The 144,179-nt window shown below is 43.0% G+C and overlaps 4 protein-coding genes across 7 annotated transcripts in view; 2 read left to right on the top strand and 2 right to left on the bottom strand.

Annotated features, from left to right (window-relative positions):
- TRIM37 (tripartite motif containing 37) overlaps nt 1-45,182 on the bottom strand; it is a 147,689-nt gene extending 102,507 nt beyond the window's left edge. For all 3 annotated transcript variants that reach the window (XM_083173962.1, XM_083173963.1, XM_083173964.1), the window contains exons 1-8: nt 44,802-45,182; nt 37,689-37,790; nt 28,683-28,723; nt 25,291-25,407; nt 23,666-23,753; nt 22,385-22,507; nt 5,388-5,511; nt 4,031-4,098 (exon numbers count right to left, since the gene is read on the bottom strand). In XM_083173962.1, the coding sequence (XP_083030088.1) occupies nt 4,031-4,098; nt 5,388-5,511; nt 22,385-22,507; nt 23,666-23,753; nt 25,291-25,407; nt 28,683-28,723; nt 37,689-37,790; nt 44,802-44,960 (822 nt within the window). In that variant the 5' untranslated portion in view covers nt 44,961-45,182. The remainder of the gene's footprint in view (nt 1-4,030; nt 4,099-5,387; nt 5,512-22,384; nt 22,508-23,665; nt 23,754-25,290; nt 25,408-28,682; nt 28,724-37,688; nt 37,791-44,801) is intronic.
- A 26,594-nt stretch (nt 45,183-71,776) lies between these two features.
- SKA2 (spindle and kinetochore associated complex subunit 2) lies at nt 71,777-82,274 on the bottom strand. The gene is made up of 5 exons (XM_083173961.1): nt 82,124-82,274; nt 77,244-77,333; nt 75,462-75,638; nt 74,504-74,589; nt 71,777-72,369 (listed from the first exon to the last, which is right to left on the bottom strand). Exons 1-4 carry the CDS (start codon nt 82,154-82,156, stop codon nt 74,509-74,511), a joined length of 381 nt encoding a protein of 126 aa, XP_083030087.1. The 5' UTR covers nt 82,157-82,274; the 3' UTR covers nt 71,777-72,369; nt 74,504-74,508.
- On the top strand, nt 81,854-103,868 carry PRR11 (proline rich 11). Of its 2 annotated transcripts, none has more exons than XM_083173960.1 (10): nt 81,854-82,010; nt 85,219-85,316; nt 88,906-89,056; nt 89,182-89,304; nt 90,640-90,885; nt 94,975-95,073; nt 96,141-96,253; nt 96,351-96,413; nt 101,014-101,110; nt 102,213-103,868. In XM_083173960.1, exons 2-10 carry the CDS (start codon nt 85,222-85,224, stop codon nt 102,282-102,284), a joined length of 1,059 nt encoding a protein of 352 aa, XP_083030086.1. In that variant the 5' UTR covers nt 81,854-82,010; nt 85,219-85,221; the 3' UTR covers nt 102,285-103,868. The 2 variants fall into 2 exon arrangements, with proteins under 2 accessions (XP_083030086.1, XP_083030085.1); XM_083173959.1 differs by lacking the exon at nt 81,854-82,010 and adding an exon at nt 82,032-82,776.
- A 15,949-nt stretch (nt 103,869-119,817) lies between these two features.
- SMG8 (SMG8 nonsense mediated mRNA decay factor) lies at nt 119,818-134,275 on the top strand. The gene is made up of 4 exons (XM_083173958.1): nt 119,818-121,486; nt 123,154-123,299; nt 123,866-124,747; nt 132,829-134,275. The coding sequence occupies exons 1-4, from the start codon at nt 119,962-119,964 to the stop codon at nt 133,024-133,026; spliced, it is 2,751 nt and encodes a 916-aa protein (XP_083030084.1). The 5' UTR covers nt 119,818-119,961; the 3' UTR covers nt 133,027-134,275.
- The last annotated feature ends 9,904 nt before the right edge of the window (nt 134,276-144,179 follow it).

Genomic DNA, 144,179 nt, shown 5'->3' with positions numbered 1-144,179 from the left:
TCTGTACTTTTAGAACAAAATTACCACAGATATTACGATTATTTTATTGTTTTTGTGTGTATATTATATATATTTTTATAATTATACATTTTTTGTAATTTTTGTTGCTTTTATACAGAATGTATTTGTGTAGTAATTGATGCCTTTTTAACCATAAAATTTATACTGTTTAAGGCAGTGAGTCCGTTTCATTCATTTCTGCACACTGATTGGTTGTTCGGAGTATAACTTTGCAAACTATATTTAGCAGCGCAAATACACCAACCTCTCTCTTTTTTGACACACCCGTATTGTACCATTTTTAAAAATATTTTTTTTTTTATTAAATTTTTTGGCTTTTAAAGGACTTTTTTCTTTTTTATTGTCTGTTCTTGTGGATAATTTTGGATACCTCTGGATGTCTTGGGATCCTTCCATTGTTGGGATGGAAAATTTTTAATTCTGTTTTGGACTTTTCTACTGTTAAATAAATATACCTTTTAAGACATTTGATTGGATATTTTGACCAAAAAGATTTCCATATGAAAAGGATGGCTATCTAGAGCTAAAGAAACGACTATAAGTGATGGAAGACTTACATAACTGTAAGTCGGGTACGCATATCCCCTATATAAAGAAGCTACTCTTGGTACACTTTATAATTCCTGTATACACGTGTGGCACAAAGCGGAGGATTTTCTGATCTCCATAAAGATACCTTTACAGGTTTTCATTTGCACAATATAGTGTGAGTTATGGTACGACACCAGTCCTTTATTCACTAAATATACGGCACGGGTGACACTGGGCGTAAGAGGTCTGATCTTCATAAAGATACCTTTATTGGTATTCATTTACACAATACAGTGTGAGTTATGGTACGACACCAGTCCTTCATCTATTAATATAAGGCACGTCTACCTCAAAACACCCATTCCTTCTCTTTACACAAGGGTGTAATTTACATCATAAACATAAACAAATCTACACATTTGAATTTTCCTTTTTTCTCTCCAAACACTCACATTAATGGAGAGAAAGATGTCACCACAATAAATCACGAGGGGAAAGAACCTGCTACGAGCACATACCAAGACCTGCTTACAGTGAGTGGGGTACGCCCATATATCATTTGAAAATTGTATGTGATACACTGAACAAATAAACCTTTATATGTGTACCTTGTCTCATTTTTGGTGAGTAAGGTACGACCAACACTTTTCCAAACTTTTTCACTCACCGGGTATCTGAATAATTATACAAAGTGAAACAAATCTACACATTGATCAATTTTTTCTTTTATATCCACGCTTATGGAGATGATCACCGTAAAATATTGTCTGGAGGAGAAGAAAGAAACCGCTACGTGCATATACACCGCTATACTTACCGTGAGTGGGGTACACCCATCCATCTACTCCTCTTCACCCCCTTTCCTACCAAGCATGAAATATCTGTAGCAATTTCTAACTTCTAATTTCTCTGATTCTATCAGTATATCATTGAGAACAATCATTGAAGATTTTGGGAACACATGAAGATTCAAATATTCTGAACCCCCCCCTTTTTGACTGATTGCGCCTCAGATTTGGAAATCCCCAATTTGTGTATTGTATGGTATTTGTATGGTTATTTTGGTGATAGCCAGGGGATAGTACAGCTCACAGGCAGCAGTGCGCCAACACAGGTCATATCCTAAAAAACCTTGTACAGTTGTATAATTTTTCACAGCATTTGTTCAGGTTATGTTTTACAACATTCTTGTTACATGGAAGTCTTTCAGACAGGAGCAGAAAGTAATGCCCCCTTTCTTGAGAGCAGTCATGGAAACTATTAAACAATTCCAAAAAATTCCTTAGGAGATCTAAGCAGCTGGAATGGTAACAATAAAATCTGAGGAATCGATGACGCTGAGATTACATGCGCAAATGCCTTGCATGAACAGATTTCAATAGAGAGAACGTATAGTATTAGCATTTAATGGAGCTCATAAACTTATGCGATGGGATTCGATGCGACATCGAAGTACGATGTCCATCGAATCCGATCACATTTTTGGGTGCAAAAGTCAGCACCCGACGTCGCATGCCATCTTCCGATGGCACATCAGGTGTTAGAAGAGGGCAGACGGGGCGGCGGAGTAGTATATGCTAGCAGTAGCGCTTGCGGGCGATGGGAGTCAGCGATGGTGGCAGATGTGTTTAAAACACTGGGCTGCCCTGTGACTGGCTGAGCTCTCTCAACCACAGGGCAGCCCAGTGTTTTAAACAATTCTCCCGCCACCACTGACTCCCGCAAGCGCTACACTACTCCACCGCCCCCTGATACGAGACGCAGGTGCGCTGCCAGTGGTCCCTAGGGCCCCCTCTCCCCAAACCGTTGAATGCGTCCCCTCCGCGCCCCACCCAAAACATTCCCAGTGGGCTCTGAGTAGGACTTCATCTTGCAGCCGTTAGTGAAGAGTTTGTTTTCATGATTGCCGAGTACACAAAGTATTCAGAAGGATTTGACTCAGGCTTCCTTTCTGTAAGTGTAATGGGATGAAAAGTTTGCCTAGGACTACTGGAACCAGGCTGCTGGCAGTAATGCTTTGCATTCCAATAGCCCAGTGTTGCCCTGATTTGCTGTTGGAAGAAATCGATGTGATCTGATTTTTTTATAAAATCAGGTACATACAGTAGTAATCTTTCGAATGACTACATTTTCTTTCGAATGACTACATTTTATCACCAAAAGATAAATGCTTTTAAAGAAAATTTACAGACCATTTTTCGATTGCAGATCTGCTACCCAAGCACACTATCTCAGGGCACTTGTAAATATCACATTTGGAGCCACACTGGCAGTACATGGAAATGGTATACTGTGACACCTTAAAGGAATTTCGGTACTTGTGTATTTTGGCGGCGCCCATCGCATACCATAACGCATACGATGGTATGCGATGCGACGCGATATCGTACGATAGTGCACGATGGCATACAATTTTGAAATTGTATGCCATTGTACATGGCATACGATGCCATACGATGCGATGCGATTAAACATTGTATAAGCACCCTAAGGGGTGCTTATACAATGTAAAGCACCCAAACGGGGGCTTACAATGTTAAATGCACCCCCACGCCACCCCCCCCCCCCCCCCACTATAAACGTGAACCCGAAGCGTGGCGAGCGCAGCGAGCCCGCGCGGGGTGGCGGTACGCATCCTACGACCTTTTCATACCCCCACTATCCACGTCGGCGTGGAGTTGAGAATAGAATAGTGTGGCGAGCGCAGCGAGCCCGATGCGTGGCGAACGCAGCGAGCCCCGCGAGGGGACGCGGATACCTGTGAAGCCCGCGAAGGGACGCGTTTACCTGTGAAGATATCCGCTGTGCTCGCCACGCTTCGGGCTCGGTGGCTCGCCACACTATTTTATTCTCAACTCCACGCTGACGTGGATAGTGGGGGTATGAAAAGGTCGTAGGACGCGTACCGCTGCGCTCGCCACGCTTCGGGTTCACGTTTATAGTGGGGGGGGTGGCGTGGGGGTGCATTTAACATTGTAAGCACCCATTAGGGTGCTCAAAAGCACCCTTTAGGGTGCTTATACGATTTTTGATCGTATAGGGGGTCAAAATCGCGTCGCATACCATCGAGTGCATGGCATGCGATGCGATCCGTTCATCGTACGACGGACATCGGGGGCGCCACCAAAATACACAAGTACCAGAATTTCTATTAATTTAGCTGCTTTAACGGACTATTCAATAAATTATGACTTATTCGCTACAGAGTGGAGGAAACTAAATTATGTCATGATGCTTAAACATTTGTTCTCTGGCCTATAAACAGACTGGTAACCTTGACTGCACATGATGAATAAACTGAAAAAATACCACACACAAATGTAAAGAATAAATTACAGCAATTGCCAGAACTAAAACATCAATTTTACAAAAACCATGTTGGCTGAGCTGTCCACAACCACATTGGTGTACCAAAAAGGACAATTCATGGTAACATTTTTATTATTGTTATTAAAACAAATGATGTTTTATCATTCACCTGATGTTCTACTTCTTGTAAGAGGGATTCCAGTAGCTCAGTTTCTTGCGTGAGAGACGTCTTCTGACCTAAAGACCAAAATCAGCATCAAGTCACATAGGTGTACACCAGCATTACCATTTTATTTTATATTGGTCTGTGAAACAGGCTGTGAAGCCATACATTTTGGGGACCAGAGAGCAGCCATTACAGAATGGTGCTGGCTGTCTCTCTGATATCCAGCTATCAGTGTAATCCAGAGGCAATGATAATCACAGCACTGACTGCCTCTTGGTCATAAAAGGGAAGCTGCAGTCTTACTGTATTGGCTGTCTGGAATCACAATGAGTCAGACATTGATATTGTATTACCCAACTCTGCTGGTTACTTGTCAAATGTGTGATTCACCGTCTTTTTGGCCAGCTAACAGTTATCACAGGGGATATGGTGAAATTCAAATGAACTACAGTCAGAAGTTTTATACCTTAACTGCAATTCTGTCATGGTGCTGTAGAAAGTCTACACAGCTTTATTACTGCTAATTAGCGATTCATAGGGAAGTGTGTGTGTGTGTGTGTGTGTGTGTGTGTGTGTGTGTGTGTGTGTGTGTGTGTGTGTGTGTGAGATTTTCAATTGCCCTGGTTAGTGGCTAAAATGATGGCCAATTTATAAATAGTATATAATATGATTTTTGTTAGAGCCATAAACGGATCGAACTGAAGAGCTGCACATATCCAGTATCACGAGCTTTAATTACTAAGTCTACTGTATGTTAAATCAGAGTGCTCAGTAAGTGCAATGACAGAGAGAGAGTACAGATCACTTGCAAGCAAGAAGAGACCGACAGATATCTAAAGAAGAGGTAAGAGGTGGTGTGTTTAGAAAATCTCAGTTCTGGGAACCATGGCTATAGACCATACAAAGTGTTACTTATTAATAATGTATTACATACAACACCACTATTGAGTACTTAGAACCCCTCCCCCAGGGTCTAGTGAAAGGCATACTTCTTTCACAAGTGACCTGGGGCCAGATGCACTAAGCTTCAAAAGTGAAAAAATGGAGAGTGATAAACAACCAACCAATCAGCTCCTGCCTCACATTTTTCAAACACTGTCTGTGACATGGCAGGATGGAGCTGATTGGTTGGCTGTTTATCACTCTCCATTTTATCACTTTTGAAGCATATTGCATCTGGCCCCAGGTTTCCAAAATAACTTAAGCAATAAAAAACTAGTTTAAATTTTAGGACACCATTTTACCCAAAAAGCACAAGTCAATAAGAACAAAAGAATGTGCTCTCTACCAATATGTTGCATAATCCTATCTGTCTGTTTAAACATTTTATTTAATTCCTGCTTCCACCACTTTGTCATACCCATGAGTGTGATGAGTTTGTTTTTCAGTTGGGTGTCAAGCCTGGCAATCATCATCTCCACAGCGTTGCGAATCTCCCTAACACGTTCATCCTTGGCACCTCGTACAGCCTCCACATTCCGCTCCTACAACACAAAGTGTTCTTGTTTGCAAACTTAGTTTATTGTTAATAAATCAATTACTACAAAAACATTTGATTTTGTGTTCTTAAAAAGGTGGTGTTTAAGGTGAAAAAAAAAGGTTTTAACAGTTAGCATTATTTTTTTCTTAGTGTATCCACACGCTCCGAACCAGTGGGGTGCTGGCATCGGCTGGCAGGGATGGAGGGACGGCACGGCGGGAGGAACAGGGGCCATGCTGCATTGAGAAGCATGGTCATCGCTCCGACATAGTAGAAACTGTTTTTCTCTATCAACACTGTGCTTATATTTCAGAGGACTGGTATGAATGAAAAACACATCAATACATTAATTTAGTATATTTTTAAATGTTTAAGTTTTATCCGTTAGGACCGTGGTATCATCCCATTGGACATGCAGAACATCCACTGGGATGATGTAATGAACAACAAAATGGGTATACATATTATACAGTACATTACGGACTACCAACGAACTGGGTGTTCTTCCTACTCATGCGCGACATAAAAACTATATTTCGGGACAAACTCATCAATAAAACTTTTTCCAAGTTAACAATCTGCATTTATGCATTACCTAGCATAATTTACCAATTACTTTAATATGCATAGCTGACGCCATAATCAACACATGCGCAATTAGAAATGTATTTTAAACAACTGTAGACTTTACATAACGCTATACCTCATGGTTTTAAACCAGTCCAAGTTACAGCCTACTGCCAAAACAGCACATAATGGGGCAGATGTATTAAGGTGCCCACACACTAGAAAGAACTGCGATCTTAAGATGTGCGCATAAATTAGCCTTGAAATCTTTTGTCTACCCTGGACAAAAGATTTCAGGCAAGCGCACCTCTTCAAAGACTTCTCTTAAGATCCCATGATCTTCTGAACTTTCATGCAGCACGTACGATCAGAAGATATAGCAAAAGATCGGCGGGAGCCTGCATCTGATCAAGATTGGCCGATTTGCGGTCAATTTTGCAGTAAAAAAAAAAAAAAAAACGGCCGATCGGCAAAAAAAAGGTCTAAATTTCTGTCTTTTATTTTAAATATTTTTGTCGTAATAGTGGTATTTTTGTATTAATGTATGTGCAGCCGCATTGCTGCCTATTCCGCATGCCGCGCTATGGCTTAGCGTCTGGTTTCCGGGATACTGTGGGATGAGTGCAGGGGGTTGTGAACCGCTGACCTCATCTCTAGGTGTCCCGGCACCAGCCGTGATGTCCTATGGACACCGTACTGGTTGCATGAGTAACCGCTTGGTGATTGGAAGCGGGTGTTAGCCGCTGACAGCACCATGAGGTAAGCTCGGCTGCAGGTGTGGAGCCTAGCAGTACGGCAGGCTGATTGGTGGTGATGGCGTCTGGTATCCAATTTAAGGCGAGAGGTTTCAATTGTAATGTATATGTGTTCCTCCTGAAAACAGGGTTGTAGCCCTGAAACGTTGAGGTTAATAAACTCTTATTTGCATCAAGCTGCAGTGACATGCTGGTTCTTGGGTCAGTTTGCACTACCTGGGAACACTGGAGGTATCTTATTCTGACAGAGGCATGCAGCTAATTGACTACTACTGGAAAGTGCCAAACTGATTCTACCGTGTACATGATAGATAGATAGATAGATAGATAGATAGATAGATAGATAGAAACTTGCTCCTAAGTGAATTGCCCCCAACGGTTTTCCTAGACACACTGTACAATATAGGCGTGACTTAGCTTTAATAATCGAGTTCTATCTCACAGTGTATGGTGAGGATTCACCCCAAACCGCAAGGCTCACAGCTAATGCAGGGAGCCCGCTGCATTTATTCGCGAGTCTCGCTTTTCAGCGGCAGCATATGCAGATTCCCCCTCACTCCAAAAACGGAGAGAGGGGGAATTGGCATATGCAGGGGAGTCAGTTGAATACGAACCCTGCGAGCTGTGACAGCGAGCAGGCATCGCTGCTCGTGGTCACAGTTCACAATCAGCATTGAATACATCCCATGGAGTGAAAAAAATTTCCTTACCGCTTCCCTGTTCTGTAATGCCTTTACTGGTAACTTCTTACCCTCATTTTTATTCTATGCTTTGAGGTCATTTCCTTTTTTTTTTTCGTTACAGTTTGACGCAGCAAAACGTAATCATATAAACTAAGATCAGTTTCTCAATAGCTTATGCCTGTCCTAAGTTTATGTGTGCTATACAGCTGTGTGATTAAGATGAAAAATAGCTCAAGGTCTTCAATGCTATTCATAAAATGTATGGTGGTTTGCAAAACATATTATAAAAAGTCAAATAGGTCAAGAGAAAATGTTCCAATGTTTGGCCAGGACCTACAATAGCCAACAAGAAAACAGCATGATTCAGTTGACAAAAACAATTTGAAGCTTAACCCCTTCCTGACAGAGCCAGTTTTTGCGTTCCTGACAGAGCCCTTTTTTTCAAATCTGACATGTATCACTTAAGTGGGTATAACTTTTTTTTGCTTTTACTTATCCCAGTGATTTTGAGATTGTTTTCTCGTGACACATTGTACTTCAAGTTAGTGGTAAATTTTGGTCGATACAGTCTGTGTTTTTTTGTGAAAAATACCAAAATGTCGTAAAAAAATGGAAAATTTTGCGATTTGCAAAATGTTAAATTTTCTGCTTGTGAGACAAATAATCTTACCACTCAAAATAGTTAATAACTAACATAGACCATATGTATACTTTATGTTGCCATCATTATTTCAACCTCATTTTCATTTTTTTGGACACTAGGAGGCTTAAAATATGAATAGCAAATTCTCAAATTTTCAAGAAAATTTCAAACACTGATTTTTTTAGGGACCAGTTCAGTTCTGATGTGACTTTGAGGGACTTGTATGTGAGACACCCCCATAAATGATGCCATTTCAAAAACTGCACCCCTCACAGTATTCAAAACAGCATTTTGGAAGTTTGTTAACCCTTTAGGTGTTTCACAGGAATTAAAACAAAGTGTAGGTGAAATTTCAAAATTTCATTTTTTTTGCAGATTTGCAATTTTAATACATTTTTCTAAGGAACACAGTAGATTTTACTAGAGAAATGTGACTAAAAATTGATTCCCCCAATTCTTTTGTTTTCATAAATATCCTATATGTGGCCCTAGTGTGCACGTTGACCAAACCACAGGCTTCATAATAGAAGGAGCACCTACTTGATTTTGGAGCCTCCTTTTTATGAGATTATTTTTTAGGCACCATGTAGGTTTCTAGGCACCATAAGATGCTAAAAGTTAGGAACCCCCCCACAAGTGACCCCATTTTGCAAACTACACCCTTCAGGGAATTCATCTAGGGGTATAGTGTACATTTCAAACCCCCAGGGGTTTCACCAATTGTGGTACAACTGGGCAGTGAAAATAAAAAAAATTAATTTTTCATTTTCACAGCTCAGTTGTATCAAAATTGGTGAAACCCCTGGGGGTTTGAAATGTACACTATACCCCTTGATGAATTCCCTGAAGGGTGTAGTTTGCAAAATGGGGTGACTTGTGGGGGGGTTCCACTGTATTGGTGCAACATAGCACCCACCATTCATTCCACCAAAATCTGTGCTGCAAAATCCAAAAATCACTCCTTCCCTTCTGAGTCCTGCCATGCACCCAACTGGTATTTTTTGGTCACATGTGAGGCATTGCCGTACTCGGGAGAAATTGGGGCACAGATTTTGGGGTGCTTTGTCTCCTTCATTCCTTGTGAAAATGAAAAATTTTGAGCCAGATCTGCATTTTTGTGTAAAAAAATGTAATTTTTTACAGAAAAATGCAGTTCTGGCTCAAAATTTTGAATGGTGGGTGCTATGTCGCATTAGCAAGACCCCCGAAGCACCAATACAGTGGAACCCCCCCACAAGTGACCCCATTTTGGTCACCAGCTTTGGGAGGGGGGCTGGCGCTGCGGCAGCCGGGTGGGTGGGAGTGAGGGGGGCTGCCGGGTGGGAGGGGGGGGGGCTGGCGATCGGTGGTGATCGGTGCTGTACTTAACAGCACCGATCACCACCGATCACTGTGTTACCGAGCGGCTTAGCCGCCGGTAACACAGAAAACGCTGCAATTGGCTGTTCACATTTGAACAGCCAATCGCAGCGATCGCCGCGAGGGGGGATGTCTGCTGTCAGGGACAGCAGACATCTCCAAACTGTCACCGCGTCTATAGACGCGGTGACAGTTTAAAACCATGACGTATATATACTTCTTCGGTCGGGAAGTACCTCCCGACCATGACGTATATATACGTCATATGTCGGGAATATCTTTCTATATATGTGTGTGTGTGTGTGTGTGTGTGTGTGTGTGTGTGTGTGTGTGTGTGTGTGTGTATGTATATATATATATACACACACACACACACACACACATATATATATACACACATATATCTGTCTATATATATATATGTGTGTATATATATATATATATATATATACATATATACACATACATATATGTGTGTATATATATATATATATATATATATATATATATATATATATATATATATATATATACATACACACACATATATATATACACACACATATATATATATATATATATATATATATATATTTCAGTACCTTTTTTTAATTTTTTTAACTCATTGCTGGGGTGGGAGGGGGGAAGCGCTGCGTGCGCTGAGGCTCCGTGCTGCTGCTGCTGCCGGGGGACCTGGCGTGCTGCTGCTGCTGCCGGGGGACCTGAGGGAGCTGCCGGGTAAGTGCCGGGTGGGTGGGAGGGGGGTGCTGCTCATCGGTGGTGATCGGTGCTGCACCGATCACCACCGTTTTCTGTGTTACCGAGCGGCTTAGCCGCCGGTAACACAGGAAACGCTGTGAATGGCTGTTCAGATTTGAACAGCCAATCACAGCGATCGCCGACCGGGGGGGGCACCCCTGCCCCCCCTGGGCGGCGAGGGGGGATGTCTGCTGTCAGGGACAGCAGACATCTCCTAACTGTCACCGCGTCTATAGACGCAGTGACAGTTACAAGCCATGACGTACATGTACGTCAAATGTCGGGAAGTACTTCCCGACCATGACGTACATGTACGTCAAATGTCGGGAAGGGGTTAAAATCAATGTAAAATGGTTTAATTTTCAGAATCTTCAAAAAGAAAAATAGAAAAGAAAAATCATCCAATTATTATATTACCCTTTCTGCACTTAGGGCCTTATTCTAGTTCTCTCTGACAAAATCCTTCTTGGATGGACAAAACCATGTGCACTGCAGGGGGGCAGATGTAAAAATGTGCAGAGAGAATTAGATTTGGGTGAGTTATTTTGTTTCTGTGCAGGGTAAATACTGGCTGCTTTATTTTTACACTGCAATATAGATCTCACTTTGATGTAAACCCCCACCCAAATCTAATTCTCTGTGCACAAGTAACATCTGCCCCACCTGCAGTGCACATGTTTTTTTTTCCAAGTAGGATTTTGTCAGAAAGAGTGAACTAGAATAAGGCCCTTAGACTGGTGCTTGGTTAAGATAAATATGGTGACTTATATAATGAATGATCAAAGGGCTATCCCACCAAATATGCATTAATTATCCCTGATCCCTATCACATTTCCAGCAGAGAGTGGACACACTGGTGGTAACATTTGTGTAGGATAGTTGGGCAACAGTACCATATGGATCATTTATTTTGGTTCTCAAATACTTCCATACTAACAAGCACTGGCTGACTGGAAAGTTTTATCCCTATTTACTTTAAACCATTTAGGAGAAAAATATCTGTCCCAAGACTCCTGGTATGATGGGTCAGAAGGTCAAAGTGACTAAAAGAATGAGTGGACGTTTGTGGTTGGCTGTATACAATTTCAAATACACTGTTAAGCAGCCTATCCCATGCAGTGGACCCTCCCAATGATTAAACAAAATAACAGAACTGTAAATAAAACGAAAAGTATATACTGTACTAGTTAATCCCGATTCCTCAGTCAACCTTTCAAAAGACTTCTGTTTACCAGAAGACAACAGTAATACCTGCCACCCTCCAAGAGGCCACAGCTCCATCAGATATACCCAGTAAAAATTAAGGATTGTGTACAACGGAAGTCATGGGAGACACTCTGTATTAAGGCCCATATTTATGAGTAATTTTTCCCAAATTAATAAAGTATTACCCACTATCAGGTGTAATGAATGTCCCACATCAGGCAACCAGGGTATATATTGAAGTTGTAATCCGGGAGAGATTGCTTCTAATTTAACTCATTGCTTATCAAATTACGCATCTATTTGAGAACCCTACTAAGCAAAGATGCCTGTTTTATGTAGAGGCGTTCTACCCCCCTGTGATTTACCCCTAGAAAGTATCTGATGTTTAAACCTGGGTACCCACTCCATTCAAAATCTCGTAAAACATTATGTAGTTCATTGAGAAATTTTGGGGGAAGGTCAATCATGATGGTTTGAGAGTAATCTAGGCAGGATATTCAGTTTTATGATGCAAATACAATCCAGCCATGAGAACGGTAATCAATGTGACTGACCTGTGCGAATCTAGTGGAATATAGGATGTAAAATTTAGAGGATAAAAAAATTGAGTCAGGAAGCAGAGAGATTGTTGTATCAGAGGCCCCAACATTCATAGCAACAGATTTATGATAATCTTAGAATAAAAAGGGTCTTAAAACAATGAAATTCTCATATAAAACAAGGAAATATCTGATTAATAATGGTGGCTAAGGAGTCATTCGCGAAGGTCTATTTAAATACTCAAGGTCCAACTCTTAAGCTGGATACACACCTAAAGATTTAGTTGTCCAAGCTATCTGGAAAAACAAAAATCATATTCCATTCTCATTTGCTCTCATACATTACCAAACAATAAAAAAAAAAAAAAAAAAAAAAACACAATGGTCATTCATACATATTTGTTAAATCCCTCTGAGTTAACTAATATGTCCAAACAATTGTTTAGTCCATTTTCCAGTGTTTGGGAGCAAATGTCTGACCGTCATCTGCTCTCATTCATTCATTACCAAATTTTTGTTCCTACCATACAGATTGGACAGTAATCTTTAGGTGTGTACCCAGCTTTAATCCCGAAACAAGTGGGTTTGCACTGATCGCTCTTGCCAGAGCTTCCATACAATGCACAAAAATCAGTGGCAGAGAGGGAACCCCTGTTGTTCCATTACTAATATGGATCACTTTAGAGTAGGGGTGGGGAACATGCGGACCACTAACTGATTCTATCTGGCCCTCTGCCCCCCACCATGTAGCAATGACAAGCAACACGCTACAGCATGCGGCGCCACTGAGGAAACTTTGTTATTGTCACGGCGGGGCGGCTGGCTGGGAGTTCAGATGTCACTGGGCAGCAGCAGGCGGACCATGAGATCCCAGCGACACACCAGTTAAACTCCACTCTCGCACTTTGGCTCTGCCTCGACACAGCCCAACATCTGACCTACTGTAAGAAAGGAAATCTCGGCCCAGCTGCCCAGTGCTGCAAACTAGGTGGTTTAGTCAGCAGCACAATTTAAAAAAGGCAGCGCCTATGCTAGGAACAAAGATGTGTGTTGCTGGGGTGCAGTTTAAAAGATTTGCTGGGGGATGAAGAAAAGGCGGCAAACTCCACCAAGGGGGGGGGGGGGCAAGGAGTGGTTGAGGTGGTAGTAGCTGCTGTGTTCAGAGGAGAGGTGGGGTAGAAGCTGCTATCTGGGTTCAAGGAAGAGGCAGGGATAGGGTAGAATAAGCTACTTTCTGTGCCCAGGGAGGGATAAAAACTGTAGGAGGAGGAAGGAAAAGCTGCAAGGGGCAATGGGGTGTGGGCGTGGTAGAAACTGCTGTGTTTAGGGGAGTAGAAGCTGCTATCTGTGGCCAGGGGAAAGATGAGGGAGGGGAACTGGTATCTGTGCCCAGGGAGAGAGAGGAGCTGCAAATATGATAGATAACAGAAGGATACTGGATGCGGTTCGTTTTCAGAGCTATGTTTTCTTTTTTTCATTACTGGATTATAGCATGTGAATTTTAGATCATACTGTGTGGCATACTGTGAATTTGGGCTCAATCTGGGTGACAATGTGAATCTTGGCTCAATCCGGGTGGCATAACTTGAATTTTGGATCAATCCATGTGAATATTTGAATATAGTTCCCACTGAAATCAATCTCTGTGGCTTGATGTGCACAATAACATTTTCTTTAACCGTGTAATAATGTAATCTGCTGTTGGGCCCTTGGGGCATAGAGCTTTATTAGCTTGGTCAAATTCAAATCAAGTAAGTTGGTGTACTTCTAATTCATACATTTCTGCAGCCCCTGTTAAAATCATCTAATCTCTTTTCTAGGTTAAGTATAATAAAGGGCTTAGCAATGTATCACACCATCCACATTTGACATCTTCGTAAGCATCGAAAATGTTATGATCTTTAAGTGACATCATCCGGTTGCCTAGTTGGATTAGGTCAGATTGGATGGACATTAATCTCAACAGTGCACTCTGCTCTAGAGATTGTAGACCTTGTTGCAGATCGTGCCTAGTAGGGAGAGTGCGTATGTATGTATGTAACACCACAATCTCTAAAATCCCTGCTGGGAGTATGTGAACCAATCGGAACTTTAACCCCTTCCCGACATTTGACGTATATATACGTCATGGCCGGGATGTACTTCCCGACACATGACGTATATATACGTCATGACTTTAAACTGTCACCGCGTCTAGGGACGCGGTGACAGAGGGACGATGTCTGCTGTCCCTGACAGCAGACATGTCCCAGCATGCCCGGGGGGGGGGCGGCGATGCCTCCCCCCCGTCGGCGATCGCTGCGATTGGCTGTTCAATGTGAACAACCAATCGCAGCGTTTTCCTGTGTTACCGGCGAATCAGACGCTCGGTAACACAGGGATCAATCACCGCCGGGTGTGAGGGGGCGTGAGGGGGTCACCGGTGATGACCACACCTCACCCCACCTCACCTGCCCCCAAGGCTGTGATTGGTCCGTCGGACCAATCACAGCCATGGCGCGTGATTTAAACTAACGGTGACTGCGCTGCAGACGCCATTCCGGTCTGGAATTGCGTGCAGAGCGGTCACCGTGCCAATCTGTCGTGATATACTGACCTGATCCTTGCCTGATACTTACCTGATCACCGCTGGTAGCGTGCTGCCAGCAGCTGGATGCTTCCTGGATCTTGTGACTTCCTGTGTGCTGCTGCTGCAGTGTCATAGAGTCACAGATAGTGAGAGATAGTGAGAGATAGTGACAGAGAGTGATAGAGAGTGCTATATTTTGTGTCTGCTGCCCCCCCCCCTTTTGTGCTGATCAGTATATCTGTGCTGATCAGCAACTTTTTGGGGGTGCAGGTTTTTTTTTTATATATATATACCTGTCAGTTGCACCAAAGGTTGTGCTGCCTGTGCAACTGACTGCTGCCCCCCTTTTGTGCTGATCAGTATAAACTAAGTGATCAGCACCTTTTTTGGGGTCCAGGGTTTTTTTTTTATATATATATACCCTGTCAGGTTGCACCCACAGTTGTGTGCCTGCTGCCCCTCACTGCTAATCAGTGTTGCATCACTGCATCACTGATCTGCAGGTTTTTTTTTGGGAGAGTGCAGTGGGGTTTTGTTTTTACACCCACGTTGCTTTTGTGGGTGTCCTGTGGCCGCTGAGCGCTGATCAGTGACATACATCACTGAACAGCATTTTTGGCACAGGGTTGATAGAATTTTTTTTCTGCAGTTTTTTTTAATTGTTTTTTTTATGGAGAGTGCTGTGGTTTATTTTTTTTAAATTGTTTTTACACCCACGTTGCTTTTGTGGGTGTCCTGTGGCCGCTGAGCGCTGATCAGTGACGTACATTACTGAACAGCATTTTTGGCACAGGGTTGATATAAAAAAAATTTTTATTGGGATCAAATTCCTGTATAAAGTTTTTTTTTTTCTGCACTACATACACACTACACACTACATACCCCCCGTGTTGAAATAAAGTTTGTACCCCCCCTACACTATACACGTGTTGAAACATTACACTTACAGAAACACAAAAATAAAAATGGCATCCCAAATGTCATCCCAGTCATCCAGAAGAATGTATTCAGCGGAGGAGGCATATGCCATGCTTGCGTCTGACTCTGACATAGCCAGTGATGCAAGCGGGGAATTTGAAGGATTCGTCTTAACCTCATCTTCCTCCTCTAGTGATGAGGGACCCCCTCAAAGACGCCCCCGTAGAGCAGCTGAGACCCCCCCGCAAATGATTGATCCCGTATGGACCCCACCACCAGACAATTTAGAGCCCCAGGTTCCTGAGTTTTTGGCCATCCCAGGAATCCAATTTGATTCAACAGGTCTCAGAGAAATTGACTTTTTCAAATTATTTTTCTCTGATGATTTTATAAATTTAATGGTGGACCAAAGTAATTTATATGCCCAGCAGTTTATTGCTCAAAACCCCACGTCATCATTTGCTAGGTGGACCCCTGTAGATGCAGTAGAGATGATGACGTTTTGGGGTCTGGTGTTACATATGGGCATAGTAAAAAAGCCAGAAATTAGGCAATATTGGAGTACAGATGTTCTGTACAGCACCCCACTTTACCGTATGGCCATGACTCGGACTCGTTTTGAGACAATCCTTAAATTTTTACATTACACCGATAATGCACAGAGCCCACCCAGAGATGATCCCACCTTTGACCGGCTATTCAAAGTCAGGCCGGTCATTGATCATTTCAGTGCCAAATTTGCAGAGATGTACATCCCTGAAAAATTTATTTGTATCGACGAGTCCCTTATACATTTTAAAGGAAGGGTTAAATTCCGCCAGTACCTTCCCAGTAAGAGGGCAAGGTATGGCATAAAAATGTATAAACTGTGTGAAAGCACCTCAGGGTACACCCACAGGTTTAGGGTATATGAAGGGAAGGATTCAAGAATTGAACCGCCAGAATACCCCCCCTCCCTCGTAGGTGTTAGTGGAAAAATTGTCTGGGATTTAGTGCACCCCTTCCTGGATAAAGGTTATCACCTCTATGTGGATAACTTTTACACGAGCATCCCCCTGTTTAAGGCCCTTGGTTCAAGAGGTACAGCAGCTTGCGGTACTGTGCGCAAGAACCAAAGAGGCCTCCCAAAAACGCACATTGCCCAAGTACTGAGAAGGGGTGAAAGCAGGGGAATATGCACCGAAAATATGTTGTTGGTCAAATATAAGGACAAGAGGGATGTCCTTATACTGACAACAATTCACGGAGACAGTACCACCTCCGTCCCTGTACGAGGTACCAGTACCCACACCTCAAAACCTAATTGTATCCTAGATTACAATAAGTACATGGGCGGAGTGGATCTTTTAGATCAGGTACTGAAGCCGTACAGTGCCCTGCGGAAAACAAAAATCTGGTACAAGAAGCTGGCCGTGTATATCATCCAGATGGCACTGTATAACGCTTACGTGCTATTCCGTTCTACCAGCCAGAGGGGGACATTTATGCACTTTCAAGAGGAAGTCATAAAGGGCCTAATATTTGGGAACCAGCAGGCAGAGGGCCCCAGTACTTCTAGTACTGGCCCCCGTATTGTACCAGGGCAGCATTTTCCTAACGAAATCCCCTCCACTGCAAAAAAGGGCAGGACACAAAAAAGGTGCAAAGTTTGCTATAAAAAGGGAATAAGAAAGGATACTATTTTCCACTGTGAAACTTGCCCCGACAAACCCGGCCTATGTATAAAGGAGTGTTTTAAAATATACCACACATCTATGGATTATTAGGTTCATCATTTCACCGTGCTTCGGGGGTCTTGCTAATGCCACATAGCACCCACCATTCATTCCACCAGAATCTGAGCTACAAAATCCAAAAATCACTCCTTCCCTTCTGAGTCCTGCCATGCACCCAAATGGTATTTTTTGGTCACATGTGAGGCATTGCCGTACTCGGGAGAAATTGGGGCACAGATTTTGGGGTGCTTTGTCTCCTTCATTCCTTGTGAAAATGAAAAATTTTGAGCCAGAACTGCATTTTTGTGTAAAAAATTAAATTTTTCATTTTCACTGCCCAGTTGTACCACAATTGGTGAAACCCCTGGGGGTTTGAAATGTAGACTATACCCCTAGATGAATTCCCTGAGGGGTGTAGTTTGCAAAATGGGGTCACTTGTGGGGGGGTTCCACTGTATTGGTGCTTTGGGGGTCTTGCTAATGCGACATAGCACCCACCAACATTCCACCAGAATCTGTGCTGCAAAATCCAAATATCACTCCTTCCCTTCTGAGTCCTGCCATGCACCCAAATGGTATTTTTTGGTCACATGTGAGGCATTGCCGTACTCGGGAGAAATTGGGGCACAGATTTTGGGGTGCTTTGTCTCCTTCATTCCTTGTGAAAATGAAAAATTTTGAGCCAGAACTGCATTTTTGTGTAAAAAATGTAATTTTTCATTTTCACAGCCCAGTTGTACAACAATTGGTGAAACCCCTGGGGGTTTGAAATGTACACTATAGCCCTAGATGAATTCCCTGAGGGGTGTAGTTTGCAAAATGGGGTCACTTGTGGGGGGGTTCCTAACTTTTAGCATCTTATGGTGCCTAGAAACCTACATGGTGCCTAAAAAATATTCTCATAAAAAGGAGGCTCCAAAATCAAGTAGGTGCTCCTTCTATTATGAAGCCTGTGGTTTGGTCAACGTGCACACTAGGGCCACATATAGGATATTTATGAAAACAAAAGAATTGGGGGAATCAATTTTCAGTCACATTTCTCTAGTAAAATCTACTGTGTTCCTTAGAAAAATGTATTAAAATTGAAAATCTGCTAAAAAAATGAAATTTTGAAATTTCACCTACACTTTGTTTTAATTCCTGTGAAACACCTAAAGGGTTAACAAACTTCCAAAATGCTGTTTTGAATACTGTGAGGGGTGCAGTTTTTGAAATGGCATCATTTATGGGGGTGTCTCACATACAAGTCCCTCAAAGTCACATCAGAACTGAACTGGTCCCTAAAAAAATCAGTGTTTGAAATTTTCTTGAAAATTTGAGAATTTGCTATTCATATTTTAAGCCTCCTAGTGTCCAAAAAAATTAAAAGGAGGTTGTAATAATGATGGAAACATAAAGTAGACATATGGTCTATGTTAGTTATTAACTATTTTGAGTGGTATGATTATTTGTCTCACAAGCAGAAAATTTAACATTTTGAAAATTGCTAAATTTTCCATTTTTTTACGACATTTTGGTATTTTTCACAAAAAAACACAGACTGTATCGACCCAAATTTACCACTAACTTGAAGTACAATGTGTCACGAGAAAACAATCTCAAAATCACTGGGATAAGTAAAAGCAAAAAAAAGTTATCCCCACTTAAGTGATACATGTCAGATTTGAAAAAAAGGGCTCTGTCAGGAAGGCAAAAACAGGCTGCGGCGGGAAGGGGTTAAGATGCCATTGGAGAGCTAAATTAATTCAGAGAAGGTGCTTAAGATCACAATAAAACCCCAGAGAGAATGAAAGGCAGTTAGTGAAGTGGTTTTAGCAGGGGTAGCCAGAGGATTTTTTTTTTATATTTGTGCGGCAACTCATCATAGGGTGAGCAGAATGAGTGTTTCTACGTCAAATAAAAAGGAAGTTTGTACTGCGTAAACAGGTCACGGACCCCCCATTAGAGATACCTATATCAATGACCTAACAGCCAACATGTCTTCTCTTGCTGCAATAGCAGTGGAAAAATTACATATACCCTCACATGAAGGTTTAATGCAACTGTAGATAAGAGGAGTGAGAACGTGAGAGCTAATAAAGCCGGTACTTCAGAGTATTGGCAATATAGAAATAGTAATAGAAAATAACCGCAGGGGGAGCTCCATTGCTAGTGAAACCCCAATCAAGGAGTTTTTTGTAATATACCAGCATTTATAGGGGTATATTAAATGCGTCTCTCAAGGGAGTTTGTATGGTGAGGATGGCTTGTTTTTGGCAGCGACCGAAGAAAAAAAAAGCCATCCTGCCTGTCAAACCCCCTCCCTGTACTCAATGTTCTGGGGAAATCCGATTTCCTCGGAACGGCGGGGTTCCCTCCCAAATGCATATACCTGCGAGCCTCAAATTATGCCGGCCGCACTAGCCGGCATAATTGGAGGACACTCTCTGGTGGTCTGGTAGTTTACCAGGTAGGCTGCCAGTCGCTGGACAGTGCATTGGCCTTCCTCTGTACTGGAATCTGCAGTGTGTCCTCCAGGTACTCTAAAATGCAGATTCCGGGCAGCACAGGAGCAGGACACTTCATAGTCCCCAAAATGCAGACCAAAAGCCTCCACGGACTTGCATTTCCCATATGGGGAAGTGAAGTCTCTCTTCACAGCTCAAATCTGTCCACCAATTCTTCTATGGCCACATGTAGGACCTCCAAGCTTGGTGCTAAAATCAAGGAACCACCTGAAGTGGTGTCCCAGGCCACAACCCACAGAAAGGTTCAGAGTCCTCCCTGACTCCACAACCGGCGACACCATCCTCCAAAGGATCTTTGATGTCAGGAAAGCTAGTCTCCAAATGGTAGGCAACAGGGTTAAATAGGGTAGGGCAGCCCACTAATGCATATTTTGAACAAACTGTTTGTGCAGTCATTCTGGCTAAGCAATCATTAAGTATGGCTAAAACATGTAAACTGATTTCAATTAACCCCCAATAACCAGTTACTAGGATAGAATTAAAAGTCTAAAACCAGTAAACTGTGAGAGAACCATGCATTTAGAACTTAGCATAAAAGCTTTGTCTTATTATATGGGGGATCATGGATGGTTTAATGGTTAGCATTACTGCCTCACAGCACTGAGGTCATGGATTTGATTCCCACCATGGCCCTAACTGTGTGGAGTTTCTATATTCTCCCCGTGCTTGCGTGGGTTTCCTCCGGTTTCCTCCCACAATCCAAAAATATACTGGCAAGCTAATTGGCTTCCAACAAAAATTAAACCTAGAATGTCTGTGTGTGCATGTACATGTAGTAGGGAATATAGATTGTAAGCTCCACTGGGGCAGGGACTGATGTGAATGTTCAAATATTCTCTGTAAAACGCTGCAGAATGTGTGCGCTATATAAGAAACATAATAAATATTGTTTCATGCTGAATGAACCATTGGAAGTTATTGATTAAGTGGATGCTCTTGATGCTACACTAAAAGTGAGTGTTGTTTTAAAAAAGAATTTAAGCAGAGCTGTGAGGTTCGAGGCTTTCGTTTTAGTTTTTTTTCAAGGGAAAAAAAAAACAATAACACCCTCTAATGCGGAACCATCCCCACCCCCTTATCTTTTTTATAGATTTCTTGTTTAGTCTAATTCAATTGTCCCTTGTCAATTTTGCCAACAAAAAAGCTTTTTTTTTTTTAAGGCAAAAAAACACAAAGGATCTCGGATAAGCTTTCAGATCTATGGGTTTGAGAAAAAAAACAGGGTTGTAATTAGGCAACTACATTCATTTAATGAAGTACAAAGAAAAACAAGATATGCAGCGTTGAATAATAATAATAATAAACCTTTACACTGTTGGACTGACTTCACAATTTGTATTGAATAAAGGCACTGAGACAGAGGCATAATTCCAAAAGTTTGGATTGACTAATTAGCCACCAGGTGCACTGCATGAACCTTATTGATAGAGGTATAAATATCAGGTCAGTGACCAGTCTTTCACTATCCATGTTACCTTTGAAAAAGCTGTTTCAGCGAAACAAGTTAGTTGGATACCTACCTCATAGCAGAAGCGGACTACAAGCTCCAGCAACAATCTGAGACCTTCAATCTGCCCGAAACAGCCCGGATGGACCAGATTAATCATCTTTAACACACCGACACAAAGTGGCTAGCTCCACATTGCTAGTGGACTTCTTCTACCAAGGGACTTTGGACAAATAAAGGGAAATTCCTTATTCCATCAGGATCCATTACTCCCTCAAACCCAGCAAGGTGGATGGTAACTATAATCTCTCTGTCCTACAGAGGTGGTCCCTATCACTCCAGGCAATCTAGGAATGGACAGTTAAATAGAGCTAGATCCGCTATCTACTTACCTGCATAATGCACTTTTTAAAACATTTTATTGTACTATTATGTGTGGCCGTTTGGCCTATTAAATTGTGATTTTTTTTTATTCAATACAAATTGTGAAGTCAATCCAACAGTGTAAATGTTTATTATTATTATTCAGCGCTGCATATCTTGTTTTTCTTTGTACCCAATTTCTATTCAGGTCCGACACACCTGATTTTTTGCAGCTGCTACTGAGTTAAGCAAGTCAGCCCTTGCGCCCCTTAAGATGCCCACACACTAGAACGATTTTTGGGCCGATTGGCCAATTTCCGATAAATCGGCCGATATATCGGCCGATGTTTTCCGATAATCGGTCGAAAATCGGCCGATTTTGGTCCAATACGCGCTCCCGAGGATCTTTAGCTCAATCTTCTGATCTTACGTGCTGCACAAAAGATCAGAAGATTTAACAAAAGATCCATAGGAACGCACACGGGATCTTAAGAAAAATCTTTGGTAAAGATGTGCGCTTGCCTGAAATCTTTTGTCCAGGACGGAAAAAAGATATTAAGGCTAATTTATGCGCACATCTTACGATCGCAGATCTTTCTAGTGTGTGGGCACCTTAAGGGTCCCCTTCTCTGTCTTGGACAGGAGAAAAGGGTTACCCGATTTTTAATTCATTCATTTAATTAAGCTACACTTTAAGATCATGAATGATGCAATTTTAGGTTTGCCAATTCCATTTTTTTTTTGTAATTCTTCACAGAAGAAAGAATAATTCCATTACATAGTGCTTTCATTGTTTGCAATATATGTTAAACCAACAACATAGTCTCGTTGTATAACGGGCTCTTACCACTTCCTGAACAAGACTAATTAACTCCATTAGCCGTCTGCGAAGTTTGGCCACCTCTTCATTTACTTTTGTGACATGCTGCTCATAGATTTCAGCAAGTGGTTTGAAAGTGTGTCCTCCATGCTAAAATAACAACCATGAGAATTAGAACTTAGATTTTCAGCATTAATATAAAGGCTGCTTTTATGCCTTTTTTTTCTTTTTTTTTTTACAACTAATTTGCCACTTATTTTATTTATTTATTCATCACTTAGGATACATGACACAGACTACTCGCAGCAGAACACTGCCTCTTATGCCCATGTGGAGAGCCATGGCATATATTGCTAGGAGGTTACCGTGATAAGTTTTTTGTAATGGACTTTATGTCCATTACAAAATCTTATCACGGTAACCTCCTAGCAATATATGCCATGGCTCTCCACATGGGCATAAGAGGCAGTGTTCTGCTGCGAGTAGTCTGTGTCATGTATCCTAAGTGATGAATAAATAAATAAAATAAGTGGCAAATTAGTTGTAAAAAAAAAGAAAAAGCAGCACAAGAACTGTGGCCTCTAGCAGGGTTGAAATCCCATGACACACAACCCAGGTTGACCCTTTCACACCAAGGGGCAAATGTATAAAGATTGGTAAAGAGAGAGAGTAGAAGGTGATAACGCACCAGTCAATCAGCTATGTTCGAAAAATGACAGTTGGTAGTTGATTGGCTTGTGCGTTATCACCTTCCACTTTCTCTTCACCAGGCTTAATACATCTGCTCCTAAGTGAAGATTTGGGTTGCCCCAGCAACATCCCAAGCCAGAGGTTGGGGGGTTATTCGGATTCACTCGGAAAGCAACATCCCAAGCCAGAGGTTAGGGGGTTATTCAGATTCACTCGGAAAGGCACAGTCACTCTCTAATGGACAAAACCATATGCACTGCAGGTAGGGTAGATGTAGATGTGCAGAGAGAGTTAGATTTGGGTGGGGGGTGTACTTCAAACTGATATCTATATTTCAGTGTCAAAATAAAGCAGCCAGTATATACCCTGCACAGAAGCAATAAACCACCCAAATCTAACTCTCTCTGCACAGGTTACATCAGCCCCACCTGCAGTGCATATGGTTTTGTCCATTAGAGAGTGATTGCACCTTCCAAGTGAATCAGAGTAACCCCCTTGGTCTGAGAGAGGTACAGCTCTCTTTAGCTTAGCATGGTATGCTAAAAAGGATTAAAAAATAACACAATCCCATTGGTGACTTAACAGGTATAGGTCTCAGATCTAAATAAATGTACTCACCATTCCCCCCCAAAGAGCGCATTGATGACAGATGCATATTTTACAAGTCCAACAAAATACACTGAGTTTTTCATGATGATTTTCACATCTGTGACAAAAAAGGAGGGGAGTAATAAAAATAGATTTAATGATCCAGTAATACACAAAATTAGAAGGCAGATGAGACTAAAAGCTAAAATGCAGTCATGTAAAGACAAGTTCATCCTAAAAAAATATAAACTCACTTAAATACATGGCTGATTTTACTTTGAATTGATTTATTCAATGAGAACACATACTCTAACAGAAAGAAGCCATGTATGGAAACAGTAAGCACACTACAATTTAGTGATATGTCGAACCATACAATATTTAGCATCAATAACTTGCATAGCCCAGGTTACTATACCCAATAGTGTTCACGTGGATGGTAAAGACCAGAAAGACCGGTACACTTACACGGTGTCCATGTTGACTTAGGTCAACATAGACACCCCAAAATTTTTAGACCAACTTATATCGACCTTTTCCATGTCGACCTATATCATGTGACAACCTAGAGACTGTCGACCTATAGTGCTCGGCCTAAGTTCTGTCTACCCTTTGACAGATACCCGTCGAAATTAAACACTTTCAACCTTTTACAGGTCACCCAGGGAACGCAAATACGTGCTACAGCCTTTATTTTACATTGTCTGACCAGCCTCATAGTGAGTAATTCATGCTGCAGTGCCGATCCCTGCATGGCCCCTCACCCACCGCACCCAGCCATTGCTTGGAGTTCCTGGCACAAACATTTGACGGGGTGGGAAAGCTGGGAAGGGGGGGGGGGGTCCAGACACACTGGGAATGAACACTTCTGGGGAGTAGAAGGAGAGATGCGGCTGCTGCTCCAGCTGAGAACTCACAGCAGAGGCTGATATGTCAAATAAGGGAAAATTACCTCAACAACAAAGCCAGAAATAGGGAATGGCTGGGCATGCCACTGGAAAGGAAATGGCTTTAAGGCTTAACTGTGCACCTTGGCACTCAGATACTGTGTGTACCTACCCTAACCTCCTCAATGCCCTCCCACTGTTGCTCTAGCTGCTGTCTAGTCTACACTTTCCCTTCCCAGCACTGCCATGGGACAACACAAAGGACCCTATAAGACATCAAAGGCATCCAATTTGGGCCAATTTCTCGGCCCGACCCGTCGGGAATGGGTGAAATCAGCCTACATCACAGTAGTGTATCCCCCATATTATGTGAAAGGACCCAGAAATAGTGGAGTAGGATCCCAAATTTTAGGGGTCCCTGGACACAAGTGTGATCACGGTCTACCTAATTAATGGCAATTATCTATCATCTGGATACATAATTACTCATATATGGGACTAATAATGATATTTTAATTAATCATTTACCGCTATAAAATATTTTCAAAACTGAAGAAAAATTTAAAATTGATGTTATGCTGTTACATTATTTTTTTTGTATCTCTGCACAGATACAAAAAAATCTATTTAGAATTTTATGGCACACAAAATTGGGTAAAAAATTTAGGTGACAAGTTTCCATTATTATTTAGACGTGTACATTAGTACATTATATTTGCCAATACCATATCCCCCTGCACAATATGGAAACTGCTCTTTGTCACGTACTTATCTTTCTCGTTTTCTTCATGCTTGTTAAGACTGCACAATTGTAGTGTGTCAAGCCGCTGTGTGACCTCTTCTGCCCACCGACAGTTCACCAATTCCCTCAGTTGCAAGGGAGCTCTGATAGGAAGAAATATGTATATTGAAAGTTTAAATTTAATGTGTTCAGAACAGCAAAAAGTACATCGTAAAGCTGCCCATACACGGCGCAACAGGGTAGTGCGATGAGATGTGCACATCCCATCGCACAGCACAAAGTCTATGCTTTTAGTACTAGACTGCATCAGGTCTAGTACAAATAGTACGGTGCTGTAGCACATTGTATGTTTTTTTTACTAGATGCTTTGCAATCTTGTACTAAAAGCACAGAGTTCATTGCACCATGTATGGGCACCTTTATAATGCTTTCCGATCGCAAATGCAGGGTTGCACCGGGACTTTGAAACTGTTTAGTCCTGGTGCGACCCTGCATTTGAGGTCTGTTTACTTTGCCTCTGCGAACTGGCAATATTGCCTGATGTCATGTGGGGGTGCGGCGGAGCATTGGCGTGTCATCGGGGAGCAGCGCTTAGAGCTGGCGCTGCTCCAAGCGCTGCCTCCTCCATAGTGTGAATAGGATACGGGTTGCTCGACTCGTTTAACTCATTCACAATGCACAGCAATGAATTGGTAAGAACTCTGCTTTTTACCCGGTTCAGATTGCTGTGTTGCTACGTAAATGGTAACCCCTTTCACATCGCACTAACTACAGAGTCGAACCAGCAAGAAACCGGCTTGTACCCGGTTATTAGGTGCAATGTGAAAGGGGTATTACACTTCATATGTGGATCGGTACTTGTGTATTATCACGGCGCCCATCGCATCGCATACCACTAATTAAGGTATGCGATGGGACCCGATTTGAGCCTTTCCCCGGGATGAGTATACAATTTTAATATGGCATCGCATGCCATTATAATGGCATGCAATGCGATCATGCCCGATTTAGGCTTATTCCCATGTTAAATGCCCCCCCAGACCCGATTTTTAATTGTATACCCACCCTGATGGGTAATGACTATGTTAAATGCCCCCCCATTGTTAACGCCACCCCACTATCAATGCCAACCCGAAGCGTGGCGGTACGGTACGCGTCCTCTGACCTTTTTATACCCCCATTATCCACTTCGGCGTGTAGTTGATTTTATATAGTGTGGCGAGCGCAGCGAGCGGACGCAGAATATATGTGAAGTCATCCACGGCCGCTCGCCGCACTACATAAAATCTTCTCCACACCGAAGTGGATGTATGAAAAGGTCGGAGGACGCGTACCGCCGCTGCTTGCCACGCTTAGAGTTGGCGTTGATAGTGGGTTGGCGTTAACAATGGGGGGGGGGCATTTAACAGTCATTACCCATCAGGGTGGGTGTACAATCAAAAATTGGGTCTGGGGGGGGCATTTAACATAGGAATCAGGCATCTGGGTGCCTGTACAATTAAAAATCGGGTCCAATCGCATCATATCACATCGCATGCAATCACATCGCATGCAATCACATCGCATGCAATCACATCGCATGCAATCACATCGCATGCAATGCGATTTTTTTTTTTGGTCGTACAATGCCCTACGATGGAAAATGTGGGCGCTGTGATAATACACAAGTACCTGGTACCTGTGGATCAGATACAAAAGAAACCTGTGCAGCATAAATCTTAAATACTGCTATAATTTAACAAACTCAGAAAAAGTAAGATGCACCATGATGTCTGCAGCTGCCTGAATGAGTCCTGCGTGTTGCACCGCTGCATGCAAATCTTCAGTTTTAAGTCAAGAGGTAAAGATAAAGGGGATTGTTTAATGTGAAAATCCAATTGACTAATACTGCTATGCATCTATAGTACACAAGGTGCCCACAGACGCTACAATTGTACTGTGCTATGCGTTTTTGACTGTACAATGGTTCTATACAATTTTTCTTCCAGCTTGCGATGCGATGTGCACTTGGATGCATGCAATGAACCCATGTTTGTAATGTTAATTTTCAGATGTAGTCTAAAAAGTACGTGCAGCACGTACTTTAGACATACAATATCGGGCTCCCGGGAACGCGCATCGCACAAGCCCATAAACACCACCCGATAATTGTACATAAGATGCGTTTTGTACTTAAAAAGTACAAAACGCATTCGATAATTGATGCGTCTGTGGGCACCTTAAATTATATTTAAGGAAGAAGAACAAATGGAATTTCAAGTTTTCTGTTTATATAAGTGATTCATATCAATTAACTGTGGAGCAAAGTGATAAAGCTCATTGTTTTTTGCAGCTTATCTCATTAGTTGGTTAATAGAATGGGGCTTCTAGAAATGGAGTGCCTTTGGGAAACCCCACACCCCCACCTAATCCTGGATGGGGTTTGGGGTTAGATGCATCCAATGTGAACAGTAGGTTTCTACGCTACATTACAGTAGCCTACAATAAATTCCTCAGTCCATTTAGATTTAGACTGCGTCAAACTAAAAGCTCTTACACATAAACATAGGTAGTTTGGAGGGGGGGGGCTAGATCAACATTTTAGCATCCTGGACTGATTGTATTGCATTAATAAACTACATAGGTGTATATCCTATTATCCTCGATCCCTCTGGGGCCATTAAAAATACCCGGGTATCTCGATCAATGACCTATTGTCATTATCGTGGTATCCATTTAATAGCCAATTTTGTTGGCCAAAAATGGACCTTCAATCAGATAAAAACACATGGGATCAAGGATAAGTCCTGCTGGCTCCTTATCGGGGATTCCGTAGGCACGTGGAGAACAATACCAGATAACAGCTGGTATCGGGTAGAAGAGATGCCAGCATAGAGGCTAATAGGATACCTTAAGCCAGGCATGTGCAACATTGGCCCTCCAGATGTTGTGAAACTACACATCCCAGCATGCTTTGCCACAGTTTTGCTATTAGAGAATGCTAAAACTATTGCAAAGCATGCTGGGATGTGTAGTTTCACAACATCTGGAAGGCCAACGTTGGACATGCCTGCCCTAAGCGGAACCTATTAGCAGTGGCAAATCACCGCTGATCAAAGGATATCCCCCATCTCCTCATTTACTGCTCATTTGTTTCTCTGAAATCTACAATTAAAGTGGAATGACCAAACTTAATCTCAACACTGCTTAAGTTAACTTTTTGCTACTATTGGGTGCATTGAATATATGTGCGCCAATATTTCCGACTGTCAGAAGTATCGGTACATATTGAATAACCCCCTTTATGAAGCTGTACTCTTACATTCTTAACGCAGTTTCAGTGAACTGTAGAAGTATTTACTTTTACAATTAGACTTTGGTTTTTAATAGCCCTTTTCTTAGTCTGTATTGTTCCAAACAAACAACAAGACAATTTTACCTGCAATGGGGACATTGGGCCCTTTGTTCAGTCAGCCACCTCTGGGAAAAAAAAAAACACCACAACACATTTAAATTCTGCATAGATGACTTAATGCGTCTAAAACTGTTCAGTATTTAATTATTTACCAGTACACATTTTATCAAATCCTTCCAGTAAGTAAACACCCTCAAAAAAATGTATATATTTTTTTTTTAAACTACTAGATTAAAAGAAATAAAAATAATCTGAAGTATGTTTTATAGGGAAGAAATAAAAATACATAGTAAAGTAGTGGTTCAGTGTGAATAAGCTAGAATTTTTAAATCGGTGCTCGTCCTTAAAACCATTTTATGAATCACATGGTCTTCATTAGATGTAATCTGAGATCAATGATTTATTAAGTGCAAGATGCAGGTTGAATACGGGTTGCTTTTTGAACGCTGGATGGTGGCTCTGCATGCACACCCCTATTACAAGGAAGAGGGGGTGGCACAGTCGGGTGCCGGATGGGTTCCCGACAGTCGGGATCCCGACAGTCATTTACCCGACGTCGGCATCCCGACTGTCAAAATGCCGGCAGCCGGGTGACCGACGGCCACCCGCTATTTTCCCTCGTGGGGGTCCACGACCCCCATAGAGGGAGAATAGAATAGGTGACTCGCGTAGCGAGCCACCGTGACCGCAGCGTGGCGAGCGCAGCGAGCCCGCAAGGGGCTTTTTTGCACTCGCCATGCTGTCTGACTCCGGGCAGTCGGGATAATGACTGTCGGGATCCCAACTGTCGGAGTCCCATACCACACCCGGCACAGTCGCCACCCTATTAGCGCCTGCAGTTGGCTTCCAGCTTGCCATGAAAGGCACTCTGAAGTTCGTAGGTTCCTTAGGATGGACATGGCTTTCCATTTCTAGACCCTTGTGTCATGCGTGCCAGGAATGGCCCAGAGCTTTATACTGTTGTATGCCCTCATACAGTAGCACTTTATAAAGTCTTATTATTAGTTGCCAAATATCTCTCAGTGTATAGAAATGATTCCTAAAATCAGATCCTAAGGTGACTTGCATGATAAAGCCCCTAATTCAGACACTCGCCTGGCCGAGGCAATAGCCAAAACAAAAGCCGACCCTAAAGGCTCAAAGGGAGGTTTTTGCAAAAACGCCAGAACCAACGACAGATCCCATGGCGCCACCGGTTGTCGATACGGAGGTTTAATCCAGATAACTCCCTGAAGGAAGGTTTGAACCTCTGGCAACAGAGCCACTATCTTCTGAAAAAAGATAGATAAGGCAGATAGCTGCACTTTCAAAGACTCCAAACTCTATGATAGTTTGCTGCTGACACAGGTTTTCGAGCGTTGAGCATAGTTCAAATAACTCCCTCTGAAAAACCTTTATTTTTTTAATAAAGAGGTCTCAAAAGCCAGGCCGTCAAATTGAGACGAGCTAGGTCCTGGTGAAGAAACAAACCTTGTCGTAACAGGTCTGGCCAAAGAGGAAGACGCCATGGTGGCGCTATGGACAACCTCAATATGCCCAAATACCAGGACCTCCTGGCCCAATCTGGCGCTACCAGAATGATCTTTGACCCTTGCATTCTCACTCTCGAGTAACTGAGCAATCATGGGAAAAGAGGGAAGACATGAGCCAGGTCGAAAGTCCAAGGGACAGTCATGGCATCCACTGCCCACGCTGTTGGATCCCTAGTTAGTGAACAAAAAACTTAGACACCTGGTAATGGTGTCTGGATGCCATCAAATCCACCTCTGGGAGCCACCAGAGACACACTATGTCCTGAAATACCTCCAGGTTCAATGATAATTCCCCTTCCAGCAGGTCTGATCTGCTGAGGATCCCCGGAATGAATACAGCCGACAAGGCCGGAACATGAGTTTCCCCCCACTGAAAAATCCGAGACACCCTGCATTGCCAGCTTGCTGCGTGTGCCCCCTTGATGTTTAAGATATGTCACAGCCGTGGCATTGTCCGACTGTATCCTTATGGGAGACCCTATCAACAACTCCTCTGCTTGCTGAAGCGTCCTCCACACCACTCGAAGCTCCAATATATTTATCGGTAAAGAAGATTCCGTACTGGACCACAGCTCCTGCAGCCTGAGATGTATAGCCACAGCTCCCCATCCCCTGAGACTTGCATCGGTCGTGACCACCAACCAGTCCCACGTCTGAAGGGAATGATCTAATTGAAGAGTTTCCAGGTCCGTCCACCACATCAAAGACTCTCTTGTCTCCAGAGTCAGGACCAGAGTTTACTGCTTCATGGATTCCATGACTAGCTGGTGAGGATGTTCCATTGAAATAGTCTTGAATGAAACCTTGCATACTGTAGGGTCTCGAATGTGGCCACCATCTTGCCCAGTAGCTTGAAACACCTCCAAACTGAAGGGTTCAGCGATTGAAGGAGCGAAAGAACCAGCAGATGAATGTCTCTGGCTTTTGCTTCTGGAAGAAAAACCCTAAAAACGGCAGTCTGTGTTGGACTCAATTGGGACTTTTGGATATTCAAAATCCAACCATGGTCTTGCAAGAATTAAGTCACCACTATCAGGTTCTCCCGCAATTTCTCCACCTTGAATACCAGGTCTAGGTACGGAATGATTACAATTCCCTTCAACCGAAGAGCTGCTGCCATTACCACCATCACCTGGGCGCACGTCCTTTGCTAGATGGAAACTTGCCTCTACTGAGCTGACCTCTGATGGATGCTCCCCGTCAAAAGGAAGAACGAAAGGACTGATGGAATGCCTCAAACTTTGAGCTTGCTGGTTTGGCTGCTGTAGTAGGCAGGAAAGTACTCTTTCCCCCCGTGGCCTGCTTGATCAGAGACTCAAGCTCCGAACCAAATAGCAGCTCTCGTTGGAAAGACAGAGCTTCCAGTGACTTTTTGGACTCACTGTCAGCCTCCCAGGACTTAAGCCAGAGAACTCTCCTAGCCGTTTACAGGAACGGCTGACACCTCGGACGCCCTCTTTACCGGCTTTATGTACATATTCAGCTGCACACTAACTTTTTCGCAAGGTAAAAAGCCTCCGAGTCTGGTTGCAGCTGAGTACACAACGCATCAGCCCACACTATCATGGCCTTAGAGACCCAGGCCGACACAATAACCGGGCGTGGAGTAAAACCTACCACTTCAAACGTGGCCTTAAGGCAACCTTCAATCTTTTTATCCACACGGTCTTTGAAAGCCGCACCCCCTTTGACAGGTAACAACGTGGTTTTTGACAAGCTTGCCACAGTTGCATCCACCAACAGAACTTTCTCCCATAGTTTAACATGCTTCTCCAGCATGGGATACAAATTTGCAAAGCGTTTAGGCATAATCAATCTTTAATCAGGTGTTTTCGATGCCTCCACTAAAAAATCCTTCATGCCCTCATCCGAGGGAAAAGTCACCACATTTCTGCGCTGCTTCTTAAAAACACCTTCTTGCTGCACTTTATCACTTTCACCAAGATTCAAAGCTTGTTTAAACAGCCACTATCAAATCCTCAATCCCAGGGTTAGAGACTTCAAAATCATCACTCTGTCCCCAAAACATGTCGGGACATTCCTCCTCCTTCTTCCTCCTCCTCAGAGTCAAGATTAAGTGAAGGTGGGGTGGACAAGGGGTGCCTAATAGTAGAAACCTCAGGTGCCTTAAACTGCTCCATATATGCACTCATTTTGTGCACACTCTGTGCAGTGTTTTGCATAGCCTGTAGTAAAGCAGGGTCCCCTTGTGAGGGAGTGGGTAACAGAAGGTTGTGATGAAGGGAAAAGTCTTGGGGACCTACTGAGCTCGTCCCTCTGCCTATTCAGGGCCTGCACTAAGGCAGCCATAGATTTCCCCAGGGCAGCCGCCCACGCAGGTTCAGGCTGCTCAGACCTCTGGACTTGAGCCCCACTGGGAACAGAGTCGCATGCAGGGCACAAAACCCCCTGGTCCATCTGTTCAGCAGTTAATTTGGTACCGCAAAACTTGCAGTCTATTAACATTGCAGTGGCACCTTCCCCCACAACAGCAGACATACACCTTTCAGTCATATATAACACACACAGTGCAAAGATGTCAGGCGCTGCCACAGAATAATGTAACCAGAGTACATATCTGTCTGCCCTGTTGTAATAGACTCTCAGCGGTTCCCGGGAAAGTGCTGCTCAGAAGAAACAGTCACCAGAGTCTGCAGTGAAATTCTCCCTCTCAGCTCCACACAGTGTGGGGAAAAGGGCACCAGACACAGTAAAGGAAGAGACCAAGTCCCTGCTTCAGTGGGGAGGGAATTTATTATCATGACTAAGATCCCTAAAAGCATCTGATGGATCCTGGAAAAAAACGCTTTCTGCCAACTGTAAAGTTTTGTGGGCAAGGAATAATGGTCTGGTGTTGTTTTGAATTTATGATGTCTGGTGTGGAAGAACTTTACTGGCTTGCATGAGCCAAGATCTCAACCAACCAAACTCCTTTAGAATGAACTCAACACTGGAAAGAAGCAAGGACCCATCCCACAATACTGGTACCGAGCCTCACCAATGACTTTGCCCCATGTTTTAAAATCTAGTAGAAAGCCTTGCCAGTGGAGTGGAGGCTGTTGCAAAAAAGGTGAGGGGACAAAAACTACTAACTCCATATAATATATCCGATGTTATGGGTAAAATCTTCATCAAACCCTAGCCATATAATATATTCCTTATATCAGTTATTACAACTGCCCAACCCCGACAATCTTCACTCAAAAATAGGAAAGAGACCTGACTATCTCACTATCAGATAGCGAGAGGGAGTCTATATTTCTTAAAGCACATAGAATTTCCATCTGTATACAGGTAAAAGAAAAAGCAATATACATTATTGATGAGATGGTACAGATACCCCTCTCTACTGCATGCTATTTACCATCTATTTCTCCCACTTGCTGGAGAGGTCATAATGATTTAGGAACCATAATGCACATATGGCGGACCTGCCCCCTCATTAAAGCTTTTTGGCATGATGCAATATTCATCTCCACATATATTCTACATACCCCTGTCCTCTCTGACCTGGCCTTTTGGCTGTTACATAGTAACATAGTAATTAAGGCTGAAAAAAGCCGTCAGTCCATCTAACTTGTAACTACTGACTTGAATAAGTCATATCTATAGGATTCCCTAAGTGGCCAAAAATGCATCCAGTTTTGATTTAAATTCATTACTAGTAGTTGCTATAATCACCCCCACCGGCAACTCGTTCCAGAATTTTACAGCTCTAATGGTGAAGAATCCTCTTCTTAATTCAGTACGGAATTTCTTTTCCTCGAGCCTCAGTACATGCCCGCGTGTGCCAAGTATAGACCTGTTAGTGAACATATCATCTCCCAGTTCTATATGATTCCCAATCCTGTATTTGAACATACTAATCATATCACCTCTCAACCTCCATTTCTCCATATTCAGCCTGGTTAGCCTATCTTTGTATTCTAGTGATTCAAGAACTTTTACCTGTCCTGCATTTGGATTGTCTAGGATGATTAGACCTTTTTTAGACTTAAAATGTCTAGGACTGAACTGATCATCTACCAACCCTCCCACATAAAATCCAACCATCTTTCATCCTAACAGTATATTTATGCTCACCGCTAACCCTTGTGTGTCACTCCTGTCTGTCTTACCCTTCCCTAAAGAATGTAAGCTCTCACGAGCAAGGCACTCTCTCCTCTTCCTTCCTGTTCTCACAGCACTCTTCTTGCATTTCAACTACAGCTCTCTTACTCACCTACAATCTATACATGCATCTATTCTCATTCACTTCCTTATATCTCGGCTATACTAAGAATTGTGTTATGTCTAGTTCTGTGTACCCTGTACTGTTCTATATGTACGGTGCTGGCTGGTGCAATCACCATGTGGCGCTGCAGAATGGCTGCCTGAGTGCTGCACAGCTCGGTAATTATATGTTCCCCATGTCTGTGTATATGTATATATGTATGTATGTATATATATATATATATATATATATATATATATATATATATATATATATATATATATATATATATATATATATATATATATATATATATATATATATATATATATATATATATATATATATATATATATCCATCCTGTTAATGGCTACCTATCTGGCTACCTATCTGGCTGTGCAATCACCATGTGGCGCCGCTGAATGGCTTCCTGGGTACTGCACAGTAATTATATGTTCCCTATGTCCATGTCCCTTATTAGAATGAGTCTTGTGCATATCTGTACGTGTGATGTATATCTGTACTGCCATTGTTGCCTGTTCCTTGTACTGATAACCCTTTGTATTACAGTATGTGCATTGCTATTTTTAATGTATGTAAAGCACCTTGAGTCCTGTTGGAGAAAGTGCGCTATATAAATAAAACTTACTTAACTAGCTTGGTCGTCCTTCTCTGTACCTGTTCCAATTCATTTAAGCCCTTTTGAAGGTGCGGTGGTCTCACCAATGCCTTGTGAAGAGGCACTATCACATTTGCATCACTTGAATCCATACCCCTTTTAATGCATGCCATTGTCCGGTTTGCTTTTGCGGCTGCACTTGAGCAGTGTGCACTATTACCTACTGAATCATTCTTCCATGTCTATGTCCGCTTATAAGAAATCGCTATTACAACACCTTGGTAATGCCGTCCGTGCGGTGATTCCTACTTTTTGAAAATCCCATATTACCCCCACCTGACATATCTGGTTCTCTAGACTAGACTATTATATAAATATGGAAGATATGCTCGTAAGCTCCAAGGATAGAATGTCTGTGTTTACAATTGTGTGGTTACCTTGGATGGATTATAAATCGTCTAGGGCAGAGGTTTAAGGAGTTGGGAAAATCTGTTGAGTTGTCTTATGTTAAACTCCTCACATGATTTTGTGCCTCCACAATACTGCCATGTATGTGCCGTCCGCTGATTACACGTGTGATGTGATGACCTTCTGCAGTAACTTGCTGGGGTCCATGTAATTAGTTTTTTGTATGATGGGGTCCAAAGAAAAATAGTTTGAGGACCCCTGTTCTAGGGTATATAAAGATTATATCTCTTCAATTGGAAGGCTGTGACTGATGATTTGCTACTACTCCATTTATTTTATATATACTCTCGGACCCTGGATATACCAGCCCCCCCCCCCCCCCCCATTTTTTCTCTAATTTCCTTTCACTCTCTTCTTTTTCTAATCATTTATCTTATTATAGGTCGATACAGATTTAAGTGATGTTGCACTATTTGACTTGACAGCACTTGTACTGGTACATACGGTTATGTTCCGTTTCTCCTAATTTGTCTGATGATGTCCCCTTATTTGCTTTTGTTTCAATTTGTATCTATTTTCTTTCAATAAAAACAGAATTTAAAAAAATCTTCATCCAGCACATACGGGTTTACACATACTGCAAGTGTTTCATGTTTGTGAAGGTTTCAAAGCTTTGTGCAGATGATCCTCACCACAGGCAAAAAAGCATATTACTTAGGTTTATGCGCTCTAGTGTAGGACTGACTAAAAGCTGAAGACTCTGGAATGATTTGGCTAGCTTAACATACATAGGCCTTTATTCGGATCTGATCGCAGTACAAATTTGTTTGGAAAATGGGCAAAACCATGTGCACTGCAGGTGGGGCAGAGGTAACATGTGCAGAGAGTTAGATTTGTGAGAGTTATTTTGTTTCTTTGCAGGGTAAATACTGACTGCATTATTTTTACACTGCAATTTAGATTTCAGTTTCAACACACCTCCACCCAAATTTAACTCTCTCTGCACATGTTACATCTGCCCCACCTGCAATGCACATGGTTTTGCCAATTTTCCAAACAAATTTGTACTGCAATCAGATCTGAATAAGGGCCATAATGTATAAAGGATTGTTCTGAATTTATGCAAAAAATATATCATACCTTTAGTTTACCATTCACAGCTGCTTTATTATAATGCCCCTTTCAGACCGCACTTTTAAAACGGTAAATTGCCGTTTTTTTACCGTTTTAAAACGGTAATGTGTGCGGTCTGAAAGGTCCAGTCCCACTTAACCGGTTAGAAAATGCCGTTTTTTCTAACCGGTTAAAATGCAGGGTCCTACCCGTTTCTGAACCGGTATTTTAGCGCAAAAATCGGCTCAGAAACGGTATTTAGGACCCAGCCAATGAGCTGGGTCCTAAATTCAGCACAGTGAATACTTAATGAGCGCTCATTAAGTATTCACAGCACTGGAGCCCCCCCCGCGCGTGTCGACACCCCCCGCGCGTGTGTCGACGCCCCCCGCGCGTGTCGACGGCCCCCGCGTGTCGACCCCCCCCGCGCGTGTCGGCGCCCCCCCCCCCCCCCCCCGTGTCGACTTACCCCGTGCCGGTATCTCCGTTGTGGTTCCCGGCACTGCAGCTCAGTATGCTCGGAAAGCACTTATGAAAAAAGTGTCTTTCAGAAAATGGCTGCCCCCCATACGGAAGACAGTTTTTTTAAACAGGGTTTCCTATGGGGCAGCCATTTTCTGGAAGACACTTTTTTCATAAGTGCTTTCCGAGCATACTGAGCTGCAGTCCACAACGGAGGTACCGGCACGGGGTAAGTCGACACGGGGGGGGGGGGGGGCGCGCCGACACGCGGGGTGGGGTGGGGGGCGTCGACACGCGCGGGGGGCGTCGACATGCGCGGGGGGCGTCGACATGCGCGGGGGGCGTCGACATGCTCTCGGTCGACACGCGAGGGGGGGGGGAGCTGCACGGAGGGGAGGGCTGAAGGCTGCACTGGCTTTGACCCTGTATTTGGAAAGTTTCCAAAAACGGGTCTGCCAGTGTCAAAAAATCGGCACTTAAACGGTAATATACCGTTTAAGTGCTGCGGTGTGAAAGGGGTTTTATCTGGCAGACCCGTTTTTGGAAACGTTTCCAAATACAGGGTCAAAGCCAGTTATGCGGTCTGAAAGCAGCATTAGTGACCTCAAATATCCAGTACATTGTAACATATAAAACATATTAAGTGCATCAATTCCAATTGCAGGAGAAATGTAACACTTACCCGTATACAACTGAAACAGCAGAGTTTGGAGCAGTGTGGACAGAGACGAGCATCCCGCAGCTTTTCCATGCAGATGAAACATCTAAAGACTTCAGCTATACCCTAGGTACAAATTAAAAGCCAAAGAGTGGTTTGTCAGATTAACTTTGCACAAAGTGTCAAACCAAAAACACAACTTAGAAAAGGTTGTACAACTGAGGACTCTGGGGGAGTAGCATGGAGACGTGCACCAGGCAACAGCAATCACAATTAATTGTTTTTCAGATCCAGTGATTTTTTCCCCAGATAAATGGTTTCTTCAATCTATTTGACTTGCCCACACACTACAGATTTGTTTCAGTGATCGGTAGATTTTTCCAGTTAGATTGCCCACACATACATAAATGAAACTCCAATAAAACCAGATTATTAAACATGTTTAAAACTCTGATTCAGCAATCGATTGGCGATCCATATTAATTTTTGAATTGCCAAAAGGGGGAGCCCATACATTAAAGATTGTGACAATCATCTCCAGAACAGAGGATTGTCACAATTAATTGCTGATGTATGGGGCCCCATTACAGTTGAAGACATAGGGGAGGAATATATTGATCAACCCAGGCCTCCAGTTTAAAATGATGGGGAGGGATATGCAATGCATGTTTTTGTAAAGGTTGGGCTGTGAGCCGAAACGCAGGCATTGACAGTTCAATAGCTATGTAGGGCACCATCCACTGGCTGCCCACATGCTTACATTGGAATTCCTCCCATAGGGGTATATTCATTCAATTAGTGTCGAATCCATTCAGATATTCTTTTTGCACAATGGATCTGACACTACCTATTCAATGCAGCGGCCAAATCTGAATGTTGGATTTGGCCACTGATTGATGCTCACCCGGCTGGTGCCGGGACCAGGTAAGTGCGGTGGTGGTATGCGGCCGGGAGACCTGATCTCACCTAGCCCGGCGGCAGGATGGGTGGGTGATGCGGGAGGCTAGAGGATGGGAGGTCGGCGCTAGATGAGCTGCTGCTACTCACCCAGCACCATCCTCTCTGCCTCAACCCAACTTTTTTTAAAGTCGGATTGAAATGGTTGGAAACTGGGCCAAAACCTGTTGGATTTGCCCCCCATTTCTGACAAAAGCAGGTGTATTGGCAGCTATTCCACCAATCCACCTGGTTTCCGAAACAAAAGCAGATGGAATTGAATAGGTCCGAAGCCCTTCGGATCTATTCTAGTTGGATAATGCCATCTTTTGGACAAGACAGCAGCTCCTACTTTAATTGAATATACCCCATGGAGGCCACCAGCTGCTTAGGTTATGGTATGCATCATAGACTGTCTCATCATAGACAGTTATATGGTCGACATCCAATAGGTCTACATGGGCACCAAGTGTACCACTGCACTCGCCATGCTTTGGGCTCGGCGCACTATTTTATTGTCCCTCCACGCCCTAGTGAATGGTAGGGCATGAAATACCACATGTCGGCTGAAAATTTAGCAAAAAATAAATAAAAATAAGCATGTCGACCTTTAAACCCTATTGACGTATTGCGTGTTGACCTTTAAACCCTGTCGACCATTAGTGGTCGACCATATGACTTATCATGAGTCAGTCTATGATCAATCCGGATACCGCTGCTTCAGTCTACAGAAAGGTACAAAACAACTAGAGGTTGTCAGATGAAATGCACAGCTAAAAGACAAATAAGTCATCTGGACCAGGTACAAGAGGGTACATGCATAATAAAAAAAAAAAGCCAGTTTATCCCTCCATATACATTGTTTACTATAATTTCTTACACATTCTACTAGGAATTGTGGAAAAACAGTGTTCATTAAAGCACATGCACCTTTCAAAATCTGTGCAAGTCTTCTTTCATGCCTGGGTGTCACTTTCTGCTGTGGTGCTTCTAGTTTGGTCTGTAGCCCTCTGCTGAAATACAGATTAGTCTGTGCTATAAGCACCAGGGCAGAAAGTGACATCCCAGTCACGGAAGAGGAACTGCAGGGGTAGCACATTTGTGCAAGAGCTAATTCAGCTGTTGTAGAAAAAAGAACCCTTGTATACAGGAGGTGTGTATCACTCGATGAGTTTTTTTAGGTAGCATGTGTAAAGGTATTAAATATTAATAATCATTACGTGCAGTGTGTAGACAGTGATCAACTTAAATTGATAATGTTTTAACCAGTACATGTAACCACTTGCCTGGCATGGTCACATCAGATGCAGGCACACCAAGCTGGGCATTCCTGGATATACAGTAGTTGCGGTCTGAAGTGACCGGTCAGAAATGCCAACAAGAGGCAGATACAGGCTCAGGAGACCATGCCAGCCACTCTGCTTCCTTCCATATTCCTCCTCCCTCCCCAGCCCAGTGAATGGATAATCTTCCTGCAGCCCAACCTAGATCTACAGTTTTAATAGCAGCTATAGGTAGTTCGCACAGTTTCAGACTGTGAAAAGAACAGGATTGCTCAGTTTGAGGCTTGTCCCAGGCAGCTGCAGCAGTGATGCTCATGAACTCCCACCCCCTGCTACTGACTAGTGGGACTTATTGCAATGTGTGCATATATAAATAAACATTTTTTTTTTTTTTTATAAAATACATTTATACATTATATGTATAAAACAGTTGCCAAAATAGGTCTTCAAAGTTGTATATTATTTTTTCACTATACAATTATCCCTTGGGCCCACTTGAAGTCAGTCAATGAATGATTACTCTCCTTAGATGGAATAGAGAACTATAACCATTATGTCCCAGGTACCTGTTCTCTTCCCACTGTCTTGTGGTCCCACCTGTGGCACCATAAAAATAAACAATAATATTTACTAAAGTGCAGGCTTTCAAATGTGCAGATGTTGCCCAAAGCAACCAATCTGAGTCTGCTTATATATCTAGCACCTTTTAGTAGATAATAGCCAGGCATCTCATTGCACAGTACAAAAAGTATGTGCTGCACATACTTTTTGTAAATCTCATGCATTGCTATGCGATCCAGCCCATAATGGGTGCGATCATCGAACCATGTATGGGCACCTTAAACCTCACTTATCTCTCTCTGCTCCTAGTCTCTTTTTCCTTACCATCTTCTCTCCAACTCTTTCCCCACACATTCCTCCTCTTTTGATAGTGTCACCCTTTCTCTTTCCCATCTCTCGATCTACCTGGTACTGTGCCTCTCTCTCTCTGACACACACTTTTGTTCTCTTTGCCTGACATCCCTCTCTCCACCCCCCTTGCTCTACCTGACACTCAACTGCTTGCTCCTGTCTCCCCCTAGCGAGGCCTACACACATGGCAATTTAGTGTCATTTTCTAAGCGATCTGACTTCCTTTGACTAGATTAGAAAACGCTTACAAAATGACATTGCTCTGTGTGCTATAGTGATAGCAATGCATGGCAACGTGTGTCGCTATTGCAGAGCGATGTAGATCATGCATGCATGATAAATCTAGTTGGATTGCCAGTGTTCTCACCGGAGAACACTGGCCCTGACAGATCGGTCAGCACACAGCACTGTGTGCTGAGCAATCTACAGTGCCAATCTACAGTGCCTCCTCCCCACCTACTTCCCGCCCGCTTCACACACCAGAAAATGCCGGGAATGGCCCGGCTTGATTCCTGGGCCATATTCCTGGGTGGGTCCCAGCATTTTCTGGTGTGAAAGGGCTATAAGTGTCATATGATCTATCAGTATAAACACACTTTTACTGAAAGTCCACAGAGGCTGCAACCACTAAACAAGAGGCACAACACCATAAAGACCAAGGAGCTCTCCAAACAAGTCAGGGTCATCTTTTGATGATCCCCCGGAGAACATGGTACCACAACAAATCTGCCAAGAAAGCCACCCACCCTAACTTACAGATCATGCAAGGAGGGCATTAATCAGTGAGGCAGCACAGAGACCAAAGGTAACCCTGAAGGAGCTGCAGAGTTCCACAGCAGATACTGATCTGCGAATGAGACCATAATAAGCCATATACTCCATAGAGCTGGGCTTTATAGAAGAGTGGCCAAAACAAAGCCATTACTTAGTGTTAAAAATAAAAAGGCACATTTTTAGTTTGCCAAAAGGCATGTGGGTGACTGTCCATATGTATGGAGGAAGGTGCTCTGGTCAGGTAAGACTAAAATTTTACTTTTCGGCCACCAAGGAAAATGCTATGTCCAACACATCCCATCACCCCAAGAACACCATCCCCACAGTGAAACAGTGGTGGCAGCATCATGTTGTGGGGATGCTTTTCAGCATCAGGGACTGGGAAACCTGAATTGAGTCAAGGGAAAGATGGATGGTGGTAAATGCATATTCTTGAGGAAAACCTGTTTCAGTAAACAGTACCTGTGATTTGAGACTGGGGGGGGAAGGTCACCTTCCTGCAGGACAATGACCCAAAGCATACTGCTAAAGCAATACTCGACTGGTTTAAGGGGAAACATTTAAATGTGTTGGAATGGCCTAGTCAAAGCCCAGATCTCAATCCAATTGAGAATCTGTATTGAGACTTGCAGATTACTGTTCACAAGAGGAAACCATCCAACATGAAGTAGCTGGAGCAGTTTTGCTTTAAGGAACGGGCAAAATATCCCAGTGGCAATCTCATAGAGACTTACCCAAAACGATTTGTGGCTGTAATTGCTGCAAAAGGTGGCTCTATAAAAGTACTGACTTTAGATGGGTGAATAGTTATGCACGCTGAACTTTCTGATAGGTTGTCCCTATTTGTTGTTTGCTTCACAATGACCCTGCAAGTTACATCTTTATCTGCCATCATCAGAGCCTTTTAATAAAATTTCCCAATTGGATCACTGAACCAGGACTTTCTTGAAGCACTCATATTTAACTGGAGCAACATCAAAGTTTATGTACCAGAAGACAACCATCAGCTGCCAATATTCCAGCAAAGTGATGCAGGACTCCCGTCAATCCTGAGTGGTATAATAGACTGTGCTTCTGCATACTTACCTCCACCATTAAAAGTGTCAATTTTTAAGTCTGCTATAGGACCAGAATCCTATTTGGAAGAGAAAGAAGGGGTGACCATTTCCTATACCCATAATCAAGCTCTCAGTAGTTCCAGGTCATCACTTTTTCTTTATTTTATATGGTTATATTAATAAATGTGTATGAATTTTAATGGCCACTCTGTGTGATCAGGTTTATTTTTCCTCACGCGCAGTTTCTTATTGCTTTTTTTTTCTGTTTTGTGTATAAGGGACTGACTATCCCTTCATTTACACTGCGGATGATTAAGAAGGATACCTGTTCTAGCGCCAGAGATTATCCGGCTGGGTAATTACCTCTTTCTTGCCATAAGTGTATGCCTGCAACGATTTATTAATTTGTTAAATAACCCAGCATTGCAATGGCGGCGGTGCGCGTCCTCCGACCTTTTCATTCCCCTACTATCCACATCGGCGTGGAGTTGAGAATATATAGTGTGGCGAGCGCAGCGAGCCCCGCGATGGGACGCGTATAACTTCACAGGTATACGCGTCCGCTCGCCACGCTTCGGGCTCGGTGGCTCGCTGCGCTCGCCACACTATATATTCTCAACTCCACGCCGACGTGGATAGTAGGGGAATGAAAAGGTCGGAGGACGCGTACCGCCGCCCCTCGCGGGCTCGCTGCGCTCGCCACGCTTCGGGTTGACGTCTATCGTGGGGTCATGGCGGGCACATAAAAAATGTGAAATGGGTCATATTGGCCCATTTCACCTTTTTTATCATTTTTCCCTATGTGAGATGGACTTAATCAAGTCCATCTAATCTTGTGCCATTATAATGGCACAAGACCAACGCGATCCTCCCGATTTCAATGTTAAAAGATTTTTTAACATTGAAGTCTATGGAAAAATCGGGTGAATCGGTCGGTCGCATCGCGGCCGATTTTAATTGGTCGCGACCGACCGATTGACCCGATTTCTGTCATTCAAAGGGAAAAAATTGTAAAAAATCGGCCACATCGTGAGGATCGTGTCCCTTAATTAAGAGCCACGATCACTCACGATTGTGGCCGTTCTAGGAAACAAGTACCCATTTTTCATTCAAATTGAATAAACCTGAGTCAGTCTAGAAATTGTTCATTAAAAACCAAAGATTCAATTTGATGGTAAACGTTGTGCAAGGTTTTCGTGCATTGAACATGGTGTAGAAATGTGCAGAACCACCTCAAACATGATAGGACAAATTCAATTAGCGACAATGCCCACAAACCCTTAGGAACCATCAGAATACTGGCACTTCACATCCACTAGCATCGTAGTAGCGCACAGTAAAATGTGCATTGATGGGAGTACCATATTTCTTAGTAATATGTGTGCAGCTGCACATCACAGAAAAATAAATGTCCTTTGTGTTTTCCATAAGCTTGAATGCTACCAAGGGACATTGTCACACACTGGCCACTCCTCCGATGCTTTGCTGGCCCTGGTAACTAAGTGCAGACAGTGAGCAGTACACATTATACAATCAGCCTTTAGGCAAACCTAAACAGAACATAATTGAGGGGTGCATACAGATGTATCTTTTATAAGAAATATCCAGTAGGTGAAGGAAGCCGCTAGGTCAATAAATATCATGTACAGCGCTATTTAAACTGTTGAAAATATACCCTAAAACTGCTCTCAAGACCGAAGACAGCTCAGTACATATTATGATCATACACTGCAATCTCCTTTAAGTGTCTACAAACAAAGGGATCAATTGAACTTTATACAGTGGGTGTCAGTTGCCATTGTAACATCGCCTCAACTAGCCCTGTCACACGGCCCACTCTGACATAGGACCTGTACAGTTTTGTGCACAGTCCTATAGGACTGCAAACAACAACTAATGAGCCCATAGCTACAGTAGAGCAGCATATAGGATGAAACTAATTGCAACACGTTTGTAGCACCCCAGTAAATGCAAATGATTCCATATTTTGGCAAATATCACTGCGTATCTGAACCAAGTTCTTCTGTGGTTTTGTAATACTTATGAATAGAGGAAATGTCAGCATCCTAACTAGGGCATAGAGGGCATAACATTAATACCTGCTGTAACACTAAAGTCATGCTACATGTATGTCCCCAAGACAACTGTCAAAGCCCCTGCTCCTCCCCCATCACCTCCACGCTCTGCTCGTCCATCTCCTCCAGTTTGGGGTCTTTAATCTTGCAGTATTGAAGAGATTTCTTCCTGGACCTGAAGTAGGTCAAGTACTTGATGGTGCTACAGAGACAGGTGAGGAAATTATCAGTAAAACGCCCCCTTTCAGCTGCAGACATGCAGCAGCCGGTGGAGGGGTGGAGAGGCACGGGGATAAGAGAAGGCGGCCAGGGGAGGCGGATGACGGGGACGCGGCCTGCTCACTCTTGTGGTAACAGGGTACGGGGGAAAGGAATTAGAACACATAAGACCGCGGTCGTTTACAGCATCCAACCCTCATCCGCCATATTGAACCGCGGCTTGTTACTGAGAGACGAGCGACGCCAGCGAGAAGCGACCAATGGGGTGGGTGATGCATGTGTGACGTCATGGCGTAAGAGAGCGTCACAGATTTACAAGTCAGGTAGCAGCTAGTTCCCCTTCGCCGTAAGGACCTGGGGAGGAGAGGGGGCGGGAGAGGGGGCGGGAGAGGAGGAGCAAGGTCAGAACAAGACAACTTTTTTTTGAGCCGACATGTGCCGACAGGCGGTATTTCATGCCCTACCATCCACTAGGGCGTGGAGGAGGTTATTAAAGCTGTGGCGAGCGAAGCGAGCCACCGTGCCCGAAGCATTGCGAGCGAAGCGAGCTATGCGAGGGTCCATTTGGGTCCCTTCTTCTGAACTTGCTCCTCCTCTCCCTGCCCCATCTCCTCCCCAGGTCCTTACGGTGAAGGGGAACTAGTCTCAACCTTTACAGTCAGTCACTCACTCAGACAGTCTCTCTCATGTGTAGTGTGTACAGTAGCAGCCAACAAAGTAGCTTCTGCAGCTGCAGTACTATTTGTAGTAGTAGTAGTAGTAGCACCAACTTGGTGGGGGCCAGACTAGCTGCTGCGCGGCGCGCCACTCTAGGGGTCTGTTAGGGGACTCTAGCCGCTAAATGTTGCTTCATATATAAGGTGCCTGGGTAGATTTCGGGTCTCGGAATGTGAACATCCCGCTTGTATCAGTGGGCGCTTTACTACCTCTCACAGATACATCTGTTACCCTCATTTAATGTATACATTCGTTCTTGGTGTCTGGAAGGCTGACAAACAATGTATACGTTGACAGTCAATAGGTAAACATGGCAATAGGCAATACAAGCAAAAGGACAACATGAGTTTTTCACAGTTTGTTTAAAAAAAAAAAAAGTGGACTTTTTCATACTTACATACCATCCACACGACACACCGCTTGGGTATGGTAACAGCAGGGCACTTGGCCCAAGCATGGTGAGTGAAGTGGTACACTAATTAGGGGTCCACTGCTTAGGTGTCAACATTGACCACAAAAAAAAAACAAGAAAAACTCATGTTGAAATTTTCGTGTGTCCTTCTTTTCATTGTCAACATTTTCCCTGTGTTGCCTTTTGCATGTCGACCTTTTGGAGTCCGCCTGCTATTCCACATCTGGGCCAGAATGTGAAAACAAATCCAACTAACAGTTCATGTAGATAGTGGGCTAAGTGGCTGCAAATGGATGGCATGCTGAGGTCCCTCTTAGTTACATTCTTTCTGGGTATACTTAGTTACACAGTTATTTTATGTGAAATCCCTCTAACATATTTTGAAAGCAGGTACTTATGTATTATCTGGGCTCCCATGTTAAATGCACCCCATTTTTTCATACCCCTACTATCCAACTACGCATGGAGTTGATTTTATATAGTGTGGCGAGCGCAGCGAGCCACCGTGCCCAAAGCGTGGGCGTCTCATGAGAAAAACGGGAGCCCAGATATTACATAAGTACCTGAAAGCAATCCGACACCGTTCACGAGTGTATCAAATTGTTCATCGCGTGTACACATGGAACAATTTGATACACTTCACAAAAGATTGGTCTATGATCTTCCTGCATGTATGGAAGATAATAGACCAACGTTAATGATTGGCAGGTACGCGCATCGTTAACGATGCACGGAACAATTTGAAGATTGGTCGTTTAAATCGATTGGGAATGCCCATATTCTTCAAATTGTTCTGTATGTAGGCACCTTAAGTGCATATATAATATGTACATGATCTCAGCAGCAGAAAAGTCCTTTGGGGTTTGTTTACAATATTAAGAAGACCCTGAATCCAATAGCACCCCCAAGTGCACTGTCTTGGAGTAATCCTTGACTATTTCCTCTCTTTTCGTATCATTCCGCACATCTCACAAACCTGCTGTTTTCAGTTAAAAAATATTTCCAGGCCCTTTCACACCCAGGATGCTACCAAGACCCTTATCCACTCTCTAGACATCTCCTGGACTACTGCAATTTCCTCCTATTCAGCTTCCTCACCCAATGCACTACATCCACCGCCTGTCTCTTACAAGCCCTTTACTGACTCCCCTTTATTTTTAGAATCCAGTTTTTCAAAGCCCTCACCCACTCCACTCCCATATACATACAGTATCTGCCCATGGCTAATGCACAGCTCCTCTCCTGCCTACTGATTACTTCCTCCCACTCCTACTTTCAAGATTTTTCAAATGCTGCATCATATCTCTGAAATTCTCTACCGCTTCCCATCACCTCTCTACAAAACTTTAAGACCCACTTCTTCACCAATCTTAGCCAACTCTTATCATAACCATCTGTTCTACTCTCACTGTTTACCCTGTTGCCTCACCCTGTTTGTCTGCCCTTACCTTTAGAATGTTAGCTATCACTAGCATAGCCCTCTGCTCTCGTGTGCCCTTCTTTCTCTACCTTCAACAATTTTCTACTTCATACTCCCTTTGACTGCACCAAATCCCTTGTCTTCTGCCACACTAATACATATTTAAATATCATATGTGTCACTGTTTTCTTGTTTTGTTTATTTGTTCATGTACTCTGTAACTGGGTTCACGCGGATCCCTTGTGGCACTGTATAAAGTATAATAAAAAAGAGTGTACAGCTAAGGGATTTCCAAAAGTGGGGCGGAACTGCTATCCATCAGTTCTATTTGGAAGAGGAATGGTTCTGCCTCTGCCAGCCCACCTTGCCGGCTGTGCCTGTGCCTCATCCGCACCACCTCCAACACCAGCAGGGGAGGTGGTTAGTGTTACACAGCCTCTGCCGTAGCTCACAGTGCCTCCCCCAGGCTATCCTAGTGGTAGGAATGAGAAAGCACACAAAGTGCACTCATCATGCTCCTGTCCCTCCTGCCCTGCAAATAAGAATGCCAGCCTGAGGAGACCCCGCATGGAGGCTTGGTTGTGCTGCCCCAGGTAAGGTATGAAATGATAAGTATACAAGAGCTGAACATTTGAGTGGGAAAGGTGGAGGGAGAAGTGTAGTGTGAAGCCACACCCCCATGGTATTTCACTGCCCTCAGGAGTGCTGCTAACACATAATGCCACCAGTAGTGCCATTTACCCATATAATGCCCCCAGGAATGCTGCTTACACTCATAATGCCCCCCCCCCCCCCCCCCCCCCGTTGTGCTGCTTACACACATAGGACCTTATTATGGTCCACACACAACACTCCAAATTTCTTGGGGCCATATAATGCCCCCAGGAATGCCGATTACTCAAATAATGCCCCCCAGTTGTGCTGCTTACACGCATTGCCGCCTACCCCCCCCCCCCCTGCTTGCCGAGTTCCCCGCACAGCATTCACAGCCTTGGGTGCAGGGGTGAAATCATTCAATGGACGGCGACCATCGAATGATTTCTCTAGCGCTCTCAGATGTAAGACACCTCTCTGGTGTCTGGGGCACTTAAACTAAAGGCTTCGGCTGCTGCTCTGCCTTGCCGGGGGAGAGCATTGCGGCTACTCCGGCTGAGCGGCTGGGGGAGAGCAGAGGCTTTGCGAGCCAACCGTATGACGCTTGCACGAACGTTCGCCCCCCTTCACATGGCAAATGTCCCCGCACAGATGCAAATGGATGTTTTGCATTAACATCCATTCACAGCCTTGCATGCGGAGCAGAAATCATTCGATGGCAAATTTGCTGGCAAATTTAAGTCTCTCTAGTGACTTAGGTTTGCGACGCCCTGCTACGTGAACAGGGTGGGCAGCTGGCATCCAGTGCTAACAGCTTCCTGCCCTCAGCACCCGCATCACGGGCGAGTTACCATGAGAACGCCCATGAAATGCTGGGCATTCCCATGGGTGCTACCCGTCCCTGCCACCCCGCCCATTCTGAACTGGCTGGTGAATAATCAATTTGCCATGCCTGTTCATACAGAGTCTGCACATGTGCATAAATGTTCATGCGCATGTGCACATACCAAACATCTTTCCCCTATGCGAACCAACTGAAATGAGGGCCAATGTGTATAAGCGGCACTTCTACAATGGGCATTATTTCAGCTCCATTCACAGCCATGCGGGATACGTGGCGAGCAAGGGGGGGGGGTGGCGGGCAGCAGTACAAGTGGCAGGCGGCATTTATACCACACGCAGCGCTGCTTGTGGACTAGAAAAACCCCTATGTGTATAAGCAGCACTGCTACTACGGGCATTATTTGTATGAGCGGCACTGCTACTGTGGGTACTATTTGTAAAGAGCACTACTGTATGATGTAATATGGGTCACTACTATGTGGTGTAATATGAATTAGGGACACTACATGCTGTATAATGAGAATACGATTGTGCTACTGTTTGTCGGATTTGGAATTTGGGGTACTGTTGTGTGACCATTCCCCTTAATTGTGAGACCACAACCCTTTTTTTGCGCTGTGTGCCTTTGATGCATATTGTTCCCTTAGAGCAGGGGTGGGGAACCTTTTTTGTATCAAGTGCCGTTTTTATGGGGAAAAAATCCTTCGGGCACCATATGTAAAAATTTCTAATACAAATTGTCCAGCTGCAGCCGTCCCACCCTCCGGCGGCTGCCACTGAATAGGACTGACAGTCTATGGCTGCTGTTGATTAAGAGGAATCTCATGAGAACTACCAACCTTTCACGAGAATTCCCCTATACTTGACTCCCGGCAAAGCCACTGACGGGTGGGCGGGCCACTCAGACCGGCTATGGGGTCCACATACGGCCCCCGGGCCTGAGGTTCACCTCCCCTGCCTTAGAGAATAGGGCAGGTAGGGCACACATTTACAGTAATGAAAAAAGATGATTGTGGACAATTCTCGGTTTCACACTTTGTGAAAAAATATGTGGTATTTTTAATCTAAAGGACAATATTACCAATATTTAAAAAAAATCATAAAATATATTCAACATACAATTAAAAGCAATATTGTTTTGCTAGGGCTTGGCGCAGCCTATCTATTGTGATACCTGTGTTGATTGTTTCTGTGCAAGTGTAGGAATAAGAAGAAGGAGATTTTGTTTGTGTAGAAAAATGTAGATTTTTATTGATTAAGGAAAATTGTGCTGGAGGTGATAGATTACCATATATACTCGAGTATAAGCCTACTTTTTCAGAACTTTTTTATGCTGAAAAAGCCCCACTCGGCTTATACTCGAGTGAGTGTCCCACTTGAGTCAATAAGTTTTCCCAGTTTTTTGTTGTGAAATTAGGTGCCTCGGCTTATATTCGGGTCAACTTATACTCGAGTATATACGGTAAGTTATATATTTTACTTGGTGCTTTGGTGGAGAATTGCACCTATATGGGGTCCCCTGACCGGGGAAATTCCACTGCAGTGTCACAATTTGACACAAATTGTGACACTGCAGTGGAATTTCCCCGGTCAGGGGACCCCATATAGGTGCAATTCTCCGCCAAAGCACCAAGTAAAATATATAACTTAATCTATCACCTCCAGCACAATTTTCCTTAATCAATAAAAATCTACATTTTTCTACACAAACAAAATCTCCTTCTTCTTATTCCTACACTTGCACAGAAATAATCAACACAGGTATCACAATAGATAGGCTGCGCCAAAGCCCTAGCAAAACAATACTTCCAGAAACAAGGTACTGGGAAAGCCTTGAGAGCCTGGCAGCGCCTGAAAAAGAACACTAGCATAAGAGTGAGCGCAGTGTATCAACCCCAATTCTTTCTACTTAATTAAAAGCAATAGTATATGTGCACCAGCGAGTGACTTAGATTAGCGAACGCTTCTGAAATCATTCGATGGTCGGCGACCATTGAATGATTTCAGGCTCTTAAGTTCCAAAGAAAACAGTTGGAACGCAAAGTATTCAGAGCGTACTTCCTGAAGCGCTCTCCCGCTGGGTTATAATACAACTTGGAACGCATCTTTGACCGCATATCCAGGAAGTGGGCATTAGAATGTCCGTGGCACTTTCATTATCCAGTTTACATGTGAAAAGACAATTTATATTAGAGATATAAAGTAAACTCACAGCATAATTATAGCTTTCAAAACATTTAATATCAATAAAGATCTAAAAAACTCTAATATTTATCGGACTTTGTTAAGGACTGATTTCATAAGAAACACTTAAGCTCGAAGTCCATATTAAGACCTAGAGGTGACTATGTTTTCAAAGTGTAAATAGTTTGCATTTATGTCCTGGCCAGTCTCTGTTCACAGTCATTAACTCGCCAGTGTGGTTTTACCACTTTGGTCCCACAAAAAGAGGTCAAATGTTTTATGTCACATTAGTGACTTTTTTTTTTTTTTTTTTCCATCAATAAATTTTTATTGGTACAGAAAGTTTATATGGGGTACAAAAAGAAAGAGGGGACATTTCAGGGGGGGGGGAGGGGGGGGACATGGACTTCAATCGTAACACATTACAATTCGGCAAACAACACAAAACATAACATGTCGCTGCAGAGCGACCGGTACCGAAACCATGTCAATGAACAAAACATAGCATGACGACCATGATAGTTTTGAGAGCTATAGGTAGGTCATTCAGTAGAAGGAACAGGCCTGAAGCTTTGGACCTGGGAAGGGGAGGCCTCTGGGGATTCTATCAAGCTGAATTGTGTGGGGGGTAGGGGGGTTGTGGAAGGTAAAAATCTGGCACCTTCGCCTTCTGTGGTATAAATGTACCATGGTAGCCAACGGGGATGGGAGTGGGGGGGTCCCGGAGGCGAGGATAGTGAGCAGGTCTCCATAAGGAAATGGTGATTTGTTTTCAAGATGACCTGGGGGAGGGATGGGGGGGTGGGTTGTTTCCATTGTTGGGCTAAGTTTGTCCGTGCCGCAATAAGTATATGTCCAAGGACGTATGCTTTTTCTGTCGGGACCTCGGAGGGAAACAGGTGAAATAGAGCAATACTAGGTGCTGGGGTCAGTTTCAGCTGGAGGACCTTTTCGATTAACTTGAATACTTCGTCCCAGTACGGCCGAAGCTTGAGACAAGACCAGAAGATATGATGTATATTGCCCACACAGCCACACTGTCTCCAACACTGGTTGGAGCAGGATGGCCAGAAGGTGTGGAGGCGGTCGGGGGTCAGGTATAGTCGGTTGATGAGCTTAATATGCATCTCTGTATGATTGAGGCAGCGGGACATTGAGTAGGAGGATAAAAAGATCCGGCGCCACTGGGAAGGCGAGAATGTCTCGCCTAGGTCCGCCTCCCACTTCCTATGGGCAGAGGTCTTAGAAAACGCAGGGGGGGTTACCAATACTTTATACCAAAAGGAAATATCTCCTGTGGAGTGTAATAGGGCCGGTCTGGAGAGAGCTACCTGTGAGAGTGCGTCCGGTGTAGAGTAACTGTGGAAGTTGGTTTTCCACCAGTGTGCTAGCTGTAAATAGTGGTACTGTTCTGTATTGGGGAGTGAGAAGCGATGTTGGAGGGTAGTGAAGGGAATCATAGTACGGGCCTCCAAGACGTCCCCCATTGAGCCAATTCCGCAGGACTTCCACACAGTCAGACGGAGGTTGGGGATCAGCTTTGCCACTGTGGTGATGGGAAGGGTAGTAATAAGAAAAGTCGGGTCGGGGAGGGTAGCAGACAGTTGGTCCCACACGTGCAGAGTGGCTTTAGTAGAGGGGAGTAGATTTGGAAGGGTAGTTCTAACATGTTTTGGGATCTTAAACAGTTCTGATAGCGGTATGTGGGGGGATCGGGATTGTTCGATGTTTACCCAAGCCCTCGGGGAGGAGAGGTCAGTGTAGTATTTAATTGGGGCCAGTAGGCAGGCTGATTGATAGTGGGCTAGGTCGGGGAGGTCTAGTCCTCCAAAGGCTCTAGGGATCGACATCTTGGAGCGAGCCATTGCTGGGGGCTTGGCTGACCAGACATACTTTGTCAAGATGGAAGAAGCAAGTTGCAGATATTTCTTGGGGAAAGTGTAAGGGATAGTGCGGAATAGATACATTAGTTTGGGTAGAAGGGACATCTTAAACGCCGCCATGCGTCCCAGCCAGGAAATTTCAAACGATAGCCAGGATTTAGAAATAGCGGCCAGGGATGTGAGAAGTGGGGTTCAGTTAGCTTCGAAGACATCGGCCAAGAGGGGTGTGATATGTATGCCTAGGTATTTTATCGACTTTTCCTGCCAGTTGTAATTGTAGGTGGCTTTGAGGTGGGGTAAAGAGCTGGTGAGGTTTATTGGGAGGGCGTCAGTTTTCGTTGTATTAAGCTTGTAATAGGAAGCCGCACTGTATGAAGTTAGTGCTGTATGGAGGGCTGGGAGGGAGGTGATAGGGTTGGTCACAAAAAGCAGTACATCATCTGCAAAGAGGCTAAGCTTGTGGCTAGTAGGGCCTACGTGTAGACCCGGCAGGTTGGGGTTGTTGCGGATGGAAATGGCCAGGGGCTCTATAGAAAGAACGAAGATCAATGGGGAGAGAGGGCATCCCTGTCTGGTGCCGTTGGAAATCTTAAAAGGGTTTGACAGGAAGCCGTTGCTGAACACCCGGGCCGACGGGGAGCTATATAGTGATAGAATTGACGTGAGAATTCGATCTTTGAAGCCAAAGCGTGTCAACACCTCCTGCATATACTTCCAGTTTAATCTATCAAACGCTTTTTCAGCGTCTAGGGACAGGAGGATGAGATCTTGCTCGGCAGAGAGGGAGTCAATCAGGTTGAACACTCTCCTGGTGTTGTCCGAAGCCTGACGGCCTGGGACAAATCCCGTTTGGTCCGGGTGTACCAGCAAGGGCAAAAAGTTATTGATACGGAGAGCCATTAATTTGGCAAATAATTTGATGTCATTATTCAATAAAGCAATAGGGCGGTAGTTTTGGCATAGGGCCGAATTTTTGCCTGGCTTTGGGATGGTTACTATGCGGGCTTCTAATAATTCAGGGGGGGCATAGCCAGTTGAGGATAGTTCATTAAAAAGATTAGTAAGATATGGGGATAGGAGGTCGCTGAAAGAGATGTAGAAATCTGTTATGAACCCATCGGGTCCGGGGGCCTTGTTGTGGGGGAGCGATTTGATCGCTGATTGGACCTCTGCTTGTGTCCAGGGGGCGTTGAGGGATTCTAGTTGGTCAGGGGTGAGGGAAGGGAACTGTAGGTCATCTAGGAAGCTGGAGATAGAGTTAGTAGTGGGCTGTGGTGTGGAGGGGTCTGTAGCTAGATTGTATAATTTGGAGTAGTACTCTGCGAATTGGTTGGCGATATCTTTAGGATTGCAAAGTTTCTCATTAGTGGGGGAGATGATACATTTGATTCTGTTCCTGGCTTGTTGGGCGCAAAGTTTACGGGCAAGCATTCTGCCTGACCTGTTGCTCGAGAGGTAGAATTTGTGTCGTAGCCTATTCAGGGCAGTCTGGGTGCTTATGTGGAGGAGTTTTTGGAGTTGGCTACGTACAGCTGCTAATTCCTTCTTTAACAAACCAGAGGGAGAGGTTTTGTTTTGGGCCTCAAGGGCGATCAGTTTAGCCTCTAGGGCCTTTTGAGTCATTGTGGTTCTGCGCTTTAAGTTGGCCCCTGCTTGTATAGCTGCGCCTCTGGTGACCGCTTTAAAGGCGCACCAGTGGTTGGTTATGGAAGTGTCATTCGGCGAGTTGTTAGCCATATAGGAATTGATTGCCGTTAAGATGGTGTTTTTTGCTGTGGGGTCTGTTAATAGATGTGGGAATAACCGCCACGGCCTGGGGGGGAATTTGGACGGGTGAAAGTCCCAATGCCAGACAACAGGGGCATGGTCGGACCATGTGATTGGGAGGATGTCGACTCCTACAGTGTGTTGCAGGGACCATTTGTCACAGAGGACAAAGTCGATTCTAGAATATGTGTTGTGTACCGGGGAGTAAAAAGTATACTCCCGTCCGGTTGGGTAGGTCGTTCTCCAGGTGTCATAGAGGTCAAATTCTACTAGAAGGTTGCGAAGTGCTAGGGATGCGTTGGTGGGCGAGGGTTGGCGGGAAGTGGGTTGTCGGGATCTGTCTAGTGTAGGGTCTAGGGTCAAGTTGAAGTCGCCCAGTAGTATCAGGGAGCCCTTGGCTTCTCTTCTAACTAGGGAGAATAGTTTACGTAGGAAGGGGATCTGGTTTGAGTTGGGAGCATAGATGCAAACGATGGTGGAGAGTCTGTCTTCAAGAAGGCCCGTCAGGAGTAAGTATCTGCCATTCTTATCGATTATCTGGGAGTGGAGGACGAAGGGGGTATGTTTATTGAAAAGGAGCGCCACCCCATTCCGTTTAGCGGGACCATTGGCAAAATAGGTCACTGGGTAGTTTGAGTCTTTAAAGGTAGGGGGTCTAGGGGAGGCAAAATGCGTCTCCTGCAGGGCAACAATGTCTGCTTTTTGCTTATGAAAATAAGACAGGGCTAATCTACGCTTGTTGGGAGAATTCAGTCCTTTGACATTTAATGAAAGGAATTTCGGCATTACACAGGTTCAAAAGGATGCTATTGAACACCATAGAGTACTCAATTGGCGTGTCGGAGCTAAGGGGCAGGGTGGTGTCAGTTACTGAAGTCCGGAGATAGAGGGGGTAAGGGGGAGAGGGGGTGTGAGGGGGGATGGGGACAAAGAACAGAAAAAGGATAGGGGCAAAAGGAAAGGTAAAACAAAAGGGTCCAACAAATGGGACCCGCATGACTACTGCAGGGGGGTGGGGGACGGGGGTTTCTTGCAGTAGTATAGGAGTATTAGGGGGTGGCCTGGTTTCCTGGAAAGGGAGGAACCAAGGCTGCCACTCGCAACTTCAAACATATAAGAGAGAAAACTGTATAGTTATAAAATCTAACATATTGTGGGTTAGTCAATACTAAGAACAATATTACAGCTACAAAACATAACTAGGTATCTAGTGTGTAACTGCCGGCAGTTTGGTCGTGCAACAAGCAGACCGATACCATTATAAACATCTAATGGATTGAGAAATACACGTCTAGTGGACTAAGATCCTAGGGCCCTGCTTTGTTGAGCAAACAAATATTGAACAGAATACTTATCAAACGATCCTCATCCCGGTGGAGAGGTAGCAGGGGGAGGGGCGAAGAAGTCCATTGAAGCATAGTGTAGGGGCTGGCAGGATGCAGCGTAATTCCTCAGGTGTCTGTCCATTCCGTGCGTAGGGTCTGTGGGCGTTTTGATTCTTGGGGTCTGGTTACCGAAATGTCCCAATCCATCAATAGCTTGACCCCTGCATCTAGTGAGGACATGGTGTAGGTGGTATCTTCATAGTATATGATGAGCTTAACTGGGAATCCCCAGCAGTACCGAATGTCGTGGGAACGAAGTGCCGAGGTGATGGGAGCAAATGCCCTTCTGCTCGCCAAGGTTGCAGGGGAGAAATCTTGAAACAGTTGAAGACCGCCAAGGGTGTCGTTGCTCTTTTGTTCCCGGGCTGCTCTAAGCACTTGTTCTTTTATTGTAAAGAAATGGACTCGGAGGAGTGTGTCTTTAGGTGAATCGGCTGGGACTGTCTTAGGTCTGGGCAGCCGGTGGATGCGGTCAATGAGGAGCTCTTTGGGATCTGCGGAGGGAAGAAGCTTTCGGAACAAGGCGGTGGCGTATTCTTCGAGTTCAGAGTTGGCAACTGAGTCGGGTATGCCCCTGATCTTGATATTGTTGCGTCTGGATCGGTCCTCCAGGTCCGCAAGTTTGGCTTTGAACTGGGCAATCTCTTGTTGCTGGCGATCGTGTGAGGATATAAGGTCATTATGGGATGTGACCAATTTCTCCATTTTCCTTTCCAGGTGGTCTGTTCTGTCACCTATCGCCACTAGCTCTGTCTTCACTTCACGGATGGCAAGCTTTAGGTCTTTGGCTATTTCTGCTTGAAACGCGGAGAAAACCTGGCAGAGAGATTTGACCGTGACAGGTTCATCTGAGTCAGCATCTATCCCAGACATTCCAGGATGGTTTAGCTCACCAATTGTTCCCAGGGGGGAAGGCGTGTGCTTGGGGGGGCTAGGGTGGGGTATCGGGATTTGGGAGGATCGCCTGGAGGACATGGAGATCTTCACAGGGACATTGTCCTTGGTTCTCTTGGAAGGCATCCTGATATTGTGGGCACAGTGGAATTGGGGGGAAGAGAAGGTGTGGTACCGCTGGGGTGATTATCTTGAGTTAGATAGGAATGTTTGACGATAGTGGGTGGGCGTTAGGTAGTGGCAGCCATGGAGGTAGGTGGATTACATTTGAGCAGAGAGATGGGAGTCTCTTACATAGACTATAGTGGTTATGTGGTTGTAGGCCCTTGGTGTGGGCAGGTAGGGGTCACTCCAGGGGTGTATAGTGGGCACTCTGAATTGTCTTCAGGGCTTTGGTAAGGTGACGATGGGAGGGATCTATGCACTTTGATACCTCAGCCCCTCTTATGCCCCAGCTGGAGGGAAGCACTGTTTAATATGCAATCACCTGCAGAGCACTTTGGTGGCTGTGATCAATACTGCAGCTTTATCAGCCCCTCTTGTGCCACTGCTGGGGGAAATCACTGTAAGATGTGCAGTTAGTTGTTTGATGTAGGGCCCTGCGCTGGCTGTGATTAATACCACAGCTTATTACTCAGGTGGGAGGTGAGGCAGCGCTGAGTAGGGAGCTGGTGTGTGATGCTTGCGGCCAGGGAAGGGAAGGAGGAGAGCCTGGAGACGCTGTCGGCTGATTGCCGTGCTGCTGCGGTTCCAGGCAAGATGGCGGCCGCAAGTGTCTCCCGGCCGGGGTCTGCTGGGTGCCGCTGGCGTGTCGGGCAGTGGTGCCTTACCCTGTCTGGGGGGTTGACAGACCGCTCTGACCTCCGATCCGGCGGTTGCCGCGATGGGTACCGGCTTCCGCGCACAGCGTCGGGTTCCGGCGGGCCGCTTCTAAACTCAAGGCCCCGGCTTCTGGAGGTCAGGTAGGCCGCAACCTGCGGGAGCGTTTAAAAACACTCCCCGGCTCTGCGGCTGCTACCCGCCTAGTCTCCGCTCTGCACCTTGTACACAGGGGGTGAGGAGAGGTGTTCAGGTGGGGAATCAGGTGGCTGCAGAAGGTTATAGACGAGTGCTGGGACAGGAGCTCATGGACGCCACCATTGGTGACGTTTTTTTAAATAGTCGGACACATTATAGGAATCTGGACCTCTTTTCACGTTCCTGACATGTTCTGCCCACCTTACTTTCAGGGCTCTGGAAGTCCCGCCCACAAACTGTTTTTCACAGTCACACTCCAACAAATAAATACAGTTCTTGCTATCGCAAGTGGTAAAATCATCTATCATATATATTTTTTTGGTTTGTGTTGATTTGTACTCCTGTACACATTTTATTGAACCTTTGCATGCACGACAAAGGCTACACATTCCGCACCTATAAAATCCCTTTGACTTTATACGGTTAAGGGGTGATGGTGCATTAATTGCACTATTTACAATTTTGTCTTTCACATTTTGGGCCCTTCTATATACGAATTTTGGGTCAGGATTAATATGCTTCATAAGTAGGGGGTCATTTGTGAGTATACCCCAATGTTTTTTAATTATTTGTTCCAATTGCTTATGCTGGCTTGTATACTTGGTGATAAACATAACCTGAGGCTTGTCAGTTTTTGTTTGACATTTACATTCTCATTGTTAGCTGCTCTGTTCCTCAGCAAAATTCTCCCTTTATTTTTAGCATCTTCAATTACTGATTTTTGGTATACTTTCTCTATATATATTGTTAAGTCTAAAAAATTGACAGATACAGAGCTTATATCAAAGGTCAACTCTATATTTAAATCATTAAAATTTAAATGTTGGCAAAAAAGTTAAAGGTCAGTCTCATCACCTTTCCAAACACACAAAATGTCGTCAATGTAACGACGCCATAGCACCAGGCTGGCACCAAATGGATGACCCTCCCAAACTGCTTGGGTCTCCCACCACACCATAAAAAGATTGGCGTAGCTTGGTGCCAGACTGGTGCCCATGGCTGTGCCCGTTAATTTCAGGTAAAAATCACCCTGAAACCAGAAGTAATTATTTGTTAATATTAACGAGATGCCCTCTATAATGAAGTTCTTTCTATCCTCCTTCATGCTTTCTTGGTCAAGGAAGAATTTTATGGCCTTTAGACCTTTGTTGTGATCAATAATGGTATAGAGGGAGGCTACATCAGATGTTATCAATGTATAGCCTCCCTCCCAATTTATGGTTTTAAGAATGTTTTGTTTTTTTTAAACAATTTTTATTGTTTTACAAAATAAAGCAATATAGCTTAATACAAATAACAAATAACAAAAATTGAGGTATACAATGTTGGGGCAAGTTTTCAGGTAATCAGGTATACATATTTTTCATATAAAGAATAATGTTGTTACTATATATCAGAAAGACATGGCACATTGGAATGTAACGCTACGCATGTCTAAGGATAGTAACATGGATTAAGACCAATGATCTTGTTGCATTGTCTATCAAATAGAGAACGAATCAATAAACACAAAATAATCCATATTTTTGTCTGCGTTTCTCATTTCTCATTGTATATGCAGTGCCCTAAATACATCTGGTATCCTCAAACTGTTTATCCAGTATCTATCTTATACACCTCTACGTTTAATATAATTTGTAACAAGATAGTATTATTCTATACTTCATTCTAAAGGTAATAATAAGTGGGTAAGATAAGGTAAGGAAAGAAAAGGGAGGGAGGGGGGGGGGGAGACACAAGACAGAACCAAAAAGATTTTTTTTTTTTTCAATTATAACATACAATTCTCTTCATAGAATCTATTACTTCTCAGTAAATAGATCTATCTAAGTCAGACAGACATCTCATTAGGAAAAAGTGAAATCTAGATCTGTCGGAGAAGAAACCAGGTGGTGGACTCAAACATTTTTTGTATTTGTAGTTGAACCTGTTGTTCAAGACTCAATATGTAGGTCTCCCACTTTTTATAAAAGCGTGGAGCCCCCTTCTCCAGGTCTGATCTCATTGCTTGCCTTTCATAGAACAGAGTATTCATAATGGATTTTCTTAGCTCAGCAAAAGAGGGGGCAACTCTATGGATCCAGGGCGTAAGGATCAATTTTTTAGCTAAAGTGAGAATAATGGTCAAAACAGGTATGATCTGTGGTTTCTTGGGGCCGAGGTCCCAGACCTGAAAACATAGGAATAGGCATGCAGTCGGGTGCTTTTGAAGTTTCAGTGCATAGATACTATTTATATAATTGATCACTTTGTCCCAAAAGGATCTAATTTTCCTACACTCCCAAAAGTTATGAAAGTAGGAGGCACTGGACTTTTGACATTTGTAACATGCCCCAGTATCTGTGGGAACACAGTGCGCCCTCTGCGCTGGGGCCATATATGCCCTATTTATAAATTTGGAGTGAGTTTCTTGTAAAGCAGCCGACTGCAAATGCCTCATGGTGAATGACAGTTTGTTATACAGAGTGGTTGGCTCTGGAAGGTCGGGGACATCCAGAAGCCATCTAGTGTGGAGTCTCTGAAGCTGTAGGTCCTTCCCTGCCATAATAAGTTCTGAGTATAAATATTTAATCCGATACCCCAACACACATTCAGGGCATAGCAAAGATACAATTGGATCTGTCTGAGTAGTCAAGCTCATGGGGGGTGGTTGAGATTGTACAAAATGCCTCGACTGAAGGTACATATAAAATTGTCTGTTAGGTAAATCGAATTTCTCTACCAGCTCCGAGTATGGGCGTATTGAGCCACCCGGGTCGAATAATGTGCGAACATTATATATACCTTTTTCCCTCCAGCCAAGGAACTCCGCACTCTCAAGTCCCGGAAGAAACTGAGGGTTTCCCCATAAGGTTGTAAATGGAGATGAAGTATATTGTCTGTGCAATATTTTATTAATTTAATTTGCCTCCAGGACCTGTAAGTGTGTTTGAATAGCACAAAATCTCTGATTGGTTTAGGTATTAGTCTAATTGGGGCATGTAATAGCACTGCTGGGGAGTAAGGATGGAATAATTGTTTTTCAAGGGAGGGGGAGGTATATTCTGACCTAGCTGTGAACCAATCCGTAATATATGTGAAATGAGCTGCCTGAATGAATGATTGTATGTCGGGCATGCCAAAACCCCCATCTGCTTTGTTGAGTTTTAATCGAGTATATGGTACACGTGCCCCCTTTCCCGCCCAGGCAAACTTAAGAAATAACGACCTGAATCTCCGCAGATCTCCGTTTCTGAGCTGTAGTGGCAACATCTGAATGAGGTAAGATAATTTAGGAAAGGCTATATTTTTAATTACAGCTATCCTGCCCGCTAGAGACAGAGGCAATCCCATCCAGCCAACCAAAAGTTTTTCAATTGATGAGTAAGAAGGATTAATATTTACATTATAGAGGTCATCTAGTTTTTTAGGGATTTGAACTCCCAAATATTTAAGGGAATGTGGACAGATAGTAAACTGTGAAGTGAAGGAGGGAGAGTTGAAATATGCTGAGGAAGAGTTCAATGGCAGCAAACGGGATTTATCATAGTTCACCCTGAACCCCGAAAAGGTAGAAAAACGAGATATAATCTCTTGTATAGCAGGGATCGAAGTTGTGGGATTGGCTATAAATAAAAGAATGTCGTCAGCGAAGAGGCTAAGCTTGACCTCCACACAATTCACCATTACTCCAGTAAATTCTTTCGATGCTCTCAGAGCTATTGCTAGAGGTTCGACTGCAAGCGCAAATAGTAGGGGCGACAAGGGGCAACCCTGTCTGGTGCCTCGAAATAGTGATACCGGGCCGGATAAATAATTATTTGTTAAGATATGGGATCTCGAGTCCGAGTATAATAGCTTAATAGTGCGAATGAAGTCCGCGGGGACCCCAAACCTCTCCATAGTATCATACAAATGTTCCCATGTGACTAAGTCAAAAGCCTTCTCGGCATCTAATGAAAGTAGGGCATAATGGTCGGGCTTTCCAGCGGACTCCACCCACTGCATGACTGTAAGGGCCTTACGGACGTTAAGGACCGAATGACGGCCCCAAACAAATCCTGTTTGGTCAAGGTGTACCAGCGAGGGAAGCTTAAGCTTGAGTCTGTCCGCTAATATTTTTGTAAAAATTTTGTAGTCTGAATTTAGAAGGGATATGGGCCTGTAGGATCCCGGGAGTAAAGGGTCTCTGCCCGGTTTATGTATAATTTTAAGGAGGGCCGAATTAAAGTATAATGGGGGAGGTGTGCCTTGTAGTATGGAGTTATAAAAGATGGACAAGGGTTTTGCGATTTTAGGGGCCAGTAATTTATAATATTCGTTAGATAGTCCATCTGGACCTAGGGATTTACCCAATTTAAGTGCCTTAATCGTAGCTAACACCTCTTCCTCAGTTATGGGTGTCAGTAGAGAATTTGAGGAGTCTGAATCTAGGGTTGGATGTGAGAGAGACTCCCAGAAAGTCTCCCCTCGCTGGTCACCCACTGGGGGTGGGTCATATAATGTCTCATAGAACTTATGAAGTGTGTCTGTAATCTGCTGTCCAGAGTGTACCACTGTACCATCTACTGTTTTAAGTGCATGGATAACACTAGGGGGATGCTGGCCTTTCAACAAATTAGACAATAACCTGCCTGATCTATTACCAAATTTATGGAATCTGGCCTGTGATAGGAATGTGATTTTAGACTCCAATTGGGATAATAGAGCATCAAATAGATTCTTTTTTTCATTATATTTAGTTTTATTGGTCAGTGTAGGGGAATTCTGGAATGTTTGATACGCTTCGGTCAACTCCGCCTGGGCATCTAGATACAATTTCTGGGCGTCTTTTTTATGTTTAGATGTGTAGGAGATAATGTTCCCCCGTAATACAGATTTGGAGGCCTGCCAAAACAATGAGGGGGATTCTTTCTCTGCCTGTATATTATTATGTTTATAGTCCATCCAGGATGCCTCTAACATATTTCGGAAAGTCAGGGTGTCTGTTAACTGGGATGGGAATCGCCACTGTCTGTTAGGGCCTTTGTCAAACTCTGTTGCCACTGTTACCCAACTCACCCCATGGTCTGATAGAGTAATTGGTTCTAATGCCGCATCAATGACCTTCGGGAATAATGAGGTAGACATGAGAACATAATCTATTCTAGATAGAGAGCCATGGGTGGCCGAGAGGCACGTGTATTCTCTCTCAATCGGGTGGCATGCCCTACACACATCTATCAGATGCAGTTGGGTCAAAAGATATGTCATTCCATATTTTGGATTAGATCGCCTAGTGGTGGTCCGGATATTTCTATCTAGGGTAGGGGATGCCGTGAGATTAAAGTCTCCTGCCAATATTAAATTTTGGTGAGTAAAGGAGAGTAATTTAGTAGCCAAATTCATATAGAATTGGCTTTGGTTAGAGTTTGGTGCATAGATATTTGCCAGGATATATCGGGTCCCATGTAGGGTAACGTCTGCTATACAATTTTTAAGAATGTTTAAAGTAACATTCTCCTCAATATTAGTTGGGGTGGGTAGTCTGGTTTGTAGTCCTCTTTTGGATCTTGTATTGGCCCTAGATTCCTCTGATTTGTCCGCTCCTCTCGTCCCTCTTTTTTATTTTTATATATTTTGAGGGGATTTAATGTATAGTCCATTGATGTTCTTCCTGACCTAAAAAATTATGGTTATCCTCAGCTCAAATCGATTTTGGGTTCTCCAGTTAGTATTATAGGCTTCTGGCCTCTCCTGCCTCCTTCTTTGTGGAGTATAGGTGTTTTCTATCTCTCTTGCATTATTTTTAACCCTGATGGTATTGCGATAAATGTCGTCCCTATAATTAGTTTTTTTTTATGTTTATAAAATTGTCCCAGGTTATTCCTATTTTGGAGATGATAGACTTGTTCGGCCCTGAGGTTGGTTTCCTGATGACTCCTCCACTGAGGTCTGGTGTTAATATTAAAATTATTAGCCCTTGGTGTTTGTTTTGGTGGGCCTGAATTTAATTCTGCCACTATTGGTGATGTCTTTCTAGCCCGCCTTATAGTCATCTTTATCCCTAAAGTTTTTTTTCTTCTTTTTTAGCCTCAGTTCCCTTTCATTTTTTTCTATTTTGTGAGTGATACTTTCCTCATGTTCTTTAAACTCTTTAGTTTTTGAATGTGGGTCCACTAATGTTTTGTAAACAGTAACCACTTCCTTAATTTTCTTTAATTCCTCTTTTTTATATTCAATATTGAGATCCATTAATCTAAATGAGCAGCTGTCCGAAATTTTGAACCACTCTGCCTTAAACTTATCAGATTCACTATTGAAAGAGAGAGTTTTATCTATTCTTAATCCTTTCGGGATGATCTTTTCAGAGCTATATTTTTGTAGGAAAAAAAATTTCCCACCATAGCCGCCATCCTTCAATAGTGCTTTCTCTAATTTTACACCAAAAAGGGTATAATCACAACATCTGAAAGTGAATACATTATAATTGAGATACCATCGATCCCAGTAGTGTATATATACTAACAAAAATTCATAAAAACGAAAGCAAACCTCCCGGTCGACCAATAGTGGCTGGTACAAATTCTATTCTTTCCAATCCAATCTTTCTCATTTTTTGGATAGCCTTCTACAGCCAATGGTGCAAAAGAGCAAGTCCTTTTTGAAAGACACTATCGCTACTTTAAACATTCTTAAAACCATAAATTGGGAGGGAGGCTATACATTGATAATATCTGATGTAGCCTCCCTCTATACCATTATTGATCACAACAAAGGTCTAAAGGCCATAAAATTCTTCCTTGACCAAGAAAGCATGGAGGAGGATAGAAAGAACTTCATTATAGAGGGCATCTCGTTAATATTAACTAATAATTACTTCTGGTTTCAGGGTGATTTTTACCTGCAATTAATGGGCACAGCCATGGGCACCAGTCTGGCACCAAGCTACGCCAATCTTTGTATGGCGTGGTGTGAGACCCAAGCAGTTTGGGAGGGTCATCCGTTTGGTGCCAGCCTGGTGCTACAGCGTCGTTACATCGACGACATTTTGTGTGTTTGGAAAGGTGATGAGACTGACCTTATATTTTTTTAGCCAATATTTGAATTTTAATGATTTAAATATAAAGTTGACCTTTTAATATAAGCTCTGTATCTGTCAATTTCTTAGACTTAACAATATATATATATATAAAGAATGGCTCTTTAAAAACAAAAAATTATATTAAAAAAAAGGATTGTAATTCTTTTTTTGGTGCGGAGAGTAATCACCATCCGTGCTGGCTAAAAAGTGTGCCCGGTAGCCAGTTCCAGCGTATTAGCAGAAACTGTTCAGAGTTGGAGGTGTATGAAATCAGGCTTCCAATTTGGAAAAGCAATTTCTCAGCAAAGGGTACCAAAAATCAGTAATTGAAGATGCTAAAAATAAAGGGAGAATTTTGCTGAGGAACAGAGCAGCTAAGAACGAGAATGTGAATGTCAAACAAAAAACTGACAAGCCTGAAGTTATGTTTATCACCAAGTATTCAAGCCAGCATAAGCAATTGGAATAATTAAAAAACATTGGGGTGTACTCACAATGACCCCCTACTATACATATTAATCCTGACCCAAAATTCGTATATAGAAGGGCCCAAAATGTGAAAGACAAAATTGTAAATAGTGCAATTAATGCACCATCACCCCTTAACCGTATAAAGGCAAAGGGATTTTATAGGTGCGGAATGTGTAGCCTTTGTCGTGCATGCAAAGGTTCAATAAAATGTGTACTGGAGTACAAATCAACACAAACCCAAAAAATATATATGATAGATGATTTTACCACTTGCGATAGCAAGAACTGTATTTATTTGTTGGAGTGTGACTGTGAAAAACAGTATGTGGGCGGGACTTCCAGAGCCCTGAAAGTAAGGTGGGCAGAACATGTCAGGAACGTGAAAAGAGGTCTAGATTCCAATAATGTGTCCGACCATTTTAAAAAACTCACCAATGTGACATAAAACATTTGACCTCTTTTTGTGGGATCAAAGTAGTAAAACCACACTGGCGAGTTAATGACTGTGAACAGAGACTGGCCAGGACAGAAATGCAAACTATTTACACTTTGAAAACATTTTCACCTCTAGGTCTTAATATGGACTTCGAGCTTAAGTGTTTCTTATTAAATCAGTCCTTAACAAAGTCCAATAAATATTAGAGTTTTTTAGATCTTTATTGATATTTAATGTTTTGAAAGCAATAATTATGCTGTGAGTTTACTTTATACCTCTAATACTGTATAAATTGTCTTTTAACATGTAAACTGGATAATGAAAGTGCCACGGACATTCTAATGCCCACTTCCTGGATATGCGGTCCAAAGATGCGTTCCAAGTTGTATTTTAACCCAGCGGGAAAGCGCTTCAGGAAGTACGCTCTGAATACTTTGCATTCCAAAGGCCGGATACGCACGTCACTTCCACTTCCGGGCGGCAACCAGGATATTATTACAACACGCCGAGAGTGAGTTTGGCGCCATAGACTACTGCGCAAGGAAATTGAGGCCCCAGACTTATGGAACGAGTTACCTCTATGTATATCTTAATGTGTGATCATGTATATGCACTTTATTATGCAATTCTGTCATTTGAGCTTAAGGATTTCGGTATGTAAGGTTTTTAGGTACTTATGTAATATCTGGGCTCCCGTTTTTCTTATGAGACCGCGTCCCCTCGCCACGCTTCGGGCACGGTGGCTCGCTGCGCTCGCCACACTATATAAAATCAACTCCATGCGTAGTTGGATAGTAGGGGTATGAAAAAATGGTGTGCATTTAACATGGGAGCCCAGATAATACATAAGTACCTGTTTTTATATACCATGTATGTATTGGATGGTTTGTTTATGAATTATTCCGGAGAAATCCGGCACCATGTTTTATGTATATCAATCTTAATTTAGTTTGGCTTAGCAGGTATAAATACCTGCTAGGCACCAATCTACTCCACACCTTGAAAAAGGACCATTTAAGGTCCGAAACGCGTCGGTGCTGTGGAGTTTTTTTTATAGTTCCGGTATCCCTGATCCTACACTTTGACCCCTTGCTGCGCACCATCTATAGGGGATCCATCTTCCTCATTACCCGGGTGAGAAGAGTTTGGAGAATAAGTGAGGGTGAAGTAGGAGCTATATCCATTGATTTATCGAACATATACTTCTACTTTTGTTGTCCCATATATGAGTAGTATCTGCCTTGGAACGGCCTCCAAAACAAGGAAGGAGGAGTGATTATTTCATTGTTTCCTGACAGTGCACCATTGTCCACCATTTTGTGTTTCTTGCTTGTATTTGGATCTGGGGGTGGTATCCCAGGGTGGTACACGGTGTTTGGCACGGTTATATACCTCCACAAGAATTAGGTTTTTTTTGCAAACTGCCAATCAGTTGACCTTCCTGCTTATTTGCATGTTTATTTGACAGGTACCACTGATACATAGGATTTACAATATTGCCCTAGTCCAGTTGATGTTCCTGTTCAGTTGTATATATTGATCATTATTTGTTTATTCGTTCTAATTAATTATTTCTTTAATTACACTGCCCCTCAGTGACTCCTTTGCTCATTTGTAAACCTTATTCTTCATTTCAGTACAGGCAGAAACTGGTAGCGCATTTCAGCCCTGCAATACTTAGGCACCAGGACTCACCTAACACTACTTACAGAAGTGTCCTCCTTGTACCTATATTTTCTCCATCAGTGTGTCAATTTCTTCACTCGCCTTCCGTCCGCTCCCCGGATGATGCCAGGCAGCAGAAAGAATTGACCTTAACACACTGTATTGTATCTTACTCCTCTCCTGGTTGGTCCATGTGTGTAACCATACAATCAATGTGTGTATAAAAATATTTCTGTGGTTACACACCAAGATCCATTTGGGAACCACCACATACCATGTGTTCCAATTACAAATCATTTAATTATTGGTACACTGTAGCAGTCCAAAAATGTCCAAGTCCAGGACTTTAATGGGTCCTATTAAGGACATGCTCTAAATTTTGTGAGATTTTTTTTAAATACACTGACAGTGTATTCAAGTACTTAAACAAAACTACCACTACTGTCTAAATATAATCAGACATTATTCAGTAGACAAATACCCTCCCTTTTCTATGTATATCTATGTTTGGTGCATCCTAACCACTCTATTTTATTAGGAACAGAAATAAAAGTTACATTTTAAACTAAATCATCATTCAAGTGTGCCCCCCCCCCCCCGAACAACTGTTTTCTTCTTTTTGAGTATTTGATTATTCGATGTCTTGAGGGCACATCCAACGTTGGTATTAACTAGTCTCATTCTCTGAGAATATTGCATATAATTGTTGGTTCCAAATAAATTATACTGTTATTTTTCCTTTTTTTGTCCTGTCCGGGATAGTCTCTCTTTACCTTCTATATACAGTATACCCCTTTGATTGGAGTAATGTCTCTAAGATGTGCATAACTTTCAACATAAGATAAAACATCCAAAATAATACTAACTAAACATGCATGCATAGGAGACAATGACATCAAACAAAATACAGAGTATGAATACTGTTTAATTTATTACCTGAATTCAGAAAATTGTCAAATTAAAAGAAAGGGACTCAGGTCATGTGACTGATCCTGATCACATGACCCAGAAGTATGGGTGCGTTTATGTAAACAATAAGCTTAAATGGTACGCCCTGCATATTTATTCCCTGTATTAGAAGATTTCTATATGTGGGGCCTGAGTGTGATGAAGTGCGCTCGGATATGTACTGGCCGAGTCCGGTGCATATCACTGTAGTAAGCGGTGGGCTTAAGTCGGCGGCCCTCACCCATGGTTGGCAGACACAGGGGACCGCCCAGCGTGTCCATGCCTGCTTGGGATGGGCAGCTGATGTCACATGACATCAGTGTCCACCCCCAATTCGGCGGTTAGCACATCGGCTTGCATACTAGTGCAAGGATTCTCTCGGAGGGGGGTGGGGCATGTGTTCAGAGGGCTGGCATTTACCAGCTTGCAAGGTAGCGAATATACACTGCCCAGTGAACAGCTCTGAATCAGGTCATATGTGTTCCAATATCCAAAGAGTAAAACAGAGGGTGCACTCACCAGTGTTGAAAATGCAGAGTTTAATTCGTTCAGATAGCCACAGACTATTGTCCATTGCTACCAGAATGAATGACACTCTGCATATTCAACCCCTTCTATTTTACTCTCTCTCTATGACAAACCCGTCAGCTCAGTCATCCGCCTATCCGCAGCGGCACCATCCTCTTTCAGGACCCCAATACTACTAGCGCCCTGCTGTTAGGTATGCCCATTAATCAGAAACCACGGGAGCCGAGCTAAGCTCCATGGGGTAAATTTACTACAATGGGAGTTCTATTGTAGTTGGGATATTGTCCATAGCAACAAATCAGATTCTTCATCTTATTTATTTAGCACATTCTTGAAGATAATAATTAGAATCTGATTGGTTGCAATGGGCAACATCTGATCTTCAATAGAATGCCCATCTCAGTAAATTTGGGTCATAGGGTCAACACAAGGTTGACAGTCAATAGTTCAACCACCATTAGTCAACAGGCCATCGACACATGAAAATGTTGACATAGCTTAGGTCGACATGGTCGTAAAGGTTGACACGCAATAGGTCGACATGGGTTTTTCACATTTATGGGTGTCTTGGTCGACATAGGTGTACCTCGTTCGATTGCCATGCTTCGTGCACGTTGTCTCACTATTAGAACCTAACTCAATGTCCAATGTCTCAAAGTATAAAAAAAAAATTCATGTCGACCCATTCCAGGTCGACAAATTACTTGTCAACATTTTTCATGTGTCCACATATAGTGGTCGACCCCCCCCCCCCCCCATGTAGTTACGCTTCAGAGGAATAAAAAAATAAAACATTGCTATCTTCTCTGCAGTAGCTGCACTTATGGGGCATATACACGGGAGATTTGAGCTTGTTTTCTAAGCGATTTGGCTAGATGTAGCTAAGCCTGCAGCTAGTTACAATACAAATTTCCTTAATAACAAAGACACTTAAAAGGCAGCTAAAAAGGTTAAAACAGGTACTATACTCCAAGTACTACAATACTGTATATTAAAAGTGGTGGGTAGGAAGAAACTTGATGGTAAAACATTTTTTCAGTTAGCCTTGAAGATACCAAGGCTTGTGCTGACTTATATGAACAAAAGGTTGTTCATAGTAGACCTGTATCATATTAAGCAATCATGGTGTAGGACTAGAAACACACCGGACTTGGTCCCCTCGCATTACATAGACTGCGTTATATAATGCAAGAATCGTATGCGAGAGTGAGGGTCAGTGGCGACTTGTTGACACCTTTTCTTTTAGTAATACTACCAGGAAGAGCTGTCTACTATCCCAATTGGTTTTCGTACTCTACATGGAAGCTCTGGCAAGATCTACCAGGGCTAATCCTCACATTTCCAGTATAAAAGGTGGGGAAGATAGAACATAAACTAACTTTTTTTGCCGATGACCTAATAGCTACAATATCCTATCCATAATATAACAAAAGAGGAAGTTAAGTAGTTTCCCAGGTTGCACTGGGACACTTTATATATATAGATATTAGACTTTTTTAAAAGGTGAAATATAAAATAAGGGATAGTGAAAAAGAGAGGAAAAAAAGTGTATATAATAAAATGATCCAATATTAACTTGTCTAGTTGTTGTATATTTTAAATAAATTAGTGTTTTTGTATTATCACGTTAAAGCCATAACGTAATAACGATGATAATGTTTTAATCGTGTCAACGTTATTTGTAAGCTGGGGCCCCCTGTGGCCATACACCGCCAAACCCAGAGGCAGCAGGTCACCAGACGCGCTTGATGCAGAAGCTGCCAAAAAAGAAAGCTGCCAGACTCGCTAGCAGTGGAATCCACTGGACCCAGAAGCTGCCAGACCAGCTGGCGGTGGAAGCCTTTGGTCCCTGAAGCTAAAAAAGAGGCCAGACCCAGAAGCTACCAGCCCCCAGACCCACTTGCTGCGCTGTAATTCTGGGAGACTGGGAAAACTCCATCTCAGCCTGGGGACACCAGATCTCCCACACAGCCAGGTAACAATGCGATTAATCACAGAAAATCATGCGATTAATCTTGATAAAAACAAAATGTTAATTGTTGCCCAGCGCTACTTAAAGACTTATTGGCCCCCATTATCCCCTTTCATAGCTGACCCTATTTAATTATCTATCTGGGTCCTAATTTCTTTCCTCTGCTACTTCATTTGACTCTGCAATTGCTTCACTATTCAATGCTCCTCCTCTCCCTATTTCCTGCTCTTTTCTGTATTCCTTTCTTCTCGTCCCTTATCCCAATCTTTTCCCCTTTTTTTCTTTCCCCTCCTTTTGCTTATTTTTGTATTAATATGTAGAATTTGCCTTGACCACCGTCGCAATTTAGTTTTTTGTTGCTGTTGTTTTTCACCATTCATCTGTAGTTCACAAATTTTGTATTATTACTGCTTTATCGATTCTTCAATAAAAACAGGATATAAAAAAAAAAAAAAAAAAAAATATATATATATATATATATATACATACACACACACACACACACAAAAAAAAGGCTGCTCTGCTGTATAAAAGCACTTTTGGACCTGTGTGTCTTGAGTTTTTAACCTACTGTAAGTTTCACATGTACTACTTAGGTTAAATCTTGCAAACCAAGGCCTTTTCTGGTGCCCCTTGAGTGTTCTTTGTAAATTAGCTATGTAAAAACAAGACCATGCTAATACAAAGCGTTGTTCTTTTATTTTTAGTTATATACCAAATAGTTTTTTGCCCCACTGCAAAAGTGACATACTTCACTCAAGGAAACCTTCAAATTTATACATGTCTTTAATATAAAAACATTTTGCATAGTTACTGTAATCATTCCGCCCTCCCCATATTCTTTATAATAAAAATTGTAGCACCACACTTCTATTTTAGGCAAAATAACACAAGAAGCATACTTTCCCAGAATTCTGTAATTCGGAATGCTGATCTTCCTTCTAGGCTAGGCAGATTGCTAAACTCAGTCTTGCATTTATAGGCGGAAAAGTTTGTTGGAATTTTTTTGTTGTTGCTTACAATAAATGCACTAATCCACACACCGTGTGTCAAAACTTAAACCATGGTTTCTTTGAAAATAATTAAATACAAAGTCACAGAAGTGAAGACTTGTCCGCAATAGAAACTGTACAGCCAATAGTGAGATTTCTGTCCCGTGACCTTTTATAAAGGGTAGTAACTGCATAATGAAGTTTGTGTAGATCATCCATGTACAGTATTCAGCTTTACAGTGTTCTGTCTTCAGCAATCTTTGGTGGTTTTTTTGTGGCTTAAAAAAAACAATAAAAATAAAGAGAAATCATTATTGTGCACAGTACCTTAAAGCACTGTATACCTTACATAGTTACATAGTAGGTAAGGCTGAAAAAAGACTTGCGTCCATCTAGTTCAACCTAGGTTGTTATAATAGATTATCCATTGCTGTATAGTGTGTTCTGATATTTTAAAGACAGATTATATTTCTTATTTGTACCCATGGATGCTTTTAACCAATAAGTGTTTGTTCAACCTTATTATTACAGGTCATCGATCTCTGAATAGAATGGACTGACAGTATTTCAACACAGGAAGGACTTTGCACACATCCTGCAGTGTTTTAGCGCTTCCTGTATTTAGGTTGCTATATACTGATACTGATTGTTCATAGCAACCAATGATCTTCACTAAAGACGGGAACAGGCTGCATTTATCATAAGGTAAACACAGCCATACACTATTCCTCTACACTGTGGCCATGAATGTTATAAATTCATACAACATATACATTAGTACAAATATTACCAAAGGAGGATGTTCAAATACCCCTAAAGAATTATTATTTCCCTTTCACCTGGACTCTTAATTATATACTGCGCTGGTTGTTCAGCTGCCTCGTAGCCTAATCTTGCCCTAGGCATTTCATTTTTTTCGTACAGTGTCCTATGGGCAGTACTGCATCTGTAGCATATAGCTACATTTAGGGGGTTATTCTGGTTCACGCTCAAAAATAAATTCACTCTTTATTTTTACACTGCAATATAGATATCAGTTTTAAGTACACCCCCCCACCCCAAATCTAACTCTCTCTGCACATGTTAAATCTGTCCCACCTGCAGTACACATGCTTTTGTTCATTAGAGAGTGAATTTGCCTTTGCAAGTGAACAAGAATAACCCCTTTACAACTAAGGGGTACTAGTTGAACTAAATCTTTTAACTACTTTTGTTATTTGATTAATGTTAGCAAAACTTCTAAAGACTATAAGTGTAGTATTTGTTAAGGAAACCAACCATTTTCTAGCTATAAATTTATAGAATGTATTTGGGTACTTGTTTAGTTTCACGGTGGCAGCGTCTCAGTAGCGTCTGTGTCCCCAATGCGGGGCTCGCTTCGCTCGCCCACGCTACGGGCTCGGTGGCTCGCTACCCTATCTAAAATCAACACCATGCCAATGTGGATAGTGGGGGTATTCACGTTGGCATGAACTTTATTTTAGAAAGTTTGCTGAGCGCCGAACCTGGTAGTAGTGGGCGGCCATGCTGCCACCATGAAACTAAACAAGAACCTGTATTTGACACATTATAGCTATAACAGATGGTTTTCCACTGTCCACAAGTCCATGAATAAAGCGGCCCCTCCTCACTGACTCTATTAAGTGCAATATATTACAGGTAGTGGACAAAAGGGAAAATACCTAAAGAAATAAGCGACACTAAGCATAACATACACAAGTTTCCACAATATGCACCACACAATTAAACAAGTAACATCCCAGCAAAATCAGGGTTATCCAAGGAAATCAACTGTTTTGCCTGCCTATTTAACATCCTTAGATGAGCACTTTTTACCTTCAACACTCCTGGTATTGAAGGTAAAATGTACATTGTCCAAAGATACTGTATGCAATAGAGTAGACACACCAGAAAATGTGGTATGGGGATATTAAAGGAATCGTACAGATTGTGATTACTGCCGAAACATCAAAATCTTGCAGCCCAGACTGCAAGTATATTTCCAACGGCACAGTCTCATTTGCTACTGCTGAAAGCTAAATCTTTGCCTGCTGGTTTACCCTCTGTATTACAGTCTTGTGTTTACTATTATGTATTTACTCCATCCTATTATATATAAATATATTACAGAATCCTCTAATGGAAAACACTGTAACATTCCATTTCAGATCCAGCGGCAGACACACACGGAATATAGACATTTTGCATATCATTTTAATCAGCAGAAGCTGCTTGTTTGTCACATTGTGCTCCATTTTGCAATCTATATTTAGTTGGGAAAAGCTCCTCCATCCATGGGAAATGTATAGGACAATATTTAACAGCTCTTTTGCATCATTTATTTAATATCTTTTGTAGACAGGAGAAATAAAGTCCATTTGGATGACCCTAAAGAACCCTGAAGCACATTACCTTGTTCACTGCAAGTTTATACCCTTCAATGCCATAGTTTCAAATTGTTGGAGTGCACGAAGTTCCTCCTCAGAGAATGGGGGCACCTGCGTATGTGTAGAGAAACATTAGCCTTTCTCGTGCTTTACATGTAATGCATAAAAGTCAATCAGCATAGTTGGTAACTTACAGAAATTACTACCACGTACAAAGGAATACCTAAAGGAGCACACTACATTCTAGGTCATGGTGGAATTGCAGTCTGCATCCACCTCCTTACATGCCAGAATGCAAGAAAAAAAACAAACAGGAAAATCTACTACCTAAGTCATATTGAAACAGGGTGCATTAACTCAGTTCTCTGAAACTGTGGCCTGACAGTAAAACACAGCCCCTGGATAAAGGAATGAGTTGATAATGAGTTCTCTTTTAAGACTAAAGCAGTGGTAGACAAAACGTTATGCTCAGTATCTGCAGTTAAGCATCAGATTGGGAATGAATGATACACTAAAGGTTTTTTGCTAGTGGACAATTTTGACTAAGCAATATTGACTAGATGCAATCGAGATTTTGTCTATGTAAACTATGATAGTCTGTGATCTATTCAAAATGTCCTTGCTTGCAAGGTCTATTTTACTAGGCGATTCTAACTTAGCGGGGCTGCTCTGCAGGATCGGCTGCATATGTTATGGCTAACATATCTAGTCAAAATCGCACCATGTGTGCACCCCTTAACAGCTATGACTGTATACACAATGTAATTACACCCAGTAATTGATAAGATGACTACAAAGGCTGCAATTATACAGAATGCTGGCACCTACCTCCTCAGTAAATTATATAGGTAACATTTCGGATTGAGAAAGAGTGGGGCCAAGTTAACATTTACGGATTTAGAAAATAGATTTTCCTTAGCGTCAAAAAGGAAAAACAAATATGTCTACTGAAGACTACAGTCAGGTGTATCAGAACGTCGTACCTGAAAATCTGTTTGCTGTTGTAAATGCTGCACCATTTTCATTGTGTTTGCAATAGTTGTTTGAATACGGTCAACTGACTTCTGCTGGTCTGCAGCAATCTTATCCAGTTGCGATGACAAAGACTTAAATCGTGATTTGACACTTGCCAACTGCTCTAGTAATTTGGTGGGATTGTCCTAAAATAAAATATCAGCAATATTTAGGTATTCAAATACTTATTATAATGACAATCATTGTATCATACACAGGGCCTGTGTTATCTTAATAGGCATTTCAGTTAAGGAAGTGGTTCCCAAACTGTGCACCTAGGCTCTCTGGGGTGCCTCAGGTTGGTGGTCCAGAACCAATTCAAATATTTATGGTCAATAAAATAGGCAAAATCAGTGCTTGTGGCATCCAGTTATACAATATGTGGGTAAACAGAAGTGAATCTTGTTCCTCAATACATAACTGGACCTAAGGATAAAATTTAATCAAACCTTATTTAATTTAATATTTTTTTCGGAAATTCTCAGTAACAAACTTTTGGCCTAGGGGTGCCGTGAAAAATATTCTGATACTGTATGGTACCGTGATTCAAAAAGTTTGGAAAGCACGTTAAGTTATGGGATAGATTTAGTAACCTGCGGTTTGATGCCATTTTAAACTCATTGATCAAAGATGCGGATTATCAGCGGCTTTGACAAACTGTGGGATAGTTAATCTAGCCCTAAATGATTTTCTACCACAACCCCCAACCTATCTACATTGATAAAGGTACTTCCATCATTTTTGTAGTTAGCAGGACTTAAGCTGAGCACACAATGGAGTGGTCAGGTCAATTTACTATTTTGTAATGACAAATTGCCTACATCACTTGTGTGTATGCTCAATATGTGCGCTCCTATGCATATATTGCTAGCGATTTGGTCCATATCATGCAGTGTGTACGTCAAACCCAACTGCAAATGATATGTGTGCACAGGAACCACAATAAACTGCATAAAACCAAATAATTCAATGTATAATTCGGTCTATAGCATGCACAAAAGCGCGTGTGCATGCACTCTGCTTGTTCTGGGCTCAGGGGAAATCACGCTGCACAGCGTTCTGTGCTGAGCGATATGTCAGGGCCAGCGTTCTTCGGTGAGAACACTGGCCCTGACAGGAAATGTAACTAGATTTACTTATTCCACAATGTGTGCGGGCCGCACATCACTATCGCCCCTACACACGGAGCGATGTAGGGGCATTTTGTAAGTGATGTAGTTAGACCGCTTACAAAATGCCCTGAAATCACCTCATGTGTAGGACTCTTTATTACCCAGGATCACATCAAAGTGATTAATGTGCACATAATTGATTTATTGTACTTGATTTTTAAGGGGCAGTACAGATGGTGCATTGGTTAGCCTTACTGCCTCACAGCACTGAGGTCATGGGTTTGATTCCCACCATGGGCATAACTGTGCAGAATTTGTATATTCTCCACTTACTTGCGTGGGTTTCCTCTGGGTACTCCGGTTTCCTCCCACATTCCAAAAATATACTGGTAGGTTAATTGGCTTCTAACAAAAATGAACCCTAGAATGAATGAGTGTGCGTGTACATGTGGTAGGGAATATAGATTGTAAGATCCACTGGGGCAGGGACTGATGTGAATGTTTAACTATACTCTGTAAAGCGCTGCGGAATCTGTGTGCGCTATTTAAGAAACTGTTAATAAATAAGTAAGTGGACTGCTGCCATTTGTTAAAACTAGCATTAAAGACTGACATGTTTTTGTTACCAGCTATCAATACCTGTGCTGAGGAATCCTCAGGGAGACTTTTCCTTATTTCAAACTCTAGTTTTTGTTCAATGTAATCCAAGTCAGACTCTGCTTTCTGGAACTAAAATTCAGATAATAGATTAGATTCTTACAGACAGTTATGCTCTGAAGAATATAAAATAAATAAAAGTGAAATGCAAAAGCAGCAGTACATTTTAGATTAGATTTAGAGTGTACTACTATAGTGAAAACACAATTTACATGGCAGTGAAATCCCCTTTTCAGCTTCACTCTGCAGTCATTATAGTGCCTCCAATATTTACTTGATGTATGCAGGTGTTCTCTGCTTCCAAATGCTTTGACAATACTATTGCACTGCTAGCTGTATAGTACAGTAGTGCAATAAAGTCAGAGCAATTATTAGCAGAAAAAGCATTGTTTTAGAGGATAGTCCGCTGACAAGGAAAACAGCCTCGATGTTCTTCCAAAATGTGGTTTTGGTCACTGGCCAATGCCCTTTTAACATTGCACTGCTTTTTGTGTGTGGTCACTAGTAGTACAACATAAAAAGGGCTCTGGACAGGATTCTGAAGGGAGGTTTTGTGTGGCACAGAGAACAGTTTTTGGTAAACAAAGATTAAAAACTCAAAAAGGTAAGGTGTTTCTTATTTTAATATGTAAACTAAACATTCAAGTAAAGAGTACTTCATTCTACATCAGGGATGGGGAACCTTCGGCCCTCCAGCTGTTGTTGAACTACACAACCCAGCATGCCCTGCAACAGCTTTAGTATGGGTAAATAGCAAAATTGTACAAGGGCATGCTGGGATGTGTAGTTTAACAACAGCTGGAGGGCCGAAGGTTCCCCATCCCCGGTCTACACCTAACTTAAGGGGCTCATACATCTGCAGGGTCACTCACTGGACCCACTAGCACTGCTAGTCCACCGGATGTGCCGAACGGCAGGCAACAATGATTGGCAATCTGTCGGTATATCTGGGACATTTAGCATGTACAAAAAAGTCCTGATACCATGATTCCTACTGGGATGGAGGGGGGGGTGGGAATATGGTAATGAATGGGAGTATATGAGAATCTGACATTTGCTCCCAAATACTGGAAATCAAACAGTAGGTATTTAGACAAATTGGGCAAAACCATTGCATTTAACAAATTTCTCTGAACAATTATTTCTATCCATTTTCCAGCATTTTGGAGCACATAGATGATTGTCATATGCTCCCATACATTACCAGATTTTTGTTCTCACTAGACAGATTGGCCAGATAAATCTGTAGGTATGTACCCCGCTGAAACCAAATACTATATATATATTTTTTCTATGATCACAGATGCAAAACTACATAGGTCCATACCTTTACACAGATTTTATTGATCTTTGCAAGATAACTGTACATTTTTCAGGTGCAAAAGACAGGGGCCTAATTGGAAAGGCTGAAAAAAGTAGGGCAACATCTCTCACTTCTATAAACTCACACTTTAGTAAATTTAACCAAGTGTCTATCTTTTAACATAAAAAATAGTAGTAATTCACAAGGTTCATAATGCAACATTGACATTAACAAGCAGTGTGTGGCATGTATTGGTAATACAGAACAGCCCATCCATCCTAAAACAGAGGACGAAATAATGCTCTTATAAAGAAAAAGGGTGGCGATGTACTTAACGTGTACTAGTCACCAGTGTCTTTGCTCCTACTTACCACCAAGCTAATCAGGACTGTTTGTGCACCCTAAGGGCTGTTTCACACAGTACGGTTCCTGCCGCACGGTGAAATCCCGTACGGCCAGGGAGCCGTGCCGCACTCAGCAGTTGTGAATGGACACTATTGTGTCCATTCACACGGGACGGCCACGGCCCGGCCGCACGGCTGCAGCCGGATCCCCCCACTGGAAGGGACGGCTGCCGGGCTGTGGCCATCCCTGCCATTATAAAATTCTGAGTGCGGCGCGGCTCCCTGACCGTACGGGATTTCACCGTGCGGCAGGAACCGTACTGTGTGAAACAGCCCTCAACCTGTTACCTTCTGTAACAGGACAGGGGAGCACATTTACAAATGTCTGGTTAGAGAATCTGGCACTTCTAATCATGTTTATGCCCTATATTTAAAAGGGCAATGTATTTACTAGGAAGAAACAGCTAGCAATAGCATTTCCCTTTTAACAATTGGGCATAAACACAATCAGATGCACCAGGTTGCTTCGTAATTAAACCTCAATGAGTCTGACAAGCATGTATAAAATTACAGTAAACTTGCAGTAAATCCTTGCCTTAATCAGTTCTTTCAAATTAAACTAATCACATATGAAAAATAAGAACTTGTTATCACATACAACTATTGTTGACAGCTTCTTTTAATAAATTCTATAGTTAATTCATGCACAGGCAGTCTTTAGTACAGGCATATCTAAACTATGGCCCTCTAGATCAGGCATTCCCAAACACAGTCCTCAAGGCACACCAACAGTGCAGGTTTTGTAGATATCCAGGCTTGAGCACAGGTCACTTAATTAGTACCTGAGCGATTCTGATTAAACCATCTGTGCTGAAGCCTGGATATCATTAAAACCTGCACTGTTGGTGTGCCTTGAGAACCGTGGTTGGGAATGCCTGCTCTAGATGTTGTGCAACCACAAGGCCCATCATGCCTTGCCACAGTTTGGACATGCCTGCTTTAGAATATATCCTCTCACAAACAGGACTCTTGTCCCTCACTCAAGTCAAGTGCATATCCTTTGCTTACTTAAACCATCTCCGATGGCACCATATCTTACAGTTTTCTACCACCCTGATATTATTTCCATGTCCTCTGCTGATGCTACTATGTTTATGTGCCCCGTACTTTTCCTATATTGTCACATTGTTTCAGGTGTTGCTTATTTGTTTATGTACTCTGTAATTGGGCACTGTGGGTCCCTTACGGCACCACATAAATAAATAATAGGACACATTTATCCGTACCTGTATTAATATGGGCTTGTGGACAATAAAAGACCTGTATGTGACATCTTTGCTTAAATAAAGATCTAACAGGAAGAAATTGTACTGAAAAAAGTGTTTCCCCACTTTATATAAATCCAGAGTTTCTATCTAGCAGTGTCCTGACACACACATATAATCCTGACCTCTAATATGAAGCATAGGGCAGATTTATCAAGTACTGGAGTAAGTTCCACATGGCAACCCGTTTCTATCATTTTACTTAACTTCATGTATGTAATTAATGTATTAATAAATGCTAAATAAAAGCTGATTGGTTGCTATGGGCAACCAACCTTGATTCTCAAGGAACACGAACAACCTGCTATGTTTTAGTGATATCCAGGCTTAAACACGGGTGACTTCATTTGCAGCTCAGTTATTTTGATTTAACCATCTCTGTTGAAGCATGGATATCACTAAAACCTGTGTAGTTAGTGGGGAGGAAGTAAAAACCAGAACCAATCCAGTATACTGGACCAAAGAGGCTCCATTTATCAAAAAATTGCCATTTCGGAGCTTGTAGTGTCCCTTACAAGGGTGCCTGTGACACCGGTCACCGGGGAAAGACATTTTACAGCCTCCCCATATGGTCAGGACAGTTCCAATTTTAACTACATCCCTGGACCATACAGGGATGCTTTAATCTCTCCCTCCTTGTCTCTATAGTGACAGGTGTCACAGGCACCCACACCAGACAGACACTACAATATTTGTAATTAAACAGTTTGAGGACTGGAGCTGGTGAGGTTCCAGTTTATACCCATTCCCTGGTTAGTGTGCCTTGAGGACTGAGCTGGGAATGCCTGTCTTAATATATTTGCCCCTTTGTTGCCTAATCTTCATCTGCCAATATACTTGAATAAGTCGTTTTTTTTTTCCCATTAAGTAATGAATCTGGAAGGTTGCATTTGGCCTGAGAGCAGAGGTTGTTGCTGTCAGCACTGGTGACAGCAGCAATCCAGTCATTAGTATGGGAATGAGATGTGAGCAGCAGCTGCAGCCCCGTGTATACATTTATTTTATTTCCTCCCTCCAATATTAACCAGCCGGACATCACTGGCCTGCCCACAACCCATAGCTACAGATCACCATGCTGCCACAATAATGTTTATCGAGGCCTCCCAATAGCTACAGTAAGAGAATGGCTCGACTGGGAGGGCGTCATCGAAGGGGCAGTTGCCCCAGGATTATTGGCCTGATTAATATTTTCTGAACACATCCACTAATATGTGTGTGTGTATATATATATATATATATATATATATATATATATATATATATATATATATATATATATATATATATATATATATATATATCTGTCTGTCTGCACAATGAGTTTATTCTACTGCAGCTGGGTGGGAGCTGCTGCTTCTGGGGGCATCACACCGTACACACATCTCCCGCCCGGCCCCTTGCACATACCCGTTACCAAGGGTGATACAGAACGGGAGAGACGGCGGCAGGTGGCGATGGAGGGAGGATACAGGGCAGCAGCAGCACCACCAACATTCGGGAGCTGGGTATTAGGGTAGCGTAGCAATAATGGGAGTAAGAGGGAACGGTGGGAGAGCGGGGAAGAGGGGGCGGGGGGGAGGAGCAGCACCGGGATCAGAGGCGGCAGATAACGGGGGGGATGGAGCAGTAGCAGGGACAGGGGGCGTCCCCGGCTCCCGCCATTTCCCATCTCCGCTCCTTCCCAGTGTGTGTGCGTACGGAGCACCCGAGGCCGCTGATCTGTCCCTATCGCAAGGCCGCCGCCATCTCCCGGGAAAGAGCCGTGGCTGAGGCCGGGGTATTATGTACTCGGTGGTTCCCACACCCCCCGCCTAGGCTAGGGGCGGATATCGTTCTCCGGGCAGGACGGGCGGCTGCGCCCCGCGCTCACACCCCCCGCCGCCGCCTTACCAGCGCCTCCAGCTTAGTGACTGCTGTCTCCATGTTGAATAGTTTACATTCCTCAGGCGGACCCGGGAGTACGGGCGGGGGAGGGCGAGGGGAGGAGCTTGCCTGCAGGAGACAGGATGCAGATTGCACGTGATGCTGATAGGGTAGCTGTCAGTTGAGGCAGAGTGCTGATTGGTCGAAGGCGAACGAGGCCAGGCGACTCATTGGACAGCGCTCGATGTAAACGCTTTATAAGCTGCGCAGCCAGAATTGGCCTGGGAGGGGCGCTGTGTTACTTATGCTATGTACCGCTCGTTCAGCGTGTGATATGTTTGCGAATTTAAAAATTATTACGAAAATAACATGGTATGGTTGGTATTCGTGCTGCGAAAGCAGCGCTGAGCTGATTGGCTGGAAAATAGACACCAACCCACCTAGTCTCTGTACAGCGGTAACAGATACAGCATTGCCTACTGATTGGCTGGCGTGTTACACCAATGAGTTAGTGAGCTGACGGAGAGGGGCGGGGCACGGTCGGCGCTCTGTGGTCCGATTGGATGCGTCGCGCTACATTCTGATTTTGAATGTGATTGTAGTAGAGACGAGAGAGAAGCTGAGCGCGGCGTGTGCGGGGATCCGACAGCTGGGAGCGCCCTCAGTCCGTCCGATCCACGGTGAGCACAGACATCGCGTGAAGTACATATGACAGGTCGCCCTCCCCGTTACCCTGAGCCACGTAGTAGCAGGCATGACATTCTGGGCGGTATTCAATGTGAATACCCTGCGAGGTGCAGCGAATCCTTTTTAGGATTCGCTGCACATTCGCCACGTTCCGGAGCCAGCGGGCTCCGGTATTCAACGTGTCAGGGGCTCGCTGCCCCTGACAGGCGAATATGAGCTCCTGCGGCGATTGCCGCAGGGAGCCTCAGGACGGTGCCAGGCAGAGAGATGGTAGTCTCTCTGCCTAGCCCAGACCTTTGTGGGGGGTTAGGTGTGCTCCCCGGGTGCCAGGCAGCACAGGCTGCCCCCCCGGGGGTCCCAGCAGGCAAGCGTATATTCACTACACAGGATCGTAATGATCGTGCAGTGAATATATGAATATGTAATGAGCGGCTCCGCTCTGGCGCCACCTGCTGGCTGCTGTGTAAAAAAAAAAAATAAAAAAAAAAAAATATTATTTTTAAAATTAAATATATATTCATGTGCTTACAGCACATGAATAAAAATAGCATGCCCCTCCTCAGAAGAAAATTCCTGATTTTTTTGACACCAAATGTAAAAAACAGAACACTTTATTTTAAAAGTTCACATTCCACTTCACCATAAAAAGATAGCGATTGCTGCTCGGTGAATCATGGTGACCAAAACCTTCAAATGTATTCGCCAACTGGTCATTGAATAGGGTGATTCACCGTTTTAGTCAGAAATTCGCCAAACAGCACAAATTCACCATAAAAACCTGGCGAATCAGGCTCATTGAATACCGCCCTCTGTAGTCAACCACACTGATGGCAATGCCTATAAACAGGTTTTCAAAACCCAGCCAACTGTCATCTTTAAGCTGGGTACACACAAATATTTATCTGTCAGATGGGAACAAAAATATGGTAAAGTATGGGAACATTTGCTCCCAAACACTGGAAAATGGACAAAAAAAAATCATTATTTGGACAAATCTGTTATATCAAATAGATTTATCCAATTTGTCTGAATGACCATTGGTTGTTTTTCAGCATTGCGGAGCAAATGATTGATCGTACAATACATTACCATATTTTTGTTCCCACCACACAGATTGGACAGCTTTATCTTTAGGTGTGTACCCACCTTAACACTCTCTTCCGCTCTCACTGTCTGCCCCATCTTTGTCAACCCTATCTATCTGCCCCTCTTTGTAACCTCTCACGAGTGGGGCCCTCTTCCCTCATGCGCCCTTCCTCTTATTTAAGATCTCTATCCACTAGTGTGCGGTATTGTTTGTGACACCGCTCCAACTCACCCAACAGTTCCTGGGTGGCTAGACCCCATACAATACATTGCATGCAGTCCTTTTGCACACAATGGGGCAGATGTATTAAACCTTCACAAGCTATAAATTAAAGGGTGATAAAGAGAGATAAACATCCAGCCAATCAGCTCCTTACTGACTTTTTTCAAACACAGCCTGTAACATGGCAGTTAGCAGGTGATTGGCTGGACGTTTATCTCTCTTTATCTCTCTCTCGCATTTATCTCTTGTTAAGGCTTCATACATCTGCCCCAATATATCATATGCGATCCAGTCATTTGGGGCCATAACCATCTCCGGGACCTTAAAACACATGGAATTTCACACTTTTCGTCCAATTTCACGGACCAACGCATCGGAATCAGATGAAAACTTCCCAAATCACACTAGTGGATGGGCACCTTTAGGAAAATATACTATAACCAGCGATCGTTGCTCACCTGTATTAGCCTCGCTTGGGGCTATCTAATTAGCCCCAATAAGCAGAGAGCATAATCCCCAAAAATCAGCCCTGTTTTTAGCGAAAATACACAGGTTTCACTGAACCTGCGTGTTTTCGTGGAAATCCTATGATTTTATTCGGCAAGCCAATAGGATAGCCCGATTACAAAAAAAAAGAACAATTTGGCTAAAAAGTCCGTTTTTTTCAACGTTTAATTCTTTTACGCCATACTCCCTTCAGTTGAACCATATCCCTTGGTTTTCTGCCACCCTGATATTTTTTTCAATATTGTCTACTGCTGCAGCTATGTTTATATATCCTGTATGGAGTTAAAGGTACATCCCCCCCCCCCCCCCCCCCCCCCCACACACACACACACATACGAGAAGCTGAGCCATTACATGCAGCCTCACATGCAATACAAGTGTCCACTTGGGCTATACATATTATGCGCTCCTTTTGCATACAGTATATTGTATGCAATGCTGTTGACTGTTTTAATTTTTTTCCCTTTCTCTTTCCTAACGGTATGCGGTTGATAGGTTGAGAGTACAAAGGTTGACATGTTCAAAGGGTTGACATGAATTTTTTTATGGTGCAGGCTTTAGTGATAAAATAGACGAGCGTGAGTTATATGTTTTGTTCTGAAATTAACTCTTTATATAGATTATGCCGAAATATATGCAAGCACGCCGAAGACCAGCCAAGTACATGAAGAAACAAAAAGGAAAGAAAACAAAAGCTTCCAGTTCTAACCCAGTGGGGTAAGTGTCATTTCCAAGGTGATTAGACTTGAATAAACAAGGTCTCATTTAGTTTTTACATTCAGGATTACATATACTTTCAAGCACATTCACGATGTGATTGTACCATGGTTAAAGGAATATATAGTGTTAAGTGTTCTATATAAATTGAGATCTATAGAAAAATGCTTAATTCCTAATTTAGGGCCAGATGTATCAAGCTTCAAAAGTGATAAAATGGCAAGTGATAAACAGCCAGCCAATTAGCTCCTACCTGTTATTTTTCAAACCCAGTCTGTGACATGGCAGGTAGGAGCTGATTGGCTGACTGTTTATAACTCTCCATTTTATCACTTTTGAAGCTTGATATGTCTGGCCCTAAGTGAGGTAAGAATTATTGAACAAGTCACACAACAGAATGTATTATGCTGTTTTCTTTCATGTTTCAGTGAATTGGATCCACGTGATAGGTCACCCGGACAATACTTGAAAAGGTTGACATGAGTTTTTGTGGGATTTTGGCGGGGGGTTCCTTTTTCATATATTAACATCCACATTAACTCTAATTGGAAATGGTTAAGGGGGAAATTTACTAAAGGAAATTTGTAAAAAATAGGTGTATTTGTATCCAGAAATACACTTATTTTTGACATTTACTATCCCGAAAATACGGCAATTCGTATTCGTATTGATAGCCCATCAATACGAATATGAATTGCCGTATTTTCGGGATAGTAAATGTCAAAAATGAGTGTATTTCTGGATACAAATACACCTATTTTTTACAAATTTCCTTTAGTAAATTTCCCCCTAAGTGTCTGAACCATGGGATGCAATTTTTTTTTTTTAAATAAACTCACGTTCACCTTTTCATACATTGACCTTGTCAAAATCAACCCTATGAACCACACCCTAGTGACTGTATATAAACATTTGTTACAAGCACATCTCGCAAATAACCTGTACTATTGGACCATTCCTGTAGGGCCTATCCTTAGAAGGAAATACATAATAGAATAGAATAGAATCAACTTTATTGGCCATGTATGCTTGCGCACACTAGTTTTTGTGTATTTACAGTGCAGCATCAAGCAGGGATGACGAGGGTTACAGGCTTTGCATACAGTGGGGGCAGAGGTATATGATGAAGATCATGGTAAAGAAACAGTAAAACAAAGAGTAATACATAGCTTTCCTCAGCTCAGATGGTAATTTTGGAAAAGCAAAAATAAAACGTGGCAGCGGTTTGGTTTATGTCCATACTCCAGTTCTAACTCATTGCTTGCTTTAGACGACTTGCTTCAGATGGCAGGCAAGTGACTGTACAAGGAAGGACAGCTAAAATGGTGCAGGGTCGACATACCAAAACGTACATAGAAAGACTATCTTAATATGTATAGTTTGGAGCAGACAGGGGAAAGGGAGACATGATAAAAAACGTAAATATATCAAGGGTTTGAACAAGGTACAGGAGGGAAACATACATCAAAGGAAGTACTAGAAAACAAGGACATAGATTGAAACTGTAAGGAGAAAGATTCAAAGGAAACCTGAGGGAAAAATTACTTTGTAACAAGGGTAGTGGACAAGTGGAATAGCCTTCCATCAGAGACGGTATTTTTGCTTTTCCTCATGTGCCTTTCTTAGAATATATAAACCACTGCCACCCTGATAATTGCTTCAGTGTCCTGTCCCCTGATGCAACTATCTGTATTAACCATGTACTTGTCCTAAACTGTCTTGTAATGTAATTTTGTTTTGTGTTTGCTCATAACTATTCTCTGTAAAGCGCTGCGGAATTTGTATGCGCTATATAAGAAACTGTTAATAAATAAATAATAATAAAACAGTAGATAAAGTTAAACATTCCATGGGATAGACATAAGTACTGTATATCCTTACAAAGAACTTATGCCGACGTACATACAGTGCAATTCTGACTAACGTTCTGTTTTATTCGATTTTGATTATAAAGTCAAAAATCAAGTTGAAATCAAATAGTTTTCAGTCGCATACCATCGAAATGCCCGCTCCCGTTTAGTAGAAATCTCAACAAAAAACTAGACCGTGCAGGCAAAACTGTACAGTCAGAGTCAAATGCATTATGATTCGATCTTGAACAAATCTGGATCAAATTGCACTGTGAGTAGACCCCAAATAGGGTTGAGGTTACTAAAAGGTAAAAAGGGGCAGACTAGTTTGGCCAAGTGATTCTTATCTTCTTGGATGATGTAGTGTATAGGGGAATAAACCTACTACAAATGGATGATACTTCACTTATTTCGTCGTGGTTATGAAGTTCTCTCAGTAGGAAGCACATAGGGCCTTATTCTAGTTCACTCTTTCTGACAAAATCCTTCTTAGATGGACAAAACCTTGTGCACTGCAGGGGGGCAGATGTAAAATGTGCAGAGAATTCGATTTGGGTGAGTTATTTTGTTTCTGTGCAGGATAAATACTGACTGCTTTATGTTTACACTGCAATATAGATCTCACTTTGAAGTAAAACCCCACCCAAACCTAATTCTTTCTGCCCCACCTGCAGTGCACATGGTTTTGTCCCTCTAAGAAGGAATTGAAGGAATTTGCCAGAAAGAGTGAACTAGAATAACCCCCATAGAGACACTGAATGAGTTCTCCCCTAAATGAGGTATAAATAACTTCAGGAGTGATCCCATTAAGGTATAAGCTTATAGGAAAAAAACTGGTGCCAGTATATGTTACAAGTTTTTATCTGTAATTAAGTGATGTCAGATTACAACGGTGTTTGGCTTTAAAATGAGGTTTGGAGGCTCTGAATCATCCTATCTCTCCAGGTTGCTCCTATACTGGTGGGTTATTCCCAATTAAGATATGAATTTAGTGGTTCAGAGTTAAAAATCTATATGTTGCCAATGTGATTACAGCTCTTTATCAAAGCCGGTCTTATTCCTCCAAATACTCTCCTTTTCCTACAGTAGCTTCTACACTTGGAAGAGTTCTAGAAATTTGCTATCTGCATGAAAACATGGGGTAAAATGCAATAGGGTTAGAGAATCCGAAAGTGAGAGATGTGGTAAGATATCTCCAGGTTTTATTTTAAAGCCGCAATCACACACTGCAAAACCAGTTTGATTTTGCATTGTAAATGATTGCCGCTTTAAAAAAATAAATGGAGATTTCTTACCAAATTTCTCACTTTCGGATTCTCTAAAGGTGCGTACACATGGGGCAATATGATCGCTGGCAATATATTGCTCAGCAATCATATTGCTCATTGTCCTGTTTTCATCTGCGACCAAAGATGGTCGCAGATGAAAATGTCACACTGCCGGGAGAAGAGGCGGGGGAAGTCGCTGGGTGGAGGAGCATGCTCCTCCACCCAGCGACCATTCGGGGGCTGGGAGCGCGCACACGGCGATTTATCGCTGGTGCACACTCCAATCACTGCCGATATGGTCGCTCAGCGACCATATTCCCAGTGATATTTGCTATAATCGCCCCTGTGTGTACACAGCCTAACCCTATTACTTTTTACTGATGGTGTTACTAGTTTTGCATTGTGTTCAATATGTGCCTAGTATATATGAATCCTCTTTGTGCCTAGTATATATGAATCTTCTTTTTGCAGGGTATCGGAACAAACTGATGCAAAGCTACCATGGCATTTGAATTTGATCCAGTCTGTAGGGTTCCGATTTCGAAATGAAGGAAATCCAGTGTATTCCATAATGAATGCCTTTATATCTATATATTTTTGGAGCTATAACTGTGTAAAAAAGGTATGCAAGTTAAACCTATTTGACTATATGTAAAAGTCTGAAAGCTTTAAGGATTGCAAATTCGATTAACTGATCCTGTGACCCTTTATATTAAAATGTATTAATGTGTGTATATTTCTTTCCAGTCTCTCTCTTTAATAAAAAATACTGTAATCCCATCTGTAATCTGCCGACGTGAGCTACGTATACTGAGACAACGCTTACATAAAATTGAAACTGAGTTTCTCCAGCTGCAGCTGGCACTGCAGGTAAGTCTTTGCATTGCATTGCTGGTAAAACAGACTGACAGGCAAAAAAGCTGTGCTTACTTTTATTTTCTTTACTTTGTTATCAAAGGCTTAAATCTCGTTCACCATGTATTTAAATTGCAAAACATACTGTTTACGCACTAATATTGGCTACAGACTAGGTACCAAGTTCCATTAACGTAAGCAGAAATGCAGTATAAACATTTCCGTCATCGTGCACAATGTGTATGAAAACACCAACAGCAATTTACCATATACACTGTGTGCAGGCAAAATTATGCCATAAGCTGTGCTTTCCTATGGCTAGCATATATGTAAGTACAAGCACCTACCTCTGTGACACTCAATAATATAATTGAGATACAACTGTGCTTTTATAAAAAAAAAAGTGCAACAGCATTACATTTAAAGAATATCATAAACACCTAAAATATACAATCCTCAACCAACACCCATACACTATAAAATTCCTAAACCACATAATCACAACTACATTTTTAAGTGTATTCCCTTTTTCCAGTAACTTTCCCTACCCAACCTCTAAAACCCCCTTCTCTTAGGAGGCCAGATGTTCTAAGCTTGAAAAGATATAAAAATGGAGAGTGATAAAGCGCCAGTCATTCAGCTCCTGTCATGTTAAAGACTGTTTGAAACATGATAGTTGGGAGCTAATTGCTGGTTTATCACTTTTCAAGGCTTAGTACATCTGGCCAAGTATCTCTTCCCCTATCCACCTAACCTTTCCCATCAAGCATACTCAGCCACACTCCTTCAATCCCACTTGTCCCTCATGAATACTGTACTCCTTACATCACCAACATGCCATATCCAGCCTTCATTCATCCTCCCATCACCTCCACCCATTTATCCCCTATACTGTAGGAGTAGTTGTATACATTTCCGGAAATAGCTATATGCTTTTTAATTATTTCTGCGCATGTAATCACACCGCAGCACCTATGCGCGATCATTTAGATGGTGATATTTTCTAGTATACAACCACAGTTTAAGTGCTGGTGGGGGTGGCAATGCAGTGTTTGCAGGGCGGATTGCTGAATTAGGCCCATTGTGTGTACACTAGAATTTCTTAGCAACTCTATGCTTAAAGCCAAATTCATAATTTCAGAATTATCCATGCTACCAAAGTGGAAATTATGCTTTGGCCCTATGTGGTTAGAGAAGTTTACCAAAATATTCGATGTAAATCAATCCAGTTCACTTGTATAAGGCGTTGGTTATATTACAGTTTTGTTGTACTGATAAAAAAGGAGTTTGCATTATCTTTTTTACTTTCCAAACTGCAACTATTAAATGTTTTTCCAATTTTTGTTCCAGCATAAAGAAACCAGTTCAGTTTTGTCAGGAAATTCGTGCTGCTGTAGTTGCCGGCAAGCAACAAGTGTATCTTCTGTAAGAGAATCTAATGTGCAAGCTGTGGCAGAGAATCCCATGCTCTCTCTTTCATCATTGCCGCCGCCTCCTCCTCCTCTGCCGCCACCACCGCCTCCAGGTCCTCCCCCAAACTTTCTCCTAAAACGTCCGACTGTTCTGAAGAAGGTTGAAAGCAACCGACAACCAAAGGTTTGCAGTATTTCCACTTGTTAAAGCTTCATGTTTGCTTCAATGTCTCTTACAGTCCTGGTATTTACTGTACCTGGGTACAACTGTTATTAGAAAGCTGCTCTTCAGTTACCTCCTGTAATTGTACCTAGCTATAGTGACCTCCAGTAGTTTGCATGAGAAATTAAGAGAGATTCATATGGCTATTGCTGAAAGACGTAAGTTTTTGGGGATAGGGGGGAACGGGATATGTCCGCACAGGCAGGTGCTATCAGCACTAAAGATACCCCAGGTGAGACATTTTATCAATTGTGGAGCTCAGAGGGAGCTGCCTTGAAAAAACTGCCACTAGTGAAACGCGCGTCGGCGTTCATGTGTCCTATGTGTTAGAGTCCTTAATATAATAATTAAATGTGATGTTAGTTCTGTAATAGAATAATTTGCGCTCTGACGGAGAGACAGTGTGAGACTACACCGGCTCTGCCGGCTGCACGAACAGAGCCAGAGTAGCGGCTGCAATAGTTTGAGTGATATACAGTCTCTGTACTTAGCACTTACCCTGCATTTTTACTGAGTGACAGCGCGAGACTGTACCCGCTCTGCCCGCTACCTGAATAAAGCTGGAGTAGCGGCTATAATAGTGTGATTAAAACACACTTGATATGTAATACTTGCCCTGCACTCTGATTGAGTGACAGCGCGAGACTGTACCCGCTCTGCCAGCTACCTGAATAGAGCTGTAGTAGCGGCTGTAATAGTGTGATTAAAACACACTTGATATGTAATACTTGCCCTGCACTCTGATTGAGTGACAGCGCGAGACTGTACCCGCTCTGCCAGCTGTCTAAATAGAGCTGGAGTAGCGGCTGTAAAAGCGTGATTAAAACACACTTGATATTTAACACTTGCCCTGCACTTTGACTGAGTGACAGCGCGAGACTGTGCCCGCTCAGCCAGCTGTCTGAATAGAGCTGGAATAGCGGCTGTAATAATACTTACCCTGCACTTTGACTGAGTGACAGCGCGAGACTGTACCCGCTCTGCCAGCTGTCTGAATAGAGCTGGAGTAGCGGCTGTAATAGCGTGATCAAAACACACTCGATATTTAATACTTGCCCTGCACTTTGACTGAGTGACAGCGCAAGACTGTACCCGCTCTGCCAGCTGTCTGAATAGAGCTGGAGTAGCGGCTGTAATAGCGTGTTTAAAGCACACTTGATATTTAATACTTGCCCTGCACTTTGAAAGAGTGACAGCGCGAGGCTGTAACCGTTCTGCCGGCTGCGGCAATAGAGGTGAAGCAGCGATTGTAACAGCTTCAACATACCCAATATTTAACATCTGTCCTGCGCTGTGACGAAGTGACAGTGTGAAACCGTACCTGCTCTGCCGGCTGCATAAATATAGCCTGAGCAGTGTTAGTAACAGTCTCAATATACTTAACACTTGTCCTGTATTTTGACGGAGTGATAGTGTGAGAGTGTACCCGCTCTACCGGCTGCAAGAATAGAGCCGGAGCAACGGGTGTAATAGCTGAACAAATCCTTGTGAGAAAGGCATAACAGCTATTTTCAGTCTTTAATATTCATCTTAAAGCTAAACAGCAGCCTTAATGAATAGCTGTACAAGCCCATAATAAAGTTCACGCTACAATTAAACCACGGTATTCACGATATTCCAGTCTATCCATATGTATTGTATAGTCAGCATAATTACCAATTGATGCTGGCAAATATGTCAAATTAAAAACTTACCAGTCCCTAAAAGACGGAGTTAATAGCTATGACAGTCGGCAAAATTAGTCGTATATTCTAAAACTGTATAAAAAAGCTATTGTATTTCTCTGTAAAATAAATAATAGGGGACAAAAGGTAGACATATTAAACAATCGATACATGCGACTATTGCGCACACAGCCCAAACAGTCTGAAACATATTGGCTACTTTTTGCAACACATGCACATGTTACCTAATCAACAGTAATAAATTGGAATTACGGCAGTGATTCAAACAATAATTGAGCCTGCACCCAATAAAGTGTATGAAAGTGATTGTAAAAATCTATGATCTCTGTGTTATTCCATCTTTTTATATAGATTGTACAGCCAGCGAAACAATCTCTAATATACGCTGGCAAAATATGTCAAATTACATTTACCAGTCTCCATAAAATAGAACTGGCAATATCAGCCGTATACTCTAAAACTATATAAAAGCTAATGTCTTAAAGGGGATAGATGGTAGACATATTAAACAATCTGTAAAAATCATTGCTGCGCACGGAGTCCACCCTATTTGATGGATGGAACTCAAGAAGCAACAATAAGAATTATGATATAAACCTGGATACAATCCAAGCATACCGTGGAGCTAAAAAGCAATAAGCTGGCAGTACTGGCTAGCAGATAAACCACATATACAGATGCAAATTGTAAGTCTAATTGTATGAGGCTGAAACTGCATAAGAGTTAATACACATCAGCAGATATTACGGGGAAATCACCAAAGCTGTTTTCATGGTAGTACACACCAACAGATATTGTATAGAATTGGGGTAACCAGTACGGGCACTCACTTCTTTTGAGATAAAATCATTCAATATTATTTATTATCCTGTATAGAGCACTGAGGAGCTAACTAAAGGATATAAGTGGAGCTCAACATTGGCTTATAAAAATATACATAGCCAAGAGCTCTCACTAAGTTTCGAATAAAAACATACAGCACTATACTGTGTGTCTTGCAGTAATACAAAACAACATCTGCAAGTGAATGATAAATCATTGTGACAAGTGTAAATATCTTCTGATTCGATAGATTACACCATACGATTCATACACTGGACTCTCCTAAAAGATTAAAAATAAGCAAAACAGAACAACATCACAAAGGGAGTAAACTACGGCATAATATTATAAGCCCACCAAGGAGTATTGAATAACTCCCTTACAGAATATCCCCGATAGAAAAGGACCAAAATTAATTAAAAAAACACATGAAAGGACACAGATACTAATCAAAGTAAAAATTTTTTATTTAAAAGATAAAAAACCAAAAAACACTTTTTTACATATATATATTTATATGATATATTTCACGGGCTGGACAGTTCTTATTTTAAACATATCTCAATAAAGAAATAATTTTAATTTGTATATTTCTTTCAAAATCACTTCTGTGCGCCAACAAAAAAGACATTCTTCCCTGTCCTCTTTTTTGCTATTGCTGAAAGAGAACCAACTATATAAGCAATATTGGTACTTTTGTAGTTTCACGGCAGGCACGCTATGCTACGCTGTCAGTGTAGTGTCCCAGCGGCAGCCTTGCGTAGTCATCGTAGTGTCCCCGTCAGGCAGCATAGTCACCGTACTGTCCCCGGCATCCCTGGTAAGCCTAGTGAGCGCCTCTCACACAGCGCCGGTAACTGCCAGATCCCCTGCACTGGCGGATGACGGCAGAAAGGCATCATGAGTGCGTCGGCGGAGAGGCGCTCCATCGGCCTGAGACGTCTCAGTAATTCGTGCGGGAGGGTATGGCAACCCTGCTTGTGTCTGCTTCAGGGAGACGGTCAGGGTTTCGACAGCATGTGCGTCTCATGCACAAAGGGGGGTGCGGGAGCAAGTGCGTCTCATGCACAATAAATGCATTTGCCAGTGCTCAATGTTACATTGAGCACGCCACACTTCAGGCTCGGTTTACGCGCCCCCTCGCGGGGCTCGCCACGCTTCAAGCACTTTATAAAATCAACTCCGGCCCAACATGGATAGTGGGGGTATGAACAGGTCGGGAGGATGCCTTTATCACCCTCCACTTTATCTCTTGTTAATGCTTAAGACATTGGGCTCATATTCCCATATACATACAAGTTCATTCAGGGCTGGGCAATTGCGGCCCTCCAGATGTTGATGAACTACACATCCCAGGATGCTTTGCATTAGTTTTGCTATGTGGCCATGCTAAAACTGATGCAAGGCATGCTGGGGTGTGTAGTTCATCAATATCTGGAGGGCCGCAAATTGCCCAGCCCTGATTCATTGCTACTTTAAAAGTTTCCTTATTTAATTGTTATGATAACGTATTGACAAACTACTACATTAATACATATTTCAGGTGGCTCCTGCAAAGCAAGATGGTCCCATTTCAATTACACTTAAAGACCTCCTGAATGTCAAATTAAGGAAAGCTAGAGACCACATAGACAGACAAAAAGTAAGTTTCACTGACCTGTAAACTGTCTCATAAATCCTGGTCTGCAACAGTAATTGTATGGATGAATACAGATCCAATGTTTGCGTATACTGGGATCAATTTATTTCTTATGCTATACTGTATGCTTGTAAGTACAGTATCCATTAGTCATTGTACCTATATTTATTATTTTGTTAGAATTAATATATGTTAAAGTTCATTATAATTTTAAGATTCTTGCAGATCTAGCTTATTATATTTTTGTTTACATTCTTAAGTTTGGTTGAGGTTTTCCGGTTAATAGACCATTCTGGTCACTGATGGCCAATAATATAGCTGCCTATCGTTTGTTGATCAGGAAGAAGTAGCAGTGTTCTAGTATGTTGTCTCTGGGAACGGTATGCAGTCATAATTTATATAAGTACAGTACTATATACCATGTTCCTGTTAGTACCATGCTTTAGACCACCTTTAAAGACTAAAGTATTTTAATGCTGTTAGTAAACATGTTATATAGTTCATTCTCTCACCGCCCTGCTTCTTTCAAAACCCTTCCCTGCCTGGGGGAGTAGCTTTCTGCTTTGGTGCTTCTAGCACCGTGTGATCTGTATTTCAGCACCTAAATGCAGACCAGACAGGAGCAAGAAGCACCACAGCAGAGAGCTACACCCCCAGGCAGGGAAGAGGAATGGCACAGGTTTCGAAAGATGTAGAGTGCTAGCACTATAATATAGACTACTGTTAAAGCAGCATGTGGTGGACAAGAACATGATCTACTACAAAGTTCTTATGTTTCCATGGGTTGGTTAAGTAGAGAACAATGTAACATAAAATACTTATTGGCTTCCTCGCATTTGTGATGAGGACAGCAACTTTTACATTACGTTACATTTATTTAACAATATTGATCATTATTTCTTAGCAAAAGTAAGAGTAATATTAAAATGTAACTACTGATATGAGCTATGAAACACTAAATATATATATATATATTTAATATATTTTTTTAAATGGTAGTATTGTATTCATTTAAATAATTGTATAGCTATACTAATCTCTCATGTGGGCTACAATAATTAAATCTTTAGGTTGGATCACATAGACGTGAATGTATGCCACTGATCAACATAGCAGAGTTACAAGGTGTAAATCTAAAGATGGCCTCCAAAATGCAGCCAAAACGTCTTACAAATATTTTTAAGTAAGTAATTTACCGTAATATATTACAAGAACTTACTGACATTATTTTTCATATGTACATTATTATTTTTTTTTTTTTTTTTTTTTATTATATATAGAGACAATCTTAACAAAAGTCCATTGGACCTGAGACGACATCTTAGAAAAGTCAACATGGTGAGGTAAGCACGTGTTTGTACGAAGAGTATGCCACATCTTGTGAGTAATTCATTGGAGGGAGTTGTAAATTTTATCTCTGAACTTAACAGTCACTCTATGGATTTGGTTAAACTTAAGTCATAGAATTTATATATTTAATTTTTTCCTAGTTCCTTGTTTAAAAAAGTCATTTTACAAAGCAAATCTATTATGGTTGTAACACAATTACATTTCCAGGAAGATTTAATGTAGTGGTCTTGTCTGCCCCGATTTTTGGGTACGTTCCCGCGTCCCTCCTGCGGCTGGCAGTGTCCCGGTGGGGGGGAGGGGGAGGGGGGGGAGCAGTTGGGAGTCGTCGTCCCCCCAATCTGACAGAATAGACGTGGCCGAAAACGGGGCGCAGACTAATTTGCCTAAGCCACCCCCTCATTTACATTCGCCACGCCCCCTATTCTAATATTCAGGAAGTTGGGATGTATGCCTTAGTGGTTATATGTTTGTGTGTCTTGTATGTCTTATTGAAGTGCACTTTAAATTGTATGAATTTTATATTTTTTATTGTGTTTAATATGCTTTTTATTAAAAAAATTTATTATTCTTTTAATTCTTGAAATGGTTCAGATTTACAGGCATGTCCAACCTGCGGCTCTCCAGATGTTGTGAAACTTCACATCCCAGCATGCCTTGCCATAGTATTGCTATTAGGGAATGCTAAAACTATATTGCAAGGCATTCTGGGATGTGTAGTTTCACAACAGCTGGAGGGCCACAGGTTGGACACGCCTGGTTCAGAATATTTCTTGAAACCCATGTTCTGAGTGAAGCAACGCCATCTAGTGGTGATAGATTATATCTACCACCTCAATACATTCTTGCTTTTTTCAAATAGAAGTACACACTCTCTCTAAATAGGTGGCAGCAGCTTCCTCAGAAATGAAACATTAATTTAGATACTAACCACCAGACAGATCAGCGCTCCTGTGTGACTTGGTCACCCTCTTTTGCGCGATAATGGGGCAGATGTATCAATCTGCCTATAACGTTTTTTAAATAACGAGTCCCGCTTCTCCAGCATAACGGGGAGAAGCCGGCAAACGTTATAGGCAGATGTATTAAACACACCCCCTGAAGCGCCGATAAGGAGAGCTGCTATGCTAAAACTGTGAGATCTCCAGTGCAGCCCAAGCTAGAAGCAGGGCTAGCGTGGTCCCCACAGTGTGGGGGGGGGGATAGGACAACGCTAGCCCTGTTAATACATCGCCCCGGACGCTAATCATCCCCCCCCTCCCCCCCCCCCCAGCAGTATCTATTTAAGATTCAAGGATAACGCTCTGATAAAGTACATGTCATTTTAGACTGACAAAATTTGTAAAACAAAAATAAGAGAGGGGAAACAAGGGAGGCTTTCTGGTTCTCATATTATTGAGATAGTAAATGCTTTTGTTCTTTCAAATATAACTAACTGGAAAACTAAAATATATTTCTCCTTCATCCACCAGGGGACACTGCAGTCTTCATACATTGGGGATAGAGTGGTGATATAAGGCACTTAAAAAATGTTTACAGTGTGGCAGGCTGCTCACCCTCTATCCCCCTTCCAGACCTCCGTCTTAAAGTGCCCGGAGGAGTTGGCTCCCTGGGCTTGGTCTCCTTAAGGGACTAAGTTTTTACAATGATACAATGAGGACAGGCAGGAGGACCATCTCCTGTGAGGATTTGCCATCAGAATTCAGTCACAGGATGCCACGGCTGTGACATATATCAGTTGTAGAGCAACGCGAGAGGTCTGTATGATCTTACTGTGGTCGGAGCACTATGCGTCAGGACTGCCAGCATTCTTCATTCCTGGTGTGGAAATTGGGAAACTGATTACCTCAGCCCTCAGGATCTCCACCAAGGAGAATGGCTTTACCCTTAAATCATTTAACAACTAACTCAGCGATACGGAGTTCCCCAGATCAATTTGATGGCACCCAGATTGAATCACAAACTTCTGAGATACTGTTCTCGTACGAAGAACCTAGCTGCAGAGGCGTTGGATGTCCTGTCAATTCCTCAGGAACTCCTTTAAGGGTCCAACAGTTTACCCTGACTTACAGCATATTCATTGACAGTGTTCCTATTGAGTCCACGTTGCTAAATTGGCCGGGTATCCTGACATTAGTCATCCCTACCATGCTTAGGGCAAAGAAAGCTGTTACTTCAGCCCATTACCATAGGATCTGGAAAGCCTGGTGAGAGAAGCACAGGCTACCTATGGCTATGTTTAGTCTGTCTCAACTTCTACGTTTTCAAGGTCCAGGTTTATGCCCTGTTAGTCTTCTTTTAACAACATCCGTCGTGGACAGCCATAGAGGGAGAAAGTGTCGGGATTCCGGCGTTGGGATTTTGACTGCCGGGATTCCAACCACTGGGATTCTAACTGCATCCCATGCCTACGTAGTAGGTTTATGTCAGTTATCACAGGGATTCCATACTAAATATCCTATCGGTACTATACCACTTACCAGTGAGATATTACTCTCAAAAAACCTCCCCTATTCCCCTTTCCCTATAAACTTATTTGGTTTCTTACAACTTCAGCCACTGTTGATTGGTCCTATCCTTACCTCAGTTGGATATTTTTGAACCATTAGTCAGTGGATTTGCGCTTGTTAACCTGGAAGACTGTTACCTTGCTGGTATTGGCTTCAGCCAGAAGGTTTTCCTACCTCAGTGTTTTTTCCCTGCCTGGTCTTTCATAGGGATAGGGCAGAACTTCGGAACCGGTTGTGGTTCTGGCCTTGACAGGGGATTCCAGCTCCTTGGATGTGGTACGCTATCTGCTCATCTATGTGGACAGGATGACGTCCTTGCTCAAGTCGTATTCCCTCCTTGTTTTCTGTGATGCAGCCAAGAGATGATGTCTTGCCTCCAAACAGACACTGGAGTGTTGGATTTGCCTGACCATTAAACAGGCTTACCTGTCCCTTCTATCTGTGATTTCAGCTCATTCTACTTGTTCAGTGAGTCCTTCATGGGCTACTGCGTGCGAGGCATCTATAACTCAGCTGTGTAGAGTGCCCTTGTTTGAACACCTTTCAATGATTTTACAAGTTTTACACCATTTTCAACCTCTGCGTCCCAGTTTGGCTGAGCGGTGTTACAGGATGCTCTCCCCAATGTATGAAGACTGCAGTGTCCCCTGGTGGATGGAGGAGAAAACAGGAATTTGGTACTCACCGATCATTCTATTTCTCCTATTCCACAGGGGACACTGCACGCCTACCCAGCGCTGCTCTTTTTTGTTTGTCTTGAATGCCTTTGGGTGTTTTGACTCTATGCTTCTTCTAGCTTGGTCCTATACTGTCTTCTCCTGCTCCTACTCTGGAGATGACCTGGTCTCTTTTTTCCGCTCGGAGAGTGCCGACTCCTATCACCACTCTATTCTCAATGTATGACGATTACAGTGTCCCGCTGAATCAGAGAAGTGGAATTATCAGAGAGTACCAAATTCCTGTATTACAACACTTCAATTGAAAGTGAGCTTCTCAGTTTTTTTATTGAGGAAAAAAAAATAATACAACAACATTGCTTAAGGACGCTCTGTGCCTTTTTTCACCTTGAGTAATAAACAATGGGGAATGTTCTTTTTTAGTACCTACATTACATCTCTGCCCCCACCTGTGCAGGTGCTAGTTTGAAGTGTCCAACCTTTATCATTTCATCTGTCCAAATAGTTATTGTTTGCTATGTGACCGTTTATTGGTCAGTAAGTCTTTAGAATTAAAATTTATCAATAAAGAAAATAAATAAAAAAAAAACACCTTACTCAACATGAGAAGCAGATACCCTGTGGTATTTCTTAATTTAAGTGTGAACACCACGTATGTAATATGTGTACAAAAATAATTAAAATTATACCATCTTTAAGCAGATATGCCTTATCATATAGTAAAAATATAAACAACTCTGTGGTTCAGTTTTTAATTTATTATCAGTATTACCAAATGCCTCGGTACCATATGCAATAATCATAGGTCCTTTCTAGTACACCTCCAAACCTGTATCCATTACTACCACATGAAGATCATGATAAACCACAGTGCCTCCAAACTCTCACTAGTGTTATAGTTAAAAAAAAAAAAAAAAGTGTTAACTCACATTGTTAACATTCATGATGATGATATCATTGTAAATAATGACTTTTATAGATTTATAATACAATGACTATGGGGCTTATATGTGGACCACTCTTTGACAGATGTTTACCTTTACCTATGGCTTGTTATATCACACTTTGCTATTTACAAAAACTATTGCTAGGTCAGGAATAGGGCAGCCACATCACAGAGCTGCAGCTGAACCTGGGAGAGGACTGGTCATTACACCCACCGACGAGAAGCCAATTCTGCTATGGATAAGGGAAATGGATAGACTGAGTAAAGAGAGTAGTATAGCATGTGGATCATGGAGAAAATCCCTTTTCCATTAATCCCAATTCCGATATTAATCCAGAGATTGGGTTTGGTTAATACAGAAAGCCGAGGATAACAGATTGATTTTGAAGATGGGATCCTAAATGTATTTTTACAAAAAGGCTTGGGGCAAGTTCTGCTTTTCACAATTATTTACATTTTCCAGGAGCCCTGGAGGAACCCCAGTGTATGACAGAGATAATAAAGAGAATGGTACAGGACTGACCCCATTAATGACAAAGGCTTTAAGGCGAAAATTCCAAGTAAGTATAACCTTGGATTCATACTGTATGTCCACATCTATTCTTCAAAAAGTGTTTTTGTTTCCTGTTCAGGAAGTCTAACAAATTAAATGATAACAGAGGAAATAAATGTCTGAGGGAATGTATCTCTTACTGGGGCAGATGTATTAAGCTTTGCGAAGAGATAAACTTGAGATAAAGTGGAGATAAATTGGAAGGAGATAACGCACCAGCCAATCAGCTGTGTTTGAAATATGACAGTTGGAAGTTGATTGGCTGGTGCGTTATCTCTTTCCAATTTATCTCCACTTTATCTCAAGTTTATCTCTTCGCAAAGCTTAATACATCTGCCCCACTGTTCTTGAACTTATGGTGCGTACACACGGGTGCAATTTCAGCACATATCGCTGGGAATATGGTCGCTGAGCGACCATATTGCCAGTGATTTGTGTGTGCTGTCGGCGATGAATCGCCGGTTGCGCGCTCCCGTGTGCAGCCTTTGCTGGTCGCAGGAGCATGCTCCAGCGACTTCCCCCGGCGCTGAGCAGGAGGTCAACGGAGATCAGCGGCAGAAGGATTCCCTTCTGCTGCTGCTCCCTCCTCCGTTCGGGTCTCTCTCTCGTCCCCGCCGCGTGATAGCATTTATATATGTCTAGTGTCCATTTGTGTGTCTCTGAAACACTGCCATCTGTTGGCAGTGAGTGAAACTACATCTCTTTCACATATGCAATCACAAAGTAGCAGACTACCTTTTGAAGCATTTGCTTTGAGCGGGCTTACTAGTTAGTGTGTGTGTGTGTGTGTGTGTGTATGTGTGTGTATGTGTGTGTATATATATATATATATATATATATATATATATATATATATATATATATATATATATATATATATATATATATATATATATATATATATATATATATATATATATATATATATATATATATATATATATATATATATATATATATATATATATATATATATATATATATATATATATATATATATATATATATGTGTGTGCGCGCAAGCGAATTCAACTACAGTATATGCACACTTCTTATAACATAAAAATAACAATTTATATTCTCTATTTTGTTCCCCATTTCTTTTACAGATGGCTCACCCAAAAAGCCCATCACCAATGCGACTGTCCCCATTAAACCAAGGCATTGAGCAAGCATGCTAGTAGCATGGAAATGGAATATATAACATTGCACTGTACATGCTCAATGAGTAATGGAAACTTTAACCTGTGTGTCTGCCTACAATATTTTTTTGAAACTGTATCAATGCACATTCTGAAATTCAGTATTTCATGAAAGACAACCACTTGAGTCAATGGTGTCGATCCTATTAGTGCCGAAGGGTGCGAGTTGCAGTTTAAACCCTGAAAACGGCACCAGAATTAAGCCTATCTAGCACCCTTCGCAGTGCAGAATCCCATTAAAGTTGCTCTCACCCCTATGGAGGTGCGAGCACTTTTTAAGCGAATTCAGTCTGCCGTAAAGTGCACCCGGTGTCGTGATTATTCGCACTCGTGAATCATCCGCACGTAATAGTATCGACCGCTATGTATTTTAACGTTTTTAGTAATTGAAGAAACCACTTTTGCTAGTATCACATTTTACTCCATCATTATTGGATAGAATAAACTATTTACATTTTTTTTTTTTTTATATATAGAGCTATATAAAATACACTTTGCTGAGACTCATCACTTAAATGAGCCAATGTACTGGTCAGCACTGTTTTATCACACAAAGCATAGCTTCCTAATCTACCATGCTATAATACTATTACACTTTACTATTTGTATTTAGTAATGACCTTCTATATGTTCAATTGTTCAGGTGAATGTTTACTATTGTTTAATTTGTTTTATATATGTGTAATTGTACTGTATATATTATTGGGTTATCCAAAAATTATACCAATTGAGTCCATGTACTCCCAAATACCCATGCAAAATCAAATTTGTTATTTAAACAAAGCAAAGAGAAATGATTTTATTTAATTGCTTGATTTCCTTTTACTAGGCCTGCTTAGCACTTCAGACTTTAATATTACTTGATTTTGAGGGTAAAGGGACTTATGGGAGGGGTAAACATTTTGTAGGGTAGATAGCTCTCACTAGTACATTTGTCACAATGGTTATAACAAGGGGGATATTCATGAGTTTGCAGGATCGCGTTACAAGGTTTCTGTAGACGGAATAGGTGCAACTCTACCCTGCAATGGATATGGGCAGTATTGGGAATAGGGGTTACTACAATAATGGGGGGGGGGGGGGGGAAGTATCTGGAGACCAAATGTTTACACAGGTAACTAGAATCAAAGTATGAAATGTTTTAGTGGGTGTAGAGGGTAAAATGCATTCAAAATAATGAGCGCACACATCTGACATACTCATTGGGCGATTATGTATAATACTAGATATATTTTACAGTATTTTAATTAGTGCATTTAGGATGGTGGATTTGAATTTAATTTCTAAGTAAGCGCCATTAACCATCTGCTGCATTAAGTATGTGATCTGTTCCTCTTTGAGTATGCTTCCGTATATATGGGAATCGATCTGAGAGAAGAGAATATGAGAAGCTGGACAATCATTTCCTTGTTGTATTATTGTTTTTTAAGTAAATTGTCATTGTTTTTATTTGCTCTGTATTTCTATGTATTCTCAACTGTATGGCCACCTAGATTGAGTATTACACTGAAATATTAATGTCATGAGGTAAAATTAATATATAAAATACATAAATTCCCTTCCCAGTGTTGTCTTCCTGCCTTTTTAATAGGGCTTTAGTAACAAATTCTGCTGGGGTAAGTTATCCTTTAGCAACAGAGGCATTATATTGTTGGAGTAGGAATGGGCTAATAACGTTGAAATTCTTCCCCTCCAGTTTTGCGGTGGAGAGTGCAAACCCTACCCTGCAACCTTCCTACAATGTATTGCAGTATTGCAGTATTGTAATGTCTTTATAACACGGCATGCTACCAGTCCCACAGAGCCACTGCTGTCTGCTGGAAGAGTAGTTGGCAATTTAGCCTGGTCACCTGAGTGTTCACATGCAAAAGATTACCTCTGTTAGTATGGTTTAACAGAGCTCACCCAACAGGATTTCTAAATACAGAGAATTGAAATCAATTTGATTAAGGTAATTCTAATGCACATTTGACATTGGTCATTCTCTATTTAGTCATTCAAAAATGACCATGTCGAATAGTTGTGCTTTCATAAAAGCAGAAATTGATCAAAGATAATATATATATTGAAAAAATCATCAAATATTCTGGTTATGGAAAGTTTAACAAAAATAACATTGAATTGCTGGTAGTCACATTAGATAGCAGTTCAGACATCTCTCCTGGTTTTGTTTTATACCATTTCATGCTATTTTAAATGCATTAACATTAGTACTTTGTTCCACTAGTTTACATACAAACAAAAGAGTCTTCGTATACAAATTGAATGAATAAGGAAATGAAAGTACAATGTGTTTCTAGTAATTCTGTTGTATAGAAGACCCTGTGTTGTCAGTGTTTGTTGGGCTTGTTCTAGTAGTACTGGCAAGCCATTCATCTACCTCCAATGGGTGTGGTATAGGGTACCGACAGTCATTAGCCTGAAGTCAGGATCCCGACTGCCCAGGCTCAGACAGCATGGCGAGCGCAACAAAGCCCCTTGCAGGCACGGTGGCTCGCAACCTATTCTATTCTCCCTCTATAGGGGCCGTGGACCCCCACAAGGGAGAATAGCCAGTGGCTGTCGGTCAACCGTCTGTCGGAGTTTTGACAGTTGGGAACCAGACGTCGGGTAAATGATTGTCGGGACCGCATCCGGCACCCCCTCCAATACCCCTTTTACACTACACTTCCAGGAATTTGCTGGGTCTAGCAAGCTGACCAATCCCCAGGTCTCAGCCCTAAACCTGGTAAGGAACAGGGTTCGGGGACCCCAATTGCTTTTCCATACACAGCAATCCCAGGTTGATGTGTGTTCAAAAAATTTGTGTTAGTGTGAAAGGGGTATAATAAAGACCAGGTATTTTTATACTAATTTCTTTAAGCTTTTCTATGGATGTTTCAAAAGCAGTATTATGTAATTTAATCTTCAGGGGCCAAATGTAATAGGGTGAGAGTTTCAGAAATTGAGAGATTTTGGGAGAGTTTTCCCATGTTTTTTAAAGCAGCAATCAACTACATGGGAAAATCAACCTGGTTTTGCAGTGTAATTGATTGCTGCTTTAAAAAAAGGGGAAAACTCCCAAAATCTCTCACTTTCTGAAACTCTCACCCTATTACATATGGCCCCAGGAATCCAATTACTATATGTTAAGCCAGACAATTTGTTAATACTCTGTCTTGTCATGTTTTACATTAAACAAAATGTTTAATCAAGTAAATAGTCTCAGAAAGTGTGACATTATTCATTTTAAAACTGAAAGCATAACAAAAATGATATGGTTGGGGAAAGTATATAGAAATAATAGTGTGAGTAAATAGAGGGGAATAGAAAAATGGGAAAGCGTGTCAGCAGAACAATAATAAAGAGAAGAGATGGGGTAGGAAGGATGGATTTAGATAGGAGACATATTACACTCACACCAAGGGAGACAGAGGTTGTATTGGATGGGCGCATATTTAGATAGGAGAAAGGAAGGAGAGATAAGGCTGAAAAGAAAGAGGAGCAAATAGACAGGAGAGAACCGAAAGGGGGGAAAAAAGCTTATTCAGTCAGGTCCCATCGACACAATTCTCATATTTTGGGCTCCATAAATCACCACAATGGATTTAAAATGAACCAAGCAAGATTTGCTTTAACTGCAGACTTTCAGCTTTTAATTTTAGGGTATTTACATCCAAATCAGGTGAACGGTGTAGGAATTACATCGGTTTCTATATGTGCCTCCCAGTTTTTTAGTGACCAAAAGTAATGGGACAAACCTAAACAATCCTAAATCAAACTTTCAATTTTTAATACTATGTTGCAAATCCTTTGTAGTCAATTACAGCCTGAAGTCTGGAACGCATAGACATCCCCAGACACTGGGCTTCATCCCTGATGATGCCCTGCCAGGCCTCTACTGCAAATGTCTTCAGTTCCTGCTTGTTCTTGGGGCATTTTCCCTTCAGTTTTGTGAAATGCATGCTGAATCGGTTTCAGGTCAGGTGATTGACTTGGCCATTGTATAACATTCCACTTATTCGCTTTAAAAAACTGTTGCATTTGCAGTATGCTTCGGCTCATTGTCCACTGTGAAGCGCCAACCAATGAGTTCTGAAACATTTTACTGAATATGAGCAGATAATATTGCCTTAAACACTTCAGAATTCATCGTGCTCAAAATCAAAAGTAAATCGATGTGTGGTCACACCTTTAGAAGTATTTATTGTTCCCCAGGTTGCAACAGAGGAATGTACTGGCATATACAAATAAAACTTAAGGTCTGTACACACAAATCGATTTTAGTTTCGATTACATTTGCTTTCGATTTGGACTTTGCTTTTACATTAAATTTTACATTTGATCTGTACTTTTGCATTTGTTATCAAAATCGATTTATATTCCATTTACTGGATTGAATTCAATATTTCCTTGCCTGCACAGTCTATTTTTCTTTTGGAAATAGAGAAAACGGGAGTGCGCATCGAATCAAATGCAGATCGAAAAGCATCTTAAAAACCATTCGATTACGAATCGATTTTGTGTATATAAGCAAAATTGAATCGAAAACCTGTCAAAATCGAAGAGTGTGTACACCCATTATAACCTATTTGGATCTACTCTGCTCTTTATAGGTTCATTTGGTTTGAGATTCAGCCCCAGGATCTAAAGACCTCCAGTTAAATAGACCAGGGAATAGAATGCCACCTTAAAATATGGAGAAGGAGAACAAGGAATGCATATACATTTGTGTTTGGAGACCAGAGAGATCCAGTGATCCGGAAACTGGATGTCAGGACATAATGACTTAAGCCCCGTCCACACATCTGCTGGCTAGCAGCACTGCTGATGTAGCAAACTATATCAGTGGTCCAGCTGGTCAGGTGAGAGTGCATACATTGTAACCATATTGGTTACAATATCGTTCAGTGTCTTCACCGGATCAGCAGCTGTGAATGCAGTCGTAACCGCATAGATTGAGCAGCATGCACAGACAACGGAGGGCGTTAATGACATTGAACAGACACACTAGATGTTTTTTAAAAGATCGCTCCAAAGAAGTCCTGAGTGATAGCTTTAAAAAATAACATTTAGGGGTAGATTTACTGAGTTCGGTGAAGTGATGTTCACTGATTGGGATCCAAGTGAACCCCCCAACCCCAGTGTCCCCTGTGGCACATACTCAGAAAGACTCCCATTCCTAAAGTAGGAAATTCATGTATCGCAAAGGAGTGCTCTTATTTAGAGAGTTGTCCTTTGACATTTTAATCACAATGGTGTTGTCACACCAGGGGGCTTAGTCGACAAGACTGAGACCTCTGGTGGGGACCTGGACCGGTACCTGAACCGGGGAGGTTGGAGAGGACCCTTGCGCATGGACTGCGCGACAGTGCACCCAGAGCCAATAAGCAGTCAAAGGTAAAATACAACCAGATTTATTATGCAGAAGGTTGTAACGCAGGCATGTCCAAACTCTGGCCCTCCAGCTGTTTTGAAACTACACATCCCAGCATGCCTTGCCATATTTTTGGCATTCTCGAATAGCAAAACTGTGGCAAGGCATGATGGGACTTGTAGTTTCACAACAGCTGGAGGGCCATAGTTTGGACATGCCTGTTGTAACGGTGCAGGCAGTAAAGTATGCAGGAAAAATGACAGTTCATGCAGATTGCAATACTTTACAGATGTGATGAATGGTATCGATGGTGGAACATCGGATCCGGATATCGGATATGGAAGCTGTGGGTCCGGAATGACGGACGGAAAGCTGGAGCTTGACTGTGGGTCTGGAATGACGGACGGAAGCTGGACTGGAGATCCGGAATATCGGACTAACGATGATGATGTGGGAACATCGATGGTGGATGATGCTGGAGCATCGGAGGACCAGAGTCCCGGAGCTAGGCTTGGTCGCTGGGCTGAAGAGGCAGGCTCACAGGTGATGGAATAACCTGGACTTCACAGGAGATGGAATAACCTGGAATACACTGCAGCATGGAAGACAACACCAGCAGAGAAATACACTTGCACGGAGACAAGGACAGCTGACCATACACTGGAGACAACTGAAGCACTAGCAATGGTTCTGAGAGCTCCCAGCATACTTATCCCCACTGGGTGGCCAGGATTGGCCGAGGAAGTATGACAGGGAGATCAGAACCAACAGGATTGGACAGTACAGGCATGTGACTGGGAAGAACATGGCAGCCCCCATGTCTGCTATGGCGGGAAAGTGTGTTTGTGCACACCATGCTGGATACTGGGAGCAATGGCGGCGGACAGGTGGATTGCCGTGCACTGGGTACTGTCACTGGGAGACAGGAGAGCGGTGCGCCGCGCAGCCGCGGACTCAGCAGCGCTGAGAGGACTGGAGGATGGCAGCGGTGATGGCGCACGGCAGACAGGACGCCGGCAGAGATGACGTCTGGACCGCAAGCTGAACCTGCGGAGGCACTTAGCCGGTAAGAAAGTCTGTCTGACAGCTCGGATCGTGACAGCACCCCCCCCCCTTTAAGGGTGGCCCCAGGACACCTTTTAGGCTTGCGGGGAAACTTGGAGTGGAACGCCCGGATGAGTCTGGGAGCATGGACATCGATGGCATTGGTCCATGATCGTTCTTCGGGGCCGTAGCCCTTCCAATCGATCAGATATTGCAGACGACCATATCGGATGCGAGAGTCCAAGATTTTACTGACCTCATATTCTGTTCCACGCTGGGTGCAAACCTTAGGAGCCTTGGGGAGCTTGTAATGAAAGCGATTCAGAACCAGCGGCTTGAGCAGCGAAATGTGGAATGTAGCTGGCACTTTCAAATAGGGCGGCAACTTGAGCTTGTAAGCTACTGGATTGACGACTCGCTCAACTGGGAAAGGACCGATATATCGGGGAGCGAACTTCATCGATGGCACTCTCAATCGAAGATTCTTGGTTGACAACCAGACACGATCTCCTGGACGGAGGGCTGGCACAGCTCTGCGTTTCCTGTCGGCGAATTTTTTGTACCTGCTTGAAGCCTTCAGAAGTGAAGAACGAATGAGCTTCCAGGATTTGACGAATTGCCGGATGGTCGTGTCGACCGCTGGAACAGAGGACACAGGTTGCAGAGTGAAGTCAGGAACTTGAGGATGAAACCCATAATTGGCAAGGAATGGAGTGACATTTGATGAAGAATGATATTGGTTATTATGGCAGAACTCTGCCCATGGAAGGAGTTGAGCCCAGTCATCTTGGGAAGAAGAGACATATGTGCGGAGAAATGCTTCAAGGTCCTGATTCACCCTCTCCGTTTGGCCATTGGTTTGAGGGTGGTAGGCTGTGGAAAACTTTAACTTGATTTGAAGCAGGGAGCACAGGCTTCGCCAGAATTTGGCTACGAATTGGACTCCTATCGGAGATGATTTCAAGAGGCAGTCCATGAAGCTTGAATATCTCTTTGATGAAGAGCTGGGACAGCTTGGAAGCTGACGGAAGACCGGTGAGGGGAACGAAGTGAGCCATCTTGGTGAACCGGTCAACAATCACCCAGATGGTGGTGAATTTGTCAGACTCTGGAAGATCAGTTACAAAGTCCATAGAGATATGCGTCCAAGGACGATGTGGCACTGACAGTGGCATCAATTGCCCAGGAGGAGACTGACGACTGGTCTTGTGCTGAGCACATTTAGCACAAGAGGAAACAAAGTCCTGTACATCCTGTTTGAGGGACGGCCACCAGTAGGACCTGGTGATAAACTCGTAAGTTTTCTGAATGCCTGCATGGCCAGCGAATTTTGAAGAATGCGCCCAACAGAGCAACTTCTTTCTTAGAGCTGGCTTTACGTATCTTTTCCCTGTAGGGGGCGTGAGATTTGAAACTCTCGTTGCGGAGAAGGCCACTGGATCAATAATGAAATGTTGATGTGTGGACTTAGACTCACTTTCTTGCTCCCATGAGCGGGAAAGGGCATCAGCTTTTCGGTTTTGTGTCCCTGGACAGAACGACAGCTTGAAACGGAACCTGGAAAAGAAAAGTGTCCATCTGGCTTGACGGGGATTTAAACATTGAGCAGACTTGAGATACAGAAGATTCTTATGGTCTGTGATAATTGTGATCTCATGAACAGCGCCCTCTAGAAGATATCTCCATTCTTCTAATGCCAACTTGATGGCGAGGAGCTCTTGGTCACCGATGGCATAGTTACGCTCTGCAGGCAGGAACTTACGGGAGTAGAACCCACAGGGATGAAGACGACCATCGGGCGCTTTCTGCGAGAGGACTGCCCCAACACCCACGGAGGAGGCATCAACCTCGAGAATAAAGGGCAAGGTGGTATCAGGTTGTCTTAAAACAGGAGCGGAAGTGAACCTCTGTTTCAACAGATGGAAGGCTTCGATGGCTTCTGCCGGCCACTTCGCTGGATTAGACCCCTTTTTCGTTAGGGCAGTGATGGGAGCCACAATAGACGAGAAATTACGAATGAATTTTCTGTAATAATTGGCAAAACACAGGAAACGTTGAATACCTTTCAGCGAAGAGGGAATTGGCCAATCTTGGATGGCCTGCAGTTTTCCTGGGTCCATTTGAAGACCGGAACCGGAGACAATGTACCCTAGGAAGGGTATAGACTTCACCCCGAAGACACACTTCTCCAGTTTACAGTAGAGATGATTAGCTCGCAGCCGGGACAGAACCTCTTTGACCCAATAACGATGTTCTGTGATGTTATTGGCGTAGATTAAAATGTCATCGAGATATACAACTACATGACGATACAGAATGTCCCGAAAAATCTCATTGACATAGTGCTGGAACACGGCTGGGGCATTGCTGAGCCCGAAGGGCATGACGAGGTACTCATAGTGGCCGTCTCTGGTATTACACAATCAGTTGCTGATGGAGAGGACTTAATTACTCCTAGCCTACCCTCTCCTTGACGGGCTAGGAGGAGGAGTTTTCCTGACGCTTTGGGCATGCAGAAATTTGATGTGCAGGATCGGCACAATACAGGCAGAGCTGTGCCAACCGTCGACGTTCTCCTGGAGACAAACGGAAACGGTTTATCTCCATTGGTTCTTCTTTGGAATGGACCGCAGGAGCAGTGGGTAAAGAAGGCGGAGGAGTTGGCACTCTAACTGGAGCGCTCTTGTGACGTTCTACAGCCCTTTCTCTGAAGCGTAGGTCTACTTTGATACACAATGAAATAAGGTCACTTAGACCTGAGGGTAAGTCTCTGGTAGCGAGTTCATCCTTAATACGGTCGGATAGGCCATGCCAGAAAGCTGCGTATAAGGACCCATCACACCAGGAGAGTTCAGACGCCAGAATCTGGAACTGGACCAGATATTGCCCGACGGAGCGGGATCCCTGTCTGAGACGGAGGAGTTCAGTGGAGGCAGATGCTGATCGCCCAGGCTCATCGAAGATACGCCGGAATGTTGACACGAAGTCCTTGTAATTGGACAGGATAGCATCAGATCTTTCCCATAAGGGAGACGCCCATTCTAACGCTGCTCCACACAGGAGGGAGATGATGTAGGCGATCTTGACCCTTTCAGTAGGGAAGTTGCTGGGTTGCAGCTCGAAGTGAATCTCACACTGATTGAGAAAACCTCGACAGGTCTTGGGGTTCCCATCATACTTGGTGGGGACAGACAGATGAAGGCGAGGTGCAGCAGCCATTACAGGAGGATGAACTGGACTTGGAAGTTCTCTGACAGGCTCAGGGCCACTGAGAGTGGTCTGTAGCTTATCCAGCCGGGAAGACAGATCTTGCAGACAATTAATCACTTGGCTCTGCGCAGCCTCTTGCTGATCCAAGCGAACAGCCAGTTGCTGTACAGGGCTGGGTGGAGATGCTTGGTTTGCGGCTGGATCCATTTGGCTAGTGCTTACTGTCACACCAGGGGGCTTAGTCGACAAGACTGAGACCTCTGGTGGGGACCTGGACCGGTACCTGAACCGGGGAGGTTGGAGAGGACCCTTGCGCATGGACTGCGCGACAGTGCACCCAGAGCCAATAAGCAGTCAAAGGTAAAATACAACCAGATTTATTATGCAGAAGGTTGTAACGGTACAGGCAGTAAAGTATGCAGGAATAATGACAGTTCATGCAGATTGCAATACTTTACAGATGTGATGAATGGTATCGATGGTGGAACATCGGATCCGGATATCGGATATGGAAGCTGTGGGTCCGGAATGACGGACGGAAAGCTGGAGCTTGACTGTGGGTCCGGAATGACGGACGGAAGCTGGACTGGAGATCCGGAATATCGGACTAACGATGATGATGTGGGAACATCGATGGTGGATGATGCTGGAGCATCGGAGGACCAGAGTCCCGGAGCTAGGCTTGGTCGCTGGGCTGAAGAGGCAGGCTCACAGGTGATGGAATAACCTGGACTTCACAGGAGATGGAATAACCTGGAATACACTGCAGCATGGAAGACAACACCAGCAGAGAAATACACTTGCACGGAGACAAGGACAGCTGACCATACACTGGAGACAACTGAAGCACTAGCAATGGTTCTGAGAGCTCCCAGCATACTTATCCCCACTGGGTGGCCAGGATTGGCCGAGGAAGTATGACAGGGAGATCAGAACCAACAGGATTGGACAGTACAGGCATGTGACTGGGAAGAACATGGCAGCCCCCATGTCTGCTATGGCGGGAAAGTGTGTTTGTGCACACCATGCTGGATACTGGGAGCAATGGCGGCGGACAGGTGGATTGCCGTGCACTGGGTACTGTCACTGGGAGACAGGAGAGCGGTGCGCCGCGCAGCCGCGGACTCAACAGCGCTGAGAGGACTGGAGGATGGCAGCGGTGATGGCGCACGGCAGACAGGACGCCGGCAGAGATGACGTCTGGACCGCAAGCTGAACCTGCGGAGGCACTTAGCCGGTAAGAAAGTCTGTCTGACAGCTCGGATCGTGACAGGAGTATCCTCGTTCATCCTCGCTGCACTCATGTTAAACAGCCCTTATAGTCGTGCTTAGTCATAAGTATGTGGGCATCAAGAAGCCAGGCACTTTTGCATTTTTTACGAATAAAACCTACATGCAGAATCTGCTGTGTAAAGCTGTGTACACATGGAGCAATATGATCGCTAGCACTATGGAGATGGTCACTGATGTAAATGTCAGACTGCCGGGAGAAGAGGCAGGGGAAGTCGCTGGTCTGAGGAGCATGCTCCCCCGACCAGCGACCATTAGGGGACTGAAAACGGGAGCACGCACCTGGCGATTTATTGTCGGTGCACACTCCAATCGCTAGCAATATGGTCGCTCAGCGACCATATTGCCAGTGATTTTTTTTTTGCATCAATAGTTTTTATTGAAAATTTTGTTCCGTTAACCACGGAAGGGGAAGGGTACAGAAAATAAAAGTGGTGGTGGTGGTGGTGGGGGGGGGGGGGGGGGGAGTCCAAACATAATCAACAAAATAATAGTATGTAATTTATACAATTTTGCCAAACATACGCATATACAACACAAGTGGCTGATCCTGTCGTACCACAATAATATTTATATATACGATCAAGAAAGCCAACTCCCTCTGTCATCAATATTAGACTGTTCTAGAGCATAGTGTCAAGTATTGATGCCAGCTGATCCATTTAGATGTGGGTGATCTAAGGCTGGTAGGGGGAGGTACACCAACCGCTTCCATTTGGTATGCAAAGTGTACTTTTCGGATAATCTTCGCAATGGGAGGGGGATCTGGGCATTTCCAGTTTTGAGCTATCGCTGCTCTAGTAGCTATTAGTATATGTCCAAGGACATAGTGGGCCGAGGTAGGGATGGCCTCCGGGTAGACGTAGAGTAGGGCTAGTGATGGCTACGTTGGAATAGATATCTGTAGGACCTTAGAGGCTAATGCGAATACGTCGCTCCACAGCTGACGGATTTTGGCGCATGACCAGAATATATGGAAGCTATCTCCAACTTCTGTACAGTCTCGCCATCAGTACTTGTAGACTGATGGCCATATCTTATGCAGCTTAGCAGGTGTGAAGTAGAGGCTGTGTATCAATTTGAAGTGCATCTCTATATGATTGCTACATTTAGACATAGAGTGAGACTACATACAAATTAGTTCCCACTGATTCTGTGTGAATGACAGGTTCAAGTCGGACTCCCATTTCATCTGTGAAGATGACTTAGCAACCAGATCATCTCTATGTGTCAGCTGATACCAAAACTTAATAGAGCCCCTAGAGTTACCAGCCGAGATCTTGTCTATGATCTCAGGGGGAGGGAGAAGCACTGGACCAGATGTTCGGATTGAGCTTTTTAGCCAGTGAATAATGCGGGTATAGGAGAATAATTCTGTATGGGGTAGGTTAAATTGTGTTTGCAATGTGGCAAAAGGGGTAGTTATACTACCGTCTATGAGGTCCGTTATATTGTCTATGCCCCTAGAAACCCATCCGCCAAGTGCTAAATCTGGGATTATAATAGAGAGGGTCTGAAGCGATAGGGAGCGAGTGGGTAAAGAAAGCTTCTTTGATGCGGCCAGGATCTCATCCCATGCTTTTAGGGAGTGTTTGAGCGTACAAGGGAAGTCATGTGCTAGAGGTCTCTGTTGTGCCGGGATCCACAGTAAATCAAGTAAGGGGAGTCTGGGGTACATTTGTTTCTCTAAGTCTACCCAGGGTTTTGTATCTGCTGGTAATGACCAGTCACAGGTCTGGGCTACTAAGCTTGCCAATTGGTATTTCCTGAGGTCTGGTACTGCCAACCCACCCAACCTTCTACACCTAGTCAGTTGCTGATATGCTATTCTAGGGGGCTTCTTCTTCCAGACGTATTTAAGAATAATTGTATGTATTTGAGTAACAACTTTCTGAGGAATAAGATACGGAATGGAGCGGAACAAATACATCAACTTCTGTAGGATCGACATTTTGAATGCAGCTAGTCTTACAATCCATGAGACCTCCAGACTCATCCACCTTTTTAATAATAAGTCTATTTGTGCTATGAGTGGCTTGTAATTGATATCTATTGTCGAGGAGAGATCACTGGGGATGCGGATGCCGAGGTAAACAATAGAGTCTATCCTCCAGTTGTATCTATACCGCTGTTTAAGCTGGGAGAGTTTACGGGCTTCAATATTGAATGGTAACGCTTCTGTTTTAGTAGTATTAAGTTTATAAAATGATGCTGCACTGTAATCTTCAATAATCTTATGGATAGCCGGTAGTGAAGTTGCTGGTTTGGTGATAAACAATAAAACGTCATCCGCAAATAGACTCAGTTTATGAGTGGAAGACCCCACTTGTATCCCCGGGAACCCAGGTGATTGACGAATTGTGATTGCTAGAGGTTTTATGGCCAGATCATACATTAGGGGGGACAGTGGGCATCCCTGTCTAGTACCGTTTGAGATCCTAAAAGGGGAGGAAGAGAAGCCATTACTAAAGACAGATGCGGTTGGTGCACTGTATAATGCGAGAATGGAGGACAGTATATTCCCTTGCAAACCAATTTTCAACAGTATTTGCTGCAAGAAGCCCCAATGGAGTCTGTCGAATGCTTTTTCAGCATCGAGGGCAAGGAAGATGACTTCTTCACCATTTTTTGCGGCGACACTCAGCCAGGTCAAAGACTTGTCTAGTATTGTCAGTTGACTGCCTACCTCGTACGAAGCCTGCTTGGTCTGGGTGAATGATTTGGGGGATTAGGGGGGCTAATCTATTGGCTATTAATTTAGAGTAAATTTTTAGGTCCGTGTTCAGTAAAGCTATTGGTCTGTAATTTGAACATAGGGAAGGATCTTTGCCCTGCTTATGGATTGTGATTATTCGTGCATGTAACATTTCCTCAGGGAGAGTACCACTATCAGTTGCATGTTGATACAGTGGAACCAGGAGGGGTAGCAGTTCTGTGGTGAATGTGTTTTTGTAAAAGGAGTTAGTATACCCATCTGGGCCAGGGGCTTTCCCGTGTGGCAAGGATTGATTACCGATTTTATTTCTTCGTCGGTCCACTTTGAGTTAAGGGACTCAATTATTGTGGAGGACAGTCTCGGGAGCTGGAGGTTCTGTAAGAAGGATTGTATTAAGGAGGAAGTGGGTTGTGGTGTATCTGTGTCCAAGTTGAGATTATACAGCTTTTTATAGTAGTCTGCAAATGCTTCCGCTATGTCATTTGGGTTGAGAAGTTTCTTACCGTCAGGGGATTGAATGAGTTTAATTCTATTTCTAGTGTGACGTAGTCATAATTTATGAGCCAATAGGGCACCGGACTTGTTTCCCAGGGAGTAGTACTTCTGTTGTAATTTATCATAAGCGTGTTTCATGCGGTTTAAGAATAGTGATTGGAGTTGGTTTCGAATTGACACCAATTCCCGTTTCAGTAAGCGGGATGGTTGTGATCTATTTAAAGATTCGACCTGGAGCAAACGACACTCCAGGTCTTCCTGTTTTTGTAGGTATTGTTTTTTGAGTCTGGCACCTGTTTGGATAATTATCCCCCGTAAGACGGCTTTTGTTGCCAGTGATTTTTATGCCCGTGTGTACGCACCTTAAGTCAATATGCAGCATGTCTATATTCCTGGATAACACTGTAACATAAACTTTCATATTAAGATATAGCTGTGCACAGTCACACTCAGAATATAGGGAAGTCACATATTTTAATCTGCAGAGTCTAATTGTGCATGCAATTCGCATAGTGATGCAAAAAAAAGACACATTTTCGGCAAACAAAGTCACCTGACATGAACTGAGCTGCCAGCATCTCAGTGCATGACATATTGAGACTAGGGGCCTTATTCTAGTTCAGTCTTAGAGGCAAATTCCTTCTTAGCTGGACAAATACTGACTGCTTTATTTTTACACTGCAATATAGATCTCACTTTGAAGAGAAACCCCACCCAAATCTAATTCTGTCTGCACATTTTACATCTGCCCCACCTGCAGTGCAAGTGGTTTTGTCCAGCTAAGAAGGAATTTGCCTCTAAGAGTGAACTAGAATAAGGCCCTAGATGTATGAGGACACAAATGTACAACTATTATTAACTATGTTCTGCTCCCATTAGGCTGATGTATGCATTGCATACAACCTGTATTTTTTATTTTTATATATAAATTCCTCTGGTTGTTATCATTACATTTTTGGTAATGGTGATTAGTAATAGTTAAATGTATCTAATTTGAAAGGGCTAAGGCAGAAAAATGTTCAAGGACACACTAATGTCAGTGCAGGCAGAAGAGCTTTAAAGACAGAGGGCCAGATTCTCTAAGCTTCAAAAGTGATGAAATGGAGAGTGATAAACTGCCAGCCAATCAGCTCCTGTCTGACATTTTTCAAACACAGTCTGTGACATGGCAGGTAGGAGCTGATTGGCTGGCTGTTTATCACTCTCCATTTTATTACTTTTGAAGCTTAGAGAATCTGGCCCAGAACCAGGAATTAAACTGAGGAAATACCGGTGTATATAACCCACACAGGTGACATGGAAAGCACATTAGCTGAAAGCTGGATATCTAATATAGTAGAGCAGCGGTTCTCAAACTGTGGGTCCTGACCCCAAAGTGGGTCCCGACCTTCTCATTGTGGGGTCGCGACTCCATGTTGCTGACCATTAGGTTGATGACTTTTTAATCTCAGTTAGTGATTCAAGGGGTCTGTTATTTTAGACTCCTCCCATCATTTTGTGCCTCCACAATGCTGCCATGTATGTGCTGTCTGCTGACTACACGTGTGATGTGATGACCTCCTGCAGTAACTTTCTGGGGTCCCGTAATAATTTTTATTGTCTGATGGGGTCCCAGGGCAAATTAGTTTGAGGACCTCTAGAGTAGAGCCTGGAATTCAGCTTCTAGTGAATGATTAGGCAAGGGTGCTCTTGGTCTGTGGCAAGTAGTATAAATGTGCAAGGTAAGGATTGGGAAATACAAAAACAAGACCAAAGAAAACACAGTCATGTTATGTGAGAAACTGAGCTACAATACTGCAACAAATCATTTTTATACTATTAAGACTATTGATGTAATTAATTCTGTTGTTTATTACCCGGCAGCCAGAGAACACGGCTCAAGTTGCCAGGGACTCAAAAGTGACTGTGGGATGTAGAATTGCTAGGTGCCTGGTAAGATTGTGCTGCAGTATGCTGGAACCCCCTCTGTGGGGTGGGCCCTAGCTGCAGGGAAGGCTAGGGCCACACTTAAGGTCCCCAAACAAGACTCAGATGTATCGCATGCAGCCTCACATGCAAAACCTCGACAACTGCTCGCCAGGGAGTAAACCACATATGATATATCATATGCAGTCCTTTAGCATACAATGTAATATATGCAAACCCTAGCAAGTGCTGCCAGATCCCATAAATCTTATATGCAGCACTTGCAATCTCTGCATTGCACCAGAGCCCGCGACATTGAAAGGGCCGTCTTTGTCCTGCTGCCCCGCAAAGCCCAGCCAATCCCCTCCAATCCTCAGCACAGCATTATATATTTGGGCCGTTCAGCCACAAAGGGGCGGAGCTTGTCTTATGAATGGGACATGACCAGCAGGCAGGGTAGCCCAGGGGTGGATTGGCCCACCACTAGCTGAGTGCAGCAGGAGCCGCTGCTGAAGAAGACATAGCTCATCAGTTGGTATGGCCTCAGCACCTATGCGCTGCAGCCTGCCGCCGCTGAGATGGAAGACCGCTGTGCCCCTAGTATGGACCGTGGAAGACCGTGGCCACTGCTGTACGGAGACTTCTGCACGCTGTTCTTCTGGGATGGAAAACCTCACTGCTGCTGACACGCTGTTCATCATCTCCCACTATTCCTCCTCTCTCCCGCTCTCCTGTCTCCCACTATTCCTCCTCTTTCCCGTCTCCCTCTATTCTTCCTCTCTTCTGCTCTCCTGTCTCCCACTATTCCTCCTCTCGCCAGCACTCCGTTTCCCAAGATTCCTCTTCTCTCCCTATTCCTCCTCTCTCCCTATTCCTCCTCTCTCCTGCGCTCCGTCTCCCAAGATTACTCCCTCTCTTCTGTCTCCCACTATTCCTCCTCTCTCCCACTATTCCTTTTCTCTTCTGCTCTCCCATCTCCCACTTTTTTTCCTATCTCCTCTCCCACTATTTGGGGCACACAGGGGGTCATGTGGGGAAGACACTGTTTTTTGGTGAGCATAGCCATGGTCATTAGTAGTACGTTATTGCAATAACGTACTACTAACCGCTTTGTTTTTCTTCAGAGGGGGTGGGGGTCCAAAGTATTTGCTTGCACCTGGGTCTACCAGCCACTAGTTCCGCCACTGAATCTCCGTATCCGATGTGCATGGAAACGCAAATCGGATTGGAATTGGAGGTTAGGCACATAAGATTTGGTCTCTTTTCACCCAATTTCTTCCACCGATTTTACGGATTCTGGTGAAAAGGGCCCAAATCGAAGAAGGGTATGGTCAGTTTAAGCCTAGAAGTTTCCTTTTTAGCCCCAGCTCTCACTCATTTCCCTTTTTTCAACTAAATGTAAATTAAAAGAGGCTCTTCTTTCTTATAGAGACCGATAGTTCAGGTTTCCTCAATTGCATCTGACAGCTCTCAGTCACCTAGCAGCGCTGCAGGAATGCAAGTAATGTGTTTGCCACTTCGCCGGTTGCATGTTCCCGGCCGGACACTTCCTTGCGTTGCACCACGCTCAGTGTCAGTGTGTACCGCTGTATTCGTTCCCCTGGGCCAAGAGGGAACCAGTGAACTTACCACACTAGAAGATGTCAGCAGGCGGGCCGGGCTTGCTGCGGGAGCTGCTGAGCTCGGAGCCGGCATGGAAGGAGGACGAAGTGTGCGTGGTCGGCGTGTTCGGGAAGACGGCGCTGCTGCAGGGCAGCTGGGACAAGGGCTGCTTGGTGAACTCGTTGTGTGACCGGCACGTCTTCCCTCTCTTCCACCGGCCGCCGGAGGGGTCGCGGGAGCGCAGCATCTTCCAGACGTACTACGAGCAGGAGTCGCGGGTGCTGTATGTGCTGCTCACGGGCATCAGCGACACCGGGGAGCTGGCGCGGGCGTGCGAAGAGCTGGGGCGCGGAGTGTCGCACGCAGAGTCGCACGAGTGGTGGAAGGATGAGGAAAAGCTGCACTGCATGCACATGCTCTACCTCTTCTGCGCCTGCCACCTGCTGCTACTTGTGCACCCCACTTGCGGCTTCGACATCGCCTACGAGAAGCTATTCCGCGCCCTGGACAGCGTCCGCCAGAAGCTGCTGCCCTCGCTGAAGCCAGCACTCAAGGATTGCCCCGTGGGGCTGGAGTGGAAGCTGAATGCCCGGCCATGCCCACCACGCCTGCTCTTTGTTTTCCAGCTGAATGGAGCCCTCCGGGGTGTGGAACCCGGTCGTGGTTCCGCCCAGGCCGCTGCTGATAAGCCCAAGAAACACTCTCCAAAGAGGAGGCTGCAGCACGCCCTAGAGGACCAAATCTACCGCATATTCCGTAAGAGTCGTGTCCTCACCAACCAGAGCATCAACTGCCTCTTCACAGTGCCTGCTAACCAGGCTTTTGTCTACATTGTGGCCGACCAGGATGATGACCCCATAGGCATGCTGCTGGATGGTCTGCGGCACCATTGCACAGTTAGGGACACTGACACTTCCATGATGCCTATCTCCGGACCCCGGCGCTTCAGGATGATGAGACACAGCCGGCAGCAGCTTTCCTTCACAGTGGAGAACAGCTCTGGGGTCTCTGGGCAGCTTGTGGACTGCACCTTGCGGGAATTCCTCTTCCAGCATGTAGACTTGGTGCTCACAAAGAAGGGGTTTGATGACAGTGTTGGCCGAAACCCACAGCCCTCTCATTTTGAGCTGCCCACTTACCAGAAGTGGGCGAGTGTAGCCCTTAAACTGTATGAAGTCATCATAGAGAATAAAGATGATGATCCTCCAGCATTCCCTGGCGGGTATCCACCAAAGTTGTTGGCCAATATGAAAGTGCTCGAAGGATATTTGGATGCAGACACCAAGTTTTCTGAAAATAGGTGCCAAAAAGCCCTTCCTATGGCACACAGCGCTTACCAGTCTAACCTACCCCATAATTACACCACCACAGTTCATAAGAATCAACTGGCTCAAGCATTAAGGGTTTACAGCCAGCATGCCCGTGGACCAGCATTCCAGAAATATGCCATACACCTTAATGAAGATTGCTACAAGTTTTGGAGCAGTGGACACCAACTTTGTGAAGAAAGGAGCCTGACAGATCAGCACTGTGTACACAAGTTCCACTTGCTTCCAAAGTCAGGTAACAAAATGTTATGGCAAATGAGAAACACGCCCATTTAGTCTGTCCTAAACACATGCACATGTAAGAGTTAATTGTATCCAATTAACCATTAACTTAAATCTGGGGTCGCACCATTCACACTTATACCAGAGACAAATGTCATATGAAAAAATCATAGTTCATAGGGGCACTGACCTGGTAACCAATTCCCGGTTTGATACCATTGGGGCATAAGAGAGTCCTGGGTAGTTTGGCTGAGCCATGGCAAAAATTCTCTGAAATGGGTATAATTCTTCACATAACAAAGATAGGTGTTACGTATAGTGTAGGGGAATTTAAGCTTTGCTATGATATCAGGAAAGCGTTTTATTAGAATAATTGTGCTTTTGTCATCTGGTGTTAAATATTAAGGGTGGTATTCAATTGTTATATTGCGCCTGATCTCCCATCTAAAATGCCTGCAGATCTTAGGGCTATATTCAATTGATCTATTTTTTTTTTGCGCATGTAGCTCTTATTATGATCAGGTTTAGCCACGCATTTGCACATTTCAGGTCACCACCCCCAGGGATAGTGAGCAAAAATGCTGGTATAAAACGGATTCGGTATGGAATCCCGGCGTTCAAAATCCCGACGCCGAAATCCTGAGAAGGGGGGGACGTGGATCGATTTTCCCCCCCCCCCCCCCTTGTGGGCTCGCTGTGCTCGCCACGCAGCGGCCCCAGTGCATCGATACGCTTGGCACACTAATTTATTTTCCCCTCTATAGGTGTCGTGGACACCCACGGAGGGAGAGATTTACGGGATTTCGGTGGTCGGGATTTTGAACGCCGGAAACTGACCGCATCCCTATAAAACAATTGAAAACCTTCCTATGAGGGGATTAACATATAAATATTTGTAGTACTTTGCATTCTGCAGTCGCTGTTCTATTCACATCTTTCTGTCTCCGGTATGATATTCCTATCGGTATAGTTGATCAATTATAATGTAGGTGTGTCACATGGTTGAGTACAAAATACAACCTCATTGGCCAGAATTGTGATGAATGGTCTGGAGTAGTGGTCATCTCTTGAGCTTGGTACCTAGCCCAGTGATTTTCAACCTTTTTAAACTCGCAAAATCCAAAAAACCCAAAAAGTGTCCCCCGCAGTAGTATAAACTCCCCTCTCTCCCCCAGTAATTCTACACAAATCTTCTGCTGACATAAATGGAGCAGCAGCATGGAGGTCCAGCACTGAGGACCTGTAGGCAGGCAGACTGACACTCGGCGACATGGCGTCTGTGACCGTTTACTCACCACAGGTCACGAGCCGGTTACTGCCACACATCACTGCCGGAGCCAGCTACTGAAAGTGGCAGTAGCCGTAAAGGCATATCAGATGGGCAGCAGCGGTGGTCATCGCCAAGGTATGGTGGTACACCCAGCAACCGCTCATGGCACTCAGCGGTTGAAAAACACTACCCTAGCCTTTAGAGCAGGATAGCACCAAATTATGCCTACCATGGATTTATTTATTAGGTGTTCAAGTTACTTTAAATAAGTCTTAAGTTATCTACCAAATGATCAGTGAAATACTGCTGTAGTAATGTAAGAAATAGTTTTATTGAAAAAATTGTCGAGAACCTATATGGTTAAGGGTATACTCATTGGTGTTTGTCAACGTTACCTTTTACATTTTCAGGAGAGAAGATTGAACCTGACAGAAATCCTCCAATTCTGTACCACAACAGTCGGGCAAGGTCATCTGGTAACTGTAACTGTGGGCGAAAACAGGCACCACGTGAGGATCCGTTTGACATCAAGAGTGCTAATTATGACTTCTATCAGGTGCTGTTCCTGATCAATGTATATATAAATGGCTGGAGTAGACCGTTTCAGATTCTTATTTTCCTAGTACCACAATTTGTTTTTCTATCTAGTTAGCAGATGAGCATGATACATTACTAGAACTGGTAGTATTATATGTATTTTCAAATGTCAAACTAATGTTTAAGTTGCTTCTTTCCAACTTTCGGGTCAATACAGTTTCCTGTAAAGGGTGTGAGGTGCCATTTTAATGGCGTGTAAATGCTGACAATGGGCAATGCTGACAAACGCAGACCTTTTTTGTCCCCGATTGGTCGCTGTTTGCTTACAGCCGATGAGGCTGTGTCCAGAAATCTGCGAGTTTGCGGTACCATAAATGCGCTATACCACAGCAATGTCTTTGTGGGTAATTGGATTAACTCTTTAGTGGACTTTATATGTGTAACCTGTGATATTTCTGTTGCATAACTTGGCCATTGTATTTGATGTATAAAATGCTAAATTATTATTTATTGTTTACCCTTTATTTGCCATATATGCCTCTAGGCAAGACTGCTTTATTCACTATTTATTTATTTATTTTATAGATGCTGGAAGAGAAATGCTGTGGGAAGCTGGATCACATTCATTTTCCCATATTCCAGCCCAGTACACCTGATCCTGCTCCTGCAAAAAATGAAGCTCCCTCCACTTCCCAAGAAGGAGAACTGGAAGGAGAGAAGCTGAAAGATAAAGAACCTCAAACACAGGGTGAAACCACAAGTTTGAGTCTGGCTCTTAGTTTGGGCCAGTCCACTGATAGCTTGGGAACATACCCAGCTGATCCTCAAGCCGGAGGAGATAATGCGGATGCACCGGCACATGGTACAGAGGACAAAGGGGAAAAAAAGCCCAGTTTAGTGGATCGTCAGGCATCCACGGTTGAATACCTTCCTGGTATGATGAATTCAAACTGTCCAAAAGGTCTTCTACCTAAATTCTCTAGTTGGTCACTAGTAAAACTTGGTCCTGCCAAAGCTTACAACTTCCACACAGGTTTAGATCAACTTGGATTTATCCCAGGTACCAATTATCTAATGCCATGGGACATTGTCATCCGCACAAAGCCAGAAGATGAAGGGGACTTGGATGTCAACTCGTGGCCAGCTCCGAATAAGTCTGTCCCTGGGAAACGAAGTAGTGTGGCAACAGGAAGAGGACGTAGAAGGGATGATATAGCGAGGGCATTTGTGGGTTTTGAGTATGAGGATTCCAGAGGCCGGAGGTTCATGTGCTCAGGACCTGATAAAATTATGAAAGTGTTAGGCAATGGACCTAAAGAATCAGCAGTCAAAGCCCTCAACAGTGACATGCCTTTGTACATGCTGTCACCTTCTCAAGGACGAGGACTTAAACCTCATTATGCACAGCTCATGAGACTGTTTGTTGTGGTACCAGATGCTTCGTTACAAATTGTAATGACCCCTCAGGTAAGCTATGTATACTGCCTAAATGGCTTTAGCATTCACACTATAATTACAGTATCGCGTATTACAGTCAGGAGATAAGTATACCCAAAAAATAGTCTCCTATTCCTTTTTAGTGTGGATAAATGTTATAGAATGCCACCTCACTTTTGGACAAGTCTTCCTTATAGCGTCCTCATCTTAACTGAATCCAAAAGGTAACTAGACCTGCTTGTGGGCTAAAGCTGTCCATGTAGCCGGACAATGAGTCCTCTACCTGTTTGATGGCTGTTTTAGCTTCTTCCTCTTGAAAGTTAGAGGAGATACAGACGGATGACCGGTGGTCAGAATACCGACAGCAGCATCCTAAAGGTGGGAATCCAGATAGGTCAGGTGGTTATACTTACTGTCCCCCTGCCCCTCCCTTCCAACTTCCTGACCCCCAACTCTCCCTGCTAGTTCCTAAACCTAACCTCTGTACCCTTCCCCAGTCTGACACTAACCTGCCCTGCATACTCACCGATCAGGATGTGGACTTTCTGAATTCCGGTGTCAGCAGTTTGATCCTTTCGAGGTTATAACTGAACTCTTGCATCTTGACCGCCAGGCTGCTAATTGCATCCTGATCAGAGTTGTACGCTAATGCAGTTACTATGGAACTGCTAATGTTAATGTTGGCAAGTGAACTGCCACCTCGATTGAAAGAGGAGCCCATCAGAGCTGTCACAACTTATTTACGGAATAATAATGTTATTTATATAACTACACGTACACTGCCTTAACGCAAAAACACTGCTCGATTTAGGTCCATGGCTATGCAGACTGGATATGGCAGACACAATTTCCGGTGGCACTGTAGACCTGGGAGAATATTAATTGACACTTTTATAGGCATAGGACAAACTAGATGGATGTGGCAGACTGGACGTGACCCAGGCGCCATATTTCTCTGCTTACATGTAATAGCTGCCTGGATATAATTGCCAGAACATCTGCAGTTTTGCCACCACTCACCAATAACTGCTCTAAACAGTCGCTTCCTGTCACACTCTGCAATGAAATCTTAAATCAGAGCTGACTCGCAAGGCACATTCACATATGCGCAGGGCAACCTTGCTTAATTAAGCCCATTGTGCGAGGCATGTTATAATGAGGACATTTTGTTTAAAAGTCAACAACCCATTTAAAAGTAATGTACAACCCAACAGCTATAGCATTCCCACCTAATCAGATCAGATGTGTATTCTTGTCTTGGGCAGCAATGGCTAGGTTACTTGATGGATTTGCTTTTTAGCATGTGTTTTGTTTTCTGATTTCTTTCTATTTACTCAGGAGTCTCCTTTGTAGAGTGCTTGGGGCTTTGTATTGTGCTAGAGGTGATCTTCTCTGGTGCGGAAATTGAAGCCATTACAGATAATATGTACAGTTTACTGTTTTTGCTCAAATAGCATCTGTGTTGCTGATTTGTGAATGGGATGCAGTTGTGCCCAAAATCACAATTTTGTTCACTAAAAATGTGCAATTGCATTCATATGCGAAGTTGTAACTATCTCCAGTATGTGTGCAGGTCTGCACTAGTAGCATACAGTATTATTTATTTACAGTTTCTTATATAGCGCAGCATATTCCGTTGTTCTTTAAAGTTGGAATCAACAGTGATCAGACCAACTGGGTGATTATAGACAAACATAGAGGATGGAGGGCCCTGCTTGCAAGCTTACAATCTATAGGGAGAGAGGAAGGATACACAAGGATAGGCACTATCTATAGTATAGCAGTCCCAGCAAATTACCAAGAACAGTCTTGATGGGATGTAATTAGATTGAAAGATTTTGAAGGTTATGGGGGCGGTTCAGGAATCCCTGAAGTGAGTTTTCAGGGAACGCTTGAAAGTTTGGAGTCTTATGGTTTGTGGCAGGGCATTCCATAGGGTGGGTGCTGCCCAATGAAAGACCTGCAATTGTGAATGAGATCTGGTAATGAGTGTTCATGAGCGACGCAGATCTCATGAAGAACGGAGAGGTTGAGTTGGGAGATATTTTGAGATAAGTGATGTATGTTTGTGTAGCTTGGTTAATTGCTTGGTTAATTGCTTTATATGTGAGTAGAAGTATTTTGAATTGAATGTGGTAAAACATGGGCAACCGATGGATCAGCAGATGAACTCCTTGCAAGGAAGATCAGCCTTGCAGCAGCATTCAAAATGGATTGCAGTGGCGAGAGTCTTTTCTTGGGAAGACCAGTAAGGAGACTATTGCAATAGTTAATGCAGGAGATAATGAGTGCATGGATTAGAGTTTTGAAGTGTCCTTTGTAGAGGTGCGTACACACAGGGGGAGATATATTGCTCAGCCATATATTGCTAGCATCAGATGGTCGCTGATGAGAAGGAACCTCTGCCGGGGGAGCCGCAGAGGTAATCAGCTGGTCACAGGAGCAAGCTCCTGCGACCAGCGATTAGAACGGGGCTGAAAACGGGAGCGCACACCCGGCGATAAAGCCGGGGCACACTCCAATCACTGGCAATATGGTCGCCAGCGACCATATTTCCAGCGATTTCAGCCCCTATCGCCCCCGTGTGTACACAGCTTGAGATACAGTATGTGCAGCTTGTGAAATACAATTTTTTTTCAAGATATTTTGTAATACATGCATGATACATGCATGTATTACAAAATATCTTGGGAAAAAAAAATTGTATGGGCATACTAATTTAGTAATTGTAATTTAAGCTGCACCACCTCTGCTGTAAAAATACAATTGTCTTACAAACCAGAAACCTTAGAAAATATCCATTGTCCACTTAGTGAACTGTATTGTAGATACTACTTTTGTGTTTATTTATATAGCTGTATATTAAATCATGGAGTACAGCTTTATGCATATGTGTACAGCTGGCGCGCGATGTCAGCTCGTGTGTAGGAGTCTTAACCCTCTTACAAACTGTGGATCATTTACTGTGTACACCCAATCACCATTTGAGTCATGAGTTGTGTGATGTGCTTCGCTAACTGATACTGTAATATATATATATATATATATATATATATATATATATATATATGTATGCAAGGCGGCGGCACTCACTCACAACAAATAAACTGAGTTCACTCAGTAATTCATATTTAATATGAATTACTGAGTGGACTCAGTTTATTTGTTGTAAGTGCCGCCGCCTTGCATACATATATTTGAACATTCTTGTTCTTGGAAGGCACCGCAAAAATTGGACCATATCCACAACAGTTGGAGTGCCGAGACCAATCAATTGGTATATATATATATATATATATATATATATATATATATATATATATATATATATATATATATATATATATATATATATATATATATATATATATATATATATATATATATATACACACACAAAAAGAAAAATTCCCGCACCAGTCTGTTGGTAGAAAGTCCTCTACCCTCAGAAAATTTCCTCAATGGGATAGAAACCAGTGTTTTACCCAAACAAGGTCTGAGGGGTGCTACCCACTACTTAGATATAGACATAAACACCCACAAGAAAAAAGAAGTATTCCTGTGGGTGCACTGAGGACCAAATAATAACTATTATAAAAATTAACCTTTAATATTTATCTTCTAAAAAAGTCTCATATACAAGAGACCTGATATCCTTGTTGTGGTGAAATATTAAAAAATAGAATGTGAATAAAGAGATGAAAATCTACGTGTAAAGATTAAAAAAGAAGAAAGAGAGACATGCAAATGTGTGTGTATTTGAGTCTATGATTTTCAGTATTGTACTTTATAGTGCTTTTTTCATAGATCTCAAAAATTGTAGCCTTATTGTCTTTAATAAAGAGTCACTTTTCCCTTTTGCACAAGTTATGCGTCTACATTAATTGTATGGGTTCACTGGATATAGCTTTTTCATAAAATGAGGAGATTAATGGCTCCTAAGGATCCAGTGAGAAAAGTAACCTTTCAAGTTCACCTCAGCGTTTAAATGAGTGTGATGTCTCCTATGGTAAGCACCCCTCGATCATACATAGGGGTACATGCAATAAGCATCACTGTGCAGTATTCCGTACAGGATACAGATGGTAGATTTAATTACCCAGTATTACTATGAGTATCTTGTGTCTTTATACACAGTGTCAGGTATAGCTGGTGGGAAATTCTGTGGAGATGCGGTATCCGTATTTAAGCGGTTTATCCGCCGGATTCCCTAGTAACGGAGTGGGGGTACTCAATGGTGTTTCAAAGGTTTGGCATTGTTTAAGCACATCCAAAAGGATTTATCACCCATGTTATAAGCGGGTTACCGCTGGGATAAAAGTTGTGTGCATATATCCATGCCAGCCTTTTACACCGTTTTTGATGATCTAGTGCGAGCTGTAAATATTGTCATATAAGACAGTCAAAGTACCTCTAATTTCTACCCGTAATTATAGCGGTTTTTACCGCCGGGTTTCAGACAGTCGCTCCTTCCACAGGTAGTTCCCACAATAATGAATTAGAATGTATCCTGTAACTGATCTGCAAATATTCAATAATCCTTTTATAAGGTTTATCCCCTTCACTACCACACTATCAGAGTTTCTACCCTTCAGTGGTGTAGGGTATACACAGTGCAAGCTATATATACAATTTCCAGATCAGGGTGTCAGCACCTGTATTCCAACTAAAATATTGGAGCTGTGCGTCTGTTACTATTGATCCTAAAAGTCTTAGTTCTTATCCCTGATTGCAAGGGCGCTTCTCATAGGACAATAAATGTACAGGAGCAGGGAACAGGTTAATGTGTTCCCTGTACTCCGCGCTGTGCCTGCTTAATACAGAAGGAAGTTGCCCTTAGTCATACACACCATCCAATATCAAAACAATCCCCTGAAAAGGTGGACTTATTTATACAGTGTAATTACAATGTTTAGGGCTTTCACGTCTCCTTCATCGCTCACGCATAAAGGCACATCAGTATAGGCGAGATAAATTGTATATAGAAGTGCTGTTTATTATTAGCCACTCACTCCGCCTGTCCAGCGTGAGTGAGATTGCTACAGTGATTACAGAATTTTTCACTGAGACTATCGCAGATCAGGGGTTGTGTCTTGAAACACGCTGTTCCCCTGTCCCTGCTCAGTGGCTGTATCTCTCGGCATCTGCCGCTCAGTCTGAGATACACGCCACTGCCGCCCTTCAATAGCAGCCGGGTTACACGTTCAGTGTTCCCCCGGCTCTCGTGGCGTGCTGAGTCTCTTCCCCTGTACGGGGTTAAGAAGTGGCTAATATAACAGCACTATTACATCCGCTATATCGCTACTGAATTGGCACTTTTAAGGTGAACTGATAGGCATATGACATTGATAACATTTCTGGCTAACTACACACACATAGCATTCTCTCTAACTACAGCCTACGATCGTTTCACACAAGCTTTTTCAAGGCATCAACCATCAGGTGTGAAACGATCGTAGGCTGTATATGTCATACATATGTCATATGCCTATCAGTTCACCTTAAAAGTGCCAATTCAGTAGCGATATAGCGGATGTAATAGTGCTGTTATATTAGCCACTTCTTAACCCCGTACAGGGGAAGAGACTCAGCACGCCACGAGAGCCGGGGGAACACTGAACGTGTAACCCGGCTGCTATTGAAGGGCGGCAGTGGCGTGTATCTCAGACTGAGCGGCAGATGCCGAGAGATACAGCCACTGAGCAGGGACAGGGGAACAGCGTGTTTCAAGACACAACCCCTGATCTGCGATAGTCTCAGTGAAAAATTCTGTAATCACTGTAGCAATCTCACTCACGCTGGACAGGCGGAGTGAGTGGCTAATAATAAACGGCACTTCTATATACAATTTATCTCGCCTATACTGATGTGCCTTTATGCGTGAGCGATGAAGGAGACGTGAAAGCCCTAAACATTGTAATTACACTGTATAAATAAGTCCACCTTTTCAGGGGATTGTTTTGATATTGGATGGTGTGTATGACTAAGGGCAACTTCCTTCTGTATTAAGCAGGCACAGCGCGGAGTACAGGGAACACATTAACCTGTTCCCTGCTCCTGTACATTTATTGTCCTATGAGAAGCGCCCTTGCAATCAGGGATAAGAACTAAGACTTTTAGGATCAATAGTAACAGACGCACAGCTCCAATATTTTAGTTGGAATACAGGTGCTGACACCCTGATCTGGAAATTGTATATATAGCTTGCACTGTGTATACCCTACACCACTGAAGGGTAGAAACTCTGATAGTGTGGTAGTGAAGGGGATAAACCTTATAAAAGGATTATTGAATATTTGCAGATCAGTTACAGGATACATTCTAATTCATTATTGTGGGAACTACCTGTGGAAGGAGCGACTGTCTGAAACCCGGCGGTAAAAACCGCTATAATTACGGGTAGAAATTAGAGGTACTTTGACTGTCTTATATGACAATATTTACAGCTCGCACTAGATCATCAAAAACGGTGTAAAAGGCTGGCATGGATATATGCACACAACTTTTATCCCAGCGGTAACCAGCTTATAACATGGGTGATAAATCCTTTTGGATGTGCTTAAACAATGCCAAACCTTTGAAACACCATTGAGTACCCCCACTCCGTTACTAGGGAATCCGGCGGATAAACCGCTTAAATACGGATACCGCATCTCCACAGAATTTCCCACCAGCTATACCTGACACTGTGTATAAAGACACAAGATACTCATAGTAATACTGGGTAATTAAATCTACCATCTGTATCCTGTACGGAATACTGCACAGTGATGCTTATTGCATGTACCCCTATGTATGATCGAGGGGTGCTTACCATAGGAGACATCACACTCATTTAAACGCTGAGGTGAACTTGAAAGGTTACTTTTCTCACTGGATCCTTAGGAGCCATTAATCTCCTCATTTTATGAAAAAGCTATATCCAGTGAACCCATACAATTAATGTAGACGCATAACTTGTGCAAAAGGGAAAAGTGACTCTTTATTAAAGACAATAAGGCTACAATTTTTGAGATCTATGAAAAAAGCACTATAAAGTACAATACTGAAAATCATAGACTCAAATACACACACATTTGCATGTCTCTCTTTCTTCTTTTTTAATCTTTACACGTAGATTTTCATCTCTTTATTCACATTCTATTTTTTAATATTTCACCACAACAAGGATATCAGGTCTCTTGTATATGAGACTTTTTTAGAAGATAAATATTAAAGGTTAATTTTTATAATAGTTATTATTTGGTCCTCAGTGCACCCACAGGAATACTTCTTTTTTCTTGTGGGTGTTTATATATATATATATATACCAATTGATTGGTCTCGGCACTCCAACTGTTGTGGATATGGTCCAATTTTTGCGGTGCCTTCCAAGAACAAGAATGTTCAAAAATATGTATGCAAGGCGGCGGCACTCACAACAAATAAACTGAGTCCACTCAGTAATTCATATTAAATATTTATTTGTTGTGAGTGAGTGCCGCCGCCTTGCATACATATATTTGAACATTCTTGTTCTTGGAAGGCACCGCAAAAATTGGACCATATCCACAACAGTTGGAGTGCCGAGACCAATCAATTGGTGTGTGTGTGTGTATATATATATATATATATATATATATATATATATATATATATATATATATATATATATATATATATATATATATATATATATATATATATATATATATATATGCGCCTAAGGCGAAATCTACTGTCATGCGTTTTTCTTTGAGCTGAGTGCCGCCGCCCCAAAGTACTCTGTCTATTGTCCAGTGATCTGGATTTTCCTGGAAGGCACCAGCCACTGTTGCGATTGCCACCTCAGGATATATATTGTTGTCTGTCTCAGTGTTTATGTAGCGCAGGGCTGGGCAACTCCGGCCCTCCAGATGTTAATGAACTACACATCCCAGGATGCTTTGCATTAGTTTTGCTATGTGGCCATGCTGAAACTGATGCAAGACATGCTGGGATGTGTAGTTCATCAACATCTGGAGGGCCGGTGTTGCCCAGCCCTGATGTAGCGTGTAGGTAATAGGAAGAGTAACTGGTAAGTACTTCCAAAACTTTTTTTTTAATAATTACATTTGTTTACTTCATTCTAGGTGCAGCCTGGCCCACTTCCATGTCCTATTTTCTTTCCTGAAAAGCAGGATATCACTCTGCCATCTGATGGATTATGGGTACTAAGATTTCCATACTCGTACGTGACAGAACGAGGGCCTTGTTATCCCCCAAAAGAAAATCAACAGCTTGTCACCTATAAAGTTATGCGAGGGATATTAAAGACTGTTACACTATAATACACACCTTTTTACCCTCTGACGTTGGGACAGTGGATTTCTTTATGAATAAAGGACACTGAACTTTTTGTTTTTCAGAACACGTGAAAGATTTTCTCTAGCTTAACTAGCTCCTGTTTTATTCCGATGTGTCATTTGTATAATCGTGTGTTAAACTGTATAGGCTTATCTATAAAAAAAATTATGATAACATGACCAGGACAAATCCCACAAGTTTCAATTGTAAATTAATGCATCTATGGCTGTCAACCATTATTTTCTCAGTATTATGAGATAACATACACATTCATTGTTTTTTATGCCTATGTATCACATTCCCGGAACACTATGAAATTGAGGGGCTTATTGGAATAGAGGCACAAAACACAGATCCCTGGTATTCTGTTTCATGACCCATCTAGTTGAAAAGGGGCAAATGGAATTTTGTGCCTTGTGCATCTTTTCCACTGAGCTCCTCAATGATCTGTGGTCCTCCTGTTCATATTAATGAGACCTGATTTATATTTCTGAGGAATCATTTTCTGGTGAATTTATAGCAGGGCTCGACAAATACCGGTCGCCATGGCCCTGATTTATAGGCTGCATTCTAATGAATATCCATTCACACAAACCTGATGCTTTCACTATGCTTAGGTGTGTAGGTGGCCAGTCTATAGCAAGCTTATGCAGCCAAGCAAAATAATTATTCCCACAAAAACAGAGATTTGTGGGTTCCTTATGTGTTTTATACTGTTACATTAGTGTTTACATTTTGGACTTGGATTAAGTCAGAAATGAAAATGCTAGTATGTGCTGTGAAGCATGAAGGGAAGTTGTATCGTATATGTAAACCATAAGCCAGTGTCTAGTGGAACATAGTGCCTTACCTATCAGTGATGGTGCACTTTCATGTTCAACTTGGGTATTGTCATCTACAAACCAGTATTCACATAATCTTTTCCCTGTGTAATTGGATATCTGAGAAGAACATAAATTCATAATAATCATGACGCCTGAACATAAAGGATAATGTATTCTTTTAATTTAAAGAACACCAATAACCATGTCTTGATATGTAAGCCTATATATGTGCACGGAAATAAATTCCCTTTTTGTGAATTATTTAAGGAATGCTGCTCTGTTTTATATAGCACTTCTTCCATGGTGAAATCATGTATTTGAACCATCTGTCATATCTGTATACTTTGTATTATAGCTGCATATAATGTATTGTTGAATTGCTGATTAGTAAAGTCTAGTCTTGATTGTACACCAGTGCATTCTAAATACACTCATTTTGTTTATAGTGAACTTGTAGAAATTGCTCATCAATGCGTGTATATTGTGTTCATAATGAGCATACGCAACTCATGCTTACACCAGAGTTGCGTGTGCTCATTATGGTGTAAATATGCACATATTCAAAGTTAAGATCATCACGGTAGACTGAACAGCCCATGTCTGAGATATTTGGCCTATGTCAGACTAGATGGCAGGACAAATTTGTTCTCAAAATGGGCAAAACCATGTCATTGGAGTTGGGGTAAATGTAATGTGCAGAGATAGAAAGTTAGATTTGGGTGAGGTATGCTTAAACTGAAATCTAATTTGTAGTGTAAAAATAAAGCAGCCAGTAAAAAACAAAACAAATCTAACTCTCTCTGCACGTGTTACATGTCATTGTTATATTTGTATTGCCGGAGTATCGGGACATGGCTTGTAGTAGCCGCTGCTCAGACAACTAGCCTGGCAGGAAGGTACGGCAAAGGCACCGACTGGGTATGTGGTGGGTGACTCGTTTCACCTTTGATTACTTCTGAGCTGGGCAGGCTTGGCTGGGATTGCTTGCAATATAGCGCATGCAATATATATATATAGACCTTTGGGGCAGCTCAAGAGGGGGTCCCAAGCGACCTCTGTGAGGGGAGAAGTCACTGCAGTGTCTGGGGGCCTTAACACTATCACCCCATGATCCTACTTGCTGTGACCCTGACTAAATTCCTTGTGACAAGAGTCAGGAGGTAAGCTTGTACTTGTTAAACATTAAAAAAAATCAAAACGCCTATTGTATCATCTGTCCACAGATAAGTATGTTTATTTCATAGTTTTTTTTTTAAATCTGTTATCTCAAATTGAACAAATAGCACTGAACAGCATTTTTTTACATTTTTGTTACTTAAACACAGTTCCAGGGGCGGATCCGGGAGAAAATGACAGGAGGGGGGGGGGGGACACCACGATAGGAGAGGGGAAGGGTGTTAGTGGTGCTAGTATACAAAGGAGGAGAGCAGAGAGAGAGGGCAGGAATGGGGTTAAAAATTGTCCCTGACATTTAAAGTACATACAGGCAGATGGAAGAACTAGCGTTAACTGGGGGATTACATTTTTGCAGATGTATTACTAGCGCACCTACTGTGCGCTAGAGACAGCCCGCTGAGTAACGCTCGGCGGGGCTGTCCCCAGCAATCCCCCTAGTAATTAGCGGCTAGCATTGTCCTTTCCCTACTGCAGACACAACCCTAGCCCTGCTGCTGGCTCTGGGCTGCGCTTGAGAGCTTGCAATAAAAGCGAGCGGGAGAGAGGGACTTTCTATTAAAATGTGCAGGCCTGAGGGGGGGGGCAGATAAAGAGAGCTGTTAACGGGTGTTCGCGTCTCCACGTTATGCAGGAGAAACGGGACCCATTATTTAACAAGCTTTAGGGGCAGATTAATACACCTGCCCCATAGATATGCCCACCTTGGCATCAAAAGTGAAGGATGTAGTTGTGTGCGTGCAGAAGGAAAAGGGGGTGTGGTCACACAAAAGGGGGCGAGTCCCTTGAGTGTACCACACCACATACCACTTCTACACATTATGCAACAAAATACTAGACCCCATTATACTTGCCCCTTACAGGGGTTACCAAACCATATACTAAACACATGGTTCTCTTTCATCCATCCTGGTGACACAGCTCAACCATGGGGATGTAGGAGGGGTCCGAAAGAGCCAGGCACATATGCTAAAGCTTTAAGAGGCAGGCTCCTCTCTTCTGCATCCCAGCATTCCCCAGTTCGTTTTAGGTGCCCACCGGAGTGGGTGCTATGCTGAGGGGCTGCTGCACCAGCCAGGAGATAGAGTAGCTAGGGTGTTTGTTTTTTTATTAATACTTCATCTTGGTTAGTGCAGGCACAATATGAGGCTTCCTGGTGAAGTTTTCTCACACTGACAACGCAGCAGGGGCTGACAGAAGTGCGTCCTGTTAGCTCCCTGTGTGCAGAGAGACACTGTCTGGTGTCTCAGCACAGTGCTCAAACCTCCTTATCCCTTCCCGACATTTGACGTATATATACGTCATGGCCGGGATGTACTTCCCGACACATGACGTATATATACGTCATGACTTTAAACTGTCACCGCGTCTATAGACGCGGTGACAGTTTAAACATGTCTGCTGTCCCTGACAGCAGACATGTCCCAGCATGCCCAGGGGGGGGCGGCGATGCCTCCCCCCGTCGGCGATCGCTGCGATTGGCTGTTCAATGTGAACAGCCAATCGCAGCGTTTTCCTGTGTTACCGGCGAATCAGACGCTCGGTAACACAGGGATCAATCACCGCCGGGTGTGAGGGGGCGTGAGGGGGTCACCGGTGATGACCACACCTCACCCCACCTGCCCCCAAGGCTGTGATTGGTCCGTCAGACCGACGGACCAATCAAAGCCATGGCGCGTGATTTAAACTAACGGTGACTGCGCTGCAGACGCCATTCCGGTCTGGAATTGCGTGCAGAGCGGTCACCGTGCCAATCTGTCGTGATATACTGACCTGATCCTTGCCTGATACTTACCTGATCACCGCTGGTAGCGTGCTGCCAGCAGCTGGATGCTTCCTGGATCTTGTGACTTCCTGTGTGCTGCTGCTGCTGCAGTGTCATAGAGTGACAGATAGTGACAGAGAGTGATAGAGAGTGCTATATTTTGTGTCTGCTGCCCCCCCTTTTGTGCTGATCAGTATATCTGTGCTGATCAGCAACTTTTTGGGGGTGCAGGGTTTTTTTTTTATATATATACCTGTCAGTTGCACCAAAGGTTGTGCTGCCTGTGCAACTGACTGCTGCCCCCCTGCTGCCCCCCCTTTTGTGCTGATCAGTATAAATTAACTGATCAGCAACTTTTTGGGGTGCAGGTTTTTTTTTTTTTTTTTATATATATACCCTGTCAGGTTGCACCCACAGTTGTGTGCCTGCTGCCCCTCACTGCTAATCAGTGTTGCATCACTGCATCACTGATCTGCAGTTTTTTTTTTTTTGGAGAGTGCAGTGGGGTTTTGTTTTTACACCCACGTTGCTTTTGTGGGTGTCCTGTGGCCGCTGAGCGCTGATCAGTTACGTACATCACTGAACAGCATTTTTGGCACAGGGTTGATATAATTTTTTTTCTGCAGTTTTTTAAATTGTTTTTTTTTTTTGGAGAGTGCTGTGGTTTATTTTTTTTTAAATTGTTTTTACACCCACGTTGCTTTTGTGGGTGTCCTGTGGCCGCTGAGCGCTGATCAGTGACGTACATCACTGATCAGCATTTTCGGCACAGGGTTGATCTATTTTTTTTTTTTTTTTTGATCAAATTCCTGTTGCCTTTCAGCGCTGTTCAGTGACGGACGTTACTGATCAACATCTGTGCTCAATTTTTGGCGCAGGACCTTTTTTTTTTTTTTAACCCCTTCAAGGTTGTACCAAAAGCTGCCTTGAAGTTGCTGAGTGACGTACATCACAGATCAGCATTTTTGCCACAGGGTTGATCTAATTTTTTTTTTTTTTTATTGGGATCAAATTCCTGTATAAAGTATTTTTTTTTCTGCATTACATACACACTACACACTACATACCCCCCGTGTTGAAATAAAGTTTGTACCCCCTCTACACTATACACGTGTTGAAACATTACACTTACAGAAACACAAAAATAAAAATGTCATCCCAAATGTCATCCCAGTCATCCAGAAGAATGTATTCAGCGGAGGAGGCATATGCCATGCTTGCCTCTGACTCTGACACAGCCAGTGATGCAAGCGGGGAATTTGAAGGATTCGTCTTAACCTCATCTTCCTCCTCTAGTGATGAGGGACCCCCTCAAAGACGCCCCCGTAGAGCAGCTGAGACCCCCCCCCAAATGATTGATCCCGTATGGACCCCACCACCAGACAATTTTGAGCCCCAGGTTCCTGAGTTTTTGGCCATCCCAGGAATCCAATTTGATTCAACAGGTCTCAGAGAAATTGACTTTTTCAAATTATTTTTCTCTGATGATTTTATAAATTTAATGGTGGACCAAAGTAATTTATATGCCCAGCAGTTTATTGCTCAAAACCCCACGTCATCATTTGCTAGGTGGACCCCTGTAGATGCAGTAGAGATGATGACGTTTTGGGGTCTGGTGTTACATATGGGCATAGTAAAAAAGCCAGAAATTAGGCAATATTGGAGTACAGATGTTCTGTACAGCACCCCACTTTACCGTATGGCCATGACTCGGACTCGTTTTGAGACAATCCTTAAATTTTTACATTACACCGATAATGCACAGTGCCCACCCAGAGATGATCCCACCTTTGACCGGCTATTCAAAGTCAGGCCGGTCATTGATCATTTCAGTGCCAAATTTGCAGAGATGTACATCCCTGAAAAATTTATTTGTATCGACGAGTCCCTTATACATTTTAAAGGAAGGGTTAAATTCCGCCAGTACCTTCCCAGTAAGAGGGCAAGGTATGGCATAAAAATGTATAAACTGTGTGAAAGCACCTCAGGGTACACCCACAGGTTTAGGGTATATGAAAGGAAGGATTCAAGAATTGAACCGCCAGAATGCCCCCCCTCCCTCGTAGGTGTTAGTGGAAAAATTGTCTGGGATTTAGTGCACCCCTTCCTGGATAAAGGTTATCACCTCTATGTGGATAACTTTTACACTAGCATCCCCCTGTTTAAGGCCCTTCGTTCAAGAGGTACAGCAGCTTGCGGTACTGTGCGCAAGAACCAAAGAGGCCTCCCAAAAACGCACATTGCCCAAGTACTGAGAAGGGGTGAAAGCAGGGCACAATCCACCGAAAATATGTTGTTGGTCAAATATAAGGACAAGAGGGATGTCCTTATACTGACAACAATTCATGGAGACAGTACCACCTCCGTCCCTGTACGAGGTACCAGTACCCACACCTCAAAACCTAATTGTATCCTAGATTACAATAAGTACATGGGCGGAGTGGATCTTTCAGATCAGGTACTGAAGCCGTACAGTGCCCTGCGGAAAACAAAAATCTGGTACAAGAAGCTGGCCGTGTATATCATCCAGATGGCACTGTATAATGCTTACGTGCTATTCCGTTCTACCAGCCAGAGGGGGACATTTATGCACTTTCAAGAGGAAGTCATAAAGGGCCTAATATTTGGGAACCAGCAGGCAGAGGGCCCCAGTACTTCTAGTACTGGCCCCCGTATTGTACCAGGGCAGCATTTTCCTAACGAAATCCCCTCCACTGCAAAAAAGGGCAGGACACAAAAAAGGTGCAAAGTTTGCTATAAAAAGGGAATAAGAAAGGATACTATTTTCCACTGTGAAACTTGCCCCGACAAACCCGGCCTATGTATAAAGGAGTGTTTTAAAATATACCACACATCTATGGATTATTAGGTTCATCATTTCACCGTGCTTCGGGGGTCTTGCTAATGCGACATAGCACCCACCAACATTCCACCAGAATCTGAGCTGCAAAATCCAAATATCACTCCTTCCCTTCTGAGTCCTGCCATGCACCCAACTGGTATTTTTTGGTCACATGTGAGGCATTGCCGTACTCGGGTGAAATTGGGGCACAGATTTTGGGGTGCTTTGTCTCCTTCATTCCTTGTGAAAATGAAAAATTTTGAGCCAGAACTGCATTTTTGTGTAAAAAATGTAATTTTTCATTTTCACTGCCCAGTTGTACCACAATTGGTGAAAACCCTGGGGGTTTGAAATGTACACTATACCCCTAGTTGAATTCCCTGAGGGGTGTAGTTTGCAAAATGGGGTCACTTGTGGGGGGGTTCCACTGTATTGGTGCTTCGGGGGTCTTGCTAATGCGACATAGCACCCACCAACATTCCACCAGAATCTGTGCTGCAAAATCCAAATATCACTCCTTCCCTTCTGAGTCCTGCCATGCACCCAAATGGTATTTTTTGGTCACATGTGAGGCATTGCCGTACTCGGGAGAAATTGGGGCACAGATTTTGGGGTGCTTTGTCTCCTTCATTCCTTGTGAAAATGAAAAATTTTGAGCCAGAACTGCATTTTTGTGTAAAAAAATTTAATTTTTCATTTTCACTGCCCAGTGTACCACAATTGGTGAAACCCCTGGGGGTTTGAAATGTACACTATACCCCTAGTTGAATTCCCTGAGGGGTGTAGTTTGCAAAATGGGGTCACTTGTGGGGGGGTTCCACTGTATTGGTGCTTCGGGGGTCTTGCTAATGCGACATAGCACCCACCAACATTCCACCAGAATCTGTGCTGCAAAATCCAAATATCACTCCTTCCCTTCTGAGTCCTGCCATGCACCCAAATGGTATTTTTTGGTCACACTGAGGCATTGCCGTACTCTGGAGAAATTGGGGCACAGATTTTGGGGTGCTTTGTCTCCTTCATTCCTTGTGAAAATGAAAAATTTTCAGCCAGAACTGCATTTTTGTGTAAAAAATGTAATTTTTCATTTTCACAGCCCAGTTGTACCACAATTGGTGAAACCCCTGGGGGTTTGAAATGTACACTATACCCCTAGATGAATTCCCTGAGGGGTGTAGTTTGCAAAATGGGGTCACTTGTGGGGGGTTCCTAACTTTTAGCATCTTATGGTGCCTAGAAACCTACATGGTGCCTAAAAAATAATCTCATAAAAAGGAGGCTCCAAAATCAAGTAGGTGCTCCTTCTATTATGAAGCCTGTGGTTTGGTCAACGTGCACACTAGGGCCACATATAGGATATTTATGAAAACAAAAGAATTGGGGGAATCAATTTTTAGTCACATTTCTCTAGTAAAATCTACTGTGTTCCTTAGAAAAATGTATTAAAATTGAAAATCTGCAAAAAAAATGAAATTTTGAAATTTCACCTACACTTTGTTTTAATTCCTGTGAAACACCTAAAGGGTTAACAAACTTCCAAAATGCTGTTTTGAATACTGTGAGGGGTGCAGTTTTTGAAATGGCATCATTTATGGGGGTGTCTCACATACAAGTCCCTCAAAGTCACATCAGAACTGAACTGGTCCCTAAAAAAATCAGTGTTTGAAATTTTCTTGAAAATTTGAGAATTTGCTATTCATATTTTAAGCCTCCTAGTGTCCAAAAAAATTAAAAGGAGGTTGAAATAATGATGGAAACATAAAGTATACATATGGTCTATGTTAGTTATTAACTATTTTGAGTGGTATGATTATTTGTCTCACAAGCAGAAAATTTAACATTTTGAAAATTGCTAAATTTTCTATTTTTTTATGACATTTTGGTATTTTTCACAAAAAAACACAGACTGTATCGACCCAAATTTACCACTAACTTGAAGTACAATGTGTCACGAGAAAACAGTCTCAAATTCACTGGGATAAGTAAAAGCAAAAAAAAAGTTATCCCCACTTAAGTGATACATGTCAGATTTGAAAAAAAGGGCTCTGTCAGGAAGGCAAAAACAGGCTGCGGCTGAAAGGGGTTAAAAGAGGTTTTCCTGGACCCTGGGGACCCCGGAGCCAGCTCACTGCATAGGGGGGATCATGTATGACTGGCACCCCGTGATGGCCGCCATTTTGGAAGGGTTTACAGGCTCAACTCTGCAGAGATCGCAGCCTGTCACAGGAGCTCAGTTTGCTGGGCGATTCCAAGTGATCCCCATTCAAGAGGAGGCACAGGAAACAGTCTATAGGAGCGGCTCACAGGGGGGATAAAGGCACTAAAAAGCCTCAGACCCAGCTGTAGCAGGGACTTTGGTCTCTTCCTTCACTCTGCCCTGGCACCCTTTCATCCCACACTGTGCGGAGCTGGAAGAAGATTCTTTACTGCTGACAGAGTGACCAGGTTTCTTCTGAGGCGATGCCACCCCCCGGGGACCACAGAGGGTCATACAGCAGACAGATAAGTACACTAATATATTTTGGCTTGGTACAAATGCCTGACTTAGTGCACTGTGATTTAAATCATGACAGAAAGGTGTAATGCTGCTATGTTGGCGCGTCGGCCATGTTAATAAACTGCAAATTTTGCGGGCTTAAATTAACACATGAACAGTTGGACCATGGAGATATTTGTCCTGTATGTGAGTCTGTGCCCAGTGGAGCGCAAGTACAGAGGGCTGAACAACCAGCGCCTACGTGGGCTGCTGCTCTGGGAAAGTCTGTGTCGGCTTTTAATGCAAGCTTTAAACAGGCAGAGAGATTATTTGGTGAGATCTCCCAGGCCATTGTCATCCTCTCAACATTCTGTTGGCTCCACTCCCCCCTCACTGGGGGACCCTGCATTTTTAAATGTACTGCAGGACACTGCTCATGGTGTACATAAGTTTAATGCATTTATGGAGCAGTTTACTAAGGAGTCTGAGGTTTCCACCCAGACATCCTTTATTCACCCCTCCTAGCCTAAATGTAGATTCTGAGGAGGAGGGAGAGTGTGTGGCAGACATGTCATGGGATCCAATGGAAGAGATGGAAGCATCTGTTGTCACTGGTATTGAGGATTTAATTTTGGCTGCAAAACAAGCATTAACTTTGTCTGAAGTGGATAAGGCTCCACAGCAGGGAGTTTTCAAAAGACAGCACAGAGATGAATTCAGATGAAGGCATGCAGGAATTGCTGGGAGGGGCGTGGAAAATGCCAGATAAGAGACTGCTTATGCCTAAAAGGTTTTTGAGCCTGTACCCCATTCCTGAAGAACATGTTAAGTTGTGGGAAAAGATCCCACTGGTAGATTCCCCGGTTGCTAGGCTGTCTAAGGCAACTGCTTTGCCTGTGCAAGGGGGTGCTGCTTTTAAGGACCCTGTTGATAAAAAGTTAGAGGGTTGTTTGAAAGCTGTCTTTGAAGGTGTTGGTTTTATGCTTAGGCCCATTATTGTGTCAGCATGGGTTTCCAAGGCCATGATGGCGTGGGCAAATAGCCTGTGTGCTTTACTGCAGCCAGATTCAGAAGCCTTTGCCTTAGCTGAAAAGCTGAAGGCGTCGGTGGAATACACGTGTGAGGCTGATGAAGAGGGAGTCAAAATGGCTTCAAAGGTGTCGGCCATTTCAGTGACCGCAAGGAGAGCCTTGTGGCTTAAAGCATGGGACGCCGACAATGAATCCAAAAAGTCTCTGGAAGCATTGGCTTTTAAAGGGGAATTGCTTTTTGGGTCAGAATTGGAATCCCTCATTAAACAGACAACAGGCAGAAAAAGTACATTTCTTTCTACGCCAGCAGCCAAACAGGGTTCCTCCAGGTTTGCTGCTTTTTGTTCCTCCTTTCGGCCCTCCTTTAGAGGGGGTGGATCCTCCAGAGGACAGTCCAGCAGAGGAAGATTTGTTGCTGGAAAAGGAAAAGTTCCAAAATCCCGTTTTGGTGCCTTTGCAAAAAAGCACGCTTCCAAGGGTGAAGAGAAGCCCTCCGCATGACGGTCCGGAGGATCCCCAATCTGTGATCAGAGGGGGGGGTCACCTCTTGCAGTATAGGGATGCTTGGGCCTTATCAGGCCAGGATCCTTGGGTTCTCAATGTGGTTTCCCAGGGATACAGGATAAACCTGAATGATGGACGTACCTTCGAAGAGGTTTCTACCTACACCTTTACCCAGGGAGGCACGCCTAAGAAAGGCCCTGTTGGGGGCAGTGAGGTCTCCCCTGGAAAAGGGCGTGGTGGTTCTGGTACCGCGAGTGCCTTTCTTAGTGCCCAAACCAGACAATTCATTCAGACACCAATACTGAACTTAAAGTCTCTGAACCTCCACTTGTGGGTGGATCATTTCAGAATGGAACTTTTGAGAACAGTTCTCCTGAGCTTGGAACCGGGAACACATATTTGTGCGTTCCTATATGCGTAGAACATCAGTCTTTACTGCATTTCACAATAGGCGACTTGCATCTGCAATTTCGGGCTCTTCCCTTTGGGCTAGCTACAGCTCCAAGGGTGTTCACGAAAATT

The sequence above is a fragment of the Crinia signifera genome, chromosome 2, assembly GCF_055691185.1.
Source record: "Crinia signifera chromosome 2, ASM5569118v1, whole genome shotgun sequence".
Lineage (NCBI taxonomy): Eukaryota > Metazoa > Chordata > Amphibia > Anura > Myobatrachidae > Crinia > Crinia signifera.
This window is presented reverse-complemented; position numbering and strand designations above follow the sequence as displayed.

Excerpts from the sequence above, each read along its gene's own strand:
- SKA2 (XM_083173961.1), bottom strand. The coding sequence starts at position 82,156 with ATGGAGACAGCAGTCACTAAGCTGGAGGCGCTG. Across the intron at positions 75,639-77,243 it reads CTGAGGATTCCTCAGCACAG|GACAATCCCACCAAATTACT; the intron begins GTATTGATAGCT and ends ATTTTATTTTAG. Across the intron at positions 74,590-75,461 it reads AACAGCAAACAGATTTTCAG|GTGCCCCCATTCTCTGAGGA; the intron begins GTACGACGTTCT and ends ACACATACGCAG.
- PRR11 (XM_083173960.1), top strand. The coding sequence starts at position 85,222 with ATGCCGAAATATATGCAAGCACGCCGAAGACCAGCCAAGTACATGAAG. Across the intron at positions 96,254-96,350 it reads CGTCTTACAAATATTTTTAA|AGACAATCTTAACAAAAGTC; the intron begins GTAAGTAATTTA and ends TATTATATATAG. Across the intron at positions 96,414-101,013 it reads AGAAAAGTCAACATGGTGAG|GAGCCCTGGAGGAACCCCAG; the intron begins GTAAGCACGTGT and ends TACATTTTCCAG.
- SMG8 (XM_083173958.1), top strand. The coding sequence starts at position 119,962 with ATGTCAGCAGGCGGGCCGGGCTTGCTGCGGGAGCTGCTGAGCTCGGAG. Across the intron at positions 121,487-123,153 it reads CCACTTGCTTCCAAAGTCAG|GAGAGAAGATTGAACCTGAC; the intron begins GTAACAAAATGT and ends TTACATTTTCAG. Across the intron at positions 123,300-123,865 it reads CTAATTATGACTTCTATCAG|ATGCTGGAAGAGAAATGCTG; the intron begins GTGCTGTTCCTG and ends TTTATTTTATAG.